The sequence below is a fragment of the Lathyrus oleraceus genome, chromosome 5 (assembly GCF_024323335.1).
Source record: "Lathyrus oleraceus cultivar Zhongwan6 chromosome 5, CAAS_Psat_ZW6_1.0, whole genome shotgun sequence".
Classification (NCBI taxonomy): domain Eukaryota; kingdom Viridiplantae; phylum Streptophyta; class Magnoliopsida; order Fabales; family Fabaceae; genus Lathyrus; species Lathyrus oleraceus.
In genome coordinates this window covers 605,244,135-605,388,313 of record NC_066583.1, presented here as the reverse complement: position 1 = coordinate 605,388,313, position 144,179 = coordinate 605,244,135, and the positions used below count along the sequence as shown (strand labels likewise).

Sequence of the window (144,179 nt, the reverse complement as noted above, 5' to 3'; positions counted from 1 at the left end):
TCTCTATTTGGTTTTGGAAGTTCAAACTTTCTCCATGCCTCTAAGGGTAGTGCTTTCTTATCATCTTCGTCATTGTTATGGACTATAGATCTTAACGAGCGTCCAAGTCAATTGAGTTCATGTCAATGGCTTTTATAGTCAAGGCTTCCATGTATTTATCATATTTCTCCCATAACGTGAGAAAATAAGTGCGAGACACTTACATATTACTTTTAATTACAAGAACTTATTTCAGATTTGCGTGATATTTCAACTTCAAATGAATCGTTGATGTCATTACACATTGCCGCAACCTGAAAAATGGAATGCGAAAAAAACAACCGGCGAAGAAAGACAGGAGAGTCGCCACCGTGAGTTATTTATCCCAAAGGAGGGAAAGGAAACGCTCGAAGTAAACCTGGAAAAAGGAAAGGACAAGACAGGGTCTCGCAACCAAATCTTGGGTTCGGGTGTCGATTATGCGAAGGGAAGGTATTAGCACCCCTACGCATCCGTAGTACTCTACGGGATCCACTTTTGTAGTTCTTGTCTAAAGGGTGTGGGTTTATCTAATGTGTTATTTACTAAAAAAAGGGTCAAAAGAAAATGACTCGCACGGATATTGCATCCACTGCATACGTATCTCATATGAATATGAGAATCAGAGTCTTCGTAGCTCGGCTACCTAGGGGTTAAGGGTAATTGTGCTCGCTAAGACATCGTGTCTTATGCCTACGTATCTCATCTGGAATGAGAATCAGAGCAAGCCGTAGTTCGGCTAACTACGGGGTTATGGATTGGGTTTTGGACGAACGACGTTACTACGCAATCTACCGGATGCTCGACCTTTGGAGACTTACTCGCCTGTAGAAGGAGTTAACGTGTTCTTAGGAGAAGAAAAATCAATGAGTTGGTAGGGTTAGGGATGCTCATGCAAAAAGGGAAATCCTAGGCGAAGGAACCTGCATAAAGTAAACACACAAAACATTGCCTCCTATCGAGGTATTCCAGCTAAGAAAACGGTAAAAATATGGGAAAATGTAAAAGTACCACACGGATAAAGATCTGAAGTAACAGTAATTAACGGAACAAGGAAACCCTGAGATCCTTCCAAGCTAACACCATCAAAGAAAGTGAGTCAGTACAGGTAATCGGAATGAAACCTCCAGGTGGTATCCCACAAATAAAGTGGAACACCAGGCAAACCATCTCTGCAAGAGTCATATGAGCCCTCACAAAACAAAACTCAACAAACAGGTTAGAGAAACAAAATAGGGTAACCAAGAGTTTCCCCCAAATCAAAATGTAACCACATGAATCATGCCATTAAAATTCACAAAAAGCTCACAAAAAGCAACCAAGGGTAGGAGGCCTAAACCTCTTGTCAAACACATGCATCAAAAGGGTATCAAATTCACCCATAATACCTCATACATTTAGAGCATTCAAATTAAAGGCATAAAGATGATGGATATAGGGCAAACCTGATTGGAGAGATCGAATGAAATTGAATTGCATCGTTGGGTTTGCAGAGCAATCTCAGGGTTTATATGAGAGGGAATTGGTTCTTTGCCGATGAGTTCCCTTCAGTCTCTGGAGGTTGCTCTGAACCCTGTTAGAGCTTCTCTCACTATCTTTTTCCTCCAGCCAGGGTAATAGGAATAGAATGAAATTTTGTTTCACTGAAACTCTGAATTTATAACCTGATTTTTGTGGACCTGTGGGCTCAAATGAGAGAGGTCCAAGTCCAAGATTTTTTTTTTTATTTATTAATTTTTTTTTTCGTTTTTCGTTTTGTTTTTCCAAAACACGTGGGCTTCGCCTAGCGAGCATGACAGCTCATGAACAAACCTTTGCTCCTTCAAGATTAACGTTTTGACTGACGAATAGACCCCTGTTGGAAGTAACTCAAGTCTTTCCCTTGTGTTGACTGATCATCTAAATAGAACCCACAAAGTGTCCTGGATGATGTTCAAGTTTCTTGGAGCTAATCCCGATTGACATGATGAAATGCAATGTATCTAATGTTAAATGACCTAAAAATGAAGGCGTGAATAAGGAGGGCAAATTTTTGGGTGTTACAGCTGCCCCTATTCAGTCATCAGCTAACCCGAGCAGGATGAAAGCGAACAACTTATCAGACAAGCAGGGTGAGCTGTGATTGAATACTAAAGACAGACCGAAAATTTGCGCTCCGAGAACACCACAAAAATGCTGAAATACACCGTGCTGCTTTTTCTTCCGATCCTCTAGCTGAATCTGAATCTGACTTCTGACTTGATCTGGAGTTTCGATCCTCTGGCTGAATCTATACTCAATTTAGTCCTCTGGTTGGATGTTAATTTTGATCCTCGGGCTGGATACGGTTTCAATCTTCTGGCTAGATCTTCTTCGATCTTCTGGCTAGATCTCCTTTGTTTCGATTCTCTGGCTGAATCTATTTTCTTTGATTCTCTCGCTGAATCTACTTCGATCTTCTGGCTAGATCTGAATTGTTTCGATTCTCTGGATGAATCTATTTCCGGTCTTCGGGCTAGACCTGACTTCGATCTTCTGGCTAGATCTTCTTCGATCTTCTGGCTAGATCTCCTTTGTTTCGATTCTCTGGCTGAATCTATTTTTTTTTATTTTTTGGCTGAATCTACTTCGATCTTCTGGCTAGATCTGAATTGTTTCGATTCTCTGGCTGAATCTATTTCCGGTCTTCGGGCTAGACCTGACTTCAATCTTCTGGCTAGATCTGGATTGATTTGATGATAAATTCCCATCATCAGGATCTCGCATCTGAGGCATGCGTTGGTTGACTCTCTTTCAAAATCTGCGCCCAATCTTCATGTTAGATATGCAGCTTCGAGAATATCCCACTCTTGGGCTTCGTACATATTCTTCAGGCTAGAACATGTTGTAACGACTCTTCGATTAGACTTTGTTTTTAAAATGCGATCCGCAGGCTGGATCCTCTTGTAAGTTGATTTTCTGTTGAGCTGTCAATCTATTCCTCCAGCTGGCTTGCTGGGGAAATAACGCTCGTAGTCGATTCTCTGGCTGAATCTTCGAAATGACCCTCAGGTTGGATCTCTGGAAAACGATTCTCAGGCTGAATCTTCAAAATGACCCTCATGCTGGATCACACACACACTTGATCCTCTGGCCGAATCTCATGACTTTGGTTGTAAAGTAATTTTTCAGTCTGCTTTGAAGAACCTGTTCATCAGCTTATGTGTATGTTTGATATGCATGCAAATGCAAATGCAAATGTTATGCATGGTGCAAAAGAAAAAAGAAATCTGCTTGGGGAAGCAACTCTGGTAGGGAGCGGATCGTTGTATCAATCCTTGAATGCTCTGTGGGGAACGATCCGTCTACCGGGACCGGGGAGCCACCGAAAATAAATCGGCCTTTTTTGAAAAGTTGACCTTGCTGGGGTAGTATCAACTATGGAAACTTTGCTTGGCGAGGCTCTGTGAGGAAAACACTTCCTGGGGAAATATCGTAGGAATCGACCTTTGCTGGGGATATGAACTTGCTAATCGTCCTCAAGCTGGGGATTAGAACAAATCTGTTAGAAATAATCTGTTGGGGGAATGAGATGAACACTAGGAACACCACCCTCTTGTCTGTTGGGTATGCAACTACTCTGCTGTTGCTGGGAAGATACAGTCTAGCACTGTCAACTCTACTGGGGATATACAGTATGGATATTGTCAACTCTACTGGGGAACCTACTCTGCAGAGGAGAGGCTTTGTCAACCGCTTGGGGTGAGGATTTATGACTTGGCATCCGGTTTCTGTGACCTGTAACCAAAAATACACGTATGCCCCGGGGAATTACTCGGTTTGAATTCACCGTCCGGGATTAAGCACATTCAAAGCAATTTTAAATGTTTTCCTGTGCAAATCATCTGCAAAAGCCACCATTATATTCAGATGCAATATGTTTCATAAAGAATTCAGACATCTTTTTGCAAACAAACTGATAAATGAAAAATAAAGAGGCTTTTTAACTGAATATTCGACTTTTGTTGGTTGAAAAATTTGTGCCAGGAATAGGCGAGTACATCAGGAAGCTGATCCCTGGAAAGAGGCGATCGCTATAAATTGAACAAGAGAAACTATCCTAATGGCAATGTGGAGACGGGGTCCCACCGAGTTTCGACTTTGCTATGGCTCGTATGTCCTCAAGATGCTCTGCTCATCTTGCTTTCTGAAGTGGATGGTTAGACGATCTTTAACCTTCAAAGATTGCCGGATTGAATGAAACGGTGATATAACACAGGTGAACTCAGGTTGCAGTCATTCGCTTATTCCCTAACTTTTGCGTGGACCGCCCTTTTGGGTTTTCAATCCACCGGGATACCCTTTTTTGCCTGAGCCGCCCTTTCGGGTTTTCGACTCACCGGGTGTACATTTTTCTTTTTTTATCCCTAATTTTTGCCCGAACCTCTTTATTCTTTTTTTTGGTTCGTCGGGATGCCTTTTTTTTTCCTGGACTATTCTTTTTACTATCCAGCGGGTCTATTATGCGAAGTATTTTTTAACTGCGTCTAGGTTGACAGGGGACGGGGAGTCTTAGCCATCCATGGTTGTTAGCATCAGAGCTCCGCCAGAGAAAACCCTTTTAACCATGTATGGACCCTCATAGCTCGGTGTCCATTTGCCCCTGTGATCTGTGTTGGGAGAAAGAATTCTTTTGAGTACCAATTCACCGACTTGATACTCCCGAGGGCGCACTTTCTGATCAAATGCTCTCTTCATCCGTCTCCGATATAGTTGGCCATGGCATATAACTGCTAGTCTCTTTTCCTCAACTAGGCTCAACTGATTGTATCGAGAACGGACCCATTCTGCTTCGTCCGGCTTCATTGTTGGTGCAGGGAAAAGTTATTCTGGCACAAAATGGCATATGAACCCCCTCCGGTGTGATCAACACTGCACCAACTCCGCGACCATTGACATTGACCGCCCCATCAAACATCATAATCCATTTGGATTCAGGGTCAGGCCCCTCCTCCGGGAGTGGTTCCTCGCAATCTTTCGATTTGAGAAACATGATGTCCTCATCAGGAAAGTCGAACCTCATAGGTTGGTAATCATCAATCGGTTGCTCGGCAAGATAGTCTGACAAGACACTTCCTTTGATGGCTTTTTGTGAAGTGTATTGGATGTCATACTCTGTCAGCATCATTTGCCACCTAGCAACCCTTCCGGTAAACGCTGGCTTTTCAAAAATATACTTGACTTGATCCATCTTTGATATCAATAGAGTCGTGTGAGTCAACATATACTGTCTTAGTCGACGAGCAGCCCATGCCAAAGCCCGACAAGTTTTCTCAAGCAGTGAGTATCTTTGTTCACAGTCGGTAAACTTTTTGCTAAGGTAGTATATTGCATGCTCTTTTCGACCTGACTCGTCATGCTAATCGAGCACACAACCCATTGACCTTTCTAACACAGTCAAGTACATGATCAACGGTCTTTTCCTCTCGTCCTGTAGACTGGCCCCGATCTTGATCTCTTTCTTGTCGTCCTCGGTACCAATGTTGACGGTCTCAATCACTTCCTGATAAGGTGTAATAGCTCGGTCCTCCTGTTTCAACAACCTGGCTAACTCTTCAGGAAATTCACAATCTTCCTCAGCCCCTTCTTCAGCTTGATAGATAGGATTGTCGAAGTCATACTTGGCCATAGCAGTGTCGTTAGCAGTAAGATCCGGGTGATCAGTTTTACGAGGTGTTTTTTGGCAAGAAAAACGAAAAAGAAACATGAAAAAGAAACATTGCCGTTTTTGTAAAAGTAAAAATAATTGAAAGAGAACACAAAATTGTTTGCAAAAGCTATCCTTTATTGATGATGAAAATAATTGCGAAATGTAACTAAATGGATGGCCCTACAGATGAGTCATTACACCTTGGTCAAAGTGTAAGACTTTATTATGCATGTGATAAAAGGAAAACAATAAAAATTACTCCTTCGGTAGAGTAAACCGGACGACTTTTTTCAGACGACCAATTGTTGAGCTTTTCTCCCGGGGCACACGGGCGAATTCAGCTATCTAAGTCACAGTCGCTGTCAGCCTTGTCTTCATCTGCAGCATTGACAATGTGGGGAGAAACCAAACCCCCGCTGGAGAAAGTACCGGCTTCATTCTTCTGAGACCCCGGAGTATACCCCAATCCAAACTTGTCTTCTTTTATGATTGGCTCCATAAATTTGCCCCAACCTTGGGCATTACCAGCCTTAACCACTTCAACAGCTTGCTTGTATGAAGAGATAGAAGTCCTGACCTTCTCAGACTCAGGTGAAAAGACAGCTTCGGGCGCGACCTCACTGATGTTTATGGCTTCGAAGCCCTGACACAACATCTCATGCATCTCGCCATCCATCTCCACATACTTAAATGTAGACAGGTGGCTAACAAAAATATCCTTTTCACCACAGACGGTGACGATCTGACCTTCTAGTCCATATTTGAGCTTCTGGTGGAGAGTAGAAGTAACAACACCGGCAGCATGAATCCAGGGCCGACCTAGCAGACAGCTATAGGCAGGCTGGATATCCATCACATAAAAGGTATTCTTGAATACCTGTGGTCCAATCTTAACTGGAAACTCAACTTCGCCACAGACAGCTCGCTTAGAGCCATCAAAAGCCCTCATAACTAAATTACTCGGCCTCAGGGTGGCGTCATCGCAATCCAACTTTGTTAAGGCTTTCTTTGGAAGAACATTCAGAGAAGAGCCTGTATCAACCAAGACATGGGAAAGCATCGTCCCTTTGCATTCCATTGTGATATGCAAGGCTTTGTTGTGATTCCTGCCCTCAGATGTTAGGTCATAATCGGTGAAACCTAGCGCATGGCTAGCGTTTACATTTGAAACTACCGACTCCAGCTGGTTAACAGTTATCTTTGGTGGAACATAGGCCATATTCAGTACTTTCAACAAGGTTGTTCTGTGTGCCTCAGAGCACATCAATAGTGAGAGAATGGAGATCTTTGAGGGTGTCTGATTTAGCTGGTCGACTACCTTGTAGTCACTTTTCTTGATAATCCTCATAAACTCATCCACTTCCTTCTCGAATGCGGTCTTAGGAGGAGCTTCCTCGGTAGTAACCTCTTCGGTGGATACCTGTTTTCCTTTAGCCTTGACAGCTGCCTCAGCTTCAGCATTCGTGCGCAACGTTGATGGTGCAAATAGGCGTCCACTGCGAGTGAAGCCACCAATTCCTCCAACATTGTCTACAACGGAGCTACCAATGTCAATGTCTTCTTCGTTAACTTTCTGCCCCTGGCAGTAGATATCAGCCCCGTAGTGCCACGGGATAGCACTGTCTTTCTCATACGGAACAGGTCCTGGTACCGTGATGGTGACCGGACCAATCAAAGTCGGTTGAGGGTTGTCAGAGTAAATTGGTGCTGGACTTTCTGGGAAATATATTATCATCGGAGTGGGTCTCTCGGGAACATATATTTCTTCAAGAGTGAAATAAAACGTTACTGTCGACACATCATTCTTCACTGGACGAGTCTGATCGAACTGAAGGCAACCTTCATCTATCAGTTGCTGAATATCCTTTCTCAAACTGTCACATTCGTTCTCGGCAGCCTGACAATTTCCGCACTCTTCCCCACAGCCCGGGAAAATCTGTCCTTTCAACAGTCGGTTTTTAACTACCGATAGCGAAGTCTTCACCTTAGCCACATCAGAAACCAAATTCAAAGTTTCCCCATTATCAACAACATTAATCCTCTGCCCGCCGTGAGCTGGCATCGGGTTTTGGATAGGCACCGGAGAAAAATTGATGGCCTGGGCATCTCTCAAATCTTGTACCTTTAGCTGGAGAGCCTTGCAATTATCTGTAGTATGGCCAGGTGCGTTGGAGTGAAAAGCAGATCTGGCGTTGACATCATAACCTCTAGGCAGATTGTTGGGATCGACCGGTGGGGCCAGAGTTCTCAACATAACCAGATTCATGTCAATCAGCTTGGGAAGTAATACTGAATAAGGCATTGGGATTGGCTCAATGACCCGGTCCTCCTGCCTTGGACGTTGTTGATAGTGTCTCTGTTGACCCAGATTACCTCCTTGTTGTTGATTGTTCTACCTGGGTTGCTGTTGCGGATGATATTGCGGTTGAGGAACATGTGTTGGAATAGTGACGGCGGCCACTTGATCTTGATAATAATTAGGGCGTCCTCTGCCCCTGCCTCTGACGACATACACAACGCTTGTCTCACCTTCTCTTCTTCGCTGACCGTTACCAGCAAACGGTTTCTTGGGAACTGATGAGTTGGAAGCACTGTTGTCTTGAATTCGGCCCATCTTCAACAGACTCTCGATTCTTTCTCCGACAATTACTATCTCTGCAAAGCTGATTGACGGGCAAGCAGCCAATCTCTCAATATAATTGCCTTGAAGAGTGTTCATGAACATGTTTGCTATCTCCCTTTCAGACATAGGGGGTTGGACGGACGCAACAATTTGTCTCCAACGCTGAGCATATTCTCTAAAGGTCTCCTTGGCAGTCTGAGACATTCCTTGCAACAAGGTCCGATTTGGATCCATGTCCAAGTTGTATTGATATTGTTTGATAAAAGCCTCTGCCAAGTCTTTCCAGCTCTTGGTGGTAGTGCGAGACAAATGAGAATACCATTCACGAGAAGCTCCAGTTAGACTGTCTTCAAAATAGTACATCCACAGCTTTTCATCTTCCATGTGAGCTCCCAACCTTCCCAAATAAGATTGGAGATGATTGTGTGGGCAAGAAGCCCCATTGTATTTCTCAAAAGTAGGGGGTTTGAACTTGTGAGGGATCCTTACTCCCTGAACCAGACCAAGATTTGTGACATCAAAACCTAAGGAATTTTGAGACTCCAAAGATTTGAGCTTCTCAGCAAGCTCATCCATACGGCGAGTGGTCTCGAGGGCTTCGTCGTGCAAAGAAAATTGATCATACTGACAATCTTCAGTAATGGGGCGCCCGTTAATCCGAATCCCTTGATTCACATTGTAACTTCCGCCAATACCATTCCCAACATTTCCCGTGTTGCCAACATTACCCGGGTTTCCAGTGTTCACAGGGTTAGCAGCGTTCCCAGGGTTACCAGGGTTCCCCTCAGCACTTGGTATTTCCACCTCTGGATCGGGCCTCGGTTGCTCAACCAATTCCCTCAGCTTTTCTTGTCCTTCTGCCATACCAGTCATCAATGTCATGAACTGATCCATCTTTTCACGCATATCAGCCAGTTCTTTCTGTATCTGGTCCATTGCTAGTCGTGGATGGTTTTCCTTTGTCGGGTACCTGTGAACTCGCTTGGGACCAATAACTTCCTGAAACAGGGAACAAACATTAGACACTGCGGTGACACCTGCAAAACAAACAAGGGTTAGTATGCATGGTACGCGATGCGCTGCTTATTCAATTTTAAGGCACCCCCTTTTGAAAGGGAATACCCTGCAAATGAATAAGCATGAGATGTTGGATGCAAATATGCAGATGATGTTATGCAAACTAATGTGATGCGATGTAGTGGCATGTCAATCAGGATCGTTGGATCCGCTTGAACATTTGTCAGGTTGCACTGCCTGGAGATAAATTAAGAGGATCAAGCAAAGCACACCAAACAAAGGTCATGGGATGGATCATGTTATCCTTAATATCAACCATCCATTTTGGTGGATTATGGTTTACACCTTATCAACACCCAAGTTTCATCGATATTAAGGATACCTGAACGGATCGACCATGAATCAAGGGTTTGTTGCAAGTCACGAGCATGGAGTTTAGGTTAAGAACCACCCAAAGGGAGTGTACTAAGGTTTAAACCTGCCAAACATGTTCTACAAAAGGTTCCCATAGTCATAATCCCATCTTTCGGATATTATCGGAGGAACGACTACTCGTATTCCAAAAATATTCTCAAGAGAGACTCTTATGAGTGTAGTATCCCGTAACAATCGTATCAAATCTTACACTTGAACGACTTTCGCACTACGTCCTACGAATAGGCCAAGATGGGTTTGGTAAACTAAGGTCCTTGGCTTCTAAGGTCTATATTGGAAAAAGTAATGTCTAACCACAACTTACTTGTGTGACATTATTGATCTCAACATGACCTCCACCAAGTGAATGGGCTTGCAAGTCAACTTGCTAAGGAATAACTCCACACAAGTCAACAAGACTATGCCATTCTCCTATCTTAATTGCACTCGAGTCCGGGTATAGAACTCATCTCACAAACAGAATCAGCAGATACGGCAGTCATATGTACACAATGCAATAAAGCAGGTAAATGCTGAAAGATAAATAACTGTACAAAAGAATAAACACCCAATAAACAAACAACCTACAAAATCTAGGAGGGACTCGCTTAGGGAAACCGGGTCCCCAGCAGAGTCGCCAGCTGTCGCAACCTGAAAAATGGAATGCGAAAAAAACAATCGGCGAAGAAAGACAGGAGAGTCGCCACCGTGCGTTATTTATCCCAAAGGAGGGAAAGGAAACGCTCGAAGTAAACCTGGAAAAAGGAAAGGACAAGACAGGGTCTCGCAACCAAATCTTGGGTTCGGGAGTCGATTATGCGAAGGGAAGGTATTAGCACCCCTACGCATCCGTAGTACTCTACGGGATCCACTTTTGTAGTTCTTGTCTAAAGGGTGTGGGTTTATCTAATGTGTTATTCACTAAAAAAAGGGGTCAAAAGAAAATGACTCGCACGGATGTCGCATCCATTGCATACGTATCTCATCTGAATATGAGAATCAGAGTCTTCGTAGCTCGGCTACCTAGGGGTTAAGGGTAATTGTGCTCGCTAAGACATCGTGTCTTATGCCTACGTATCTCATCTGGAATGAGAATCAGAGCAAGCCGTAGTTCGGCTAACTACAGGGTTATGGATTGGGTTTTGGACGAACGACGTTACTACGCAATCTACCGGATGCTCGACCTTTGGAGACTTACTCGCCTGTAGTAGAAGGAGTTAACGTGTTCTTAGGAGAAGAAAAATCAATGAGTTGGTAGGGTTAGGGATGCTCATGCAAAAAGGGAAATCCTAGGCGAAGGAACCTGCATAAAGTAAACACATAAAACATTGCCTCCTATCGAGGTATTCCAGCTAAGAAAGCGGTAAAAATACAGGAAAATGTAAAAGTACCACACGGATAAAGATCCGAAGTAACAGTAATTAACGGAACAAGGAAACCCTGAGATCCTTCCAAGCTAACACCATCAAAGAAAGTGAGTCAGTACAGGTAATCGGAATGAAACCTCCAGGTGGTATCCCACAAATAAAGTGGAACACCAGGCAAACCATCTCTGCAAGAGTCATATGAGCCCTCACAAAACAGAACTCAACAAACAGGTTAGAGAAATAAAATAGGGTAACCAAGAGTTGCCCCCAAATCAAAATGTAACCACATGAATCATGCCATTAAAATTCACAAAAATCTCACAAAAAGCAACCAAGGGTAGGAGGCGTAAACCTCTTGTCAAACACATGCATCAAAAGGGTATCAAATTCACCCATAATACCTCATACATTTAGAGCATTCAAATTAAAGGCATAAAGATGATGGATATAGGGCAAACCTGATTGGAGAGATCGAATGAAATTGAATTGCACCGTTGGATTTGCAGAGCAATCTTAGGGTTTATATGAGAGGGAATTGGTTCTTTTCCGATGAGTTCCCTTCAGTCTCTGGAGGTTGCTCTGAACTCTGTTAGAGCTTCTCTCACTATCTTTTTCCTCCAGCCAGGGTAATAGGAATAGAATGAAAATTTGTTTCACTGAAACTCTGAATTTATAACCTGATTTTTGTGGACCTGTGGGCTCAAATGAGAGAGGTCCAAGTCCAAGATTTATTTATTTATTTATTTATTTTCGTTTTTCGTTTTTCGTTTTTTTTTCAAAACACGATGGCTTCGCCTAGCGAGCATGACAGCTCATGAACAAACCTTTGCTCCTTCAAGATTAACGTTTTGACTGACGAATAGACCCCTGTTGGAAGTAACTCAAGTCTTTCCCTTGTGTTGACTGATCATCTAAATAGAACCCACAAAGTGTCCTGGATGATGTTCAAGCTTCTTGGAGCTAATCTCGATTGACATGATGAAATGCAATGTATCTAATGTTAAATGACCTAAAAATGAATGCGTGAATAAGGAGGGCAAATTTTTGGGTGTTACACACATAACTCAGTCAATGCGGGCTTCCCGACTATGCAATTTGACATGAACTTGCTATCGATCACCGTAAAATCCCTGGTATGGTTGCAAATTTCGCGTGAGCTGCATGGTGTCAAATAACTCGAGATACATGATGTAATACCCCAACTTAATTAGTCTTTTATTTATTTATTTAAATTGATTTAAGTGATTAAATTATTTAAATAATTATTTTGTATGATTTTTGGTGGTTTGGCCGAGGAGTGGTAATTTCGGGGAATTATGCTTAATTAACTAGTTTTAGTAGGATTTAATTAATTAATTAATAGAAAGTTTGTAGAATATGAGGAGTTTGGCTAATTTTTGCAAATTAAGAGAATTAGGCGGTGAGTGGAGAGAAGTCTATGGTTAGTTGGGCCAAAACTAAATTAAGAAGAGTTGATTAGAATATGATATAATTAGAAAAGTAGAGAAAATAGGGTTTTTAGAACACTTTTGACAGTACATGAAAAAGAGGAGAATAGAGAAGAAGACGAGAGCTAAGACTTGGGATATGAAGCTCCATAAAAGATTATTGGATTACTTTTGCTGGATTTTTAAGATAGGGGGATTATTCATCTAATGGTGCCTAAATCATAAAAGGGTAGAGAGGTTTCCCTTAACCTCCAATATGATTTTCTTCCTTTTCATTTTGATTGTTTATATGATGAATTTTATGAATGTAATAATGTTTTACGCAATGGATTGATTGAAATTCATGTTCTGTAATTGTGGTGATTGTTGTGTATGTCAAACTGTTCATAAACATGATGTTTAATATGAAATTGAGGATTTTAAAGCATGAATGAACTTCTGAAATTTTATGATTAATTGATGGAATAACATGTTAGATTAATAGGAAATCACATGCTAATATGTGTTAATCTTATATGTGACAATTGTGGACTACTTAAGGGTGTTTAGGATTATTTTGGGTGAATTTTGAAGGTTCTGCAATAACAAAATGCATTTTTTCTTATGTTAATAGGGTGACGGGTGTCACATGCATGACGTCCTGGTCGTCATGTGCTTTGAGGCGCTGATGGACGTCATGTGTCTGGCGGGGAGACCATCATGGTCTCTAGAAGAGTGTAGGTCTTTCCATCCGTCATATGGGTAACAATTGGGGGATATGGGTGATGATATGCGTCACCCTGGTGATGGGCTATCCATCATCATGCCAGTAGGTGCGTACTGACCAACTGAGTTGGATTTTTGGGATGGTTGTGTCGTGCAGTCAATGTTTGGCTACTACTTAGGGTATTATGATGATATTAGTTGGTGAATTTATTCATATAATTAATTGATCGATGTTAATTGATATTATACATAAACGAGTGTTATGTGTAATTATGAATATATGCGGTGAAGATGCAAGTATGTTGTTGTGTGAATTATTGTGTATACTTGTTGATGAGTTGTCGATGTGCATAGTTCAGAGTGAGAACTACTAGTGATGCAGTGTATGCATAAGTGTTTACAGTCATAATGAGGCTGTATTCATCATTTTATTGTTGTGTGATTATGTATAATTGGAGTGAGAATGTATTGTATTGTTAAGTGTCATGCATCATATGTTGTCGTTGTTGTGAAAGAGGCATGCTCACTAGTTCAGAGTGGGGGATCGGGGTTCGCAGTTGATTGGAACCTAGAAGAACCAAATATTTGAGTCGGTACCACATGCATGAGTTGAGTCGATGTTGCATTGCATTACATAAAATTTGTACAAATAAGATGTTTGAGTGTTATTGAATGTTCTTGTATGGGATTGTTGAGTATGATTGTGACCTAGGTGAAATGTGAATACATGATATTATGGTGCATAAACTCAATTGTAACTCGACAATAATTTTTACGCAGAAAAATTTCAAAGTTTTTCACCTTTAATTTTTGGACATGAAAAATGCAAACTCTCTTAATTGCAACTTTTTGATAGAAAAATTATAAACTCTCTCATGATACACAATTATCCAAATTTCGTTACACGCACAAGGTTAGAATTGTGATGAATAAACTCAATTGCAAATCTTCATATTTATAATAACTTTTCACATATTTTTTCTTCACAATACTTGATATGAGACTCATTTTTTTATCTAACATATTCTTCCTTCATCGAAGGTCTCATATTTGTTGATTTCACCCTCAATTTAATCTTTAAAGAGTTTAAGATCATTACAATGATTAATCACATTTGTGAAATAAACACTCTTCATCCATTTTGTCTTCTCTTTTTGGACTCCTCAAACCCTCCATTAAATTTGAGCTTGTCATTGAGAAGCTCATTCTCCTATCAAATAAAGGAACATTCAACTTCTATGTAGCCACAATATTGATAGAAATATTTACATCTCTTCTTCTTCACTTGATAAGAATTTTTGCTTCTCTTTCTTCCTTCATTATTCAAAATTTTTGCTTCGATACTAGTTGATGGGAAAACAATAAAAAATAATCTCTACTTACATGAAAGCACACCCACAAGAGAAGAAACATAATAAAAAATTTAACAAAAATAAATTTCATTAATTTAATGTGGTTGGACACTTTCATACCTACATCTATATTATCTTAACAAAAATATATTTTTATTAAATTGGTAATTTCTACGAAAACAAAGTTACAAAGTCTCTCGTACAATTGTAATTTTTATAAGGAGAAAATTACAAACCCTTTCATTTGTAATCTTCGTATTGAAAAATTACAAATCATCTTAGGACACACAACTATCAATCCCCATTACACCCACAAGATTATACTTGTTTTGGTAAATAAACTCCAACAAACTCTCCATATTTATAATAACTTTGCACTTTTTTTTCACACGGCTCAATGTGAAACTTGAATGAATACTCTCTTTTATCTAACACATATTCTCCTAATTCAAGATCTCATATTTGTTCACTTTCTCCTTAACTTCATATTCAAACAAATTTAAATCATTATAATGACTAACCACAATTTGTAAAATGAACAATCTTCAACTTCTTTTGTCTTCTCTTTTTTTACTTTGCAAATGCTTCATTAACTTTGCATTATAGAGTGTCATAAAGGGAAAGTTCTTTTGTCTTCTCTTTTTTGACTTTGCAAATGCTTCATTAACTTTGCATTATAGAGTGTCATAAAGGGAAGCACATTTTCCATCAAACAAAGGAATATCCATCTTAAGTCAAACTATTAATTGATACATTTATATATTTTCATCCAATCTTGATTACTCCATCTGCCCCACAATGAGTGACACAATTGATCATTTCACACATATTAAGAAAAATGAATAAATGGAAGAGAGAAAATGATATTTTTACTAAAGTGACCTTGTTATATATTGAGAATGATAAAAATGATATTAATTAGAGGATAGAATTAAAAAAAATGTATTGGAAATTAAAATGAATAATTCATTTTGTGACACTATTTTATTCCAAATTGATCACTCATTATGGGACGGAAGGAGTAGAACTTATGCTAATAATATCCGTTTTTAGAAGAAAAAAATTCTATTAATAGACAAACAAAAGAAATAAAATGAAAAAAAATACAATTACAATTTTTATAAAATAAAATTATAAAATTTTCGTACAAATACAATTTTTTTTAAAAAATTGCGTATCTTACAAACTACAACTATTTAACGAAAAATTGCAATTTTTTTCATGATAGACTACTAAAACTCTTTGACACCTACGAGGTTAAAATTAATGATAAATAAACTCAAATTAAATCTTTATATTTATAATAACTTTTCATATTTTTTATTATTTAATGTGAGATTCGGATGATTATGTACTTTTACCTAATACGTATTCCTCTTCAAAATATAGTAGTCTTTGGCTTAGTGAAGGGACCTACATAAGGGTCCATCGCAACCATGAGGTTATTCCTCTCTTAATTTTTGTAAAACGTGGCACAATTGTAATTGCTCATATTGATTATTCCACTGACGCCATGAAGCATTATCCTTACCGCATGGATACCATGCATCCAGACAATGCTGGCGTCACACTTTCTCATTTTCTGTCCGGAGTCCACATCCTTTCATCGTCAACCCATCGTGTCATCTCTTTCTATATACCGATAATACTTAAACAATTTATATCCAAATCTAAAAATTACGAATTTTTAATCTAAATATCCCTAATTTAAAAAAAAAAATCTAAAATAATTCTAATTTAAAAAAAATCTCAATTTACCTCAATTTTTACCCCACTTTTTAAAGGAGGCGTCAGTTCAATTGACGTCAACTCCTAAAACTAGAGAGGAGACACCAATTGGATTGGCTACAACATGGTGATGCAAATTCAATTGACGTCCATGTGTTATTTTGTAGAGGAGGTGCCAATTGGTCTGGTGGCACAGTGTAATATTCAATTTTTTGTGTTATAAATAAAGGTGTTGTGTGAATCATTTTTCCACATCTCATTTCATTATATTGCAAACATGTTTGGTGTTTGTCGCTGCTATGGAAAAATGGTTTATTCGAGAGACAAACCTCCAATGTTGATGCTCTTTTGGAACATCGGTAGTTTCGATCAACTGAAGAGGGAGCTGGTTCGTTGGTTAGATGGTATATTTGGTTGAGTGCGAGTCAAAACTGATAAGAATGTTAGGGAAATGATGTTTGGACGAGATGACATAAGTTTGATTGTTATAATCAGTTAGAAATGTTCTATTTTAAGTTTGCTTATGTTGTAGTAATATTTGTTGTGAACCTTGTTGTAACAAAAAGATAATGATATATAAAAATCCAAGGTTACAAAAATTAAAAGGAGATACTATCTTATGATGCAGATGTTGCTCCTTGATTCAGGCAGTTGTTCTTATTGTCTCCTGGTTGATGACATATACTACATAATCTTATCATTTTATCAGTCGTATCCATTTCTGTTCTAATATACGTGCTGTTTGGCTGTCCTTTTTTATTTCTTCGCATATCATCGTTGTGTCAAACTATGTTACCTTCGTATGGAGGCCATTATTCCTCCATTGGTAGTACTGAGAAGCTTTTGTTATACACATTCATGACGATAATGGTCTTGTAAGCATCAGATAGATGGCTGTAAGCATCAGATAGATGGCTGTAAGCATCCTGATGAGTATGTGCGCATGACGCAATGACATGGGAGCAAGGAATACGGAAGGCCTAGAACTTTCCACAGTTGCACCAACTTCTGTTTAGTTTGACAGCATAGGATAAATTTGGCCTCCCCTCATTATGGTCCATTGTTTCTTGTACGCTGAAATTTTGCCTATGACGGTCAAAGACTGTAACCGCGTGTGTGCTAGCTTTGATACTTTCCTCTTTCATCACTTTCATACAACATTCACTAAATATTTGACCCGGCATTAACACTACACTCCATCTTTCACCTCTGGTTGCGAAGGTAGAAGCCAACCTATAATAGGTTGTTCTGACCAAAGTGGTTATTAGTAGATTTCTAATGCCTTTGAATATACCGTTCATGCATTCCACAAGGTTTGTTGTCATGTGGCCCCATTGAAAGCCTCCGTCAAATGCCCTTGTCCACTGCTCTACTGGTATGTTATCCACCCATCTTCCTGCATCTGCATTAGACAATCTAATTTCATCACGGTAATATTGAAATGACGGTTGAGTCAGGGCATACCCAACAATCACCACTTTTTTGCGAAGGTTCTTATCTTTGATTGCACGCATGAAATTTTGTGCGATATGTCTAATGCAATAGACACGGGTAGAAGGAGGATCATGCCAGCAATTATCATGGTTATTGTAAGCACTCTCAATGGCAACATGTCTATCTGAAATCAAACAGAGATTGGCTGTTGAGCGACATGTGTTCTGAGATGTCGAAGAAAGAAACCCCAACCACCAGCGATTTCACCTTCAACCAGAGCAAAGGCAATGGGAAAGACATTGTTGTTGCCGTCTTGTGCAACAACTATAAGCAAAGTACTTGTGTATTTGTCGTATAACTATGTTCCATCAATTTGAATAATAGGTTTACATAATGCAAAACCTTTGATGCACAGTTCAAACGCCCAAAAGAGGTGGTGAAAGATTCTATTTCCAGCAACACAGGTTCCGTCTGGCATAACTGTTGGCAATGTCTCCATAATTACAATAGTTCCTGGTACGTGTGTTTTTAGGTCCCATAAAAACCGTGGCAATTCTTTGTATGTATCCTCCCAGTTACCGAATACCTGTTCAGCAACCTTTGTCTTTGAAATCCAAGCTTTCTTGTAAGATGGAGTATAATTATATCTTGTGACGATATGAGATATTATTATACTCACCTTCACTGATGGGTCTTTGTTAACAAGCGGAAAAATATCTTGACATATCAATGCAACACTTAATTTACGTTGATCTTGTTCAACGTTAGTTGCAATGCAACTGTGAGGTGGGTCTATAGAAGCTATATCCCAATAGTCGCTTCTCTTTTTATGAGACACAGCCAACCGAAACTTACAAAAGATGTTACGACATTCGATGACATACCTTCTCGAATCAGTGCGTTTCACAGTGAAATCAGCAGAGTTATTCATGTGAATTTTTTTGATAGCTCGCACACATTCTTCTTTAGTGCGAAACATGTCTCCCACTTTTAACTCACCCTCTGATCATGGATACGGGTTATAAAAAACATTGTTGGATGTTTCATCGTCATGCAAATCCATGTTTGTCATATGTTGAGGCGGATTGTATACATAACTTGGAGGTAATGGCACTGGTTGATCATCATCTTCAATGTTGTTGTTCAACATATGATCAACCCGTGTCTCAGTCTCTTCTTTTTCTTCATCAACGATGTTGACTTCTGCTTCTGCTTCTGGGTCGACGTCATCTGAGTTTTCTGAATCAAATTCATCAAATTCAACTTGATTAGTTATTTGAGATTGCTGAGACGATATACTTGGTGGAAGAGTAATATACAACTCAATAGAGTTGCAACCAGAATCTTCGTGACTAACAAACATATATTCAACATCTTCATCATCCCGTACCTACAGCGGAAAAAATTTGCATTGACTGTTCTAGAAAAAAAGGATTTTGATACGTGATCTTTGACACAAGACCAGATCCTATGCATGATTCGATTCATTTTTTCAAATGCAAGAAATTTGAATTTCTCTTGATTGTAAGTCGGATAGTATCGCTGTTTCAAAAATAAACCCCGTATAACTCAGACTCATATGTCTCACCATTGCAGTGAACATTGATAATATATTTTGGTGAAGATGACATTCTAATATTCTTTGTGGAGACGAATATTAATTTTTTGGTGTAGATGAATTTGTGTTGATTGTTGGATGTAGATAGTAAGACACTTAAATAGGTAATTGATATGTCAAACATGCAAAGCTAGACGGAAGTGATGTGTCAAACATGCAAGCAAGTCAGAAGTGATGTGTCAAACATGCAAGCAAGACGGAAGTGATGTGTCAAACATACAAGCCAGAGGGAAGCCATGTGTCAATCATGCAAGCCCTAGCGCTAGTCTAATTGACGCTATCTTGTAATACTTGTACATTGGCGCAAGTCCAATTGGCGCCACCATGTCTTACATGCAGACCTCGTAACCAAGCATGCAGAGCCATGCATGCGCCAAACTAGGTAAAGATGTAACATGCATGAGCCTAAGGGAGGAACCACTTTGATTGGCGCTAGCATGTAAGAATTGCACATGGGCGCCAAACCATTTGGCTTGCACATGCAATCACCATTTTCCATGCATCCACACTTTTACATGTCACACCTTATAATAGCCAAGAAACTCTCATATTTTTTCCACACCAACATTCACTTCTTCCTCAACAACATCAAATCTTTCATCTACAACAACCTCTTTCATCTGCAACAAACACTTTTTCAACATTTACTCTGGCAAGATGTCTCTCCTCACAATGGGTGAATCGCACAGAGGCACAGTTGCAAACATAACAACTTATGTAAGCGTTTTATTCTTCTGTTATTTGTCTAGAATACCTTTTAATAACGATACTTAATTTGTTGTTTATCTTTTATAAAGTAATGTATTTTGTTGTTTCTTTTATAGGATGTTTCAAGGTTTCAAACTCGGGTCCACGAATATGTACACATGGACCCGATGATTCAACCGTATATCGAACTCGCTGGTTTTGGACATATAAGCAAAATAATGTCTTGGTAGGTGGATAATAAATTCATTCTTGCGTTATGTGAAAGATGGCGTCCCGAGACACACACATTCGGGTTTCCAACCGGTGAATGTACTGTGATGTTAGAAGATGTCTACATGCTATTGGGACTGATTATCGAAGGTAAGGCGACAAATGATAAACCCAACTATGTGAATTCAATTTTCATGGACCTCTTGGATGTTGATTTGTTAGATGATAACTCGAGAGGTCAAGGTATACTCCTTTCACGCCTTAAGGCATATTATAACAGCTTACAGTTAGTTGAGAATTCGACCGAAGAGGCTCAAATAATAAAAAATAGGTGTTACATTATGCTTTTAATTGGTTCATTTTTATTTCTTGAAGGTAGTGGTTCTAGTATACATGTTATGTATTTACCTTTATTAAGACATGTAGATAGAATAGGAAGTTACAGTTGGGGATCCGCTTGTCTGACTTATCTTTATAGATCTTTGTATAAAAATTCACACAAAGACACATCTACCTTTTCTGGATGTGCCATTTTGCTTCAAGCATGGGGTTGGTCCAGACTACCGTCCCTAGCGCCCGTCAACAATAACCCTTTCACATTCCCGTATGCACAAAAGTAAGTTCTTAAAAATGGACTATATTTACTTACTTTATCGATTATTATCTCTAGATAATATTTTACCTTTATGGTGCAGATGGTCGGCACGTGGTATGAGTTATAACAGATGTCCTAGACACTGTATTACCCAGTATCACAATCTCTTGGATCACCTTCGACCGACAAACGTATGGCCATTAACCTAATTATTTCGTAATAATTTGTTAATTTCTTCTACCAAATTTATAATCTAACATATGTTCATATTTCAGTTCATTTGGCGTCCATACCTAAATTTGGATCATGACCATGAAATCAACGAAGAAGACGCAATCATTTGGACTGCATGCACACCGATCATAAGATTCACCACTGCGGAGATGCACAATAGTGACCGTGTTAAATTGCAGTTCGGTATGCTTCAAGACATCCCAGATCCCCCAGCAAACCTAGGAAAATGGCATCTACGCAAAGTTAACGACCAATGGAACTTTAACCCATGGCAAAGCTTCGCTAGATCTGAGTGTCACAAATGGAAGCACTGCCATGACCATGTATTAACTGACGCTATGATGCCAACTGAAGAAAAACCAAGTCGTAATCATATGGCTTGGTACAGATCGGTTGGATTTGAGTTCATCGTCGGGGACATGTACCTATACGATCCACGCCAGGCAACTTACACACCATAAGGCCCAACATCTAACCTCTAACAACATTGTCAGACCGACTACTCATAACCCCCTATCCGTCAAACTTTCCGTTCCACAAACACACAAACATACAACCCTAACAGGCCACACATCCAACCACAATACCAAGAGCACACCCCGTACCACCACCACCAACTAGATCATCATCAAGAGACCCAACATCGCTATGCTCCCAACACATCACCCTACCATAGCCGCCTTAGCCAAAACACTCAACGATCATTTAACACCAACCGTCCCTCCTCCTACCATAGCCAAGAAGCCCAAACATCTCAAAACCAAAACCTTCAACAACCATATGTCTACCAAACACCACAACAATCATTTCAACCTTTCTTCTACGCATCATTCACATCAATGTCTCCCTTCAATCGTCTCGGTCTCCCTCCAACAACTCAAACACAGCCCAACTACTCTGGCATGGGTCATGAACTCAACTATGGCGGTACCCCTTCGATGCATACACAAGATTATGTTAATTTGTTTGACTATCTCAGGCAATCTCCTGCAGTTGGTGGTGATGTTCCTGAGCCCTCAGATACTCAAACACCTGGGGTGAATCATCAACGTGGGTTAGGGCCATGAGTTCGGGTAGCTAGGGGATGTGGGACCGGAGGTCAGTTAGGTGATACCGGTCATCAACATTAGCCTTTTTCGTGTAAACGGGTATTAATATTAATATGAATTGGTTAGATTTAGAATTTATCTATCATGTAGAATGTTTTTTTAAAAAAAATTACAAAACACACAAGGTGCCAATCCAATTGGCGCCTCCCTTAAAGCTTTACACATAGGCGCCAATTGGATTGGCAACACAAGGAGCCCTAACCAATACAATTGGCGTCTCCTCTCTAAGTTTAAGAGGAAACGCCAATTGGTCTGACACCTCCTCTTAAAAGTGGGGTAGATTGAGATTTTTTTTGAAATCAGGGTTATTTTGGGGTTTTTTTTAAATCAGGGGTATTTGGGTAAAAAAATAAAAAATTACTCTGGACCTACCACATTTTATTAATAAACTCAGTTAGAAAAATTATAATTCCAGATTTAGAAGGTAGCTGGAGAGATATATTAAATTTAGGAAGATGAATTCGAACCTACGACATTTTTTATTTATTTTTAAATAATAAACTTTAATGATTAAATTATTTGAAAAATAAAAGAAAAGGTATATAAATTAAATTTTGCAAAAAAATAAAAGGTTTAATTATATTTTTAAGATCAAACTTAATCATATTTATTTTTAATAATTTATTTTATTATTAGAGTAATACTTGTTCTTGTAAAAAATATTAAAATTTGGTAACTTCACTGATGTTAGTCAGAGAAGGTTGTAAATGTTTAGTTGGAGTGCTTGTAATGGATAAGAGGTTCATGACCATCATTATTTATGGTCCAAGGTTTCTGATAAACTTGCTCATTTCTATGTTATTCATTGTATCCCCAATTCTATTTGGTCTTAGGACCTTTTTATACTGTCAGCCTTCTCCCAATACTGAATAATCACCATAACTAGGATTTAAGGTCACCATAAACATAGTTGTTTTCTTTAATTATTCGTAACAAACATAATAAGTACTTGTAACTATTTATGATCGTTAGTAACACGTAACTGATTCATTAATCATTATGTAACGGCTCCAATCCTTGAGTGTTCCTTTAAAGCCCGGTCGATCAAGTCCGAAATGAGTAAAAAAACTCGCTGTTTGGTCTCATATTCGAGTCCTAACAAAATTTGAGATATGAACTAATATTTTGTAGCCTTTATATGATCCTTAGTATGCCCCTTAACTGTTAAGGAACTCGGCCGCTCGATATCAAGGGCCGGCCTATGTGTGTCGGTATGAGGTTTTTACATGACCATCTCGACCAAACATAAATATCTCGGCTAATTTAGAAATTAGGAATTCATACCTCGACCGACCAAATAATTTCTGGGATGTACATAAGCCCTCTGAGCATGAAGCCTGAAAGGATGAAATATCCGGACAAAAGAAGCCCAAAATATTATTTCCTATTGAAGATAAGGTACAACTCGACCTATTATTACCTGCATGCATTTTCTAAACCGACACAATTACGTGACTGGACGTGGCGATTCTTTTATAACATGAGGCATATCTTTTTGCCATATTTTATCTTTCTCTATATCCTGTAATATGCTTGGATCCTATTGAGGTCTTTGGATTCATAACAATGTTGAATTTTACTTATATTGATCTTTACCTTGTCTTTAAGCCCATAGTGTAATTTGTCTTGCTAAGGAGAAGGGTAAGCCCCAAGGGTATCTTGGGAAGATTTACGACTTTAATGATGTCGGAGATCCCTAATGGATTCTTGACCTAGTGTCGTCGTAGAACTTGGCAGGTTCCGAATAGGGAGAATTCAGAGAGCCCCAGTGGTCCACGACCAATTTAGTCGTCGTAGAACTCAGTGAGTTCCAAACATGGAGAAGTCGGAGAGCCCCGCTAGGGTCTCGACCTATTGAAGCTCTTCTTTAACCACTCTAATTCTTGGTATTATTCTTAGATTTGTGTTACCTCATGTAGATTTTGAGTATTATAGTGATTCAAACTTTATTACCGGCTTTCTTCACACTACTCTGATTAAAATAAGATCTGATCGACCCTAGACCATTGAAGTCTGGTTCACACACCCTGGCCGGGATATATATAGAATAATATTTATCAATTGATCGAATTTAGTCATTCGTTAGGATGCATTATGCAATATTTTCAAAAATGTTATCCATCTTCCCTTCCTATTTTGCTTTTTGGATCCGTTGTGATCCATAATATTTATGATAATCTTATTTCTTTGCTCTGTTATGCTGGTTGTTTATTAATTATCTAACTTTATGAGGCTATCCTTCATGGAAGCCCTAGGCGTAAAAGCTTTAATCACGAACGTCTGGTTCAAACCAATCCTCCAACTGATGGCAAGGCGGGGAAAATTGATCTTGGTTCTCGACCCATGGTTGTTGTAGAGCTCGACAGGTTCTAGATATTTAGTCAAAAAGTCCCATCGGGTTTTCGACTAGTTGAATTTCAGCTTTACCTATGTTAATGCATATCCTTGTCATTAGGATTGTGATAGCCCATGTGTGTTTTCGAATTAGCAACAACTAAATCCTGATAGTTTTATATGATCACAGGTCTTAGCAAATTTAGAGTATATCTTGCTTCATTCTTCACATGACCCATGTGAACTAGGATTTGAGAAACTTTGTTGTGTTCTAAACCAAAGATCATTCTCGTCGGATTATTATTTCATAATCACTTTGTCGTTGGTCATCCCTTACAGATGTATTTTATCGTGTTTGGATGCCTTACGATTTCCTTTTACGATAGTACTTAAGCCCTTATGAGGTTTGTTTTAGTTATGATTTATACCATGTAGGTACACATCCCCGACGAGTTAGGATTTACTGATTTTTTGAGTATCTTACTTCGAACACAAACCGGCTAACTCCGAGTAGATCATATCAGATATTTGGTCAGTGGTAAGTTAACCGAACCGCTTAAAGTCAGAGGTATGTTAACTTGTCATGACTGACCTTTAGAGCCATATGGAGGTTGATGTTAAATGGAGGTTAGAGGCTTTTATTTTGCATGGTCGACATTTAGAGCCTCATGGGGGGGTTAACGTTAAATGGAGGTCAGAGGCTTTTATTTTGCATGGCCGATGTTCAAAGCCCCATAGGGGGTTGACGTTAAAGGGAGGTCATAAGCTTTTACTTTGCATGATCGATGTTTAGAGCCCCAAGGGGAATTGACGTTAAATAGAGATCAGAGGCTTTTATTTTTCATGACCCGACCGAAGCCGATTATACCAAAGGCTTCAAGTGTGCTTGGAGTTTAGTTATGCCAAAGGTTTCATTAAAAGTTACCTGGCCAAGCCAATTATGCCTCTTTGTGGAGGTCTTCGTCGTTCTCGGTGCTTACTTTTATTGGAGGTAAGTCTCCATCCAGGGGAGCCTAGCAAAGAAGTTTCCATGGGTGGTTCCAAGTATTTTGTGACTTTCATAGATTATTTTTATCGCATGGTTTAGGTGTATTTATTGAAAGAGGAATCAAAAGTCTTTAACAAATTCAAGTTATGGAAGTGTTACATGTGCAACAAAAGTATATTTTACAATTATCGTATCCACATAGACTGATGGTTTCAAAGATAGAGTAAAAGTGAGTTGTTATTCTAAGCAAGAAAAGAGTTTTGTGTTTGTTGTGATGCGGAAAAGTAAATGACAAGAAATAAATGACAGAAAGAAAAGGTTGGTGGTTTCAGTGTTAGCAGAGTGAATGCTTCCTGGGGGTAGATATCATCATTATGTATCTATCATACACACTCATTTTTCAGTAATATGCTCATATACTTAGCATATAATACTACCATTTGTTACCCTTATTATTATCTCCATCCAGTTTCCACCCCGTGAGGTTAGTATATTACCCAATTTAACGATAAACATTACTATTAACCAATACAGAGCATTAAGTCCTAAGAGTCATAAAGTAGCGAGACTTCATACTGATTCTGCTATAATACATGTGGGTATTGAGCCTATACATGTGTCTATGATTAGCACTAAAGAAGTGATTATCTTGGATATAGTAATGAAACGCACCTTTCGATGCTAGGTCATACCATGAAAATAATTTTTAGGTTGCAAAGCTAAGACAAACATTAAGATTAGAGAGTCGCCCATATTACAACAAGAGTATATTTAAATATAACACCATGACTTATATAGTACATGAATATAATCACTACATATAACACCTAACAATAGAACTTTTACCTACGCTTACACATGGTTAATGTAATAGTTGGCCTTTCTAAAGAAGTTGACTTCAAAATCGGAATACGTCTGTCACCTAAGCAACACTTCCTCCTTTATACTTGATTTCTTATCCTCCTGTTGTAAACCTGAGTAAACCTACTCCAATTATGTACTCCTCGGTCCATCGAAGCTCTTTTTGCATTAAGCTGAAAACCTTTATTTATAGGAAAAATATGGAGGCTCTCGCTAGGCACACCGTTCTTGCGCTCAACGCGCATACACTACTTTGAAAACTCTGACCATTACGCTTTCTTGTTGAGCAAGTAACACTTGCATCTCTTCCCTGTGTCCTTGCTTTCCATTGCTCGCCTAACACACCACCCATTCAACTAGTGCGCCACCCCTTGCTTTTCCATGAAGTACTTCCACCTCGGGCTGCCACCTAGCCCTACTCTACGCCTAGCGCACTTGTAAATGGGGTCTAGCGAGCCTTGCTTATTCAAGGTTTTGCTTTTTCCAGTTTTCTTTGTACTGATTTGTGGTTTTCTAGTTCTTTCCACTAGTTTTTGATAAATGTATGCAAGAAAAAACTAATAGGCATTTCTTTACTTTTCATAGATAAATTGTTTTTTTTAATGTTTGCTTCTAAAATAAGTCGATAAATGCCGAAGTTTTGAACTTAAATATGGAACTTATCAGGAAACAGAGGAAGAGAATCAAATAAGTAGAAAAATCAAGTATATACGGTTAGATAACGAGACAGAGTGCACTGATTCAAATTTCAAGAGGTTATATGAAGAACATGATATCCAAAGCAATTTCTTAGTTCGTAAGACCCCACAACAAAATGGTGTGGAAGATAAGATGAATATGTATCCAACTGAAGGGAAAAATGTCTTTTGTTAAATGTTGGACTATCAAAAGGTTTATAGGCAAAGGTAGTTAACTTGGCATACTATGGTATCAATAGGTCATCACAAGCTTCATTGGAGGGGACCTTTATAGAGGAGTTATTAACTGAAAATCCTATTGATCTTGACAATTTAAGGACTTTTGGGTCTCAATCTTATGTGCATATATCCAGTGAAGATCGGTCCAAAGTCGAAGAAGCGTGTATTCGGCGGTTACACAAAAGGTATGAAGAGATTCAAGCTATGGGATCCGATTAAAAAGAAGATGTTAATTAGTAAAGATGTTATTTTTTATGAGGAGTTAATTTTGAAGAAAGCATTTGCAAAAAATGTGTTAGCATATGAAGGAGAAACTTCATTAAATAGGTGATTCAAGTGAATGTTGATTCGCCACTAGTGAACAATATGCAAGTAGTGCCTGAACCACAAGAGGAACCCTGTTTTGATATTGAAACTGACCACAAATCGAAAGTTTCGAGTAAATTACATGATTAAATTCATGTACGTTATAGAGGGCATCGTTCAACGAATCCATCAGAAATATATGGGTATGAAGACTTGTCCACATATACACTTATTACTAGTTCTGAAGACTTTTCCACCTTTCGAGAGGATATAGTTAGTCAGAAGAAAGATAAGTGGATAAGTGCAATGGTGGAGGAGATGTGTCCTTAAACAAAAATGAGACATATGAGTTTGTTAAGATTCCTAAGGGGAAAAATGATATAGTTGTAAGTTGGCGTCAAGAGAAAATTATCATAAACATAAAAAGAATAGGGAAATTTCAATGCTCGTTTTGTAACAAATGAATACTAACAGCTTAAGGGGATTGACTATGATGAGATTTTATTTCCGATCGTCAAACGTACTTATATCAGTGTAGTATTAGCCTTGGTAGTCAGTCGAGATATGCATTTAGAGCTTATGGATGTGAAGATATCACTTCTTTACAATAATTTAGATGAGCAAATTTACATGGAGCAGATATAGGGGTTCGGTAACACTGGACATGACTTACTAGTTTGTAAATTGAAGAGGTCTTTGTATTGTTTAAAGCAGTCTCCGAAGAAATGGTACAAATATTTTGATTAATACATACTTCAGATTGACTACAAAAGGTGTGATTATGACTATTATGTTTATGTCAGGAGTCTTGATGACAACTCTTTTATTTTTTGACTATTGTATGTTGATAATATGTTGATTGTTGCTTTAATCATTTACATGACGTAAATGAATTGAAAATTATATTGGAAAAGGAGTTTGACAAGAAAGATTTAGGTGTCGCTAAGAAGATTCTTAGCTTGGAAATTCACATGGATATAAGTGTTAGAAAATATTGTTCTCTCAAAAAAATTATGTTTAAAAGGTGTTATACAAGTTTGAAATGAATAATTTGAAGATGGTGAATACTACATTGACGAATCACTTTAAGATCTCATTGAATCAAGACCCAAAACCTAGGACCGAACCAAGCCGAGCAGAGAGACCGAACGGCAGCGGCATCCGTGATGGTGACTTGGTGATGTGTCCTCACTCCTTTACAAAATTGGATATCTTTTGGAACCAACCCAATTTATCCACTTAGAATAAATAAGGATTACTAATATGTGTTGTCCTTCCTATATGAAACTAAAATAAATCTTTTCAAATTCACTTTTATTCGATTCTTTTCCACTCCAAATTTCTATCATTTCTTGAACTACTTGCATAAAACTTAAAACATTTATTTATATTATTAGGATCAAACCACGATTAAATAAAAATCACAATTGAATTATATGTAAGTTAAAATTCATATAAAACATTATAAAGATTTAAGACGGCGATGCGTATATGTATACAAATTGACATCTTAAAACTCACCCATCCTTCTGACTTGAGAATAAATGATATTCTCCGTTTTGTCAGGGATCTGATCTCATCTAATCAGCAATGAGATCAAGATTCAATTAATTTAATATACAAAACATGGAGCATAACAAGTTGGGCGCCGTCCAAACCAATACGTACACAAATTACAAAACACTGTGAGTGTGTGATGACAACCTTAAACGTCACGTACAACACATTAACCTATGACCAAAATACCATTTCCACCGCGTACAAACTTTGAATATATTAATAATCACGAATCTTTCTTTTCCCTTTGCCGTTTATTTATATATTCCATCATCCACATTCTCTTCTTCATAATCTCCATAACCAACCCATTCTTTCTCTCTCAAAACTCACATCATCATCATGCATCAAGCAATTCCCTACATGTCACCACACAACAACGACAACAACTACTTTGGTATTATTAATGAAAATTGTTATTACATCAAGAAGAAGAAGGAGAAAGAGAAGGAGAATAATCCTTCTATGCTGAAAATGGTTTCTGAGAACGCTGTGATAGTCATTGGAAGACACGGTTGCTGCATGACTCATGTGGTGAAACGTCTTCTACAGAGTCTAGGTGTTAACCCTGGGATTCATGAGGTGGAGGAAGATGAAGTGTGTGTTGCGAAAGAATTGGAACCAATGATTGAAGGGAAGTGTAATGTGCAGTTTCCGATGGTGTTTATAGGTGGTAAGTTGTTTGGTGGATTGGAGCGTGTTATGGCTACTCATATTTCTGGTGAATTGGTTCCGTTGCTTAAACAAGCTGGTGCTTTGTGGCTATGATTCATTGTTTCTTGTTTTTAATTAATTCATATTCAATTTAGTTGAAGAAACAAATGTTGATTTTAAAACAAATTGCAGCAGTTGTTTAATATTCTATTTGGCTGGCTAATTTGACGATGTATAATTGTATATTGTTTTAGTTAAATAATTATGTCACCGCCAAAATTCATGGTCGCTCGTATTCTAGAACGTTTGGATTTTAAATTGGTCACTTTGCAAAACGTGTTGTCGATTCCTTTTCATTCATTGTGTTTTCTAATCTATTTTTAAGGAAAAGAAAACATAAACAATTTAAAATGAACGACATGAGAGGTCGTCAGGTTGAAATGGATGGTGATGGTTGGTCGGTGCTCCACATACGAGGGTGATGTACCTATAAACATTATGACGATCGAGTAGAATAGGGTTTTAGGATCCAAAACCCCAGTTGGACAATTGGAGTTAAGGGAAACTCTAGACAAGTTATAATACAATACAATTTAAACACATATGATTTGATAATCGACCATGCTTAAGGGCGTCTCATGCCCTTTCTTTATATTGGCGAACACGTGGAGCTATTCTCCTCGGACTTAAGTGGTGTAACTAGAGTTCATAATTTGTTCGAGCTTTTCTTTTGGTGTAAGAGAAATGCTGGTTCTACATAGCTTCATAGATTTGTAGACATTCCTTGGGTCATGAAAAGGTATGAATATTATTAGATGAAATTCATTTGTTTAAGTTTCTTTTAATTTCAGTTACATTTAGTGCAATAGGATTTGATTAATATATAAATCAATAGTTAGTTACAGTTTGTAACGGTTCTTCCATTTTGAGAAAAGTTAGTTTAAAAAATTGTCTCTCTCTCTCTCTCCTCATTCTTTCATCTTCATCTTCTCAAATTCTTATGCATTGTTAATGGAAGTTCATTGTTTTACTTCTAGAGTTCTGATTTGATTCACAGGGAAACAAGAGTGTACTTAGGTGTGTGATTAATTTCGGATCTGAAATTCGCATTGAATTGAAGTTTGAAATCAGAGAGAATCATAGATTTTGATTCTCAAGGTTTGGAAAACACGAGTGTTGGTGAGAACTGAGTGATTTGCACAAGAACGAAGATGAACGACGAAAACAATAGCTTGAACACTAAACTTTCAGTATTCGAGGAAAAGAACTTGAATCAGTGGTCGATTCAAATTCGTGTGTTGTTTGGAGCTCGAGATGTTCTTGATCTCGTCAATGACGGTTACACGCCGGTTGCAGAAAAAGCAACAGAAGCGCAAAGAATCGTGCAACGAGAAACGAGGAAGAAGAACCAAAAGGCGTTCTTCTATATCCATCAGTGTGTGGATACAAAGGTGTTTGAGAAAATTGTTGATTCGACGACGACAAAGGCGGCTGGGATACACTAGTACGGTGCTATAGTGGTGACACATCAGTGAAAAAGATCAACCTTTACTCCCTATGTAAGCAATATGAGAATCTCAGCATGAAGAACAATGAAAAGGTACCTGATTACATCTCCAGAGTGATTGTGGTCACTAATGAGATGAAGCCTTGTGGAAAAACGCTATCTGAACAAGTAATTATTAAAAAAGTACTGAGATCACTTACTCCTCAGTTTGATTACATAGTTGTAGCCATATAACACTCTAAAGATACCATCACCATGAGAATTGAATAACTTCAGAGTAGTATAGAGGCACAAGAGTTGAGTCTGACTGAAAGAAACTCTGAGCAAGAGTTAGAACAAGCTCTGAAGTCCCAGACTCTAAAAGTTTCTTCTAGCAAGAAGAACCAGAAGCAAGAAAGGCTAAAGAACAAGAAGAAGTATGGTGGTGGTGTTCAGAAGTCAGATATCTTCAATTCCGATAAGAAACATGAGAATGTTCAGAAGGGAAAAGAGAAGTTTGACAAGAGAAAGGTTCAGTGCTACAGTTGCAACAAGTTTGATTATTTTCCTGCTAATTGTCGGTCAAACAAGGTTAGAAAGGGTGAAGAAGCGAGCATAGTCAAAGCAGATTATGGTGATGAACTTGTGCTATTGATGGCATCTGAGGATGTAAGTGGATCAATGGTAGACTCGTGGTATATGGACATTGGCTGCTTGTTAGGGACCAATTAGCACTACTTTTCATATATTTTTATTGGTCCCTTTTACCATTTTCTTATTTAATTACACACTTTTATCCTCACAATTGAGTAAAAATGCAATTAAGTTTAATTGATTATGTTTTGAGTAGATATTTCATGTACTTATTAGTTTTGTAGAGTTTTTGGACAAGGGAGCATTGTAGTACATAAGCATAATTTGGAAGAAGTTTCAATGGCAATTTGGAAGCATTTGAAGAACCAAACTTAGGAGAAATGATTAAGTGAAGCTTGCAAGGCAAAGAAGCTGAAATTGCTTCAGTTCGCGCCGTGACCAGGGTTGGCGCCGCGAACCTTGCGAAAACAGCAAGCATTTGGTTTAGGCCAATTGTTCTGTTTTCAACCCAACTTTAGTGTGACAATTTTGTATCATTTTTAGAGTGCTTTTCAGTTTTAGACCAAAATGAACATTTAAGGAAATGATGAACTCTTTACAAAACAGAATGGAAAAGAAGGAAAAATCATTCACAAGTTGTAGGAGAAAAACAGAGCTTAGTTTAGTATTTCATTTTGCTGTCAAGAATGATGATGAGGAGCTAAACCCCACTTTGTCAAGATTGGAGGTAGTAGTTATTCCTATTTGTTTATGTATTCCATTTGACTCTTGTATGTGACAAAAGGTTATTGATGTAATGAATGATATTTTTGCCCTATTTTGAATATTCAGATTTGAGTTGTTGTTGAGAAAGATTATTCAAGTCTTGACTTAAAATATGCTTTCAAGTAGTGAATGAGTTGTAGAAATAGATTTATACACCACTCTTCTTTTGTATCAAACATTAAAGATTGCTATATTGATAGTTAGGTAGAGAAATCATTTAACCATGAATATAGTGATTATCACAATATCATTTAGAAATAAATGATATTGAGAGGATACTTGAATATCATCAATAATCTTAAGTCCATATAGTGTTATTAAGGAATCATAAGAAATTTGGATAGTGAACTCCAATCTTGCCAAGCCTTTTATATTTGATTAAAACTATTTTTATTGTCTTAGTGTCATTTTACTCAAAAGATAACTATTCAAACAAAACAACTTGGTTACATTTTAAACTTATAACAAATTGAATTATAGAACGGCGGTAATAACAACCAATCTCTGTGGATACGATATTAAAATATTTGCCGGAAATATACTTTTCAGCAAATTGGCGCCGTTGCCGGGGAATTGTGTTCGATATTACAAGTATTGCAATAATTCATTGTTCTAAGTTTTTTTTTATTACTATCACTCTTGTGTTTCACTTGGTTTGTTAGTTTTGTAGATTCTAGTGCATGCGAGGAAAGGCTACCGAGGAGCAATTTCAATTCGACCCCGAAATTGAAAGAACACTTCGAAAGCTCAATAGCAAAACACGAAGAAGAAGGAAACTAGCCGAAGAGAGGAACCAGAGAGAAGAAGTATATACTTCTTCACTTGTTCAAATCGAAAAAGTGGGTGTAGAAACTTGTGAAGGAAACATGGCGGATGAAACTCCTACCGAAATGTCCGCTAATAGTCCAAGGCGGAATGCCCAATTTGCTCGTGGTAGAAGGAACACGGAGATGAAGACCGGAATCCTCCAACTCCTTTATGCAAATCCATTCATCGGAATGGACCATGAAGATCCGTACACTCATCTCATCAAATTCTATGAGATTGCGGGTTCTACGGGAATAGAGGAAGCGGGTGAAGAAGCATTATTCAAGAGAATGTTCCCACATTCCTTAGTGGGGAAAGCAAAAGAGTGGTATCTTGATCAAGCACCAAGAGTGATGACGGATTGGAATTTGTTAGAAGAAAAGTTTCTAGAAAGATATTTTCCTCAATCCCGATTCATGGAAGCAAAAACGGCTATTGCGATATTCACTCAAGGAAGCAACGAGTCTCTAAATGAGGCTTGGGAAAGATTCAAGTCAATGTTGAGAAAATGCAAAGGCCGTGGTTTTAATGAACTCACTCAAATCCATATTTTTATAAATGGGCCCCAATTAACTCACAAGACACTTTTGGATGCTACCGCGGGTGGCTCTCTTATGTTAAAGAATGCAGAAGAGGCGAAAGTCATTATTAATCGGATGACACTCAATGATCGTCAAAGTCAACATGACCGTAGTCCTTCACAAAGGAAACCGAGAGTTCTTGAATTAAACACCAATGATGCTATTCTTGCCCAAAACAAGCGACTTTTTCAACAAGTGGAGTTGCTCACCCAACAAATGTCCAAACTTCCACAACAAATGAAGGAAATTCAAGGATCTCAAGCTAGACATCAAGTAGCATGTTGTGAACTATGTCAAGGAGATCATCCAACCGGTTATTGTCCTCCATTGGAAGAAGTGAGTTATGTGAACAACCAAAACCAAGGTTATCAAAGGCAACCTCCACCCCACAACAACTCATATCAAAGGAACAATCAAGGTTATCAACTATCAAGGTTCAACAAGCAAAATTTTCAGCAACAAAGTCCTTATCAACACCCAAATTCTCAAGGACAACAATCGCAAGGAGGAAATTCAAAGCTAGAAGACACTCTCTAACAATTCATGCAAGCCTCCATGGCAAACCAAAAGAGTAATGAGGCAGCTATCAAAAATTTGGAGAATCAAGTAGGCCAACTTGCGAAGCAATTGGCGGAACAACACGCAAGCTCTTCCTTCTCCTCTAATACTCAAATCAATCCAAAGGAGCATTATAAAGCAATTGTTACTAGAAGCGGTAAAGAGTTGACAAGTGAAAAAGTGAGGAGATTACAGTAGAGAATGATATGGATGTGTAACACCCCAAAATTTGCCCTCCTCACTCATGCATTCATTTTTTAGGTCATTTAGCATTTCATACCACATTGCATCATGTCAATCGGGATCAGCTCCAAGAAGCTCGGACATCATCCAGGACACTTTGTGGGTTTTTATTCAAACGATCAGTCAACACAAGGAAAAGACTTGAGGTACTACCAACAGGGCCAGATGAGGCCTATTCACCGTACAAATCGCCAAGCTGGAAGAAGCGAGAATCTGCTGCTGAGCTGTCATGCTCGCTAGGCGAGCAGATGCTTCGCCTAGCGAAGAGTACTGTCATGCTCGCTAGGCGAGCAGATCCTTCGCTAGGCGAAGGGCGCGTATTGCAGAACATAACAGAAAAGTTTTGGGCTTGAGCTGTCCTCATTCAAAGCCCACAAGCTGCGAAATTTGGCCTATAAATACCAGAGTAACTGAACACTGGCTGAAAAAAAAAAGACCAGAGACTGGGGAAGGAGACATAGGAACTACTCTGCAGAAACCTTCAGGCAGCTCTGAGAAGTTCACTCCGCCTCACACGAACCCTAGTGCTACTTTGCAGATCCGACCGCACCATTCAATCCTAATCAGTCTCTCTCATCAGGTATGCCTTTGTTCCTACTACTTTACGCCTCGAATTTGAATATTGTGAATATATGAGGTAACATCTGGTTTTGCCCACGGGTTTATATTTGTGTATGAATATGTATAACAATACCTTGAATGTTTTAATCATTTTCGTTTATGAGTTGGATACCACAGGGTTTCGGATCATAGAGATCGAACTGTTATCAAGGAGGAATCCAAAACCCGCAGGCCTTCGCTAGCCGCTTCGCTAGGCGAGCCTGTAGCGAAGCTTCGCTAAGCCTTTGCTAGGCGAAGCAGTCGCGAACGTGACAGTATCTGCTTTTTTGTTCTGTTTTGTTCTAACCTGTTTTTGATGTTGCCATGCCATTGTTTTCCCGGGATCTCATCTTGTTTGTCTAACCTTTTTGTCGAGTTTTTGTGAGGACTCATACACTCTTGCAGGGATACCATTCGGAGGTTTATTCTGATTACTCGTATTGACTGATTTTCTTTGATGGTCTAGCTGGAGAGATCTCAGGGTTGCTAATCTTTTAGTTGCTGAAACTTCGGATCTTTATCCGTGTGGTAATTTTTTTCCTTTTTCGTACTTTATCGCTTTCTTAGCTGGAAGACCTCGATAGGAGGCAATGTTTGAGCCCCTTGGTGGCATTTTACTTTGAGATACATGTTTTGTGTTTTGTATTCGTATCCCCACAGGTAGCGCGGTTCCTTCGTCAAGGACTGCCTGTTTGCCCTCGAGCATCCCAAACCCTAAAAACCATAATACACGTTTACTCCTTCTACTACAGGCGAGTAAGTCTCCAAAGGTCGAGCATCCGGTAGATCGCGTAGTGACGTTGTTCGTCCAAAACCCAATCCATAACCCCGTAGTTAGCCGCACTACGGCTTGCTCTGATTCTCATTCCAGATGAGATACGTAGGCATAAGACGCGATGTCTTAGCGAGCACACTAACCCCCAACCCATAGGTCAGCCGAGCTACGAAGACTCTGATTCTCATATTCATATGAGATACGTATGCAGTGGATGCGACATCCGCGCGAGTCATTTCTCTTAACCTTTTTTAGTAAATAAACACATTAGGTAAACCCACACCCTTTAGACGAAAACCACAAAAGTGGATCCCGTAGAGTACTACGGATGCGTAGGGGTGCTAATACCTTCCCTTCGCATAACCGACTCCCGAACCCAAGATTTGGTTGCGAGACCCCGTCTTGTCCTTTCCTTTTTCAGGTTTACTTCGAGCGTTTCCTTTCCCTTCTTCGGGATGAATAACGCACGGTGGCGACTCTCCTGTCTTTTTCTTTCGCCGGTTGTTTTTTCGCGCACTGTATTTTTCAGGTTGCGACAGCTGGCGACTCTGCTGGGGACGCTAAGAAGTTGACCTCTTGCTGGTCCATCTTCCCTAAGCGAGTCCCTCCTAGCTTGTGTGATTTTCTTGTTTAGTGGGTGTTCATGCTTTTGTATATTTTATTTACTTACTTGCTTGCATTCATCTGCTGTATCTGTTGGAGCTGTTGTTTGTTTGTTGGGATGGGATGTTCTACGAGAGATAAGCCCATTACCCAGGCTTGAGTGTACACACAGGTTTTAGAGTGGATGATCATGAGGCTTGCGTGGCATGTTGCTACGTTAAGTCGTTCGTGAAGAACCACACCCAGACGAGGTTTCTCTTGGATATATTATGTCCTACGGATGTTCCGTAACGACATGATGTTCCTTTAGAAATTGTCGACTCTGGTGACCATTTCCCGAGAACTCAGTCGAGGCCTCTCCTCCGAGACGCGATTATGTTAGCTCTGGTGGGCGCATTCTCGCCGATCAACCCGAGGACCCCGAGACTTGGAACTTGCTTTAGGATGTCCTATTGAGGGGAGTCAGTGGAGGTCTTTTATCCCGTAATAATACCAAACCTTCAGTGGTAAACGTATTATTCGCGACTGAAGGGCTGAAGTTGACGAACTTCTGTTCTTAGAACCTACCAGTGAGGGGCGGGCTAAATTCAGGAAACCTTAACCTCCAACCAACCCGGTTTTCTGGAGCAGAGCTTTTATCTTGTATTATATTCCTCAATGGTTCTCTCTTCAGACAGTGTAACCTGACAGATGTTCAAGCAGATACAGCAATCCTGATTGACATACCACTGCATTGCATTCGCATCATCACATCATTTGCATTCATAGTATTTAACACATGTTTATCCATTTCAAGGGGGTTTAAATCTTCTTCTTGATTCCGGTCGGGGTTTTTCTGAAGATGGATATTGGCAGAAAGAGACTGGTCGCCTACAAGTTTCCGGTGGTCTGTTGGGAGCCCATCCAACAGTTGATGCAGTTAATGGATCCTGATTCCCTAGAAGGATTCCGAAAGGATTACGGTTTGATTCTAAGTTTCGTCACGGTTCTTTCCAAAGATCAACATGACGCTCTATTCACACTGCTACAGTTCTATGACCCTCCACTGAGAGGTTTCACTTTCCCGGATTATATTTTGGTCCCTACTTTGGAGGAGATTGCCAGTTTTCTCAGAGTTCCTATCAGGTCACAGTTATTGTTCTACAGTTCTGAGTTTCTGCCCGATCTCAGCATGGTTGCTTCAGCCACATATTTGGAGGAATCAGTCTGGAAGGCTAATATGTGTCAGAAGGGAGAAGTTAATGGTTTTCATCTGAGTTTCTTATTGGGAGAAGCAAAGAAGAAACTAGAAGACGGTAACCAGAGGGGTTTCAATGCTGTGTTGGCTCTTTGTGTGTATGGGATCGTCTTGTTCCCTAATGTTGCCAAATTTGTGGACATGGACGCAATACGCCTCTTCGTGTTAAGAAATCCAGTACCGACCTTGCTAGGAGATTTCTTTCATTCAGTGCACCACAGAAATAAGAATAGAAAAGGAGGGTTGTTGAATTGTTGTGCGCCTTTGTTTTATAAGTGGTTCAGTTCTCACCTACCCAAATCAGGAGTGTTCGTTAATGTCAAGGACTCGTTGAGTTGGTCGAAGAGATTGATGGGGTTGAGAGCTGAAGATATTTCTTGGTGGTCCGACCGGAGCTTGCTTCGGGCAGACATTATTCATAGTTGTGGGAACTTCCCAAATGTTCCGTTGGTAGGAAGAAGAGGAGGAATCAACTATAATCCTTCTCTAGCAATTAGACAGTTTGGATATGCTTTAAGAACTCCGCCTTTGGAAAAGGATGTGGAAGAATCTCTGTTTTTCCATTCTTCGCCTGATTTGACGGTATCCCGTAGGGCAGCTGAGGCCTGGCTCAAGGTAGTCAAGAAGGGAAGAACTGTGCTTGGAAAAGGAGATTGTAGAACTTACCATCGGTATAAAGAATGGCTTCAAGGAAGAGTCGAAGAGTTTGGTCTGCCGTTCCCTATTGAAGAACCTTTGTATCCACCTACTCCTGAGCAGTCAACAATGGTGAGCCGAGAGGAGTATGACAAGTTGAAGAGTGCCATGGAGGGACTTCAAACCAAGAACTCAGAGTTAAGTGAGAAGTTGCAAGACTGTATGCATCAATTCCAGGAGGCAGAATATCAGAAGGGGGAAGTCGTCAGAGTACAAAAGGAAGCAGAGAGGAAATTTGCTGTGGAGGTGGACTTCTTCAGGAAGACAGACGAAGCCTTGAGATCATCCAGTTCTGAGTTGAGGCGAGTCAAGCAGCAGTTAGTAGATGCTCATGGTAAATTAGCTGGGTGGCAGGAGCAATGGGATGCATTTTCAACTTCTCGGAGGGCAAAGGAGGAGGAGACAGTAGCCAAACTGACTGGTCAAATAGAGAAATTGACGACTTTGCTGAAGGGGAAGAACAATGAGCTTATGTGCGCCCGTTCTACTAATGGCTACATCACAGATCAACTCAATGAGGCTCGAGGACAGATTGAAGAACTCAAGGTGTTGGCAGGTTTGAAGAAATCCAGACTTGAAGAGGTATTCGGAGAAGATGATGGGAATTACTACAGAGAACACATCAACGAACTGGATGGGATCATTCACAAGAGGAATCTGCTTATCCGGCATTTGACAGAATCCCCAGGTCATCCTGACACGGTGGCATTACTGGGTGAAGTGAGGAGCAGTCCTTATGGGTTGTATACAGGAGGCTGATCCTTGGTTTATGTTCCTCCCTTTACCTTTTGTTTTGTTGTTAAGTGATAATCCACAGGCTTGTTGTGGGGATCCCCTTTTGATGTACTTTTGGCTAAGGCCCTTTTCCTGGAACTCATTTGTATGTTGGTTTCCCTTTGTTGCATCTTGATCTCAGAGGTTTATCCATGACTCAGTCTTCTTGCACTATTCGCCTGATGTGAGACTGGAATCAAGGGGGTAGAATACCTTTTGGAATTGATAAACATGTCATTGCATTTACATATTCATTGTCATATTTTGCATAACAGGTACCGCTGCAGTGTTCTCATTTTGTTTGGTGTCCCACTAGCAGGATAGCTGACTCAGGCATTCACCGATACGGCACCCGAAGGAATCAACAGAGAGCAATGGAGAGCCTACAAGCAGAGCTCGCCGAGATGAAGATTCGCATGAATCAGTTCATGGACTTGGTTCAAGGGGTGGCACAAGGACAGCAGGAGCTTAGATTGTTGGTACAAAGGGATCCCCCTATTACTCAACCGGAGACGTTGGCTGATCCTCCAGCTGGAGAGGCTAATGATCCCAATGGACCGGGGCCTATCCCGATCCCGCATATCAACCTAGATCAACAACCTATTCAGGATGGTCAGGATGATCAGTTCCCCTTGCTTCAGGAAGACTTCGGCATGGACCCCATGTTTAAAAGATTGGAAGAGAGGTTGAAAGCAGTGGAAGGACAAAATCTTCTGGGAGTAGATGTTGCTGACTTGGGGCTGGTCCCAGGTGTGAGAGTGCCACCGAAATTCAAGGTCCCGATATTTGACAAATACAATGGCAGCTCTTGCCCCAAAACTCACGTGCAAGCCTATTTCCGTAAAATGGTTGCATACTCTGACAACGAGAAGCTACTTATGTACTTCTTCCAGGACAGCCTGGCCGGGGCATCCTTGGAATGGTATATGAGGCTGGACAGAGCCCACATTCGTTGCTGGAGGGATTTGGCAGAGGCTTTCGTAAAGCAGTATCAGTATAATGCAGACATGGCTCCGGACAGAACTCAACTTCAGAATTTGTCTCTTAAAAGCAATGAGTGCTTCAGGGAATACGCTCAACGCTGAAGGGATACAGCTTCCCGTGTTCAGCCTCCTATGTTGGAAAAGGAAATGGCCAACATGTTCATGAATACTCTGCCCGGACCTTACTTGGAGCGTCTGGTAGGATGCAATGCTTCCAACTTTGCTGATGTGGTCTCTACTGGAGAAAGGGTGGAGAATTACCTAAAGACCTATAAGAGCCAGAGTGGAGGTGGATCCTCATCAGGGGTGAAGAAGCCGTTCATTCAGGGACAGAAGAGGAGAGAAGGGGATGCAAATGCCATATCTTCTTATCAGAACAGGGATAACCGGAGGAATAACTTTCAGAATTATCATCAGCAACCGTATGTTGCGGCTGTGACCATTCCAGCTGCAGCACCACTACAACAACAACAATCACAACGTCAACCAGCTCAGTATCAACAGCAGCAACAACCGGGTAACAGACCCGCTTATCAACAGAGGCAAAGGATGACGGACCGGCGTTTCGACACCCTTCCAATGTCGTACGCTCAGATGCTTTCTAGTCTTCAACAACTACAACTTGTGCAATTGCGCACTCTGGCTCCTCCTATTGGTAGACTTCCGGTGGGTTACGACGCCAACGCTAGGTGTAGCTTCCACTCTGGGGCACCTGGCCATGACATTGAGAACTGCAAAGCTTTTAAGCACGTAGTTCAGGACCTCATAGATTCAAAGGCCATCGACCTTGCACCAGCTCCGAATGTCGTCAACAATCCCATGCCCCAGCATGGTGGTGCGAACGTTAATTTGGTAGAGGGAGAAGCCAAGTCCATTAAGGATGTGTTGAAGTTGAAGACTCCATTGTTGGATATCAAAGGATGCTTGCTGAAGGCCGATGTCTTCCCCGGTTGTGGGAAGGGTTGTTTGGATTGTGCCACTCAGGGCGGAGGTTGTTTGAAACTACAGCAGGGTATTCAGGCCTTGCTCGACAAAGGTATCCTCCAGGTTGAGGGTCTGTCTGTCCAAGAGTCTGCGGAAGGGGTTGAGGAAGAAGTGTTTGAAGATGCTACTGATGAATTCGCAGATGTTGTTCCTGTTAATTTTGTGATTCCCAGTGAGGTCTCTGCGGTCAACAATGAAGATGGGGATAATGATTGCGACATCGATAACTGGGTGCGTCCGAGGATCCCGGATGAAGTCATCAACAATTGGTCTTCTGAGGAGATTATCCAAGTCACTCTTCTTGAAGAGTAATTTTCTTTGTTTATTCATGCATATCCAAGTCTTACGTTCCGCTCAGGGCGTAATGACTCATTGTAGGGCCCATCTATGTGACACTTGCATTTTTTATCATAAATAAAGGACGTATTTTTGCATTCAAATATTTCGTTCCCTGTCTTTCTATTTTTGCAGTTTTTCAAAATAAAAAAAATGGCAATGTTTCGTTTAGTTTTCACTTCTTGTTCACACTCATAAGCACATACCATCACTCATGCAGATGCACATCACCGGATCCTATTGATAACGGTTCTGCTATGGCTCGTTTCGACTTTGAAAATCCAATCTTTCAAGCTGAAGAAGAGGGTGATGAAGACTGTGAACTCCCTGAAGAACTTACCAGGTTATTGAAACAGGAAGAAAGGGTCATTCAACCGCATCAAGAGTCTGTTGAAGTGATTAATCTCGGCACCGAGGACGCCAAGAGAGAAATCAAGATAGGGGCTGCTTTAGAAGACAATGTGAAGAAAGGGCTGATTGAATTGCTGCAAGAATACGTTGACATCTTCGCCTGGTCTTATCAGGACATGCCTGGGCTGGACACAGACATCGTGGTACACCGCTTGCCTCTCAAAGAAGGTTGTCCTCCGGTCAAGCAGAAGCTCAGAAGAACAAGACCAGAGATGGCTGTCAAGATAAAGGAAGAAGTGCAAAAGCAGTTGGATGCAGGGTTTCTAGCGGTCACCAATTATCCGCCATGGGTTGCAAACATCGTCCCAGTACCTAAGAAGGATGGAAAGGTACGGATGTGTGTCGACTACCGGGATCTGAACAGAGCTAGCCCTAAAGATGATTTCCCATTACCTCACATCGACGTTTTGGTGGATAATACAGCTCGGTTCTCGGTATTCTCCTTCATGGATGGCTTTTCTGGCTATAACCAAATCAAGATGGCACCAGAAGACATGGAAAAGACAAATTTCATAACCCCATGGGGTACCTTCTGCTACAAGGTGATGCCGTTTGGTCTAAAAAATGTCGGAGCAACATATCAGCGAGCAATGGTGACTCTGTTCCATGATATGATTCATCATGAAATCGAGGTTTATGTGGACGATATGATTGCCAAATCTCAGACAGAAGAAGAACATTTGGTGAATTTGCAGAAACTGTTTAAGCGTTTGAGGAAATTCAAACTGAGACTTAATCCGAACAAGTGCACTTTCGGGGTGAGATCGGGAAAATTGCTGGGTTTTATTGTTAGCGGAAAAGGGATTGAGGTGGATCCTGACAAAGTGAAAGCAATACAGGAAATGCCTGAGCCAAGAACGGAGAAGCAAGTTCGTAGTTTCTTAGGGAGGTTGAACTACATTGCAAGGTTCATCTCTCACCTAACAACCACGTGTGAGCCAATTTTCAAATTGCCGAGGAAAGATCAGACTATCAGGTGGAATGAAGATTGTCAAAGGGCTTTCGAGAAGATAAAAGAGTATCTACAGAAACCTCCGATCCTTATACCTCCAGTTCCTGGGAGACCTCTGATAATGTACCTATCAGTGACTGAGAACTCGATGGGGTGTGTATTGGGACAACATGACGAGTCTGGTCGAAAAGAGCATGCCATATACTACCTTAGCAAAAAGTTTACCGACTGTGAAATCAAATATTCGCAGCTTGAGAAAACTTGATGTGCTTTGGCCTGGGCTGCTCGCCGACTGAGGCAGTATATGTTGAACCATACTACCTTGTTGATTTCTAAGATGGATCCAGTGAAGTACATATTCGAGAAGCCGGCTCTCACCGGACGTGTTGCCCGTTGGCAGATGATTTTAACAGAGTATGATATTCAGTACACGTCACAGAAGGCCATCAAAGGTAGTATTCTATCAGACTACCTTGCCGAGCAGCCGATTGATGATTATGAACCGATGAAGTTTGAATTCCCTGATGAAGACATCATGTTCCTCAAGATGAAATACTGTGAAGAGCCAGTTGTTGAGGAGGGACCTGATCCAAATGAAAAGTGGACTTTGTTGTTTGATGGGGCTGTCAATGCTAGAGGAAGTGGAATTGGCGCTGTCATTACTACTCCGAAAGGTGCCCACATACCTTTCACCGCTCGTTTGACTTTTGAGTGCACAAATAATGAAGCTGAGTACGAGGCCTGTATTTTGGGTATTGAGCAAGCTATTGATTTGAGAATCAAGACTCTGGACATCTTCGGAGATTCAGCTCTGGTGATCAATCAAGTGAATAGTGATTGGAATACTCTCCAGCCCACTCTGGTCCCCTACAGAGACTACACGAGAAGACTGTTGACTTTCTTCACAACAGTAAAATTGTATCATATACCTCGTGATGAGAACCAGATGGCAGACGCACTTGCTACTCTATCCTCCATGATCAAGGTAATTCGTTGGAACCATGCTCCCAGGATCGATGTGATGCGCCTTGACAGGGCCGCGTATGTGTTTGCTGCTGAACTGGTAGTCGATGACAAGCCCTGGTATCACGATATCAAGTGCTTTCTGAAGAATCAAGAGTACCCTGCAGGGGCATCCAACAATGACAGAAAGACTTTGAGAAGATTGGCAGGCAGTTTCTTCTTGAACAAAGACGATGTGTTGTATAAGAGGAACTTCGACATGGTTTTGCTCAGATGCGTGGACAAACACGAGGCGGACATGTTAATGCAGGAAGTTCATGAAGGTTCCTTCGGTACTCATGCCGGTGGACATGCAATGGCTAAGAAATTGTTGAGAGTGGGTTATTATTGGATGACCATGGAATCAGATTGTTTCAAGTATGCTCGGAAGTGTCATAAATGCCAGATTTATGCTGATAAGGTGCATGTACCGCCGAATCCTCTGAATGTGATGGCTTCGCCGTGGCCGTTTGCTATGTGGGGCATTGACATGATTGGAAAGATTGAGCCGACTTCTTCCAATGGGCATCGCTTCATCCTTGTTGCCATCGACTATTTCACCAAGTGGGTCGAGGCAGCGTCGTTCGCGAATGTCACCAGACATGTGGTTGCCCGTTTCATCAAGAAAGAAATCATTTGTCGCTATGGGATTCCCGAAAGAATCATTACTGATAATGGTTCTAATCTCAACAACAAAATGATGAAGGAGTTGTGTCAGAACTTCAACATTCAGCATCACAATTCTTCCCCTTACCGCCCTAAGATGAACGACGCTGTTGAGGCGGCAAATAAGAACATAAAGAAGATTGTGCAGAAGATGGTCGTCACGTGCAGAGATTGGCATGAGATGCTACCCTTCGCCTTGCATGGGTACCGCACTTCAGTACGTACATCGACCGGGGCAACCCCTTACTCCCTGGTGTATGGTATGGAAGCAGTCCTACCTGTTGAAGTGGAGATTCCTTCTCTAAGAGTCATGTTGGATGTCAAGCTAGACGAAGCTGAGTGGATTCGGACAAGGTTCAATGAGTTGAGTCTTATCGAAGAGAAGCGAATGGCAACCATTTGTCATGGGCAGTTGTATCAGAGTCGGATGAAGAGAGCTTTTGATCAGAAGGTGCGTCCTCGTTGTTTCCAAGTCGGAGATTTAGTGTTGAAAAGGATCCTTCCTCCTCAGACAGATCACAGGGGCAAGTGGACTCCTAACTATGATGGACCGTATATTGTCACCAAGGTTTTTGATGGTGGGGCTTTAATGCTTGCAACTATGGATGGTGAAAACTTCACTTCCCCTGTGAACTCAGACGTAGTTAAAAAATACTTCGCATAAAATAGACCCGCTGGACAGTAAAAAGAATAGTCCAGGCAAAAAATGGGCATCCCGACGAACCAAGAAAATGAAAAGGTTCGGGCAAAAATTAGGGACAAAAATAAAAAAAAAGGAGATTGTACACCCGGTAAGTTGAAAACCTGAAAAGGCAACTTAGGCAAAAATGGGTATCCCGGTGGATTGAAAACCCGAAAAAGGGCGATCCAGGCAAAAGTTAGGGATTAAGCGAACGACTGCGTTCTGAGTAGTTCTGAATCTCATCTCGTGCCAATGACTGGAAATTTTTGAAGGATAGGAAACAGTCCAATCACCTTTTCAGAAGGCTGATCATCTGGAGGATCTTGAAGACGGGCAAGTCATAGCAGAATTGGAACCCAATAGAAATCCATTTCATATTGCCATTAGATTAATTTCTGTTTTGTGCGATTACCTCTTTCCAGGGATTGCTTCTTAATGTAAATGCCTATTCAGAGGCCATTCAATCAATAAAACCATGTTATTCAGTATATCTCTGTTTTCATTTTTATTTTACTATTTTGTTTGCAAAAATGACGTCCGAATTTTTGATAAACATTGCATCATGACACATAAGGGCTTTACAGGTACATGCTTAATAAACATTTAAAATTGCTGTAAATTTTAAGTGCTTTGGATCGTCTATTCAGAACAGATACCCTCGGGGCATTCCATTAAAATCCCCTGCAGATGATCGTGAATATCTTCCCCAGTGAAGTCGCCAACAGACGGATTCGGTGTCTTATCCCTGTAGAGCTGATCAGAGCGTTGGATTCCTCAATCCCCAGCAGGTTCTCACCATTGTACTTCCCCAAGCGGTTGTTTCAGATTATACACTCCCCAGTAGAGTTGACAGTGCCAGACTATGTATCCTCAGCGGAGTTGACAGTGCCAGACTGTATCTTCCCGGCAGAAGTGGCTGCTCCTTAGAGTTCGATGCCAGATCGATAATCCCAATGCCAGATCCATGGTTTCTTTCCTTGAAGCAGAACCTCGGTACCGTATCAGTGTTTGCTCCCCCTGCTGAGTCATCTCTCACAAATCGTGGTTGCCAGAACCATTGTAGCTTTCCTCAGCAGTAGGCTTCCAATTCCATTCTTTCCCCGATCAGAGTCTCGGTATGGCCAGAACACCGCATGGCTAGTCATCTCCCCACAGAGTTCTTTGCGCTGTGCATCTCCAACAGCCTTGCCAGAGTCCAGAAGATGGTGATCATTTCCCCAGCAGATCCCCTTGCCTCAGCTTGGCATTCTACCCAGCATTTCGCATCCCTGCATGTAGAATCATATTGCATTGCATCCTCCCAAATCGCGTAGCATTTCCATCTTCATGGAGCATTACGCCATTGAAAAATTCAAACATACACATTGTAAGCATAAAACATTCTCGGTATCCCAAGTGATAAGCTAGAAGTTGTTTCCAGTACTCAGACTGAAGATTGTTCATGACTTACCTTGGTTATCCCCAGCAAGTGTCATTGGCCCATGCGCCGCCTCTATCATCATTCTCTATCTCTGCCGATTCTGACAGGCATGAAATTTTCCGGTATCCAGACCGAAGTGGCATTCAGGCCAGTTTTCCGGTATCCAGACCGAAGTGGCGTTCAGGCCAATGTTCCGGTATCCAGACCGAAGTGGCGTTCAGGCCAGTGTTCCGGTATCCAGACCGAAGTGGCATTCAGGCCAATTTTCCGATGTTCAGATCGAAGAAGTTTCCGACGTTTAGGTCAATGCAACTTGTGGCATTCAGGCCAGTTTCCGGTATCCAGACCGAAGTGGCGTTCAGGCCAGTTTTCCGATATTCAGATCGAAGTGGCATTCAGGCCAGTTTTCCGATATTCAGATCGAAGTGGCATTCAGGCCAGTTTTCCGGTATCCAGACCGAAGTGGCGTTCAGGTCAATGTTCCGGTATCCAGACCGAAGTGGCGTTCAGGCCAATGTTCCGGTATCCAGACCGAAGTGGCATTCAGGCCAATTTTCCGATGTTCAGATCGAAGAAGTTTCCGACGTTCAGGTCGATGCAACTTGTGGCATTCAGGCCAGTTTCCGGTATCCAGACCGAAGTGGCGTTCAGGCCAGTTTTCCGATATTCAGATCGAAGTGGCATTCAGGCCAGTTTTCCGATATTCAGATCGAAGTGGCATTCAGGCCAGTGTTCCGGTATCCAGACCGAAGTGGCGTTCAGGCCAGTTTTCCGATGTTCAGATCGAAGAAGTTTCCGACGTTCAGGTCGACGCAACTTGTGGCATTCAGGCCAGCCTCTCGGTGTTCAGACCGATAGTAATAATCTCATATCTCCCGATGTTCAGATCGAAGTCATTTCCAGTATTCAGACTGATGAGCGGCATTCAGGCCATGGTTATTTCTGTGTTACCATTTATTTTGGTATCCAAGTTGACATTCTTTTTCGGTATTCAGACGGACTTTCACCGTACCAGACAGATTCTTCTTTCAAGACCACCTCTTTGCCGATTCTGACAGGCATTGTTACTTCACTTCACTTCAGTGCAAATTTTTGGGCTTTTATTGTATTCAATCCCTTAATACCTCGAAAGTACGAAAGCCGCTGCTATCTTCTTTCCAGGTCTCCAGTTGATTGAATAGGGGCAGCTGTAACACCCCAAAATTTGCCCTCCTCACTCATGCATTCATTTTTTAGGTCATTTAGCATTTCATACCACATTGCATCATGTCAATCAGGATCAGCTCCAAGAAGCTCGGACATCATCCAGGACACTTTGTGGGTTTTTATTCAAACGATCAGTCAACACAAGGAAAAGACTTGAGGTACTACCAACAGGGCCAGATGAGGCCTATTCACCGTACAAATCGCCAAGCTGGAAGAAGCGAGAATCTGCTGCTGAGCTGTCATGCTCGCTAGGCGAGCAGATGCTTCGCCTAGCGAAGAGTACTGTCATGCTCGCTAGGCGAGCAAATCCTTCGCTAGGCGAAGGGCGCGTATTGCAGAACATAACAGAAAAGTTTTGGGCTTGAGCTATCCTCATTCAAAGCCCACAAGCTGCGAAATTTGGCCTATAAATACCAGAGTAGCTGAACACTGGCTGAAAAAAAAAAAGACCAGAGACTGGGGAAGGAGACATAGGAACTACTCTGCAGAAACCTTCAGGCAGCTCTAAGAAGTTCACTCCGCCTCACACGAACCCTAGTGCTACTTTGCAGATCCGGCCGCACCATTCAATCCTAATCAGTCTCTCTCATCAGGTATGCCTTTGTTCCTACTACTTTACGCCTCGAATTTGAATATTGTGAATATATGAGGTAACATCTGGTTTTGCCCACGGGTTTATATTTGTGTATGAATATGTATAACAATACCTTGAATGTTTTAATCATTTTCGTTTATGAGTTGGATACCACAGGGTTTCGGATCATAGAGATCGAACTGTTATCAAGGAGGAATCCAAAACCCGCAGGCCTTCGCTAGCCGCTTCGCTAGGCGAGCCTGTAGCGAAGCTTCGCTAAGCCTTCGCTAGGCGAAGCAGTCGCGAACGTGACAGTATCTGCTTTTTTGTTCTATTTTGTTCTAACCTGTTTTTGATGTTGCCATGCCATTGTTTTCCCGGGATCTCATCTTGTTTGTCTAACCTTTTTGTCGAGTTTTTGTGAGGACTCATACACTCTTGCAGGGATACCATTCAGAGGTTTATTCTGATTACTCGTATTGACTGATTTTCTTTGATGGTCTAGCTGGAGAGATCTCAGGGTTGCTAATCTTTTAGTTGCTGAAACTTCAGATCTTTATCCGTGTGGTAATTTTTTTCCTTTTTCGTACTTTATCGCTTTCTTAGCTGGAAGACCTCGATAGGAGGCAATGTTTGAGCCCCTTGGTGGCATTTTACTTTGAGATACATGTTTTGTGTTTTGTATTCGTATCCCCATAGGTAGCGCGGTTCCTTCGTCAAGGACTGCCTGTTTGCCCTCGAGCATCCCAAACCCTAAAAACCATAATACACGTTTACTCCTTCTACTACAGGCGAGTAAGTCTCCAAAGGTCGAGCATCCGGTAGATCGCGTAGTGACGTTGTTCGTCCAAAACCCGATCCATAACCCCGTAGTTAGCCGAACTACGGCTTGCTCTGATTCTCATTCCAAATGAGATACGTAGGCATAAGACGCGATGTCTTAGCGAGCACACTAACCCCCAACCCATAGGTCAGCCGAGCTACGAAGACTCTGATTCTCATATTCAGATGAGATACGTATGCAGTGGATGCGACATCCGCGCGAGTCATTTCTCTTAACCTTTTTAGTAAATAAACACATTAGGTAAACCCACACCCTTTAGACGAAAACCACAAAAGTGGATCCCGTAGAGTACTACGGATGCGTAGGGGTGCTAATACCTTCCCTTCGCATAACCGACTCCCGAACCCAAGATTTGGTTGCGAGACCCCGTCTTGTCCTTTCCTTTTTCAGGTTTACTTCGAGCGTTTCCTTTCCCTCCTTCGGGATGAATAACGCACGGTGGCGACTCTCCTGTCTTTTTCTTTCGCCGATTGTTTTTTCGCGCACTGTATTTTTCAGGTTGCGACAGGATGTTGTACCTGAAAATGAGGACGTGAAGTGTGAAAAGGAGAAAGAGGCAGAAACTGTTCAGTTCGCGCCGCGATCACCTTTCGCGCCGCGAAAAGAGCAGAAACAAAAGGGAGCAGCAGAACAACAGGGTGAAGTGGATGAGAAGAAAGAAGCAGAGCCGAGAAAAAATAAGAAAGGAGACAAAGGAGTGAGTGTCATTCCAGCTCAACATCTACCCTATCCGCACGCACCATCAAAGAAGGATAATGCTAGACACTATGCCCGATTTATGGATATATTTAAGCAACTTCAAATAAATATTCCATTTTCCAACGCATTAGAGCAAATGCCAAGATATGCAAAGTTCATGAAGGATATTCTCACAAAGAAAAGGAGATATGTGGAAGACGAGACAATCTTGCTTGATGCACGTTGTAGCGCCATAATCCAACAAACTCTCCCAAGGAAGGAATCTGATCCGGGCCGAGTTGTTTTACCGGTAACCATTGGAGGCACTTACATTGGTAATGGTTTGATCGACTTGGGATCTAGCATCAATTTAATCCCCTTATCCGTTGTTAAAATATTGGGGAATGTTGAGATTAAATCTACAAGGATGACTTTACAACTAGCCGATAAGTCTATCACTTCACCATATGGAGTTGCTCAAGATATGCTAGTGAAGGTGGACAAGTTCTTGTTTCCGGTAGATTTTGTGATAGTGGACATGGATGAGGATCGTGATGTTCCTCTAATTCTTGGAAGACCATTCATGAAAACATCCTGAATGATGATTGACATTGATGATGGACTCATGAAAGTAAGAGTGCAAGATGAAGAGGTAACTTTCAATCTTTTTGAGGCCATGAAGCATCCTAATGACAAGCATGATTCTTTCCGAATCGATGCCACCGAGGAGGAAATAGTGGAGGTTGCAAACCAAGTTCATGTTTCTAATCCGTTAGAGAGATCTCTTATCGGAGCTTACAATGTTTTAACCGAAAATGAAGAAAAAGAGATTGAAGCAATTTTGCATGAATTGGAGTCTTGTGGAGAGATTGCTTATCATGAGGAAGCAAATGAAGACTTGGATGTGAAAAAGAAAGTGGAAGAGCCAAAATTAGAGTTGAAAATGCTACCTTCACACTTGAAATATGTGTTCCTTGGTGATGATTGTACTAAACCGATGATCATTAGCAATACCTTGTCCACAAAAGAGGAGCATAAATTGATACAAGTGCTGAAAAAGAATGAAGGTGCAATAGGGTGGGTATTATCCGATTTAAAGGGTATTAGTCTGGCCTATTGTATGCATAAGATCATGATGGAAGAAAATTTCAAACCCGTTGCACAACCTCAAAGGCGCTTAAATCCATCAATGAAAGAAGTGGTGAGAAAAGAAGTTGTCAAACTCTTGGAGGCCGGGATTATTTATCCTATCTCCGATAGTGAATGGGTGAGTCCGGTGCAAGTAGTTCCAAAGAAGGGGGGTATGACGGTTATCAAAAATGATAAAAATGAGTTGACTCCAACTAGGACGGTAACCAGATGGAGGATATGCATTGACTATAGAAGGCTAAATCAAGCTACAAGGAAAGATCACTTCCCGCTACCTTTCATGGACCAAATGTTGGAAAGGTTAGCCGACAATAATTTCTATTGTTTCTTGGATGGTTATTCGGGTTACAACCAAATTTCAGTCAATCCGGTAGTTCATGAGAAGACGGCTTTTACTGTCCTTTCGGCATTTTTGCTTACCGAAGAATGCCTTTCGGATTATGTAACGCACCAACAACCTTTCAACGCTGTATGCAAGCAATATTCTCGGATTTGATCGAAGAATGCATTGAAGTGTTTATGGATGACTTCTCCGTTTATGGGCCGTCCTTTGATTTGTGCTTGAAAAATCTTGATGTGGTCTTGGAAAGATGTGTGGAAATAAACTTAGTGCTAAATTGGGACAAATGAAATTTTATGGTCACCGAAGGTGTTGTTCTTGGTCACAAAATCTCTTCCGAAGGGCTAGAAGTTGATAGAGCAAAGGTGGAAGTCATTGAAAAATTACCACCTCCAACAAACATCAAAGGAATAAGAAGCTTTCTTGGACATGCCGGATTTTATCGAAGATTCATCAAGGACTTCTCAAAGATAGCAAAGCCCTTGAGTAATTTGCTCAACAATGGTACACAATTTCTTTTCGATGAGTCGTGTCTAAAAGCATTCCTTGAGTTGAAAGAAAAGTTAGTCACCGCACCCATAATCGTTGCACCAAATTGGACACTTGATTTTGAACTTATGTGTGATGCAAGCGATTATGCGGTTGGTGCGGTTTTGGGTCAAAGAAGAGCTAAAAATTTTCATGCCATCCACTATGCTAGTAAAGTTTTAAATGAGGCGCAAGTCAATTATGTGACAACCGAAAAAGAGTTACTAGCTATAGTGTATGCATTGGAAAAGTTTAGACCTTATTTGATCGGGTCCAAAGTTGTAGTTTACACCGACCATTCGACAATCAAGTATTTGCTTACCAAGCCGGATTCTAAACAAAGATTAATTCGTTGGATTTTGTTATTACAAGAATTTGATTTGGAAATCCAGGATAAAAAAGGTTCCAAAAACTTGGTAGCAGATCATTTTTCCCGTTTGGTTAATGTTGGAAATTACAAATAAAGAAGAAGAAGTAAGGGAAGAATTTCTGGACGAAAAGCTTTATGCGATTCAAGTGAGGCCTTGGTTTGCCGATTTTGCTAATTATAAGGCAACCGGTTTGACACTGGAAGACCTCACTAGTAATCAAAGAAAGAAATTCTTAGCGGGTGCAAAGTATTATGTGTGGGATGATCCGTATTTGTTCAAAGTGGGCGTGGACAATATTTTAAGAAGGTGTGTGACACTTGAAGAGTCGAAATACATCCTTTGGCATTGTCATAACTCTCCGTATGGAGGTCACTATAGCGGTTTGTGAACAGCCACTAAAGTCCTCCAAACGGGATTTTATTGGCCGTCTTTGTTTAAAGACGCACACGAACACGCCAAGAGTTGTGACACATGCCAACGAAGTGGAGAAATAGGCAAACAGGATGAAATGCCTCTAACCAACATGTTAGAAGTAGAAGTTTTTGATTGTTGGGGCATTGATTTCGTTGGTCCATTCCCCTCTTCCTTCTCTAATGAGTATATCCTCGTGGCCGTTGACTATGTTTCGAAGTGGGTGGAAGCAATCGCTTCACCTAAGGCCGACTCCAAAGCGGTGATAATTTTTTTAAAGAAAAACATATTCTCACGTTTTGGTGTGCCTCGGGTATTGATAAGCGATGAAGGGTCACATTTTTGCAATACACCTTTGGAAAAAGTTTTAGAACATTATGGTGTAAAGCATAAGGTGACTACTCCTTATCATCCACAAGCGAATGGTCAAACGGAAGTTTCTAACCGAGAGGTGAAGAGGATCCTTGAAAAAATGGTTTCGAGTTAGAGAAAAGATTGGTCATAAAAATTGGATGAAGCTTTGTGGGCATATCGTACCGCCTACAAAACTCCTATTGGACTAACTCCATTTCAGATGGTTGATGGGAAGACTTGTCATCTCTTGGTGGAAATGGAGCATAAAGCACTTTGGGATCTAAAATTCTTGAACTTTGACTCCATTTTAGCTGGAGAGAAAAGAAAAGGACAGCTCCATGAATTGGAGTAATCACGGAACAATGCCTACCATTCAAACAAACTTTACAAGGAAAAAGTGAAAGCGTACCATGATGGAAAGGTCCGTCACAAAGAGTTCAAAGTTGGACCAATGGTGCTGCTTTTCAACTCAAGATTGAAGTTGTTTCCTGGTAAGCTAAAGTCCAAGTGGTCGGGACCGTTTGTTGTAAAGGAGGTGCGAAACTATGGAGCCATCGTGGTTGAGGACCCAAAGTCACAGGAAAGCTGGACTATGAATGGGCAAAGACTAAAAGTCTACCACAGTGGAGAAGTGAATAGAGACGTCTGTGTCATTTCCCTAACCGGACCATGAAGATCATTGAATAGTCGAGTTCAAAACGACGTTAAACAAAGCGCTTGTTGGGAGGCAACCCAACGTCGTAAGTTTGCAATTCAATTTTTGTCAATTCAGTTGTTAATGTATTCTGTTTTTGTTTTTCTTGTGAAAAAGGAGTTCTGTCCAATGCCAAACAATTTTTAAAAAAACTTCCTTCAGTTCGCCCCGCGAACAGCCTTCGCCTCGCGAACTGAATGGAATAATCACGTTGGTGTTGCGAACATAGTTCGCCCCGCAAACTGAGCGTGGCAGAACCTTTTAAGTTCTGTTTGTGTTATTTCTATTTCATTTACATTTAGCAACTTCACACTTCTCTTCATCACTTTCACTACCCCACTTCCAAACTCAAAATTAATCCTCACCATTTCAAAAAAATCCCAAACTTTTTAACAAGAATCAAGTTAATCCTCAACAAAGGTATGTGTAATCTCTCTTCCTTTTCCTTTTTTGTTCCTCATTAAGGTGCACTAGGGTTTTGCTAGAAAGTGATTTAGTTGCTGAATATCATCGTGCATGTTTGTAGAGGACTCGAATTAGGATTGGGTAAGGGTTTGTGGTTATGGTTGATATAAGTTTTGAGTAGTAGGAACCCTAGAGGCTCCTGATATTTTTCTGGTTCGCAGGGTTCGCGCCGCGAACGGGCCATTGCGCCGCGAACTGGGATATTTCAGTTTCATATTTTTGGATTATGGATGCTAACTTCACTCATGGCTATTGTGTGGTTGTTTCTAATTTTGTTGCAGATGTCAAAACGTACCAAAACAACGAGCTCCGGTCCTTCACAATCCGTGCGACGATTCACTAGTGATGAGCACGAGGAGAGATTTGAAAAATTGATCAAAAGGACCATTCAACCGGAACGATTCATTCCTTTGTCACCGGGTGGAACTTATAGGAAGCTGGTGGCGAACTTTGAAAGAAGAAAATGGAACAAAATTTGTGAACCGGAGCCAGAGATCAACTATGACATTATGCGTGAATTCTACGCCAATGCTCTTCAGTTGGAGGAGGGAGTGGCATTTCATTACCAAACAAGAGTGAGGGGAAATATCATTTCCTTCGGTAGGGACGCGATCAACGCATATTTGGGTCATCCTTTCATTTTGGCGGATAATGGGCGGTGCGAGTACCGTGCCAAAGAAATGGCCAATGATTGGGACCTTCCTACCGTGAGTGCTCACTTGTTCCTTGAAGGAAGGACTTATGATTTGAATGATCAAGGATTCCCAAAGTCATGGAAGAGGGAGAGTTTGAACTTGGAAGCAAGGGCTTATTTGGTGCTTCTATTGAACAATATTCGGCCACGGAGCCATAGCACTACCATTCCATTGGATGTCAGATGCCTCTTGTACTACATCATGATTGGTAAATCAGTAGATGTGGCATCCATCATTACGGGGAAGATGCACAAAGTTGCTACTAGTGGAACCAAGTTCGGTGGGAAAGCTGGTGTTCTAACATATCCGGGGCTAATTATGGGACTTTGCCGAAAGGCAAATGTGCCCATTCCGGATGAGGTACACTTGTCTATCACCAGTATAATTAATGATGCTTATTTGAATAGGTTTTTCCAGAGCCAAATGGACAGAGCTGAAGGAGCAGACACTTCTTCCTCTAGACCCCGAGCCCGCAGTACGCCAACATTTGATCAGGTGGCGTTCTCCACTTACTGCTGTGAGAGTTTTGAGGCTTCTAGGAGGTCTCAATCATTCATTTTTGATGCTATACAGCAGCAGTTTCAACACCTTTCTTGCGCCCGAAGCCCGCACTTTTCCGTCCCAGGCGGAGTATTCTGCTTATGCTAATTGGCCTGAGGGCAGGCCAGCATTTATGGGGGGTGCAGGAGGTGGTGGTGCGACCCATGATGATGGGATAGAAGATGTCCTTAGATCAGTAGGTGGTGGACATGATGAGGAAGATTGAGGATTTTGTTTGAGTTGTAGTAGATTTTTATTTTGAGCTTTTTATTATTATTGTTTTTGTTTAATTATGATTGTACTTTTGGTGGCTCTAGTTTCACCATAAACTTTGGTTTGTTAATTGCATGGATCTTTTGTGAGATTTAATTGTGTGTTATAATGAATTTGGTATGCCCCATTTGTTTGTTTAATTTTTCTTATTCTTAAGTTAAGCTTGAAGCAACCAAGTAATGCTTGCAAGGAAGGAAGCGTAGGACATTTCGAGTGGTGATGATAAGAATTGGTGTTGGCATTTCAAGGTACACTTTATCGCTTTCTAGACTTAATATGAGTAGTTTGATGGTGTGTTGCAAATTCCATATCATAAATTCTTTGAGATACATGTCATTTTTGAATCAAAATAGAACATAACCAATTGTGAGGTAGCTTTCCATTATACACTAAATGCGGGAAACCGAATATTATTCGATTCATTCTTATCATGTTAAATCATGCATTAATCGATTTTTGTGAAAATTGTGAAAATGATAGAGCCATTGTTTATTATTGAGAAAAACCACTTGGCTAAATAGTTTTGAATCAACTAACCTTGTGAGGAGTGATCCTTAGTTAACCCCCTTTGAGCTTGTTTTAGGATTCATTTGATTGATAAGTGTAAAGTCAATTGAAAATTTTGTGAATAAATGAATCCTAATTTCTTTTGTTCAATTGAACCTTCAATCGAGTTTGTTTGCAAATTTTGTCTTTCGCCTATGTCTAAGTAGGGAGCATTATTGAATAAATTTGGTATTGAAATCTAAAGTTGGGGAGAGTAAATTATAAGAGTTGATTATAAACTTGGAAAAGTGATGTTTTGAAAAAAAGGTGAAAGTGTGAAAAGAAACAAGAAAAAAATAAGTCACCTTTGAAATTGTGGAGCAAAGAAAAAGAAAAGAAAGAAAAAAAACAAAGAGAAAGCTCATGGTTGTGTGGATGTGAAAAATAAGAAAAGAAGAAAGATTGGGATCAAAAAACGGAAATTGTTGTTGAGTTTGAATTTATGGGAATGCTCCCTTAGGATATGCATTTTTGTTGAATTCTCTTAATCATATCCTTTCTTGTAACCCAAGCCACATTACAACCTTTGAAAGACCTCTTGATTCTAATTTTTCACATGAATTAGTATTTGCTTTGATGACCGCATGATTCGAGTTGTTATTGATTTAATTGTTTGGATGAGTGAAATAAAACCTTCATGTTTATTCATCATTATTATGATGTGTGTGTAAGTTTGATTCAATGTTGACATGTATTGCTTTGAATTCCTTGGTATGTTATTTGCACCCAACCATTGTTCTTATTCATGTTTTGTCTAGCATTGAGATAGGTGGATTGAGAAAGTGCCGTACACTTTTGAACCATTTAAATGTCCTTGGTTAATCCTTGTTTCAATCTATTGTTTCATTACTTTGGTTGTTTTGGTGAAAACTCTTGTTTAGGGACAAACAAAATGATAAGTTGGGGAGAGTTGTTAGGGACCAATTAGCACTACTTTTCATATATTTTTATTGGTCCCTTTTACCATTTTCTTATTGAATTACACACTTTTATCCTCACAATTGAGTAAAAATGCAATTAAGTTTAATTGATTATGTTTTGAGTAGATATTTCACGTACTTATTAGTTTTGTAGAGTTTTTGGACAATGGAGCATTGAAGTACATAAGCATAATTTGGAAGAAGTTTCAATGGCAATTTGGAAGCATTTGAAGAACCAAACTTGGGAGAAATGATTAAGTGAAGCTTGCAAGGCAAAGAAGCTGAAATTGCTTCAGTTCGCGCCGCGACCAGGGTTGACGCCGCGAACCTTGCGAAAACAGCAAGCATTTGGTTTAGGCCAATTGTTCTGTTTTCAACCCAACTTTAGTGTGACAGTTTTGTATAATTTTTAGAGTGCTTTTCAGTTTTAGACCAAAATGAACATTTAAGGAAAGGATGAACTCTTTACAAAACAGAATGGAAAAGAAGGAAAAATCATTCACAAGTTGTAGGAGAAAAATAGAGCTTAGTTTAGTATTTCATTTTGCTGTCAAGAATGATGATGAGGAGCTAAACCCCACTTTGTCAAGATTGGAGGTAGTAGCTATTCCTATTTGTTTATGTATTCCATTTGACTCTTGTATGTGACAAAAGGTTATTGATGTAATGAATTATATTTTTGCCCTATTTTGAATATTCAGATTTGAGTTGTTGTTGAGAAAGATTATTCAAGTATTGACTTAAAATATGCTTTCAAGTAGTGAATGAGTTGTAGAAATAGATTTATACACTACTATTCTTTTGTATCAAACATTAAAGATTGCTATATTGATAGTTAGGTAGAGAAATCATTTAATCATTAATATAGTGATTATCACAATATCATTTAGAAATAAATGATATTGAGAGGATACTTGAATATCATCAATAATCTTAAGTCCATATAGTGTTATTAAGGAACCATAAGAAATTTGGATAGTGAACTCCAATCTTGCCAAGCCTTTTATATTTGATTAAAACTATTTTTATTGTCTTAGTGTCATTTTACTCAAAAGATAACTATTCAAACAAAACAACTTGGTTACATTTTAAACTTATAACAATTTGAATTATAGAACGGCGGTAATAACAACCAATCTCTATGGATACGATATTAAAATATTTACCAGAAATATACTTTTCAACACTGCTTAAATCACCTAACTGTAAACATGCAATGAATGGTTGATTTTGACTATGGTAAAAGGACCAATATCATATGTGCTGATGATGAGTATCTGAATGCTAAAGGAATAGGAAATGTCAGAGTTAAGTTGAATAATGGAAAAAATGTACTAATCAAGGATGTACGGTATGTTCCTGGCATGAACAGAAATATGACGAGTGTATGTCAACTAATTGAAAAATGATTTTCAGTAACCATGAAGGAAAATATCTTGAAGTTGTATGACTGTCATAAGCTAATTATGTAGTCTGAACTGGGAAGAAAAAATAAATTCAAGGTGAATGTTGCAACAACAAACACTCAATGCCTTAGTACAAGAAGTGCTAAAGGGGAAAGTGAGTTGTGACGCAAGAGATTTGGGGAATCTGAACTACAAAAGCTTAGAGCATCTGAGTTCAAATAATTTGGTACATGGAATTCCTAAGATTGTGGTACCAGATAAATCATGTGATATATGCATGAGAGGCAAGCAACAAAGATTTCCATTCTCATCATAAATGCCTCAAAGAGCAACTCATGCTTTAGGTGTGGTGCATTATTATGTTTGTGGTCCATTTGAGGTACCTTCACTTGGAGAGAAAAAGTACTTTATGTCATTTGTTGATGAGTTCACAAGAACGACATGGGTAAAACTCATTAAATTCAAACACGGAGAAGAATCTGTTGGTGTAAGCCCTAGAGGCCAATACTTTTGGTACTTGTATCGAATTATTTAAAGGCATTTTCTTTATTATGGTTGATTAATAAAGTCCCTGGAATAGATAGTCCGTTTAATGTATTAAGTGTGACTTAATCATGAGAACACATTAAACATAAGGACATTATTCTTAAAGTATCTGTAGTCGAGCTTTAATGTGAAGTGGGATAACATTAAAGCATTAAGACTATTATGCTTGTAGACTGATGATCACATCTCATGGATCATGGATAAAGAGTTATCAAGTCTTAAACATAGGTATGAATATTAGGAGTAATATTTATACCGGATTGACCCGCTATGAGAATACTATATAGAAAGTTATGCAAAGTGTCATAAGTTATTCTCATGGTGATAATAGTGTATACCACTCTTCGACCTGAAACCATTATGGATCCTAGATGTAGAGTCGAGTGCTTTATTGTTGATCCAACATTGTCCGTAACTGGATAACCATAAAGACAGTTGATGGGTACTCCACAAAGCATGCTGAGGGACATGAGTGTCCTAGGTGGAATTTGTCAATCCTGCGTAACAGGATAAATGTCTATGGGCCCAATATTGAACTGGACAAGGGTGACACGGTCTATACCTTGTGTTCAATATAGACATAAGGGCAAAGGGGTAATTATACACATAATTATTATCACAGGAGGTTTTGTCAGATCACATGACATTTTCGTGACTTGGGTAGCAGTGATGTGTTGCTAGATACCGCTCACTGTTTATTATGTTAAATGCGTGATTTAATATAATTGCCAACGGCGCGAAAACCTATAGGGTCACACACAAAGGACGGATTGATGAGAGATAGAGTAACTAAGGAACACCATAAGGTACGGTGCACTTAAGTGGGAGACGAAATATGGTAAGGTACCAAATACTTAAGTGATTTTGGGCATATTATAAGATATGGGCCAAAATACACTTAAGTGGGCTTTTTAGCTTGAAGCCCACACAAGTGGTTCTATAAATAGAACCCCTTGGGTAGAAGCATTGTCACTCCAACCCACTCAGACAGAAATTCAAGTAGAGACTTGGAATTTTGTTTCCCTCTTTCTCTCACTCAAAGCCTTCATTCATAACAGCTAGCACTGCGATTGAAGGAATCCGTTCGTGTGGACTGAGTAGAGACGTTGTCATCGTTCAACGTTCATGATCGCCCTGCGGATCTGTATCAAAGGTTTTGATCATTATCAGAGATCTGCACCAAAGGTTTGAATCGCCACAAGAGGTAACGATTCTATCACTGATCATGCCCATTCGTAAGGATCACTAAATGGAGAAATTTTTAAATTCTGCTGCGCCTTGGATGGCAATTCTCCAATAGAATCTTCCTAAGCAATTGTGGGGTGAAGCAATTGCTACTTAAGTATATATACTCAACAAATATCCAACAAAGAAGTTAAAGGAAGTAGTTCCTATTGAGAATTTAACTGGAAGAAAGAAAATTGTCAGCTATTTCAAGGTGTTTGGTTCAGTATGTTACTAACATATGTCAAATGCTACTAGAAGGAAATTGGATGACCAAAGCAAGGTCATGCTGCTTATAGGTTACCACAGTATAAATGCTTATAAGTTATATTTCCCACTTACTAACAAAGTTGAAGTCAATAGAGATGTCATAGTGAAGGAATCAGAAACATGGGATTGGAGCACATCTCAATTCAACTCTAGTGCAGTGCCAACATTAGAGTCTGATTCTGCCTCTGAATGCGATTTTACCTCTGAAGGTGATTCTGACTTTGAAGGAGATTCTGAATTTAAAGATGACTCTGACTCTGAAAGTGATTATGGCTCTGAAGATGACTTTGACTCTGGAGGTGAGTCTGACTCTGATTGTGGATCATATTTTGAAGGTGATCCAGCCTCTAAAGGTGGAACTTCTGAAAATGGAGCTTCTGAAGGTGGTCCAACCTCTAAAGGTGGAACTTCTGAAAGTTTCCAGAGGCCACCAGAGTTAGATAGATACTAAGGAGACTTGAAGACTTTGAGTTGCTGCAAGATATTGAGATTGATTCTGAAGGAAAAGTCGTACAGAGGGCCATAATGGTGGACTATGAACCTGTCAACATCAATGAGGCTCTCAAGAAGAATGTATGGGTGAATGCCATGCAGGAAGAGCTTGAGGCCATTGAAGGAAACAAGACATGGAAGTTGATTATTCTACCTCAAAACAAGAAATCCATCAATGTGAGATGGGTTTTCAAGATAAAGTTGAAGCCAAATGGTTTAGTTTCTAAGCATAAAGCAATGTTATTAGCTATAAGATTCCTACAAAATCCTGGTTTAAACTACTTTGAAGTGTTTGCTCCTGTAGCTAGACATGAAACCATAAGGTTGGTTATTGTTATAAATGTAAAGTCAGCTTTTCTGAATGGTCCATTGGAAGAAGAATTTTATGTGTTACAACCTCCTGACTTTGTGAAAGAGAATAAAGAAAAGACGGTGTACAAGATACATAAGGCCTTGTACAGGCTGAAACAAACTCTGAGAGATTGGAATCTGAAGATTGATTCGATTTTCAAGCATCTGGGGTTCAAGAATGTGAAATGGAATATGGTGTGTATGTGCAACATACTTCTGATGGAAATGTGATTCTGGCGTGTCTTTATGTGAATGACATATTTTTGACAGGGAGTTGTACTTCTGAGATAAAAAAGTTCAAGAAGGTGCTGATGAATACATTTGATATGACTGAATTTGGAAATATGGTATATTTTCTAGGGATATAGATTTTTTATTCTGAGAAGGGAATGATTGTGCAAAAATTGAAGTATGAACTTGAGCTGCTGAAGAGATTTGAGCTGATGAAGCAGTCACACATGCTGAAACAAATCATAAGCTGGACTATGATGATGTCGAGGATGTAGACGCTACAACCTTCAAATAGTTGGTTGGTTGTCTGAGATATCCGTGTAACACAAGGCCTGACATATGTTATGCAATTGGAATGGTGAGTAGGTTTATGAGTAAGACAAAGTGGTCACATTACCAAGCTGCAGTCAGGATTATGAGGTATGTAAAAGGTACTCTGAGGTATGGAATTTTGTTTCCATCTAGATTATTAGATGATATCAAGCTAGTATGCTACTCAGACTCTGAGTTGTGTCGTGAAAGACTAGATAAAAGAAGCACTACATGATACATGTTTATGTATCTTGGAGGCCCCATTTCTTAGTGTTCCAAGAAGAAGCCAGTGGTTACATTGTCAACCTGTGAAGCTGAATACATATTTGGTGCCTTATTATCCTGTCAGGCTATTTGGCTGATGAATTTGCTGCATGAACTGAAGTTCAAGGTGAGAAAACCACTCAAGTTGATGATTGATAATAAATCTACCACAAGTATTGCTAAGAATCTAGTGCTACATAGAAGAAGCAAGTACACTGATACCAAGTACCATTTTATGCGCAATCAAGTTTAGAGTAGAGTACTTGAGGTTGTTCATGTTAGCACTCAGAAGCAACTTGCAGAAGTGGTGACCAAGACAATCAAAACTGAACACTTCATCAATTCGAGGGATGGAATTAGTGTTGTGGATTTTTCAAACTTGAATATGAATGAAAGGATGATATTAGATGTAATTCATTTTACACGTTGATTGGGTTTCATTTAAAGTGCATATGTGTTTAGTTGAGTTTAATTTCAGTTGCATTTAGTGCAGTAGGACTTGGTTAGTATATAAACCAATAGTTAGTTACAAATTGCAACAGTTATTCCATTTTGAGAAAAGTTAGTTAGAAAAATTGTTTCTCTCTCTCTCTCTCTCTCTCATTCTTTCATCTTTGTCTTCTCAAATTCTTGTGCATTGTTAATGGAGGTTCATTCTTGAACTGCAACAAATATAACATTATAAAATTATTTAGGGCATGTTGATGAAGTATGTATATAGTCTACATTAACTTTTTTCAGCAAATGTCACACATTATTTTATTTATTCAAATGGTGTTTCTAAAACATCTTCAAGTCTGAATATTGTGTCAAGATTTTGACGATACAACTGCCTTAGAGTCTTTAAAACCTAAAAAGGAAGTGATGTACTAATAAAAGTTCAATATGACCTTTAGATTTCCTTTGTCTATCACATGTCTCCTCTACAGCTATTTGTCTGTCAAGATTTTGTCTGTCACATCTTCTGAATCTGAGTCAGAATGAGCTTTTGATTCTGAGTCATAGACTGTTGAAGCCATCAAAGCAAGATTAACTTCTTCTTTATTCTCATCAGCTTCCTTTTACTATAAAGTTCATCCCATGTTTCCATGAGACTTCTCTTGAACTTTCTTCTGAAATTTTTCTTTTGGAAGCTTCCCTTAGCTTTGTCCTTTTGAGGCTCTAGACAATCAACTATGAAATGATTAGGCTTCTGGCAGTTGAAGCATTCTTTCGGATAAGTCTTGTTAACTATAGAGCTTGATCCTCTGAGACCAGATCCACTCCTAGAGAATCTTATGTTCTTATTAGCTAGAGGTTTAAACCTTTTGATGATAAAGGCCATTTTCTGATCATCAGTCTCACCATCAGAAACTTCTTCATCAGAAACCTCTTATAGTTTCCAGACTTTTGAAGATCTTACAACTTTATCACTAGATTTCTCTACAACTAATTTCAAGGCCAGTGATTTAAATTGCTTTACAAGCTTATCTCCATTCAGCTCCATCTCATCACTTTGGAGATTGCAAATAAGACTCTCAAGAAGTATTTAAGTCTTTAGCCTCTTGAATTGATGTTACCTTGGGTCTGTATATGACAAGAAGACTCCTAAGAATCTTCTTGACATGATCAAAGGTAGTGTAGCTCTTGTTTAAGACCTGGAGTCCAGACACAAGTACTTGAAACCTTGAGAACATAGTTTCAATGTTCTCATCCTCTTTAATTGTGAACAACTCGTACTGCTGAACCAAAAGATTAGCTTTAGCTTCCTGGACTTGTTCGTTTCCTTCATATATTTCACATAAAGATTTGAAAATGATGTACATCCCGAAAATTATTTGGTCGACTGAGGTATAAAACCGAAATTTCTAAACTTGGTCGGGATATTCATGTTGGTCGAGATAGACGTGTAGGAGCCTCAGACCAACATACATAGGTCGACCCATGATGTTGGATGAACATGTTACTTAACGGATAAAAGGAGGACTAAGGATCGGAAACTGTTACAGAATGATTAATAATCGGTTACATTTCACTAATGATCATAAAATGATTACAGGTAATTATTAAAGTATGTTACGAATGATTAATAAGCGGTTAAGTTTATTATCATCATAAAGAATATTAATCAAGGAAGGAAAGGGAGAGCATATAAAAAGGGTCCTAAGACCAAATAGAGAATGGGGGATCATGATGGATAACAAAAAAGGAGGATTGGGTGAGAGCAGTAAAATGGATGTAAGACTCAGGGATCCCAAATGATGGAGGATCATTTCATCATCCTCTGTATTCATCCTAGACACTTTAACTAGTCGTTTATGACCTTCCCTAGCTAGCATCAGGGAGGTTAACCAGTTTTAATTTTTTTAGCAAGAAAATTTGGCACCCACCGTGGGGCACCAGTAAAACTATCCCGGGCCACACAACAAACCTAAACTATTAGTTTTTGGCTTAATTCATCATTTAGTCCCTTAACTTTATGCGATGTTTCACTTTGGTACCTTAAGAAAAAAGTGTTACATAGTGGTCCTTTAACTTCACATTCGTTAAAGTATTTTGTCCTTTTCGTTAGTTTGTATTGAAAAAACTTTTAAAAAATGCTAGGATGGACTATTTACATATGACGTGGAATTTTAATATTCCTAAAAAAAATTGTTAAAAAATGCCGTGATGTAAATCGTTGAAGTTAAATAAGAAAGGCATGAAGCTCAAAGGTTAGGGCAAACAAATACATCTCTCTGAATCAGGAAAACTGCATTGAAGAAGATAGCATCATCCTGTTCCACAGACCAACGTCATTGACGACGGTAACAATGTTTCTCTGATTGCGACTAAGGTATAGTTTCTCACTTGTAACCTACTAAAAACGTGAACTTTTTTTTTGCAATCTTCCTTAGTACTTATGATATCTTATGTAGGTTGAATAAGTAATGGAGAAGATGTTTAAGTGTGTTGTTCATCATTATGATGAGTTTGCTAGGGAGTTTGTTAACTTCACAAAGTCAGGGTATCAAGGGATAGAGACTATTTGGGATGTTGATATGAATTATTGTAGTTGCTTTGAAATTTTAGGTATGTTAAAACATTTAGGTTATCCCACTGTAGATAAATTTTTGTATTACGATGAAATGAATGCTTGTGATATTACGATGTTAGAGGATGATAAAGGAACTAAGAAGATGAAAATAATTGTAGTAATGACTAGAGAATGTCATTTATATGTTTCTCATCCTATTTCATAGCCTGCCATTATTGATGAAGCAATTCTTTCATTAGGATTATATGATGAAATTATATTGGATGTGGGTGCTGAGTTTGGAGTTAATGAAACTGGTGTGGGGACCATTGTGGTGCAAGATAGTAGAAATGTGGGATATGAGTTTGGAGTTAATGAAACTGATGTGGGGATCACTGTGGTGCAAGAGAGTACAAATATGGGGACATATAGGGGTGATGATGGGATAAACTGTGACATTAAGGATAATATGGGTGATGATGGGACAAACTCTAACATTGAGGAGAATGTGGGTGATGAAGGGACAAAATGTAACATTGAGGAGAGTGTGGGTGAAGAAGGGACAATATGTGACATTGAGGAGAATGTGGGTGAATAAGGGACAAAATATGGCATTGAGGAGAACGTGGGTGAAGAAGGTGTTGGTGTAAGCCCTAGAGGCCAATACTTTTGGTACTTGTATCGAATTATTTATTAATTAATAAAAGGCTTTTTCTTTATTATGTTTGATTAATAAAGTCCCTAGAATAGCTAGTCCGTTTAATGTATCAAGTATGACTTAATCATGAGATCACATTAAACATAAGGACACTATTCTTACAGTATCCGTAGTCGAGATTTATTGTGAAGTGGGATAACATTAAAGCATTAAGACTATTATGTTTGTAGACTGATGATCACATCTCATGGATCATGGATAAAGAGTTATCAAGTCTTAAACATATGTATGAATATTAAGAGTAATATTTATACCGGATTGACCCGCTATGAGAATACTATATAGAAAGTTATGCAAAGTGTCATAAGTTATTCTCATGGTGATAATGGTGTATACCACTCTTCGACCTGAAACCACTATGGACCCTAGATGTAGAGTCGAGTGCTTTATTATTGATCCAACATTGTCCGTAATTTGATAACCATAAAGATAGTTGATGGGTACTCCACGAAGCATGCTAAGGGACATGAGTGACCTAGATGGAATTTGCCCATCCTACGTAACAGGATAAATGTCTATGGGCCCAATATTGAATTGGACAAGGATGACACGGTCTATACCTTGTGTTCAATATAGACATAAGGGCAAAGGGGTAATTATACACATAATTATTATCACAGAAGGACTTGTCAGATCACATGACATTTTCGTGGCTTGGGTAATAGTGATGTGTTGCTAGATACCGCTCACTGTTTATTATGTGAAATACGTGATTTAATATAATTGCCAACGCTGCGAAAACCTCTAGGGTCACACACAAAGGACGGATTGATGAGAGATAGAGTAACTAAGGAACGTCGTAAGGTACGGTGTACTTAAGTAGAATACGAAATATGGTAAGGTACCAAATACTTAAGTGATTTTGGCATATTATGAGATATGAGCCAAAATACACTTAAATGGGCTTTTTAGCTTGAAGCCCACACAAGTGGTTCTATAAATAGAACCCTTGGGTAGAATCATTGTCACTAAAACTCAAGTGAAGACTTGGAATTTCGTTTCCCTCTCTCTCTCACTCAAAGCCTTCATTCGTACCAGCTAGCACTGAGATTGAAGGAACCCGTTCGTGTGGACTGAGTAGAGACGTTGTCATCGTTCAACGTTCGTGATCGCTCCGTGGATTTGTATCCAAGGTTTTGATCGTTACAAGAGATTTGCACAAAAGGTTTGAATCACTATAAGAGGTAACGATTCTATCACTGATCATGCCCATTCGTAAGGATCACTAAATGGAGAATTATTTTAAATTCCGCTGCACCTTGGATGGCAATTCTCCTTCAGTGGTATCAGAGCCACTTACGAAACCATGAATCTGAAAACTGTTTTTGTTCTGTATTTATATGATTAAAGACAGAATGAATCAAAGATTAAATTGAGATCGATCAAGTTATATATATATGATATATGTAATCCTGATGCAAAATACATTATATATGATATAGGGTTCTCGTCTCGTTCATTCAAAAACTCAATGATTGTTTTCCTTTGAGCGATCAATGGTCGTTTGCTTCTTGATCCGACATTAGTATGGTGAAGCAATGACGTGTTGATCAATCATACTGAATTAACAATCGAGATGTGTTTGACGGTCTGAAATTGTTGCATCAGGGTTAGTGACGGCACAAGGGTTGTGTTGTCAGAGAGTTATGCGATTGGGGTTATGACTGCACAAGAGTTGTGCTTTCTAAACACTTTTTGGAACAGTGTTAACCAGTTAACGCATATGGTTAACCGGTTAACGCAATACGAAATAAAAATTTTAAGTTTTTCAAACCGTGTTAACCGGTTAACGCATTTGGTTAACCGGTTAACGCAAGACGGAAAACAATTTTTCAAGAGATTTTCAAACAGTGTTAACCGGTTAACGTATTTGGTTAACCGGTTAACGCAAGACAGAAAGCAAATTTTGAACAGATTTCAAACAGTGTTAACCGGTTAACGCATATGGTTAACCGGTTAACGTAAGGCAAAATTCACCCGTTCGGCTAACTCAGTGCTTTAAAGTATCAAGTGTTGATGCGAAAAACGACGTCGATTTTAAATGAATTGTTCATTAAAAAATTCGGCTGACCGGACAGCGGAACACCCGTTCCCACTGACCGGGCAGCGGACCCCCGGCTAACTCTGCGTAGTGTGATCGGTAGTCGAAATTTGATTTGGTTTTAATTAATTAAAAGAATTAAAATTGATAATAATAATAATAATGTGTTTATTATTGTCTTGTGGTGATCGGTTATGGCCTTAGTTTTCCTTTATTTTGTTTTGGTTTTTAAAATACGACTTGCGTGTCGTGCCTCTCTTTTAATATCTCAATGTAACTTCTTTTCTCATCTCACTCCCTCGTATGTAAAACGAGTTTCTTTTATGTAATGTAATGATATGAAGAAAGCAAAGAAGTCAGTGCCATAGGAGGACAACCTTGAAGATCTTGCTTGGAGAAGCTTAGATCGTTGTTAGGTTAGCTTAGGTTCTCTCATTGGCTTGGGAGAACAATTGCGCTAGGGGCCATAACTGTTTCATTATGTATGTATGTATGTTGATGCATGTGAGAGGCAATTTATATGATAAATAAGTCGGTGAGATCAGAAAAATTGCAATTCCCTCAAATTAAATATTAAGTTTATGCTTTCCAAGTTTTAACACTCATCAAGACTAGTATCGGATAATGTAGGTTTCGCCTACGCGAGGTGCATGTTCTATATTAGTAAGGTGCGATGGGATGATTGTAATATCCAACTGTTAAAATAATGGGTCAAACTTAACTAAACAAATTATAATAATATTATATATGTTTGCTTTCCAAGTTTTAGCACTCATCAAGACTAGTATCGGACAATGTAGGTTTCGCCTACACGAGGTGCATTTTCTATATTAGTAAGGTGTGTTGGGATAATTGTAATATCCAACTGCTAAAACGATGGGTCAAACTTAATTATAATAATATTATATATGTTTAGAAGTAAGAGTTGGGAATGATCCATATGATGGATTGGAATAAGGAGTTATTCACCTAACTGAAATTTTCGAGAGTTGTATGAGATACAATTGGAAGGAGTTCCTACCTAAATAACCTAGTTTTGTGTAATCCGCCTACACGGACTTAGAACGAAGTGAAATATGGATCTGGACCCACTAGAAAATCTTCCAACGGGATTTTCCGAATCAAATGATGAGGGTCATTTGTTTTGAGTAAAATAGTGGGAGCATATTTGATTAAAGGCCTAATTAAATATGTCAATGATACTTATATTTTCATTAATCCTTAGGTAGATAACTGTCACACCTCAAAAATGCGATCCCTCGCGATAGGACGCGGAAAAAATGTTAGTTCGAAACAGAGTCGCCACCGAACTTTATTTATTCCAATGAAGGAATAGGAAAATATCGAGAAAACCTTTATAGATAAGAATAATGGTCATCGCAACCATATTCGGGTTCGGGAGTCGATTACGCAAGGGGAAGGTATTAGCACCCCTCACGTCCGTTGTACTCAACGGGAACCTCTTAGTCTGATTTTGCTATTTGACTGTTAGTTGACTGTTACTTGTTTGCTTCGAGTGATTAAAATTGATGATAGATATGGATGAAGACCTCAGGAGGGGGAAATGGGAGGTTTTTTTATTAGTGTGCTCGCGAAGATACAGCAATCTCCTGCCTACGTATCCTTATAGTGCAATAAGGAAATCAGAGCATTCGTAGTTCGGGCAACTACGGTTTTGGTGTGTTTTGTTTGATGAACGACTGTGTAGGTCGGCGTTCTAAAGGCTAAACGTTGGCTTGTCTACTCTCGGCGGAGGCTTAAGCACTGGTTTGTTGTGCGCATTAGAAAGGATTGACAGTGTTCTTTTGAAAGGGTTTTGGTCACGCGGGGTGACGAGTTGAATTGATGCGTTTGGGTGTTTTGGTTTCGATCGCTCGGGGGCGAGAAGTTAGTTTTGGTTTGTTTGAGATGTTTTTGGAGAACGACGAAAGATTGAGCAATGTGGTGTTCACCAATTATCCAATTCTTTCGAGGAATAATAAGGCGTCCGCCTTCTAGTCCCTTTTCGTTCGAATTATTTTGAAAGTTTGTTTGTGGATGTTGAATATGCACGGTAGTGAGGCGTACGCCCCCTACCTGCTTATTCAAGGAATAATGAGGCGTACACCACCTATTCCCTTATCCAAGTTTATTTAGCGTGTTTTAAGTCGGAAGTCGATAATTTGTGCAATATGGCGTTCGCCAATTATTCAAATAATCGAAAGATGGCGAGGCGTACGCCTCTCATCTTTTATCATCCGAAGTTTAAATTGTAAAAGTAATGTTTGGATATCGTATTTGATTTGTGAAAATAATTTGTATTTTGGGTTGATAGGTTTGGATTTATTCGATTGTGGTTTTGAATTGATGACGAAGATTCGAGCAATGTGGCGTACGCCAATTATTCGAATAATCGAGAGATAATGAAGCGGATGCTCACTATTCTCCTTTTCATCTGAAATATGGAATTAAAAGGATTTGGAATTTGTAGAAATGACTTGAAATTGTATGATTATGGTTTAATCGGGTGACAAGAACTTGCGCAATATGGCGTACGCCAATTATTCAAGTGCTTGAGAAATAGTGAAGTGTACGCTTACTATCTCCTTTTCATCCCAAGTTTTATGTTTAAAAGAGAAAGTTCTTTTTGAAGTTGAATGGTTTGAAGAAATGATTTGAATTTGTGTTAATTGAATAAATGAATTTTATTTAGTGTATTATTTCATCTACTCGGTTAATCAATAACCAAGTAGGTTTCATTGTAAGGAAGCCCAAGAGTAAGCTATGTGAGGTCGATGGCGATGCTTTAAAAGCAATCGACTTACAAGGGTGTTTTGAAAGAGGGCTCGATTTTTAAATCGAGAATTGTATGATTTTTGAAATTGGCTTTGAATAGATAATGAATTGAAATTGAATAAAATTGAAATGACATTGAAAATGATTTATTGAAGTAATGAAATAGTTTTATTGATTCATAAAGATTTATTTAAATTGATATGTCTAATGATTTATTGAAGATGATTTCTTTTTTAACAAAATTAATTTATTAAAATTTGTTTAAATTGATTAATTAAATTAATTAAAATTAATTATCAAAATTATTTAATTAAATCAAATAATTAAGTTAATTACAATTAATTAATAAAAATTAAACTAATTAAATATTTTAATTAATTAATTAAACTAAAAGAGAAAAAATGGATATTTAACATTGATTTGCAAAATTTAATCGGGGTCACCAAATGTGCTTGAGAATCGGTTCAAACATAGCAACAATGAATTGGAATGTTGTATGTGAGATAGGAACGTGGTAAAGTCGTATAATTGATATTACAATTTTGAGCGGTATATCGGTATGAATTACCAAATCCACATTTTAATTCGACTAACCATACAATGAATTTGCACCATGATCAACTGAATTATTCACCAATAATCATCATGAATTATCTAATCAAACCCAAAATAACACAGTAAATTACGATTTATCCCAACACAACATTGTAACTCGATTTGCAGCAGTAGAAAGAACGAATAATACTTACGCCTCTACTATTTCAAGTAACAGTAATATAATCTCTAAATTCACGCCCCAGTACTCAAACACAAACGCGAGTTTCCAATCCTTAAAACAGTAAGGCAAAGGGTTTACTATCATATCTTGAATACAAAACAAATGATTTGAATCGAACTATATATTACCCAATGAATGCAATGTTGCCTATTCAATATCGTCTAAACAAACAGACAAGGAGCCCAACAGTACGACGATTAAAAACAGAAACAACACAAATCAATGATGTTGCAAATACAAGTCCAGGTTTCGAGCAGTACAGCAAAATCACATTGAAAAAATTTGAAACATTATCCCGGTGTCGTTGTGTTACTCCTCCTGGAAGAACAAGGGCGGTGTACGGATTTGAGTGGAGGTTCGCCGACCGTTCCTTCTTGGCTCTTGAAATCACTACAGCTTCAATGCTCACAAGCCTTTCCCTGTAAACTTCGAATATTTCCAAAATAATAAATCCTTCAGCAAATCAGATTAAGCAAAAAAAGAAAGCTACAGGAATAGTTGAGAGGTGGGTCGCGAGGTTGGAGAGTTGTGAGCTCGTGGTGGTTGAAGTGAAAGGGCTTCCGATTTGTGAGCGGCGAGGGTAATTTAGGGGATTCGCGGACGGATTTTGGGTTGTTTGCGAATGGGTTGAAGGGTTTTGAGAGCGAAGAGTTTTGTGTAAGCGATGAAGGTCGCGAGGGTTTACGGTGAGAGCGGTGAGGTTGTTGATGATGAGGGTGAGGCGTCGGCGGTGAGAGGGTTTTGAGGGTTGTGCGAGGGGGGTTTCGGTGGTGGATAGCGGCGAGCTCGCGGATTTGAGGTGACGATGAGGAAGCGGTTTGGGTTTTGTGGATTTGAGAGTGAGACCGAAGAGGAGAGGATTTGAGTGTGTTGGTGGCGATTTGGAGGTTTATGTGGTTAATGCGAAGGAGAGGAGAGACGGTAGAGGTGGATTTAGGGTTTTAAAGAGGAAGGTGACGGCGGAGTGAAGGCGAGAGAGACAGAATGAATTTGTGTGAGCTGAGGGTTTTCGTGAGGGAAAACGTGAGAGGATTGAGAGAGATTTTTGTTTTTTCAGAGTGTGTGATGAGTGAACAGTGCCTTCTTCGTGAATGAAAGAGAGGTATTTGAGAGATGCTGAGAGAGAAGGTGAGGAGTGTGTACGCGTCTTGTGAGAGACGTTGGAGAGTTGAGTGAATGGATGAGAGCGCGTGAGGATTATCGTGAGAGGGATAGAGTTTGTTAGTGAGAGAGCGTGAGAGGTGAGTTTGTTATGAGTGGGGCGAGAGTGGAGTCAAGAGAGAATACGTTACAGCTGTCCCAACTATCCAACAAATTTTCAATTATTATCATTTTTATTTTTCTTAAAGAGAATCCAATGTCTAAAAATATATATTCATAATTATTTATTTTAGCAATCTCATAAAAACATTAATAATAAAAAAAACTAATTGACATTTAATTAAAATAAATTCTACCTATTTTAAAAAAATTAACTAATATTTTAGAAAATCTAACTAATATTTAATTAAACCACTAATATAAAAAAAAAAACTAACCAAAACTTAATTAAATAGCTAATACTTACAACTAACTAAAATTTGAATATTTGACCAATTAAAAAAATAAAAATCGAGTATAAATTTTATTCGAAAAAAATTAAAACAGTCACACTAAACTTGTCAGGACAAAATATACCTATTAAAAATACAGTCTTTCCTCAAATTTTGACAATTCAACCGATTTTTCTGTATTCTCAAATAAATTCGTTTCGACTGACATTTCAGGTGTTTTTTCATGATGCAATGTATGTAATGGTATGTACATGATGCTAAATTAAAAAATGAAATTAATTCTACGAAAATTTAAATATGCCCGGACAAAATTGGGGTACAACAATAACCATGACAACAAACACCTCTAACAACATCCTGCGATCAATCCTTGATAAGGAAAAATTGCCTGGGACAAATTTTCTGGATTAGCACCGAAACCTGAGGATTGTCCTCAAACATGATAAAAAGTTGTATGTCTTGGAGACACCTGTTCCTGAAGAGGAACCTCCTAGTTCTGCACCTAAGGCAGAAAGAGATGCTTATAAGAAGCATGTCGATGATGCCAATGAAACTGCTTGTCTTATGCTAGCTACCATGAACTCAGAATTGCAAAAGCAACATGAGAACATGGCAGCGTTCGATATGATCGAACACCTGAAAATGATCTATCAAGAGCAAGCAAGGCATGAGAGGTTTGAAGTTTCAAAAGCCCTTTTTCAAGGAAAGTTAGCTGAGGTAGCCCCTGTAGGTCCCCATGTGCTCAAGATGATTGGGTATGTGGAAAACCTTGAGAGATTGGGTTTTCCCCTCGGAAAGGAACTTGCGACTGATTTGATCTTACGATCGTTGCCAGATGGGTTCAGTCAATTTGTCCTAAATTTCAATATGAATGATATGGACAAATCGCTTCCTGAACTGCTCGCCATGTTAAGAACTGCCGAGCAGAATCTGAAGTCAAAAGGGAAGTCCATTCTGATGATCGGAAATGGAAAGAGACAGAACAAAAGGCCCACTAAGCAGGGTGATAAAGGGAAAGGCAAGGAAGTTGCCAAACCCAAACCCACCGTTGCTGCTTTAAAGCCTAGTGGAGGCATAGCAAAAGAAGGCACTTGCTTCCATTGCGGTAAGACCGGACACTGGAAGAGAAACTGCCCAAAGTACCTGGAAGATAAGAAGAATGGAGTAGAGACTTCAACTTCAGGTATTTTTGTTATTATTAATTTATCTACTTCTGCATCATGGGTATTAGATACTGGATGCGGTTCTCACATTTGTACAAATATGCAGGGACTAAAAAGGAGTAGAGATTTGGCAAAAGGTGAAGTCGACCTACGAGTTGGCTATGGAGCAAAGGTTGTTGCTTTAGCCGTAGGAACTTATGTATTGACTTTACCTAGTGGTTTAATAATTCAGTTAGAGAACTGTTATTATGTACCTGCAATTAGCAGGAATATTATTTCCATTTCTTGTTTGGACAAGTTTGGTTTTTCATTTATAATAAAGAACAATTGTTGCTCAATTTATTTGAATGATATATTCTATGCTTCTGCACAAATGAACAATAGACTATATGTCCTTGAATGCCTATTTATAACATTAATACTAAAAGGATGAAACCTAATGAGTTAAATCCAACTTACCTTTGGCATTGTCGATTAGGCCACATAAATGAGAAACGCATTTCCAAACTCCATAAAGATGGACTGTTGGACTCTTCTGATTATGAATCATATGAGACATGCAGATCTTGTTTAATTGGAAAGATGACAAAGTCTCCATTCACAGGAAAAGGTGAAAGAGATAATGATCTTTTTGGCCCTCATACATACTGATGTATGTCGACCACTGAACATGCCAGCCAGAGGAGGTTTTCAGTACTTCATCACATTCACTGATGATTTCAGTAGATATGATTATGTGTATTTAATGAAACACAAATCAGAGTCCTTTGAAAAGTTCAAGGAATTCAAGAATGAAGTACAAAACCAACTAGGTAAGAATATTAAAACTCTTCGATCAGATCGAGGTGTTGAGTATTTAAGCCTAAAGTTTGATGACCATCTGAAAGAGTGTGTGATCCTATCCCAACTCACTCCTCCTGGAACACCCCAATGGAATGGTGTATCTGAGAGAAGAGATCGAACCCTGTTAGACATGGTCCGATCCATGATGAGTCACACCGATCTTCCAAACCCTTTTTTTTAGGATATGCACTATTAACATCAGCTTATACACTTAACCGTGTTCCATCCAAAAGGTTGAGAAGACACCATATGAGATATGGAGTGGTAAGAAACCACATATGTCTTACATGAAGATTTGGGGTTGCGAAGTTTATGTGAAACGACAAATTTCAACTAAGCATGAGACCAAATCTGAAAAATGCTTATTTGTGGGGTATCCTAAAGAAACAAGAGGTATTACTTCTACAATCCTTCTGAGGACAAAGTGTTTGTCGCTCGAATTGGAGTTTTCCTAGAAAAGGATTTTATTTCCAAAGGAATTAGTGGGAGGAAAGTAGAGCTTGAAGAAATTCAAGAATCACAAAGCATCAATACACCCATGGAGGAATTAGAGCAGGAAACACAAGTAGTTGTGTAAGAGAAACCTGCTCAAGTAGAACAAGACCAGTATAGGTCAGGCAGGATACGTCACCTAGTGAGAGCATATTGCTGCCTTAAGTGCAACAAAGGAAGTTGTTTGGATCAGAAGTTCCTTAGTGAACTTGGCATAGTTCCTGGCATTGTGGATCCCATTGGTCTCTATTGTGATAACAATGGTGCTATCGCACAAGCTAGGGAACCTAGATCTCACCAACGATCCAAACACATACTTAGGCGTTATTATCTCATTCGAGAGATAATAGATAGAGGAGATGTGAAAATATGTAGAGTACCTACACTTGACAATATTGCTGACCCACTGACAAAGCCTCTTGCACAGCAGAAGCATGATGGCCATACTAGATCAATGGGCATTAGGGGTATGCCTGATTGGCTCTAGTGCTAGTGGAAGATTGTTGGTGTAAGCCCTAGAGGCCAATACTTTTGGTACTTGTTGAAGGTGAGAAAAACAAGAAAGGGGGGTTTGAATTGTTTTGGAAAATAAGCACTTTTTAAAATAAAAACCACACAAGGAATTTATACTGGTTCGCTTATAACACAAAGCTACTTCAGTCCACCCGGCCAAGGTGACTTCGCCTTCAACAAGGACTTAATCCACTAATCTTGAAAGATTGATTACAAACAACGTCTAAGAGAAAGATCTCTTAGTCCTCTCAAGTATACAGACTGCGTAGAGTCACTTGAGGAAATACAACAAAGATAAGGACTTATGTAATCTAGGGTGCTTCTAAGATAAGCAAATATTACAACAGTAAGAACAAAAAGTGTTTCACGTTCTAAGCAAAAGCTTCGTGAAGATTGAGAGAATAAAACGTTTTTGTATGTGTTGATGTTTCAGTATGTTCTCTATGATATTTCTCAATGTTGATTGCAGTCCTTTTTATATAGGAGTGAAGTAGTCATTGAAACTGATGGATAATAATTTGAATTAATGCCATGACTTATATAGCTTCATGCCAACACTACTTTTTCTCCTCGAATGACTTCTTTCCAAATATAGTTCCTTTTCATTTGAATTTGGAGTTAACGTCTCTTTCTGTATTAGGAAATCCATTTCCAAACCTTTATTTGAAGTTAATGTTACTCCTTCTTTATTAGGAAATCCATGATCAGAGTCTTCATGTTTCTGGGAATCTTGGAAACTTGCTATCTAATCTTCTGATGTTGATCTCTTTTGAGTTCTGATGGTTTCTTCAGATAGCGCTGAGAGCTTTTGGAGTTTGACATACCGTTGTTCAGAGTCAGAACTTCTAGAGCTTACTTCTTGTTCAGATGCTTCTGATATTTTGCTATTTTGCTCAGAGTTAGACTTTCTTGAACGTGTTTCTGCTTCTGGTCTTCTGATAATTTGTATCTGATATGATTCTGTATCTGATGACGTCATCAGATCTCTTCCTTCTTTCCTTAGAACCCTGCACACTTAGAAACTTTTCGTTAGAGTGCCATTTTTGGTTTCATCCTTTGTTATCATCAAAATCATGGAATCTGTTGTAGAACAATTTTTGTTCTTACAATCTCCCCCTTTTTGATGATGACAAAACAAACTCAATTAGTAGATGAAACATAAACAATATCAGATCAGATAGACAAGAGCTCCCCCTGAGATAGGCTAGGGAGTTCAGAAGTCCTTACCAGAGCTTCCAAGCAATGAGGTTTCTTGATACCTTCTGCAATTTCTTAAGTCTAGTGTTAGATAAATTTATTTTTAAGAAAAATATGTTGCAGAGTGCTTAAGGTATTTAGACAGTATTTTCATCAGAGCTATTAATGACTTCTCCCCCTTTTTGTCAGAATCAAAAAGACATAGCAAAAAAAAAAAAGAAATTCAAATGAAAAGCATTATATTCAGATAAAAAGGCAACGGAGACAAGGGCAGAAAAAGAACAAGTAAATATCAGAAACAAAGAAAGCAAAACAACAGGCAAACAAAAATCCTAAGTGCCTAGGGGTTGGGAGGCGGAGGCATTCTCTGAAGCAATTGAGCTAGCATGTTCTGAATGTTGTCGTTGACAGTGTCTTGTTTATCCATTCTGGCACGGAGATCCTTCTGATCTTTCTTCAGTTCTTCCAGCGTCTGGAGAACCATAGGAACAACAGATGAGGACTCCCCCTGAGTCAGAGCCTGCTGTGCTTCAGCAGAGGCCTTTGCTTCAGCTTCAGCAGCAGCCTGTGCTTCAGCTTCGGCAGCAGCAACAACATCGGCCAGAGCTTTAGCTTCAGCTTCCTTTGCCCTTAGGATTTCAGCTTCCCTTGCTTTTTCTTCCTCCAGCCTTCTGGCTTCTTCTTCAGCTTCTCTTGCAAGTCTCTCCTGTAGTCTTGCCTCAGCATCTCTGATGAAGTCGTTTCTGACTTGTTCAGAGATGTGCTTCAGTTTAAAAGCCTTAGAGGTCATCCAGCCAATGACTCTGTTCCAGTGTGTCCTTACAGAATCGGGATCATCACTGATGCCAGAGTTACTGGTCAGAGACTTGACCTTCTGAACTGAAGCCCCTGCGAACAACATGATGGCTTCCTCAAGGGTAGGTATAGAAAGGTCAGGTTCAGAGGTATGAGGTGGAGAGGTTGGAGGGCTGAGGTTTAGTGTTAGAGGTTCAGCTTCAGGTTCAGCTTCAGGTTCAGGTTCAGCGGAGGTGTTTGGCGGGGTGATATCAGGGGTGTGGAGGTCAGAGGGTTGAGCTTCAGAAGGTTGGTCTTCAGAAGGGATGTTGGTTGTTTGTTCTGGGGGAGGTGAAGTTACTTCAGATTGTGTTGGTTGTTGTGAAGCGAGGTTTTGAGCCTGAATTTGGGCTAGGGTTGGAGAGTTAGGGTCAGAGTATTCTGGGTCAGAGGAGAGGATAAGGTATGGAGGTGATTCTGGGTCTGAAGATGATGAAGAGGAAGTGGTTTGGTTCATTTCTTCAGTTTCAGATCGAGGTAGGGATGTCTGAGCAAGATTAAAATTGGGTAGAGGTTGTGAGGTTCTGGTTGTAGAAGGTGGGGTTTCAGAGGATGTGTATATAGGTGGTGTTGGGAGAGGATTAGAAAAAGCCATAAGATGTTCAGAGGGAATAGAGGGAGTAGACTTACCAGTCGTTACTTGCAGAGGCGCTGGAGATCTTGTTTCAGAAGTTTCTCCTAGCCTTGCTCTCTTTGCCTTTGAAGACTTCTTTGAAGAGGGACCTCTTTTGAACCTAACAAAATCTTCTTCTGAATCTAGACAATCATCCAGTCTGAAGTCAGAGATGTCGACTCCTTCATCCTTCAGACGCTGCATATAGAAGAGGATAGCGTCTCTGGGTTCATTCTTATAGAACCTTGCAAGACCATGAGGCAGCTTCCTCTGATCTTTCAAGGCGTCCCAGGAGGTGTCCAGCGTGGGTCTGACTTGAATCTTCTTCAAGATTCCCATGCTCTTGAGATTTCTGGCGTTCAGAGGCTTTCCAGTATCTATTGCCAGATCTTCCATAAGCTTGTTCTTCTCCAGATGATCTACAAGCCCATTTTCGATGAAGACATCTGACAGAAGTCTTCCCAGAGGGATGTAGGATCTGGGTTTCATGTTGTTTCTTGTCTCCCTTACAGAGTCTCTGAGATATCTGAAGAGTAGTGCAGGAAGGCAGAGCTTCAAACCCTTGTGAATGCAATACAGAATGCACTTCTGATCTGTATTGATGTAGTCAGAGGAGTTTGATGCTGGGCGATGATGAATGGTTCCCAGAATGATCTTGAGCCATACTCTGAGGTTCTGATGAAGTTCTTTGTTATTTGAAGGATTGCCTTCAGTGTTGAGTTTGAAAATGGTTGGATTTATTTCCTGAGCAACGCGCCTTGACCTAGGGTTGATGTTGTAGATCCTTATTCCTCAATCTTTCTCCATGTTCAATAAAGAAGCAATTGACTTTTCAGTAATCACTATCTTTACCCCCAATACGTAGGAGACGATGAAATGGTCATCAGCGTCAGCAAATCTCCAGAATTCTTTGATGAGATTTGGGTAAATAGGGCCATAAAGCCTTTGGAAGTAGTTTTCCCACCCTTGTTGACGGAGTTCTTCAGTAAGATCTACTTCATTTCTCCTCATGTTATCGAAGTCCACCAGTGTTTCACATAACACTTCCAGTCCCTCAAAGGGAGTTGCTAGGTTGATATGAGGTTGACGATCAAGAACATGGGGTTCCTTGTACACTGGAGTAATGGAAACGCCTGTAACTGTTGGAGTGGAAATGCTTGAACTTTGGGCAGTGGTGTTGGATTCCATTTGTTGAGAAAAGTTGAAAACTTGTTGTTGTTGAGCATCCATAGTTGATGAAGAAGAAAATGAAGATGGAGTGTTTGTAGAAATGCTTCAGAGAGGGTTTGAGAGTGAGTGAGAGTGATAAGTGTGTGAAATGTGAGAGGAGTGTTTAAATACCATAAACGAAAACACATGCAAAACGACACACTATTCAGCGTTGGCACAAAACACAAGTTAGCACGCTTGGGGAAAAATGATTAAGGCTCATTAATGAATGTCTAATCCCAACAGTATGCACACTGCTCGAGGAGATCTCAATCGTCTGGCCTTTGAATTTCTTCTGGACAGCTGTCTAGAAGTTCCAAGGTTAGACGCTAAGTGCTCCACGTGTTTTGATGTATCTGATCTTCAGGAATACCAAGGGATTGGTTCCTGGAGATTTCTAACTCAGATATCTTCTTAACTTGGTAGAAGTATCAGAGTCAGAGACAGAAACTTGTTTGTTTATGTCAGAGTCTCATTTTACATCTTCAGAGGCACAATTTATTCAGGGCAATTTTGAATGTTCAGATTTTCTAAGATAAAAAGAAATCTATCTTCAGCTAAAGGCTTAGTAAATATATCTGCCCATTGATGATCAGTATCAATGAACTTCAATGTTACTATCCCTTTCTGAACATAGTCTCTGATAAAATGATGTTTTATTTCAATGTGCTTAGCTCTGGAGTGTAGAATAGGATTCTTACTTAGACAAATAGCAGCAGTATTATCACAGAAGATAGGAATGTTACTCTCGAAGATTTGCAGATCTTCTAACTGATTCTTCATCCAGAGCATCTGAGTTGTGCACAGTGATGCTGAGATATATTCTGCTTCTGCAGTAGATAGAGCAATAGTTGACTGTCTCTTGCTGGCCCAGGATATCAGATTGTTTCCCAGAAGCTGGCAATTTCCAGATGTGCTTTTTCGTTCTAGTCTATCTCCTGCATAATCTGCATCACAGTAACCCGAAAGTCTATACTCTGATGTTTTCTCATACATCAGGCCCAGGTTAGGAGTTCCTTTCAGATACTTGAGAATTCTCTTAACTGTTGTTAAATGAGATTCTCTAGGATCTAATTGGAATCTGGCACAGAGACAGACACTAAAGAGAATATCAGGACGAGTAGCAGTCAGATAGAGAAGAGAGCCTATCATACCTCGATAGAGCTTCTGACAAACCTTTTTGCTTACTTCTTCTTTTTCAAGAATGCATGTCGGATGCATGGGAGTTTTTGCAGAGTTGCAGTCAGCCATATCAAATTTATTTAGAACATCTTTAATGTATTTGCTTTGATGAACGTATGTAACTTCTGAAGTTTGGTTAATTTGAATTCCCAGAAAGAACTTTAGTTCTTGCATTAAGCTCATTTCAAATTCTGCCTGCATTAACTTAGAGAATTCTTGACAAACAGAGGCGTTAACTGAACCAAAAATAATATCATCAACGTATATCTGGCATATCATGAGATCATTGTTAAGGTTCTTACAGAAGAGTGTGGAGTCAACTTTCCCTCTGATAAAATTGTGTTCCAGAAGAAAATTGCTTAAACGTTCATACCAAGCTCTGGGAGCTTGTTTAAGTCCATATAAAGATTTTTTAAGTTTAAAAACATGTTCTGGAAAATTTGGATTTTCAAAACCTGGAGGTTGGTTGACATACACTTCTTCTGAAATATAACCATTAAGGAATGCACTCTTGACATCCATTTGATATAATTTGATAGAGTGGTTTATAGCAAAAGATACAAGAAGACGAATAGATTCTAACCTTGCGACTGGAGCAAAGGTTTCATTATAGTCAATACCTTCTTGTTGACTATAACCTTGAGCTACCAGTCGAGCTTTATTTCTGACGACTTCTCCTTTTTCATTCAGCTTGTTTCTGAATACCCATCTGGTTCCAATAACGTGAGTGCCTCTGGGCTTTGGAACAAGATCCCAGACATCATTCTTTGTGAATTGATCCAATTCTTCTTTCATGGTTGAAACCCAGTCGTTATCTTGAAGTGCTTCATCACAGGACGTAGGCTCAATCAGAGACACTAGTCCCAGAGGAGTATCTTCAGAAGTCCTGAAGGTAGATCTGGTTCTGACAGGTTCGTCCTTGTTTCCCAGAATCAAATCTTCAGATACGTTGATACGACTTTTAACTTTCTTTGGGATTTCTGGGGATTTAATTTCTTCAGAGTTCTGAGTGACATTTGCTTCTGGAGCTTTATCAGATTCTGCAAGAGTGATTTCTAAATCTGCAAAATTTTCAACTAGCTTTGACTTTTCAGGGTCAAGCTTATCATCAAATCTGACATGAATTGATTCTTCCACAATTTTGGTTTCTGTGTTATATACTCTGTAGCCTTTAGAGCGTTCTGAGTATCCTAACATAATACCTTTCTGTGCTTTGGAATCGAACTTGTTCAGATGTTCTTTAGTGTTTAAGATTAAGCAAGAACATCCAAAAGGATGAAAATATGAAATGTTTGGTTTTCTTCCTTTACACAGTTCATAGGGAGTCTTTTCCAGAATAGGTCTTATAGAGATTCTATTCTGAATGTAACACGCTGTATTTACAGCTTCTGCCCAAAAGTGTTTTGCCACATTAGTTTCATTGATCATGGTTCTGGCCATCTCTTGGAGTGTCCTATTCTTCCTCTCTACAACTCCATTTTGTTGTGGAGTTCTAGGGCAGGAGAAATCATGGGATATTCCATTAGAGTCAAATAATTCCTCAAAATCTTTGTTTTCAAATTCCCCACCATGATCACTTCTGACTCTAATAATTTTAGAGTCAAATTCTTTTTGCACTTTGGAGCAGAAACTAGTGAATACAGAGTGAGACTCACTCTTGTGCTTTAGGAATTTCACCCATGTCCAGCGACTGTAATCATCAACAATGACTAGTCCATACTTCTTTCCATTGACTGATGCTGTTTTCACAGGACCAAATAAGTCAATATGGAGAAGTTTCAGAGGCTTAGAGGTAGAAACAACATTTTTCTTTTTGAAAGACGTTTTTGAAAATTTTCCTTTCTGACATGCCTCACATAGAGCATCTGAAGAAAACTTTAGTTTAGGTAGGCCTCTGACTAACTCGAGTTTATTTAGCTGAGAAAGTTTCCTCATGCTAATGTGGCCCAAGCGTCTATGCCACACCCATTGCTCTTCGTGAACAGTCATCAGGCATTTAACATTTTGTTCTTTTAAATAAGAAAGATTGATTTTATAAATGTTGTTTTTCCTCTTGCCTGTGAATAGGACTGAACCATTGTTTTGATTTATGGCTTTACATGTTTTTTGATTAAAGATCACGTCATAACCGTTATCACTTAATTGACTTATGGATAACAAGTTATGCATTAATCCTTCTCCGTAAAGAACATCAGATATAGAGGGAAGAGTGCCATTACCAATAGTTCCGGAGCCTCTGATCCTTCCTTTCTGATCTCCTCTGAAGCCTACGAATCCAGCATCTTTAAGTTCTAGGCTTTGGAACATAGACTTTCTTCCTGTCATGTGTCGCGAGCATCCAGAGTCCAGGTACCATGACTGGTGTCTGAACTTTGCTGCATAGGATATCTGCAACAAAAACAATCTTATCTTTTGGTACCCAGAATCTCTTGGGTCCTCTTTGATTAGTTTTCCCAGAGTTTCTTATAACTTTGGGTTTTCTAGCATTTTCAAATTTTTGTTCTTGTGTGTGTGTATAGTGATATGAAAACGGAGATTTAAGTTGGTCACCAGTAGAAATTTTATCTTCCTTAGAATCATACCCAATTCCCTTTTTATTGTTCTGACTGACTCCATAAATCATGGATGCCATGATACTCCTTCCTATCCCATTTTTCAGAAATTCTTGAAAGGCTTCTTCGTATTTATAAATTATTGCATTTGAAGTCTGTGGAGTTTGAGATAACACTTCTTCCAGTTCTAAACGTTTTTTATTTGCTGCATCTCTTTGTAATGTTAAGGATCTGATTTCATCCTCTCGTTTTAGAATTGTCATCTCAAGTTTGCCACATTCTTCAAATTTTGCTTCAAGACAGCCTTTTATATTTTTAAGCTTTTGTTTTAATTTCTGATATGAGGTAAGAGTTTCTGACAAGCATGATTCTAGATCAGATCGAGAGAGTTCAGAAAATACCTCTTCAGATTCTTCATCTGAGCTGCTTCTGGATGTGGTAGCCATAAATGCCACATTTGCCTGTTCATCAGAGTCCGATTCTGATGAGCCAGATTCACTATCATCCCAGGTAGCCATTAATCCTTTCTTTGTTCTGAAGGTATTTTTCTTGAAGCTTTCTTTTCTAGAATTGTCTTTCTTTAGCTTGGGGCATTCATTCCTGTAGTGACCTGTTTCTTTACATTCATAACAAGTAATATCTTTGTTAGTTTTACCTTTTGAGGTTGATTCTGATCGATCCCCTCTGGGTCTTGGTCTTCTGAAGTTGTTGTTCCTCTTTTTCCAGAGTTGTTTAACTCTTCTGGTCAGGAGGGACAATTCTTCTTCATCATCAGAATCTTCTGGTTCAGAGTCATCAGCATCTTCAGTTTCTGCCTGGAAGGCTTTGGTTCTGTCAGATTTGCGTCTTTCAGATCTGGACTTTAATGCTACAGACTTGTTCTTCTTCTGAGGTTCATCTTCCTCTAGTTCTATCTCATGGCTTCTGAGAGAACTGACCAGCTCTTCAAGACTGATATTGTTCAGATCCTTAGACAGCTTCAGAGCAGTGACCATGGGTCTCCACTTCTTTGGCAAGCTTCTGACTATCTTTTTGACGTGGTCTGCAGTTGTGTACCCTTTGTCTAGAACTTTGAGACCTGCAACAAGAGTTTGGAATCTAGAGAACATTACCTCTATGGCTTCGTCATCCTCCATTTTGAAGGCTTCATATTTCTGGATAAGCGCCAGAGCCTTTGTCTCTTTGACCTGAGAGTTTCCTTCATGAGTCATCCTCAGAGAGTCAAGTATGTCTTTGGCTGTTTCTCTGTTGGTGATCTTTTCATACTCGTTGTAAGATATAACATTGAGGAGTATGGTTCTGGCCTTGTGATGATTTTTGAAAACTCGCTTCTGATCATCTGACATCTTACTTCTGGGAACTTCAGCTCCATCCTCTGTGACAGGAGGTTTGTATCCATCTGTGACAATGTCCCAGAGATCAGCATCATAGCCTAGAAAGAAACTTTCAATTCTATCTTTCCAGTAATCGAATTTCTCTCCATCAAAGACAGGAGGCTTAGCATTGTAACTATCCTTTTCATTTGTGTGGGCCATAGTTTTTCTCGTTCTGGATCTCTCTACACTGTTAAGTGTTTGATTAGAAAATCAATAACAGAGCCGGAGCTCTGATACCAATTGAAGGTGAGAAAAACAAGAAAGGGGGGTTTGAATTGTTTTGGAAAATAAGCACTTTTTAAAATAAAAACCACACAAGGAATTTATACTGGTTCGCTTATAACACAAAGCTACTCCAGTTCACCCGGCCAAGGTGATTTCGCCTTCAACAAGGACTTAATCCACTAATCTTGAAAGATTGATTACAAACAACGTCTAAGAGAAAGATCTCTTAGTCCTCTCAAGTATACAGACTGCGTAGAGTCACTTGAGGAAATACAACAAAGATAAGGACTTATGTAATCTAGGGTGCTTCTAAGATAAGCAAATATTACAACAGTAAGAACAAAAAGTGTTTCACGTTCTAAGCAAAAGCTTCGTGAAGATTGAGAGAATAAAACGTTTTTGTATGTGTTGATGTTTCAGTATGTTCTCTATGATATTTCTCAATGTTGATTGCAGTCCTTTTTATATAGGAGTGAAGTAGTCATTGAAACTGATGGATAATAATTTGAATTAATGCCATGACTTATATAGCTTCATGCCAACACTACTTTTTCTCCTCGAATGACTTCTTTCCAAATATAGTTCCTTTTCATTTGAATTTGGAGTTAACGTCTCTTTCTGTATTAGGAAATCCATTTCCAAACCTTTATTTGAAGTTAACGTTACTCTTTCTTTATTAGGAAATCCATGATCGGAGTCTTCATGTTTTTGGGAATCTTGGAAACTTGCTATCTAATCTTCTGATGTTGATCTCTTTTGAGTTCTGATGGTTTCTTCAGATAGCGCTGAGAGCTTCTGGAGTTTGACATACCGTTGTTCAGAGTCAGAACTTCTAGAGCCTACTTCTTGTTCAGATGCTTCTGATATTTTGCTGTTTTGCTCAGAGTTAGACTTTCTTGAACGTGTTTCTGCTTTTGGTCTTCTGATAATTTGTATCTGATATGATTCTGTATCTGATGACGTCATCAGATATCTTCCTTCTTTCCTTAGAACCCTGCACACTTAGAAAATTTTCGTTAGGGTGCCATTTTTGGTTTCATCCTTTGTTATCATCAAAATCATGGAATCTGTTGTAGAACAATTTTTGTTCTTACACTTGTATTGAATTATTTATTAATTAATAAAAGGCTTTTTCTTTATTATGTTTGATTAATAAAGTCCCTAGAATAGCTAGTCCGTTTAATGTATCAAGTATGACTTAATCATGAGATCACATTAAACATAAGGACATTATTCTTAAAATATCCGTAGTTGAGCTTTATTGTGAAGTGGGATAACATTAAAGCATTAAGACTATTATGTTTGTAGACTGATGATCACATCTCATGGATCATGGATAAAGAGTTATCAAGTCTTAAACATAGGTATGAATATTAAGAGTAATATTTATACCGGATTGACCCGCTATGAGAATACTATATAGAAAGTTATGCAAAGTGTCATAAGTTATTCTAATGGTGATAATGGTGTATACCACTCTTCGACCTGAAACCACTGTGGACCCTAGATGTAGAGTCAAGTGCTTTATTGCTGATCCAACGTTGTCCGTAACTGGATAACCATAAAGATAGTTGATGGGTACTCCATGAAGCATGCTGAGGGACATGAGTGACCTAGATGGAATTTTCCCATCCTGCGTAACAGGATAAATGTCTATGGGCCCAATATTGAACTGGACAAGGATGACACGGTCTATACCTTGTGTTCAATATAGACATAAAGGCAAAGGGGTAATTATACACATAATTATTATCACAGAAGGACTTGTCAGATCACATGACATTTTCGTGGCTTGGGTAGCAGTGATGTGTTGCTAGATACCGCTCACTGTTTATTATGTTAAATACGTGATTTAATATAATTGCCAACGCTGCGAAAACCTCTAGGGTCACACGCAAAGGACGGATTGATGAGAGATAGAGTAACTAAGGAACGTCGTAAGGTACGGTGTACTTAAGTAGAATACGAAATATGGTAAGGTACCAAATACTTAAGTGATTCTGGCATATTATGAGATATGAGCCAAAATACACTTAAGTGGGCTTTTTAGCTTGAAGCCCACACAAGTGGTTCTATAAATAGAACCCTTGGGTAGAAGCATTGTCACTAAGACTCAAGTGACGACTTGGAATTTTGTTTCCCTCTCTCTCTCACTCAAAGCCTTCATTCGTACCAGCTAGCACTGAGATTGAAGGAACCCGTTCGTGTGGACTGAGTAGAGACGTTGTCATTGTTCAACGTTCGTGATTGCTCCGTGGATTTGTATCCAAGGTTTTGATCATTACAAGAGATCTGCACCAAAGGTTTGAATCGCCATAAGAGGTAACGATTCTATCACTGATCATGCCCATTCGTAAGGATCACTAAATGGAGAATCATTTTAAATTCCGCTGCGTCTTGGATGGAAATTCTCCTTCAGAAGGGTTAAACTATGACATTGAGGGACTTAACTATAACCAGTTAGAAGTTGATAGAGTTAATGTTAGCCATGCAGAAGTGAAGGTGAAGGTATATGGTACTGACGACAGTGCTTTGCATGTGAATTTTAAAGACTCGGAAAATGATCTAGGAATTGATGGAGAGATAATAGTTGATGATGAGGAAGTGAGTACAAAAGGCAAGGCAAATGGAAAGGCAAATGGAAAGGAAAATGTTAAGGCAAAGGGTAAGACAAAGGGAAAGGCAAAGGGAAATATGGCAGGATCAAATGAAGGGATTGGTTTACTTGATGTTGTGAATGAAGATGAGGTCTTAAAGCCAAATTTAAGAGGATTAAGCGACATTGAAGAGTATGATAATGATGAACTACCTCATGAGTATGATAGTGATAATGTTGAGATTATAAAGGATGCTATTGTAAGCTTCAAGCTTCCAAAAAAAAATGGAAGACTACAAATGGGAAATAGGGACTTATTTTGCTATAGATGATGACTTTAAGGAGGCTATAAGAACCTATGTTATACATTGAGGAAGAAACTTGAAATTTAAGAAAAAGGACAAAAGGAGGATGAGAGTGAAGTGCAAGGATGGTTGTCCATGTGAGGCATACTGTGCTAATATAAAAGGGCAAAAAACTTGGTAATTGAGGATAATAGTGGTTAGACATACATGTACCAGGGATTATAAGATTAGGTTCCTAATTTCCAAGTGGTTATGTAAAAAGATTCAAAGCAATGTTAGAGAGAACCCAAATTTGAAGTTGAGTGATATTATGGAGAAGACACATGAAAAGTGGAATGTAGGCATCAATAAGACACTAGCATATAGAGAAAAAACACTTGTTGTTGACATTGTGGATGGTTCATTTAGGGAGAAATATAGAAGAATCCATGATTATGGCCATGAACTGTTAAAGGCAAATCCAGGATCAGCTGTTAAAATTACAAGTCAGTTATTTCAAGGAGAAGAGGAAAATAATGAACACCCTGAGAGGCAAATGAATCCTCACTTCCAAAGGATGTATATATGCGTCAAAGCTTTCAAGGAAAGTTTTTTCAAATGTAGACCTATTATAGGATTGTATGGTTGTTTCTTAAAGGGATACTATGGTGGACAAATACTAGCTGCCATTGGGAGAGATCCAAATGACCGAATGCTTCCAATTGCATATGCAGTTGTTAAGGGTGAGACTAAAGATTCATGGAGTTGGTTTTTAGAATTATTGACAGCTGATTTGGAAGGAGTCAGATTATGCAAAACCTATACCTTCATAAGTGATCAACAAAAAGGTTAACTCTAACTTTGAATTTTACTTATTTCATATATATCACCAAATGTTTTAACACCTTGAAAATTTATGATTCTAGGGTTTGTTACCAGCTATTGAGAAGTTACTTGGTAATGTTGACCAGAGGTTTTGTGCCAGACATTTATATAGCAACTTTAAGAAGAATTCCCCTGGTCTAAAACTGAAGGAATTGATGTGGAGGACTGGAAATGCAAGTCATGTGAATGCTTGGGAGAAAATAATGCTTGAAATCAAGGGGGTCAATGAAGAAGCATTCAAGCATCACATCAAAATTCCATCAAGATTCTAGAGCAAATCAAGGTTCAGGACAAGTACAACCTGTGATACTTTGGTGAATAATATGTATGAGGCATTCAACTCTGTCTTTGTAGCTTCTAGAGCCAAGCCAAATGTGACAATGCTTGAAGAAATTAGAGTGCATATAATGCAAAGATGAGAATCAAATAGGCAAAAGATTGGAAAATATGAAGACACAATACTACCAAACATAAAAAAGAGGATGGAAATAGAATCACAAAAAATAAACCATTGAATTGTGAGGTAATGATTAATTTGTTGTCGTTTTACTCTATTAAAGGCCTATGCTGAATGTTGAATATTACAGGCGTGCAAGTGAATATGACTACGAGGTTAGACATATATCACTAAATGAAGAAAAATATATTGTCAATCTTTCCAAGAAAGAATGCTCATGTGGAATGTGGATGCTGACAAGACTGCCATGCTGTTATGTATGAAGGATCAACGTTTACAAATTGATGATTTTGTACTTGACTATTAAAAGAAGGATCTCTATGAAGCTTGCTATTCACCAGTTATTTATCTAGTTAATGAGGAAGCTTTGTGGACTAAATCTGATGTTGTTGATCTCCAGTCACCACCAATAAAGAGACAATCTGGAAGGCCTAAGAAAAAGAGGAATAAAGAAGCTTGAGAAATGGTGAGGGATGAGACACACTTGAAAAGGGAAAACCAGGGAATCAAGTGCAATTGTTGCCACAAGGAAGGTCACAACAAGGCCACCTGTAAACTGCCACAACAAATGGTACCTCCAACTCAGGTAGCAGAAGGAGCCTCAACTCAGGAACCACACACAATAATTTCAAGTCAGCCACTACAACCAATAGTTTCAAGTCAGCCACCACAACCAACAGTTTCAAGTCATCCACCATAACCAACAATTTCAAGTCAGCCACCATCCAAAAAGAAAAAAAAACTTCAAAAGGGTGGGAAGCCTGTTTCAAGTCAACCTTGATGTTTGTTGTGATGTTTGTTATGTCTTATAATGACTTTTTGTAATGTTATTTTAATGCCTTATAATGGCTTATAATGTCTTTTTGTAATGTTATTTTAGTGCCTTATAATGACTTATTGACAATGACTTATAATGACTTTTTGTAATGTTATTTTAGTGTCTTATAATGGCTTATTGACAATGGCTTGTAGTGCCTTTTTGTAATGTTATTGATAATCCTTATAATGGTTTAATGACAATGACTTATAATGTCTTTTTGTATCACTTTTTGGAATGCTATAGATATACATTATAACAGGTTATATTTTGTTCCAACTTTTATACTAGTTATGTATCGGTGTTAAAATAGATGAATAATGTACAAACACAACACTTTGTTAAAACAGACACTAACATTCTTCATTAAATAAACCGAAGATTACGTTCATATTGTGAAAACAAAACACTAAATTACCCCAATCTTAATTGAAATATTTTGTTACAAACACAAGGTTCAACCCTAAACATCCCAACCACAATGGACATTTTCAACCATCCTTTAATGTGGATAACCTCATTCTTAAATTTGTTAATTTATTTCTTTTGTCTTTCAAGCTTCAAATTTCTTTCATCAACAAATTAATTCCCTAACCACTTAGAAGAAATTACACCCCTTGTCCATGTGATTTCTGTAATTTCTACAACCCCAAAATTTTCTCCCATAGTTGACAGTGTCCACATTAGTAACAATACGAAGAACACTATCATCTTGGCAAAAACACTTAATTATCTTGTTTCTACGAAGCACAGATCCAAATGTATCAAAACTTGTGATCGAGGCACTGCTTGCATTCTTAGTCATTGAAGCACTGATGGAAGATGGAGGAATACAAATGAACGATGGAGGATGGATGTATGAACATACGAATGCATGATGGAAGATGGAAGATGGATGTATGAACAATGAAAAATCGAAGGAGGAAGATGAAGATTAGGAAAACCTGAACCCTAAATGGTTTATAACATAACAGTTGAGTCTTAACTGGAAAGGATGCATACCTGACATGCCACCTCAGTCATACTTAACGTTTTCTCATCCTAACTTACGGAAGAGACCAAATATTTTAACGGAAAAGAAATAAAGATACCAATACGTAATATTTTTTAATTAGATGACCAACATGAAACCTCGCTTAAAATTAAAATTAAAGCACCTAAGAACTAATTATGCGTTAATTTTCATGGCTGAGGAACTCCTAATCTCATAAGGTTGGCCACTTGAAGATATTGCTGCACTGTATACGTTGAATCTTTAAGCAACTTTATGTGTTTGGTGAATTCATACGTCAAACACCGATAATGAATGTCCAACCGAACCCGACATCACACGATACAAGAAAAAACGTATCTACAAAATTCGAGACACACGAAAGGTCACGCTCATCCCACGTGATTCCATGGTTCTCCCATGAACACTCTCGTTCGCAGCGGGACAAATACGTACTAGTACCAACCAGTCGACGACGCTCACAGACCAAATCGTAATATGGATACTCATTGCTTGGGGACAAATATACAGAGTGCTCAATTTCTTCCGCCATGACCCGGGGAAGATCGTCGATCATGATCAATCTCTACATATCGCACAAGGATTTGATGTCTCAACCCGGTTATCCAACAAATTGTGAAAATGGTTTTGTCAAGCTGACTCAACCCGATGTTTCAGATTCAGCAATCTCGCCAAGTCGGCTTGTCGACATGCGTACACTGTCGTTGATGGTGTGCGAGGTATCAAACTTGCTGGTATCAGAGTTTCTAGGCCGCACATCGATCTCAATGGCTTATGCTCAGATTCCATGTTGAATCGAATAGTCGTATGATTCCTAATGTATTGGAGAAATGGATAATCAGCTACAGGTTGTTGACATTCCTGGTAGCTGTTACATAAGTGTCATAATGTGTGGTCTAGCAACATTATTGATAGGTAATAAAGAAGAGTTGGATGGATACAACGTCTTTGATCCTGAGACAATATAGTTGGCATCGTTACAATTATATTGACTCAATACAGTTGGGATCCATTTAAAGTGGCAAATCAAATGCATGTTCTGATTTTGGTACAGCTGCTGTTAGTGAATGTCTCTGTTATTATGAGTTTCTGCAGGTCATTATGGTAACCACACCACACATGAAAAGAGAAACCCGCCATTGCTGACGTCGACATCGAACAGGGCCAAGCCTAAATAGTCAATACCGTCACAAACACTAAAAGGTTGTCGCGATGATAATAATGCAGGGGCTGAACCGAGTAGCGCGGCTGCTATATGGAATCACGCAGGGGCTGGGCCGAGTTGTTACGCGAAAGGTTAAAAGGCACATCTTTTGAAAAGAGTTCTGCCAGAGACACAATCGGCATAAGGCGATCTCTTCAAATCCGGATTGTCATGACATGCTCATTACGACTCGGAAAGATAAGTATTCGATTTGTCATGATTATACCAGTTGGCTACAATGTAAAACATGATAGGAAGTTTCTAATCATTTTGAGCATGATAGGCCTTGGTAAATGGAAAGCACCTGACAGTATCAAGTGAGTAGAGAATTGTCTAACTAAGCAATGAGCCTATAACTCCAGAAATGGCTTCGACCATGGATTCCAGATCCACGTTCATCCTCTTCTTCGTCCCCAAAGTGTTACCAATGATGGCAGGTTTACATATGGATAATAGTCCTGCCGTCGAAGGTGATCATTATTCGACAACAACACAGCTAACAAATCTGTTGGAGCAAACCGCCTGCATACGATGTTCCCTACCATGGCAGATACAGGAGCTGTTCTCATTGAATTGGCATATTTGGAGGTTCTTGCACCTTTGGCCAATCACTTACATTAGAGCAAGCACTCAAAGATGAAGGTACGCCGAGGATGAGAAGATCACGTCGGCCACACCGATATTGAAAGATAAGTGACCTTCAACATCCCTTTAATTTATCAAGTCTATTTTAAAATTGAGTTTTTAACATTAATTGTAATATTCTGATATTCTCCTCTCAAATTCTTGTAATCATGTTGTTGGATGCTGATATGGAAGATGGAGATATACATATAGATGAGGTTCAAGAAAAGGATAAAAATCTTCTAAGAAGGTTATAACCACTGCTATGTTTGACTGGTGGTGCAAATCACTTAATGAAAATGGGAGCTTAAATATGGTTCGTTACTTGATGAAGGCTTTTAGGACAGCATGCCACTATGGTGATGATGAGAAGAATGAGTCAACAGCAAAGCTCTGATTATGTGTTGTACAAGTTATGTATTTGTTTAGTAGCTTTGTGTTTTGTAGTCGTTCCTTCATGACAAGAGCCGCAATATACAAACAGGACAATCCTTGAAGCTTTCATGCGGAAATCCTTGAATTTAACAAAGGACTGTCCGAAACCGTGTCCAGTACCGAAGATAATATCAATCTGCAAACTACTCTTGGGCCTTGGCGAAGGAAATAAGTATGCAAACGTAGAGATTGAGGAGCTATTCCATCATGGCATTATTCCAAACATGTTCAAACGGTGTTTTGATTCCCACATCATCCATGTTAGAGTAGCATGCCTTGAAGCAGATACAAAAACTTTGAGGGCTGGATGGCTGAAAATCAAAGGGATGAATTGCCCGTTGATATAAAGGAGTTTGCTTCGAAGGAAGAATATGGAAAAATATACTAGAAGTTGAGGAGTGCTGAAATATAAGCTAAACACAAATATTGAAAATTTCAAAATTGCCAATAAAAGCAAGAGGCTGAAAAATACAAGTGTATTAATTATTTGTATTTTTGGATAAGGCGAGGTAGTCTCTCGGCAGTTTGTAACTAATTTAGAGTTTATTTTAGATAATGGATGTCGTTCCTTTCCCTTGGGAGGGCAGGAAACACCTCTTCTTTTCTAATCTTTTAAAAATTATGTTGGGATAGTTGTCGGAACAAAGAACGGATGTGTCAAACAGAGATTGACCTCCAATAAAGTAAGGATTGAGAATGATGAAGACCTCCACAAGGAGGCATAATCGACTTCGGTCTGGTAATGTTTAATAAAACCTCCGACCTAACTGAAGCCCAAACGAAATTGAAGCCTTTAGCATAATCGGTTTTGTTCGGGTAACGTTTAATAATCTTTGGCCTAACTGAAGCCCAAGCGAAATTGAAGCCTCTTGCATAATCAGCTTCGGTCGGGTAACGTTTCATAAAACCTCTAGCCTAACTAAATCCCAAGCGAAATTGAAGCCTCTGGCATAATCGGCTTCGATCGAGTAAAGTTTAATAAAACCTCTAGCCTAACTGAAGCCCAAGCGAAAATGAAGCCTCGGGCATAATCGGCTTTGGCCGGGTAAAGTTTAATAAAACCTTTGGCATAATTGAAACCCAAGCGAAATTGAAGCCTCTGGCATAATCGACTTCGACGGGGTAACGTTTAATAAAACATCTGGCCTAACTGAAGCCCAAGCGAAATTGAAGTCTCTGACATAATCGGCTTTGGTCGGGTAATGTTTAATAAAACCTCTGACCTAATTGAAGCCCAAGCGAAATTGAAGCCTCAGACATAATCGACTTCGGCCAGGTAACGTTTAATAAAACCTCTGGCCTAACTGAAGACCAGGCGAAATTGAAGTCTCTAGTATAATCAGCTTCGGTCGGGTAACGTTTAATAAAATATTTGGCCTAACTGAAGCCCAAGCGAAATTGAAGCCTCTGGCATAATCGATTTCATAGGCTATGCAAAGTCGAAATCTATGACTTAAAGCGGTTTTGTTAACTTACCATTGACCAAAAATACGACATGATCTACTTAGAGTTAGCTGGTCTATGTTCGAGATCAATGAGACCCCTCAAATCATTAAGGCCCGACGATGGAGCTTTAAACCTATACGGTACAAACTCCATCTCAAAAGACAAATTGGCTCGCTCGGAGCCACCAATTTTATCTGATTTCCATGCGAACAAATAAGTTGTTATCAAGGAGATAAAAATGTATTAAGACTACATATCCAAAAGAATTAACACTGTCACAACTAAAACAATCTCATAAGAGCTTGATTCGCGTTCAAGAGCGAATCGTTGATTCGTTAAGAATCATTATCCTACATATATCCCGTCCAGGGTGTGTGAACCCGACTTTAATGGTCTAGAGTTGACCAGATCTTATTTAATCACAACATTGTGAGGGAATCCGGTAATCGGGCCCGAATTACCACAATACTTAAAACCTACATGGGGTAGCACAGATCTAAGAACAAGACAAAGCATATCATATGAGAGAGAGAGAGAGAGAGTGAGAGAGAGAATCAAGCACAAAGATATGACCCATGTTATAAAAGAATCTCCATGTCTGGTCACGTCATTGTGTCAGTTTGGAAAGTGCATGCAAGTAATAGTAGGTCGAGTGGTACCTTATCTTTAATAGAGAATAATGTTTCAGGCTTCTATTTTCCGGACATTTCATCCTTTCAGGATTCATGCCCGGTGAGCTTATGTACATCCTGAAAACTATTTGGCCAGCCGATGTATGAAACTGGATTTTCTAAAATTGGTTGAGATATCTGATGACTTCTCGGCAAGTGTATTGATAGTGTCGCAGTAATAAAAGATCTAATCCACAGGGATTGTGTTCGAACAAGCCAACAATTGTGCAATATAAAAGAAAAACAGTAAATGAGGGTTTTTCAGGTTTTAGAATAAAAAACAAATTATGAGTTTAAAACAAAAGTATTAAGATGGTTAGGTTGTTTATTAGAATCCCCTCATCATCTCTTATTGATGTATGATGCCTTGTATTAATGGTCCAATCCTTATAATTTCACGGTGAACTAACAAAATCGTTATAGTCGACCCCTCACGAAATAACTCACTAACCACTACTCAGAGCTTTATATCCCCTGTCTGCTAGCATAAGCAGGGTTAGGCAATGTACATAATGTTAATTCTCTAGGGCACTACTTGGGGTCTCCTATCCCTATTCAACTAGTGTAAGTAGAACAATTGCCCTAGGTCCAACACATAGGCTAAGGGTCAGTAATCCTCATGTGTCTAACATCAGATTAACAGAGTATCTCAAATAAAAAATATTAAGATTAAGAAACAACTGAATAAGATTATAATTCAAAGGATTCATACAAATCCAAACCAACATATAATGCCAACAAGATTGAATAAGGTTCATCATCACACAACATAACCTAGAGAAGTTTATCTACTCATTCTCAAAATTAAAATACCAATTGACTAAAGAAGAATAACATATGAGTTCCCTTGAAGGATTGGCCTCCAATGGTTTCCAATGCTCTCAAAATCACCCTTTAATGTTGTAAAATCGTGTTCCCAATGTCAAATTTCATAACCCTTGTAAAAGTGCTGAATTTCCCCTCTTAAAGGTGCCAGAATGGATCAGAACGCGTTAAAAAAAGGTCCAGAAAAGTGACCATCGTGCGCATGATACACTACATCACGTGCGTGATGCAACTTTTAATGCCCTATGACGTGTACAATATTGTGCGATGGTGGATGTGATTATTTCCGAAGCTTCACTCTTTTTTGCTCCTTTTTCACTCAAATTTTCATTAAGTCCACAATTTACACAATTAGCTATTTTCCCTCATTGTTTGGTCATTTCTTCTCATATTTGCTCGACTTTCACTTGTTTTTCTCCGATTCTTCGACTAAATATATGCCATGAAGGACTATCATCACAACCCTAAACTTGAATCGTTGATTATCCTCAAGTAACTCATCTGTAACTGCACATTTCAATAGACAACAAGTTGCACAATAACAATCGAACATCACCAAATTAAAATTTTCTTTTACCTGACCACGTTCTAGCTTCCAACTTCTATCCGGTGAATTCGAAAAACGTCATCAATATTGTTGAGTACTCAACCTATCGCTCAGCTTACTATAACTTATTCAATGGATAGGGTGATCACTCAATCAACATGCAAAATCAATTAAACTTAGCTTGATTACGTTCTAAAAAAGTTAATCAAAGAGATAACAAAACACACATTAGAGGGCTTTCCAGATTGTACTTGGCTTATGATAGGGTATGATATATTTAGGAAAGTCGGGTTAAACCTTTGGAGTTGGGTTCCTAGTTCCCCTTCATTTATCATACCTTTTTGTTAGAACTAAAGAATTTTTATCCTTCTTACAATGTCATTCTTTTTCTTTTCTCATTCATTCATTTTTCTTTGAAGAAGTGACTTTTTCCACTTCTTTTTCACAGTAGTTTTTAAAAAAATTGGATCATATTCTCTAGTACCCCAATCTCAAACTTAAAATGTTGCTCACTTCCAAGAGCAACTCCAAACTTAATCTTTTTCATAAACTCTAAGAACAATATTTCTACCTAACTCCAAAGAGAGGGTGGAAAGAAAAGATCTTTCAAGTAATATGGCTAAGAATTTAAGGCTACGTCATTGAAAGAAAGACTTAGGCTTAAAGTGTTTAGTTAAGGATAATCCTACTACTAAATGGTGGTTTATGTAACACCCCGATAATAATAAAATAATTATTTAAATTGAGTTAATAATATATTTATTAATTTAATTAAATAATTGGAAATTTTTTTATTATTATTATTGGAAAATATATATGTTGGAAATAAGGAAAAGAGCCCATTTGGAGTAAAAAGGTTTTTACGTGAAAAAGCAAAGAAGCGATCGTGAAAGAGGAAAAGGGCAAGAGGCAGAGCAAGAGGAAGAAGGTTGGAGAAGAGCTTGGAGCTTAGAGATTTTGCCGGATTAACTCAGGTAAGGGGGGTTTATCATCGATTAATGGGTATTATGGGATAATATGTGATGGGTATTGAGAAACCATTGATATGCCTCTGATTGAATGATGTATGATGAATTTGTGAACTTTTGGGATGAACGAAATTTGGATTAAAATTGAAGAAATTCGTAGGAATTAGAGGTAGAAACGTTAGAAATTTGTGAAATCGAAAGTGGATAATTCGTGTTAGATGAGATGAATGAATTGTGTGTAAAATTTGGACTGTGGAAGGTTGAATTGGATAGATCTCGTAGCAGAGAAAGCCATTGCAGATCTGGAAATTCTGGTTTCTGGTCATACGCGTATGGCACTAGGCAATACGCGTATGATATGGCTGGTACGCGTATGGAGGAGGCCTTACGCGTATGGGTGAGGAAAATGATATTTTGAACGTAGATTTGTCTCTGTTGGTACGCGTATGGGAGAGTGGTACGCGTAGCATACGCGTATGAGACAGATGATACGCGTATGGGTTGGGCGAGGAAATGCGCCATACGCGTATGGGCATAGGCAATACGCGTATGGGCAGACTTGTGGTTTTCCTGAACTGTTGTTGTGCAGTTTTCGGTTGTTTAGGCTGAGTGATGTAACTTAGCTGATGTATGACGTAGTAGGGATCATTTCCCGCTGTTTTGAGCAGTATAGGTATTAGTAGAGTGTGCTAATACTGTGGTTAATTGATTGACATGATAATGATGTGTTGATACATGTATTGATGATGTATGATGATATGCATAATGCTATGAATGTATATATTATGCATGTATGTGTGAATGGACTGTTGTATGGCTTAGAGTGTGAGCATATGTCCGTTGTGAATTGTTGTTGATGCTGCATTGCTAGATGATTAGCATGCATAGCATAGCCTTTGGGGCTGTAGCTAATTCCCATGGTGAGGAATTAGTGAGTGAATCATTGTGGATTTGTTGTTGATGTTTGCATGCTAGATGATTAGTGTGCATAGTCTAGCCTTCGGGGCTGTAGCTAATTCCCATGGTGAGGAATTAGTGAGTGAGTCACTAGGTCTCAAATGAGTGGGACTAGTGAGCTTAGTAGCCGTATCTGGAGGGATCGGTGAGCTTGAACTATATGTTCAAGAATAGTCGGTACCGCATGTGTGGAGTCTCATTGCATAATGTATGTATGGCGTATAATATGAATGGATGTATTCCAATATTATACGTGTGTTTGTGTTGTTATGGAGTATGATTTGAGATTATACTTGTGTTTTATGTTGGTGTTGAGCATGAGATTGAGCTGATGTGCTGTTACTGATTGTATGTTGCGATTAGGGTGATTAATGTGTTAAATTGCTTAACATGACATTATATTCTATAATGCTTATTATATTGATTGAGGAACTCACCCTTACAACTATTTTTCAGGTAACGAGAAATGAGTTGAGTAGAAGCGAATGCTTGGAGTCTAGTGTAGTCTCCTTAGTGGGTCGTGCTCTGATAGATGTAACATCGGGATGGGATGTTTTATGTTGTTGAATAATTTACATGTGAATGTTACATGTTTTACATGATTGAGGAGATCTCTATCCGCTGCGTGTTATGCAAATGTTTATGTTCTGAATTAATAAAAGAGCATGACCGTTATATTGTTGAATGGTGTGAATAATTGTGTGACACCCTTGAATGGCATAATTACTCTGAATTGTTATATGTTTATTATTTTTAATTAAATATTTGGGGTATTTTAGAAGGGTGTTACATTAGTGGTATCAGAGCATAGTCGGTCGAGTCGAGTCGTAATTATTCTGTTTCCCCTGTACGGGATAGGTGTTGTGTAACCCTATCAGTACTCATTGTTTTAGTTTGTTGGGTTTTCAGAATAGAGATGGCTGGAAGAGGTAGAGATGATGCTGCGATTGCTGAGGCTCTGGGTATGCTAGCTGGAGTACTTGGAGGGAACCCGAATGTTGTGGGAATGGGAGCTGCTCGTCAACTGAGTGAGTTCCAGAAGAACAATCCTCCAATGTTCAAGGGAGCATACGATCCAGATGGCGCTCAGAAGTGGTTGAAGGAGATCGAGAGAATCTTCCGAGTGACTGAGTGTGCCGATAACCAGAAGGTCAGGTTCGGTACGCATATGCTGTCAGAGGAAGCTGATGATTGGTGGGTTGCTACCCGCACTGAGTTGGAAACTGCTGGGAATGCTGAAATCACTTGGGCTGTGTTCAGAGAGAGATTCCTGAGGAAGTACTTTCCAGAAGATGTCAGAGGAAAGAAAGAGATAGAGTTTTTGGAATTGAAGCAGGGTAACAGGTCTGTTACTGAGTATGCTGCTAAGTTCACAGAACTGTCGAAGTATTACACTCCCTATAATGAGGCTGCTGGAGAATTTTCGAAATGTGTGAAGTTTGAGAACGGGTTGCGTCCTGAGATCAAACAGGCTATTGGATATCAGCGGATCAGAGTGTTTTCTGACTTGGTTGACTGTTGCAGGATTTTTGAACAGGATTCCAAAGCCAGAGCAGAGAACTATCAGCAACGGGTTGATAGGAAAGGCAAGAATCAGAATGATCGTGGGAAACCGTATGCAGCTGGCAAAGGTTTCCAGAGACAGAGTGGGATGAAGAGGCCTAGTGGGGGAGACTCTAGTGTCCCTGCTAAGTGTTATAGATGTGGTCGGGCTGGACATCGGGTCCATGAGTGTACCAGTGCTGAGATGAAGTGTTTCAAGTGTGGCAAAGGTGGTCATTGGGCTGCAGAGTGTCGGTTGAAGACTGTAACTTGTTTCAACTGTGGAGAGTTGGGTCATATCAGTCCAAAGTGTCCTAAGCCGAAGAAAGAGAATCAGTCAGGAGGCAAGGTCTTTGCTTTATCGGGTTCTGAGACTTCTGCAGATGATCGTTTGATCTGAGGTACGTGTTATATTAATGGCTTTCCTCTTGTAGCTATTATTGACACCGGTGCTACTCATTCCTTTATATCTTTGGATTGTGCTGTGAAACTTAAGTTAGAGATATCTGAGATGCATGGTAGTATGGTGATTGATACTCCTGCAAAGGGTTCAGTGACTACTACTTCAGTTTGTTTGAATTGTCCTTTGAGTATTTTTGGTAGAGACTTTGGGATGGACCTAGTGTGTCTTCCACTAGTGCAGATTGATGTTATCTTGGGTATGAACTGGTTGGTGTTTAACCGAGTTTCTATCAACTGTTTTGATAAGACTGTGATATTTCCTGAGAGTGAGGAAGGAAAGAGTTTGTTTCTATCAGCAAGGCGGGTGAATGAGGAAGTAGCAGATGGGGCAGAGTTGTTTATGCTGTTAGCGACTTTGGAAGCTAAAGATAAACTGGTGATTTGTGATCTAGCAGTGGTGTGTGATTTTCCTGATGTGTTTCCGGAAGAAGTGAATGAATTACCGCCAGAGCGTGAAGTTGAGTTCTCGATTGATTTGGTACCTGGTACTAGACCGATATCGATGGCTCCGTACCGTATGTCTGCTGTTGAGTTAACTGAATTGAAGAGTCAGTTGGAAGATCTGTTGGATAAGAAGTTTATTCATCCGAGTATGTCACCGTGGGGTGCACCAGTGTTATTGGTTAAGAAGAAAGAAGGTATTATGAGGTTGTGTGTGGACTACAGGCAACTGAACAAAGTGACGATCAAGAATCGGTATCCTTTACCGAGGATTGATGATCTGATGGACCAGTTGGTTGGTGCGAGTGTGTTCAGCAAGATAGATTTGAGATCTGGGTATCATCAGATACGTGTGAAAACTGAGGATATTCAGAAGACTGCTTTCAGAACAAGGTATGGACATTATGAGTATTCTGTAATGCCTTTTGGTGTGACTAATGCGCCTGGAGTATTCATGGAGTATATGAATAGGATTTTCCATCCGTACCTAGACAAGTTTGTTGTGGTGTTTATTGATGACATTTTGGTGTATTCGAAATCTGAAGAAGAGCATGTTGAGCATTTGAGAATGGTTTTAAGAGTTCTACGAGAAAAGAAGTTATTTGCTAAACTGTCTAAGTGTGAATTTTGGTTAGAAGAGGTTAGTTTTCTTGGTCATGTAATTTCAAGAGGTGGTGTTGCTGTTGATCCTTCTAAGATAGAAGCGGTGTCTAAGTGGGAAGCTCCGAAGTCTGTTGCTGAGATTCGAAGTTTCCTTGGATTGGCTGGTTATTATAGGAAGTTTATTGAGGGATTTTCTAAGTTGGCGTTACCGTTGACGATGTTGACTAGAAAGGGGCAAGCGTTTGTTTGGGACTCAAAGTGTGAAGAAGGTTTCCAAGAGTTAAAGAGAAGGTTGACTACTGCTCCTATTCTGATATTACCGAGTTCGTCGGAATCATTTGAGGTTTACTGTGATGCTTCATTGTTGGGTTTGGGTGGTGTGTTGATGCAGAATAAGCAGGTTATAGCTTATGCTTCGAGACAACTGAGGGTTCATGAGAGGAACTATCCGACACATGATTTAGATTTGGCAGCTGTGGTATTTGTTCTGAAATTATGGAGGCATTACTTGTATGGGTCAAGATTTGAGGTTTTCAATGACCATAAAAGTTTAAAGTATTTGTTTGATCAGAAAGAGCTGAATATGAGACAGAGGAGATGGTTAGAATTTCTGAAGGATTATGACTTTGGTTTGAATTACCATCCGGGTAAAGCAAACGTAGTGGCTGATGCATTGAGTCGGAAATCATTGCATATGTCTATGTTAATGGTTAAGGAATTGGATTTAATTGAGCAGTTTAGAGACTTGAGTTTGGTGTGTGAGAGTACTCACAATAGTGTTAAATTGGGAATGTTGAAGTTAACGAGTGGTATTCTGGATGAGATCAGAGAGGGTCAGAAATCCAATGTGCTTTTGGTTGATAAGTTGACTCTAGTGAATCAAGGTCAAGGTGGTGAATTCAGAGTTGATGAGAATGGCATTTTGAAATTTGGTAATCGGGTGTGTATTCCGGATGTTACCGAACTTAAGAAGAGTATTCTTGAGGAAGGACATCGTAGTGGCCTGAGTATTCATCCTGGAGCTACGAAGATGTATCATGATTTGAAAAAGTTATTTTGGTGGCCGGGAATGAAGAAAGAAATTGCGAGTTTTGTTTATTCCTGTTTGACTTGTCAGAAGTCAAAGATTGAGCATCAGAAGCCGTCTGGGCTAATGCAACCGTTGGCTATTCCAGAGTGGAAGTGGGATAGTATCAGTATGGATTTTGTTTCTGGTTTACCGAGGACAAGTAAGAATTGTGAAGCTATTTGGGTGATTGTTGACAGATTGACAAAGTCGGCTCATTTCATTCCGATCAGAATGGATTATCCGTTAGAGAGATTAGCCGAGTTGTATATTGAGAAGATTGTAAGTTTGCATGGTATTCCGTCGAGTATTGTTTCGGACAGAGATCCTAGATTTACATCGAAGTTCTGGGAAGGTTTGCAGAGGGCTTTGGGAACTAAGCTGAGATTGAGTTCTGCATATCATCCGCAGACTGATGGTCAGACTGAGAGGACGATTCAGTCACTAGAGGATCTTTTGAGGGCTTGTGTTTTGGAAAAAGGAGGTGCTTGGGATTGTTACTTACCTTTGATTGAGTTTACCTACAACAATAGTTTTCATTCGAGCATTGGTATGGCACCGTTTGAAGCTTTGTATGGTAGGAGATGTCGGACACCTTTATGTTGGTATGAGTCCGGTGAGAGTGCTGTGGTTGGACCGGAGATTGTTCAACAAACCACGGAAAAGATTAAGATGATTCAGGAGAATATGAGAATTGCTCAGAGTCGTCAGAAGAGTTATCACGACAAGAGGAGGAAGTCACTTGAGTTTCAAGAGGGAGATCATGTGTTTCTTCGTGTCACTCCGATAACTGGTGTTGGTCGAGCTTTGAAGTCGAAGAAGTTGACACCTCGATTTATTGGTCCTTATCAGATTTTGGAGAGGATAGGGGAAGTAGCCTATCGTGTCGCTTTACCGCCGTCGCTTGCGAATTTGCATGAGGTTTTTCATGTGTCTCAGTTGAGGAGGTACATTCATGATCCGTCGCATATAGTCCAAGTAGATGATGTACAGGTGAGAGATAACCTGACCGTTGAAACATCACCTATGAGGATCGAGGATCGAGAGTTGAAGCAGTTGCGGGGTAAAGAGATTGCCTTGGTGAAGGTAGCTTGGGGAGGACCAGCAGGTGGCAATGTGACTTGGGAACTGGAGAGTAAGATGAAGGAGTCTTACCCAGAGTTGTTCGCTTGAGGTATGTTTTCGAGGACGAAAACTCTTTTAGTGGGGGAGAGTTGTAACACCCCGATAATAATAAAATAATTATTTAAATTGAGTTAATAATATATTTATTAATTTAATTAAATAATTGGAAATTTTATTATTATTATTATTGGAAAATATATATGTTGGAAATAAGGAAAAGAGCCCATTTGGAGTAAAAAGGTTTTTACGTGAAAAAGCAGAGAAGCGATCGTGAAAGAGGAAAAGGGCAAGAGGCAGAGCAAGAGGAAGAAGGTTGGAGAAGAGCTTGGAGCTTAGAGATTTTGCCGGATTAACTCAGGTAAGGGGGGTTTATCATCGATTAATGGGTATTATGGGATAATATGTGATGGGTAGTGAGAAACCATTGATATGCCTCTGATTGAATGATGTATGATGAATTTGTGAACTTTTGGGATGAACGAAATTTGGATTAAAATTGAAGAAATTCGTAGGAATTAGAGGTAGAAACGTTAGAAATTTGTGAAATCGAAAGTGGATAATTCGTGTTAGATGAGATGAATGAATTGTGTGTAAAATTTGGACTGTGGAAGGTTGAATTGGATAGATCTCGTAGCAGAGAAAGCCATTGCAGATCTGGAAATTCTGGTTTCTGGTCATACGCGTATGGCACTAGGCAATACGCGTATGATATGGCTGGTACGCGTATGGAGGAGGCCTTACGCGTATGGGTGAGGAAAATGATATTTTGAACGTAGATTTGTCTCTGTTGGTACGCGTATGGGAGAGTGGTACGCGTAGCATACGCGTATGAGACAGATGATACGCGTATGGGTTGGGCGAGGAAATGCGCCATACGCGTATGGGCATAGGCAATACGCGTATGGGCAGACTTGTGGTTTTCCTGAACTGTTGTTGTGCAGTTTTCGGTTGTTTAGGCTGAGTGATGTAACTTAGCTGATGTATGACGTAGTAGGGATCATTTCCCGCTGTTTTGAGCAGTATAGGTATTAGTAGAGTGTGCTAATACTGTGGTTAATTGATTGACATGATAATGATGTGTTGATACATGTATTGATGATGTATGATGATATGCATAATGCTATGAATGTATATATTATGCATGTATGTGTGAATGGACTGTTGTATGGCTTAGAGTGTGAGCATATGTCCGTTGTGAATTGTTGTTGATGCTGCATTGCTAGATGATTAGCATGCATAGCATAGCCTTTGGGGCTGTAGCTAATTCCCATGGTGAGGAATTAGTGAGTGAATCATTGTGGATTTGTTGTTGATGTTTGCATGCTAGATGATTAGTGTGCATAGTCTAGCCTTCGGGGCTGTAGCTAATTCCCATGGTGAGGAATTAGTGAGTGAGTCACTAGGTCTCAAATGAGTAGGACTAGTGAGCTTAGTAGCCGTATCTGGAGGGATCGGTGAGCTTGAACTATATGTTCAAGAATAGTCGGTACCGCATGTGTGGAGTCTCATTGCATAATGTATGTATGGCGTATAATATGAATGGATGTATTCCAATATTATACGTGTGTTTGTGTTGTTATGGAGTATGATTTGAGATTATACTTGTGTTTTATGTTGGTGTTGAGCATGAGATTGAGCTGATGTGCTGTTACTGATTGTATGTTGCGATTAGGGTGATTAATGTGTTAAATTGCTTAACATGACATTATATTCTATAATGCTTATTATATTGATTGAGGAACTCACCCTTACAACTATTTTTCAGGTAACGAGAAATGAGTTGAGTAGAAGCGAATGCTTGGAGTCTAGTGTAGTCTCCTTAGTGGGTCGTGCTCTGATAGATGTAACATCGGGATGGGATGTTTTATGTTGTTGAATAATTTACATGTGAATGTTACATGTTTTACATGATTGAGGAGATCTCTATCCGCTGCGTGTTATGCAAATGTTTATGTTCTGAATTAATAAAAGAGCATGACCGTTATATTGTTGAATGGTGTGAATAATTGTGTGACACCCTTGAATGGCATAATTACTCTGAATTGTTATATGTTTATTATTTTTAATTAAATATTTGGGGTATTTTAGAAGGGTGTTACAGTTTACAAAGGCTAAAAGTTATAAACAAAAAACTTGCCTTAATGTGTGTTGATCAAACTTGATAACTTAATCGGAAATAAATCAAACCAGATAAAAGAATAATGCATGGATACACTCATAAAGAAAAAAAGTGAACCATGGAAATATCTGAATCAAACCTTACCAGATGAGATATTTGTAGGTTTAGTACAAGTTCATTGATTCTTTTATCATCCATCTCCTTCAAGTTGCTAGTTTCTATTTTGATGAGCAAGTCTCTTTTGAATCATTTGCTCCATGCTAAAGTTAGAACTTGCAATCTGAAAAAAAACATAAACAACTACAAAATTTTTTATTAAGAACAATATAGATCTTCATGAGAGGGTTATTCTTGAATAGCTAGTTTCTCTTTAGGATGGTCTTGAGTAGAAATAAAATAAATTCTGCAAAATAAAAACTTATTAAAAATTGATGGATTGCATCTCATCCAACGCTTCTTTTACGTCAATAGCTTAACGCTCAATGCTCAAAACACATAAGGTGCAAGGGATACCCTCATGCCGGTAAAAACTCATTTTTTATCTTCTTGGGCGCTTTACTTCCTTTCTCTTTCAATTGATAGCATGTCTCAAGATCCTCGACATATGGTATCCATTGATTTGCATGAAACACCACCTTCTCCTTATTAAATTTCAAAATTAACTCACTAGTCTCCACATCTATTTTTGCCTCCCCGATTGCCAAGAATGGGCACCTGAGAATCACCCACCCTTCTGAATCATTTTTCATGTCGATTACCACAAAGTCTGTAGGGAATATTAAACCATAGACATGAACTAGAGCATCTTGTACAACACCAAGCGGACGTGTCACAAATGATCCGGACAAAGTTAGTGTCATGTTGCTCAGTAGAATCTCGCCTATCTCCAATTCCTTATATTTGTAAGAACAAAAATAGTTCTACAATAGATTCCATGATTTTGATGATAACAAAGGATGAAACCAAAAGTGGCACCCTAACGAAAAGTTTCTAAGTGTGCAGGGTTCTAAAGAAAGAAGAAATAAATCTGATGATGTCATCAGATGCAAAACAAGATCAGATGCAAAATCTCAAGTATCAGAAGCATCTAAAGTGAAATCTCGTTTCAAGAAGCTCTGACTCTGGACAAAACTACAAAATATCAGAAGCATCTGAACATGAAGTAAAGTCTAGAAGCTCTGACTCTGAACAAATGCCTTCTGCAAAGTCTGAAGTTATCAAGCGTCATCTGAACTTTCAAGAGATAACATCAGAAGCCAATTTCTCCAGATACACAAAGACTCTAATCAGAATTGTTAATCATGATGAAGTAACGTTTAAGCCAAGTTAAAGTTCTGCAAATGGATTTCCTCAATTAGAAAGAGACGTTAATCTCCACTTCCAAGAGAAAAGATACTAATTGTGGTAAGTAGTCACTTCTAAGTGAAAAAGTCTACTGCAGAAGCTATTAATGGAATGGCGTAATTACATCTCAATATCCAACAGATTCAACGCTACTTCAACTCTACTTCAACTCCTATAAATAGAGAAGAAATCTCATTCAGCAAATACCAAGAAATCACTAGCCAAAACTATACTGAAATTATATCACGCTCAAGAAAAACTTCTTTGTTCTTCAAAGATTTTCACTAAGCTGTTGCTTATCAAGTGAAAAAAATGTGTTCTTAAGTTTGTAATATTTGCTTTCTTAGAAGCACTTTAGATTACACATCTTGTATCTATTTTTATTTGATTTCCTCAAGTGACTTGTTGTAGTCTGTAGACTTGAGAGGACTAAGAGATTTTCTTTTCTCTTAGGGGTTGTTTGTAATCTTTCAAGATTAGTGGATTAAGTCCTTGTTGAAGGCGAAATCACCTTGGCCGGGTGGACTGGAGTAGCTTTGTGTTATAAGCGAACCAGTATAAAATCTTTGTGTGATTTTCATTTTGTAAAAGCGCTTAATTTTTCAAACAATTCAAACCCCCCCTTTCTTGTTTTTCTCACCTTCAATTGGTATCAGAGCTCCGGCTCTGTTATTGATTTTCAAATCAAACACTTAACCGTGTAGAGAGATCCAGTGCGAGAAAAACAAATGGCCCACTCAAATGAGAAAGATTCTTACAATGCCAAGCCTCCTGTTTTTGATGGAGAAAAGTTTGATTACTGGAAAGATAGAATCGAAAGTTTCTTTCTTGGTTATGATGCTGACCTCTGGGACATTGTCACAGATGGATACAAACCTCCAACCTTAAATGGAGCTGAAGTTCCCAGAAGCAAAATGTCAGAAGATCAGAAACGTGAGTTCAAAAATCATCACAAGGCCAGAACAATACTTCTAAATGCCATATCATACAACGAATATGAGAAGATCACCAACAGAGAGACAGCCAAAGATATACTTGACTCTCTAAGGATGACCCATGAAGGAAACTCCCAAGTCAAGGAGACGAAGGCTCTGGCGTTGATCCAGAAATATGAAGCCTTCAAGATGGAAGATGACGAAGCTATAGAAGCTATGTTTTCCAGATTCCAAACTCTTATTGCAGGTCTTAAAGTGCTAGACAAGGGATACACAACTGCAGATCATGTTAAGAAGATTGTCAGAAGTCTGCCAAAGAAATGGAGACCTATGGTTACTGCTCTGAAGTTATCAAAGGATCTGAACAGTATCAGCCTTGAAGAACTTGTTAGTTCTCTCAGAAGCCATGAGATAGAACTAGAGGAGGATGAGCCTCAGAAAAGGAACAAGTCAGTGGCGCTGAAGTCCAGACCTGAAAGACGGAAGTCAGACAGAACCAAAGCTCTCCAGGCAGAAACTGCAGATACTGACGACTCTGAACCTGAAGACTCTGATGATGAAGAAGAACTGTCCTTACTAACCAGAAGAGTTAAGCAACTCTGGAAAAGAAGGAACAACAACAACTTCAGAAGATCAAGACCCAGAGGGGATAGATCAGAGTCAACTTCAAAAGGTAAACCTAATAAAGATATTACCTGTTTTGAATGTAAAGAAACAGGTCATTATAGAAATGAATGCCCCAAGCTGAAGAAAGATAACTCTAAGAAGTAAAGCTTCAAGAAAAATGCCTTCAGAACAAAGAAAGGATTAATGGCCACCTGGGACGATAGTGATTCAGGATCATCAGAATCTGACTCTGATGAACAAGCCAACGTAGCATTTATGGCTACCACATCCAGCAGCTCAGATGAAGAATCTGAAGAGGTATTCTCTGAACTTTCTAGATCTGACTTAGAATCATGTTTATCAGAAACTCTTACCTCTCTTCAGAAATTAAAACAAAAAGTTAAAAGCATTAAAGGTCTTCTTAAAGCAAAATCTGAAGAATGTAGTGAACTTGAGACAACAATTCTAGCACATGAAGATACAATCAAATCTTTAACGTTAGAAAGAGATGGAGCTAAAACAAAAAGCTTAAAATTAGAAGAAGTGTTGTCTCAAGCACCACAAACTTCAAATGAAATTATTTATAAGTATGAAGAAGCCTTTCAACAATTTCTGAAGAATGGGATAAATAGGAGTATTATGGCATCCATGATTTATGGAGTAGGTCAGAATAATAAAAGGGGAATTGGGTATGATTCTGATTCTGATAAAACTTCTACCAGTAACCAAATTAAATCACCTTTTTCATACCACTATACACACACACAAGAACACAAATTTAAAAATGCTAGAAGACCCAAAGTTGTAAGAAACTCTGGGAAAACTAATCTGAAAGGACCCAAGAGATTCTGGGTACCGAAAGATAAGATTATCTATGTTGCAGATATCCTATGCAGCAAAGTTCAGACACCAGTCATGGTACCTGGACTCTGGATGCTCGCGACATATGACGGGAAGAAAGTCTATGTTCCAAAGCCTGGAACTTAAAGACGCTGGCTTTGTAGGCTTCGGAGGAGATCAGAAAGGAAGGATCAGAGGCTCCGGAACTATTGGTAATGGTACTCTTCCCTCTATATCTGATGTTCTTTATGTAGAAGGTTTAATGCATAACCTGTTATCCATAAGTCAATTAAGTGATAACGGTTATGATGTAATCTTTAATCAAAAAACGTGTAAAGCCATTAATCAGAACGATGGCTCTGTCCTTTTCACAGGCAAGAGGAAAAACAACATTTATAAAATAAATCTTTCTGATTTAAAAGATCAAAATGTTAAATGTTTAATGTCAGTTCACGAAGAGCAATGGGTATGGCATAGACGCTTAGGCCACATTAGCATGAGGAAACTTTCTCAGCTAACTAAACTTGAGTTAGTCAGAGGCTTACCTAAACTGAAGTTTTCTTCAGATGCTCTGTGTGAAGCTTGTCAGAAAGGAAAGTTTTCAAAAACATCTTTTAAAAAGAAAAATGTTGTTTCTACCTCCAAGCCTCTGGAGCTTCTTCACATTGACTTATTTGGTCCTGTGAAAACAGCATCAGTCAATGGAAAGAAGTATGGACTAGTAATCGTTGATGATTACAGCCGCTGGACATGGGTAAAATTCCTAAAGCACAAGAGTGAGTCTCACTCTGTATTCACCAGTTTCTGTTCTAAAGTGCAAAAAGAATTTGACTCTAAAATTATTAGAGTCAGAAGTGATCATGGTGGAGAATTTGAAAATAAAGATTTTGAAGAATTATTTGATTCTAATGGAATATCCCATGATTTCTCCTGCCCTAGAACTCCACAACAAAATGGAGTTGTAGAGAGGAAGAATAGGACACTCCAAGAAATGGCCAGAACCATGATCAATGAAACAAATGTAGCAAAGCACTTTTGGGCAGAAGCTGTAAATACAGCGTGTTACATTCAGAATAGAATCTCTATTAGACCTATTCTGGATAAGACTCCCTATGAACTGTGTAAGGGAAGAAAACCCAACATTTCTTATTTTCATCCTTTTGGATGCATTTGTTTTATATTAAATACTAAAGAACATCTGAACAAGTTTGATTCCAAAGCACAGAAAGGTATTATGTTAGGATACTCAGAACGCTCTAAAGGCTACAGAGTATACAACACAGAAACCAAAATTGTGGAGGAATCAATTCATGTTAGATTTGATGATAAGCTTGACCCTGAAAAGTCAAAGCTAGTTGAAAAGTTTGCAGATTTAGAGATCACTCTGGTAGAATCTGAGAAAATTCCAGAAGCACCTGTCACTCCAGACTCTGAAGAAATTAAATCTCCAGAAATTCCAAGGAAAGTCAAGAGTCGTAGCAACGTATCTGAAGACTTGATTTTGGGAAACAAAGATGAACCTGTTAGAACCAGATCTACCTTCAGAACTTCTGAAGATATTCCTCTGGGACTAGTGTCTCTGATTGAGCCTACGTCCTGTGATGAAGCTCTTCAAGATAATGATTGGGTGGCAGCTATGCAAGAAGAGTTAGATCAATTCTCCAAGAATGATGTCTGGGATCTTGTTCCTAAACCCAGAGGCACTCATGTCATTGGAACCAGATGGGTGTTCAGAAACAAACTGAACGAGAAAGGAGAAGTTGTCAGAAACAAAGCACGACTGGTAGCTCAAGGTTATAGTCAACAAGAAGGTATTGATTATAATGAAACTTTTGCTCCAGTCGCAAGGTTAGAGTCTATTCGTCTTCTTGTATCATTTGCTATTAATCACTCTATAAAATTATACCAAATGGATGTCAAGAGTGCATTTCTAAATGGTTATATTTCAGAAGAAGTGTATGTTAATCAACCTCCTGGTTTTGAAAACTCAAATTTTCCAGAACATGTTTTCAAACTTAAGAAATCCTTATATGGACTTAAACAAGCTCCCAGAGCTTGGTATGAACGCTTAAGTAATTTTCTTCTGGAACAAAATTTTATCAGAGGGAAAGTTGATTCTACACTCTTCTGTAAAAATCATAAAAATGATCTCATGATATGCCAAATTTATGTTGATGACATTATTTTTGGTTCTGCTAATATTTCTGTTTGCCAAGAATTTTCTAAGTTAATGCAGGCAGAATTTGAAATGAGTCTAATGCAAGAACTAAAGTTCTTTCTGGGAATTCAAATCAATCAAACTCCAGAAGTCACGTACATTCATCAAAGCAAGTACATTAAAGACGTTCTAAAGAAGTTTGATATGTCTGAATGCAATTCTGCAAAGACTCCCATGCATCCAACTTGCATTCTGGAGAAGGAAGAGGTAAGCAACAAGGTTTGTCAGAAGCTCTATCGAGGTATGATAGGCTCTCTTCTCTATCTGACTGCTACTCGTCCTGATATTCTCTTTAGCGTCTGTCTTTGTGCCAGATTCCAATCAGATCCTAGAGAATCTCATTTAACAGCTGTTAAGAGAATTCTTAAGTATCTGAAAGGAACCCCTAACCTGGGCCTGATGTATGAGAAAACATCAGAGTATAGGCTTTCTGGTTATTGTGATGCAGATTATGCAGGAGATAGAATAGAACGTAAAAGCACATCTGGAAATTGCCAGCTTCTGGGAAACAACTTAATCTCCTGGGCTAGCAAAAGACAGTCAACAATTGCTCTATCAACTGCAGAAGCAGAATATATCTCAGCGTCACTATGCACAACTCAGATGCTCTGGATGAAACATCAGCTAGAAGATCTACAAATCTTTGAGAGTAACATTCCTATCCTTTGTGATAATACTGCTGCTATTTGTTTAAGTAAGAATCCCATTCTACATTCCAGAGCCAAACACATAGAAATTAAACATCATTTTATTAGAGACTATGTTCAGAAAGGAATAGTAACGCTGAAGTTCATTGATACAGAACATCAATGGGCAGATATCTTTACTAAGCCTCTAGCTGAAGATAGATTTCGTTTCATCTTAGAAAATCTGAACATTAAAAATTGTCCTGAGTAAAATTTGGCTCTGAACATGTAAAATGAGACTCTGATAAAAACAAATATACTTCTGCCTCTGACTCTGATACTTCTACCAAGTTAAGAAGATATCTGAGTTAGAAATCTTCAGAAATCCTTTTGTATTCCTGAAGATCAGAAACATCAACACGTGGGGAACATGCGTCTAACCCTAGAACTTCTAGACAGCTGTCAAGAGAAATCAAAGGTCAGAACGCTTGAAATCTCCTCGAGCAGTGTGCTTACTGTTGGGATTAGACATTCATTAATGAGCTGTAATCATTTTTCCCCCAAACGTGCCATTTTGGTTTTTGTGCTAACGCTGGTATGTGTGTCGTTTTGCATGTGTTTAATCTCCTTAGGTATATAAACACTTTTCTCACATTTCACACACTTATCACTCTCACTCACTCTTAAACCCTAAACCCTCTCTCGAAGTTTTCTCTGCAACCTTCTCAGTTCTTCATCTTCTTCATCAATCTTCATCATGAATCCTCAAGAACAATCTGTTTTTGACTTCTCCCAACAAATGGAAGCTGCTTCTAACCCCCAAACCTCAAACACTCAAACACCCATGGTTGTAGATGTTACCACAACCCCAGTTTACAAAGAACCTCACATTTTGGAACGCGAACAACACATAAACCTTTCAACTCCCTTTGAAGGTTTGGATGTTCTATGTGAATCGCTGGTAGATTTTGAGAATTTGAGAAGAAATGGCGTTGATTTAACTGAAGATCTTCGCAAGCAAGGTTGGGAAAACTACTTCAACAGATTGTATGGTCCAATCTATCCTCTTCTGGTGAAAGAGTTCTGGAGATGTGCAGATGCTGATGATGAGTTCATTGTTTCTTTTGTTCTGGGAGTGAAGATCATCATCACAGAAGCATCTATTGCCTCTTTGCTGAACATGGAGAGAACTGGAGGTAAAAGGATTTACAACATTCCTCCAAGGTCCAAGCGCATCACAGAAGTCATTAACCCTACAATCTTCAAAGCAAATGTTGAAGGAAACCCCTCTAAGAACAAGGAGCTTCATCAGAACCTCCGAGTTTGGCTGAAGATTATTCTGGGAACAATCCATCATCGTCCAGCCTCCAACTCTTCAGATTATATAAATGCTGATCAGAAGTGCATCCTCTACTGTATTCAGAAGGGTATTCCAATCAACCTCCCTGTTCTTCTCTTCAGATATCTGAGGGATTCAGTCAGAGAAACAAGGAACAATATGAAGCCCAGATCCTACATTCCTCTGGGAAGATTGCTCTCTGACATCTTCATTGAGCATGGGCTGGTAGATGCTCTGGAAAAGACCAGATGCATGGATGATCTGGCAATTGACGTTGGAAAGCCTCTGAATGCCAGAAATCTGAGGAGTATGGGAATCATCAAAGACATCAGAGTCAAGCCCACTATGAATGTGACCTGGGAAGCTCTGAAGGATCAGAGGAAGATGCCTCATGGCCTTGAAAGGTTCTTCAAAAATGAACCCAGAGATGCCATTGCCATCTACCTTCAGGATCGTCTGGATGAAGGCATTGACGTTTCTGATTTCCGCCTTGAAGACTGTCTGGATTCTGTAGAAGATCTGGTCAGATACAAAAGAGGCCTTTCTGAGAAGAAGATAGCTGAGGAAGCAAGGAAGGCAAAGAAAGCCAGAATTGGAGAAACCTCTGGCACCAAAGCTTCAGCACCTCTGAATGTCTCCTCTGGTAAGTCCATTCCTCTTGTCTCTTCTGAATCTGTAATGGCTTCCTCTAACCCTCTCTCCTCTCAACCAATTTTTACAACCTCAGAAATACCACCTTCTACCATTAGAACCTCTCAACCTCCACCTGTTCTAAAAATTGCCCGTACTTTTACAACAACCTCTGACCCTAATCAACTATATCACCACAGTTCTTCCTCATCCTCTGAGTATGAGTCACCACCTTACCTTTCCCCTTCTTCTAACCAAGAGTCCTCTGATCATGAGTCTTCTGATCAAGAACACTCTGACCCAAACTCCCCAACAATAGCTGAAATTTATGCTAAAAATTTCGCTCCACAAACTCAAACACAAACTGAAGTAACCTCTCCCCTCCGAACTTCTCTTCCACCACAAACAACCACCACACCCTCTGAAACTCAACCATCTGTAATTCGCCCATCTGAACCTTATATCACTCCACCATTAATTCCCGCTGTACCTAGCCCAGACTCTGACCCATTAGATGTAAACCCACTCTATGCCTCATCCCCCAGTCTTCAACCAGACCCAGATTCTGAACTTCAACCAGAAGCAGAATCTGAACCCCAGCCAGAACCAGAAACTGAACCTCAACCTCTACATCTCAGCCCTCAAAACTCTCCACCTCATTCACCTGAACCTGAACCTGGACCTAAAATTATCACACCTACCCTTGAGGAGGCCATTATGCAGGTTGCAGAATCCTCAGTCCAGAAGATCAAGTCTCTGGCTAAAAATTCTGAAGTCAGTGATGATCCTAAATCTGTTAGGACACACTGGAACAGAGTTATTAGTTGGATGACCTCTGAGTCTTATAGGCTGAAGAGTATCTCTGAACAAGTCAGAAATGGCTACATCAGAGACTCTGAGGAAAGACTCCAGGAGAGACTGGCTAGAGAAGCTGAGGCCAAGAGATTGGAAGAAGAAAGGTTGGCTAAGGAAGCTGCAGAAGAAGCTAAGAGGTTGGAAGAAGAACGCCTGGCAAAAGAAGCAGAACTTCTGAGAATTCAGGAAGCTGAAGCCAAGGCTAAAGCAGATGCAGAAGCCCAAGCTGCTGCTGAAGCTGAAACTCAGCAGGCTCTGATTCAGGGGGAGTCTTCCTCTGCGATCCCTCTGATTCTTAACACTCTGAAGGAGATCAAGCAAGATCAGAAAGAGATCAAGCAAGATCAAAGTGAGCTCCGGGCAAGGATGGACAAACAAGACGCTCTGAATGAAAACCTCCAGAATATGTTTGCCATGCTACTACAGAGACTTCCTCCTCCTCCAAACCCTTAGGCACTTAGGATTTATTTTGGTTGCCTAGTGTTTTTGCTTCTGTCTTTTCTTTTTTAGCTCTGATATTCTCTTGAATCTGTTGTTTTTGACTGCTGTTTGCCTTTGTGCTGTTTAATGAAGTGTTTTTCTCTCTATTTTTTATGTTTTATGCCTTTTTGATTATGCCAAAAAGGGGGAGAAATTATTAAATAGCTCTGATGAAAATTATGTCTAAAACCTTAAGCATTCTGCAACAATTATAGAAATAGTTCTGATATAAATAAGCTCTGATTAAATAATAGCTCTGATTAAATAACTCTAACTTTAAAGTTAAGCATTTGCAGAAAGTTTTCAGAAACCTAATTACTTGGAAAAGCTCTGGTAAGAACTTCTGAACTCCCTAGCGCTAACTCAGGGGGAGCTTTTGTCTATCTGATCTAATATTTTTCATGTTTCATCTGATAATTTTATTTGTTTTGTCATCATCAAAAAGGGGAGATTGTAAGAACAAAAATAGTTCTACAATAGATTCCATGATTTTGATGATAACAAAGGATGAAACCAAAAGTGGCACCCTAACGAAAAGTTTCTAAGTGTGCAGGGTTCTAAAGAAAGAAGAAATAAATCTGATGATGTCATCAGATGCAAAACAAGATCAGATGCAAAATCTCAAGTATCAGAAGCATCTAAAGTGAAATCTCGTTTCAAGAAGCTCTGACTCTGGACAAAACTACAAAATATCAGAAGCATCTGAACATGAAGTAAAGTCTAGAAGCTCTGACTCTGAACAAATGCCTTCTGCAAAGTCTGAAGTTATCAAGCGTCATCTGAACTTTCAAGAGATAACATCAGAAGCCAATTTCTCCAGATACACAAAGACTCTAATCAGAATTGTTAATCATGATGAAGTAACGTTTAAGCCAAGTTAAAGTTCTGCAAATGGATTTCCTCAATTAGAAAGAGACGTTAATCTCCACTTCCAAGAGAAAAGATACTAATTGTGGTAAGTAGTCACTTCTAAGTGAAAAAGTCTACTGCAGAAGCTATTAATGGAATGGCGTAATTACATCTCAATATCCAACAGATTCAACGCTACTTCAACTCTACTTCAACTCCTATAAATAGAGAAGAAATCTCATTCAGCAAATACCAAGAAATCACTAGCCAAAACTATACTGAAATTATATCACGCTCAAGAAAAACTTCTTTGTTCTTCAAAGATTTTCACTAAGCTGTTGCTTATCAAGTGAAAAAAATGTGTTCTTAAGTTTGTAATATTTGCTTTCTTAGAAGCACTTTAGATTACACATCTTGTATCTATTTTTATTTGATTTCCTCAAGTGACTTGTTGTAGTCTGTAGACTTGAGAGGACTAAGAGATTTTCTTTTCTCTTAGGGGTTGTTTGTAATCTTTCAAGATTAGTGGATTAAGTCCTTGTTGAAGGCGAAATCACCTTGGCCGGGTGGACTGGAGTAGCTTTGTGTTATAAGCGAACCAGTATAAAATCTTTGTGTGATTTTCATTTTGTAAAAGCGCTTAATTTTTCAAACAATTCAAACCCCCCCTTTCTTGTTTTTCTCACCTTCAATATTTTCTTAGCGGCATGACATTGATGCTCGATCCTAAGTCATATAAAGCATGTGGTATCCCCCCCAATGGTGCAAGTAATGTTGAACTCTCATGGATCATTCATCTTTGGTGGAACTTTTTACGACTCTCCCACCTCCTCTTTTTCAACCATGTTGACCTGTTCTTGAGTCAACTTCAACTTTTCACCTTTAAGCAATACCTTCATAAACTTAAAAAACTTGGGAATTAATTATAAAGTTTCATGAAAATAAAGACTTACCTGAACTTGTTTCAACACATCTTTAAACCTCTCAAACATTCTTTCCTCATCCTCTTGTACCATTTTCTTCTTAATGCTGAAATATGTGTGTTTTATATAATCTGGTAACGGTGGATTTGGTTCAATAAAAATATAATCTTTTATTCTCTTCCAAGGATAATTTTTATCAATGAAGTAATCAAGGTTAAATCTGCTTTCCTCTTCTTCACCTTGGTTTCCATTCTCCTCCTTTTCAATTTCAACTTTCTTTTCCTTAATATTATCCTTTTTATTTTTTCTACTTCCTCCACTCTAGTAACTAACCCAAAACCCGTCTCCATAACCTTACATGTTTCATTCTTGGGATTATTAACGGTGTTACCGGTGAATCCTCCATTTGAGCTAGGCAAAGCTGTTATTAGTTTAGATAATTGACCAATCAGAGTTTCCAAATTCTTCATTAACGCTTCATGGTTTCTAGCCAAAATTTCGTGATTCTTATTATTCTGCTCCAAACCACTCTGAGTGGCCTTGATGAAATTTTGTAAAGTCTCTTCCAACTGTGAAGGATTCCTTTGGAAGTTGGAAGCTTGTTGGTTTGGTTGCATAGCTTGGTTAGCACTTTGGTTTTGGTTATTGCTCCAATGAAAATTCAGATGATCCTTCCATCTCGGATTGTAGGTATTGGAATAGGGGTTGTTCTTCTGAAAATTTGCAAATTGGGCCTCTTTACTTACCCCTTCCAAAGAAAACCTTTCGTTTTCATGTCCTCCTCCACAAAAGTCACACTTAAGTGATTGTACCTGGCTCACGTTAGCTTTATTTAAACAACCTTTAGCTAGCTGCTTATTTAACAATTCAATTTGAGCTAATAATGCAGTATGAGTTTCAAGAGGTAACATACCTTTAGGCGTGCCACTAGTTTCAAGCTTAACCAATATTTCACTTTTAGAACGGTACTCATTCACACACATATTATCAATGAGGTCCTTTACTTATGGTTCGATCATTTATCTAATCGTGCCTCCCTCAGAAGCATCTAGCAACATACGTGTCTGACTATTGAGGTCTTATATACAATTTTGCATTTGCTTGATATTGTTCATATTATGATTAAGGCATCTCCATAATAGTAACTTGAATCTCTCCTAAGAATCATATAGTGACTCCACATCTTGTTTCTTGAAATTGACAATCTCAGCTCTCCTCTCAGTAAATTGGTTGGTGGTGGAAAATCTTTCCAAGAACTTATCCTCTAGCTCCTTCCATGTTCGAATGGCTCCATTTGGAAGACATAGTAATCAATATTTTTTCCTTCCAATGAGTGAGAAACAAAACAATCGTAACTTTACCTGGTCGTCCATGACATCATCAGGTTTGCACATCAAAGCGGTTTCGTAGAAGCGTGCAAGATGAGCCCATGGATCTCTGATAGCGCTCTCGTCGAACAAATTGTCTCTTAGACCTGAAAGAACAAAATTCTTAATATCAAAGTTAGAAGGGTCTTCCGATACAAACCCTCTAGAAACATGTCATTTATCTGTCCGTTTATAGTAATCCCCCATAGTGGGGGTGTTGGTGTTGCCATGCTATCTTCCTCTTCAGAATCCGAAGAAAGTATTGATGGGTCTACTTCTGGTTGGTCCACTTTAGCCAGACTCGCTTCTCTAGCTGATTTTCTTAGAGCGCGTGTAGTTCTTTCAATTTCTGGATCAAATGGTAGTAATGATGATTCTGAACTATGCATACACAAATATAAAATACCTCAATAGCACTATGATAAACAAGAAAATAAACAAAAAGCAATGAAGACTAAGAAAAATAAAATATGTTGCACAAAGTGTTGCCTTATTGCAATCAACAGTCCTCAGCAATGGATCCAAACACTTGATGACTTCTCGACAAGTGTACCGATAGTGTCTCAATAATAAAAGATCGAATCCACATGGATTGTTTTCGAACAAGTCAACAATTATGCAATGTAAAGGAAAAATAGTAAATTATGTGTGTGTGTGTGTGTGTGGGTGGGGGGGGGGGGGGGGAGGCAGGTTTTAGAAAGGAAAACAAATTACGAGTTTAAAATAAAAGTATTAAGACAATTAGGTTGTGTATTAGAATCCTTTTATTCTCTCTTATCTATGTATGATGCCTTGTATGAATAGTCTAATCCTTATAATCTCATAGAGAACTAACAAAACTGTCATAGTTGATCCCTAACGAAATAACTCACTAACCACTACTAGGAGCTTTATATCCCTTGTCCTTCAGCGTAAGCAGGGTTAGGCGATGTACGAAACATTAATTCCCTAGGATATTACTCGGGGTCTCCTATCCCTATTCAACCAGCGTAAGTAAAACAGTTTCCCTAGGTCCAACACATAGGCTAAGGGTCAGTAATCCTTATGCGTCTAATATTAGATTAACAGAGTATCTCAAATAAAAAGCATTGAGATTAAGAAACAATTGAATAATATTATAATTCAAAGGATTCATACAAAGTCAAACCAACATATAACACCAACAAGATTAAATAAGGTTCATCATGACACAACCTAACCTAGAGAAGCTTAGCTACTCAGAGTCAAAATTAAAATACCAATTGAATAAAGAAGAATAACATATGCGTTCCCTTAAAGGATTGGCCTGCAATGACTTCCAATGCTCTCAAAATCACCCTTTTATGCTTCAAAATCATGCTCCCATTGCCAAATTTCGTAACCCTTGTGAAAGTGCAAATTTTCCCCTTTTAAAGGTGTCAGAATTGACCAGAATGCGTCAAAAAAGGGCCCAGAAAAGTGACCACCGCGTGCGTGATACCTTACATCGGATGCACGAAGAAGCTTTTAACGCCCAATCGCGTGCACGATGATGTGCGATGGTGTATGTGATTATTTATGAAGCTTCACTCTTTTTTGCTCCTTTTCACTCAAATTTTTAGTAAGTCCACAATTTGCACACTTAGCTATTTTTTCCTCATTCTTTGATGATTCCTTCTCATATTTACTCGATTTTTACTTGTTTTGCTTCGATTCTTTGACTAAATATATGCAATGAAGGACTGTCATCAATATCCATGTTAGTCGAGATAGAAGTGTAAGAGCCTCAGACCGACATACATAGGTCGACCCCTGATGTCGAACGGTCATGTTGATTAAGGGATAAAAGACGAACTAAGGGCCAGAAACCGTTACAGAGTGATTGATAATCGGTTACATTTCACTAATGATCATAAAACGGTTACAAGTAAGTATTAAAGTCTGTTACGAATGTTTAATATGAGGTTACATTTACTATCGCCATAAAGCCTATTAATCATGGAAGGAAAGGGCGAGCATATGAAAATGGTCCTAAGACCAAATAGAGAATGGGGGAGCATGATGAATAACAAAAAAAAGGAAGATTGGGTGACAACAATAAAAATGATGTAAGACTCAGGGATCCCAAGTTATGGAGGATTATTTCATCATCCTCTATATTCATCACAAACACTTTAATCAGTCGTTTATGACCTTCACTGGCTAGTATCAAAGAGGTTAACCAATTTTAATGTTTTTAGCAAGAACAGATGGTCTGAGCAATAGATTTATCAATGATTTTGATATACTCAGAATATGGTAGAGCATCAATCAAGATGTCTCTAACTCTATGGTGTTTTATGTAAATATTTTTCTGCTCAGGTGTGAGAGATTTTCTGCCAGACACCATTCCAACACTGTTGATTTGGATATTAATTCCATCTTCCAAAATGTTCCATAACTCATCATCAAGAATTACGATGTGAGTATACATTTTACTTGTCCATCATTCAAGCTCAGTGGAATATCCACTAAAAGTAGGAGGTGTAGATGTTTAACTATTTTTTTCAAAGGCACTATAATCATGATTAACAACACCAAAAAGATTAGTGGGACCTTCAGCAACCATAATAAAGAATGTGTTTTTCTCAGGATCTTTTATGTACCACTGTTAAGTGTTTTGCACAGACCCTACTCTGATGCCAACTGAAGGTGAGAAAAACACAAGAATGAGGGGTTGAATTGTGTTGCCTTTTTCTTCTTTTAAGCTTTGATAACTTCTACTTCTGATGGTTTCTTATCATAGTCTGAACACAAAGTTTAGAGTTAGACTCAAAGGTTACGTTTGACTTCTAAAAGACCTTACCAGATTCTAAACCAAAATCCAATTTGGATTATTAGAGTTGACATCAGTGGGATAAGCAAGTACATAAGTAAGAAAGTAAAAGCAAGAAGACAAGCAGTTTATCCTGGTTCCTTTCACAACTTGAGAGTAGTCCACTCCCCTTGCACTTCAAGGGATTTTCACTATAACCAAATCTGATCACAATTGCTCAAGCCCACAAGCAAGAGACTTCCTTTGCTTGCACACACAAGTATAAGACTTCCTTGCTCAAACACACAAGTTTGAGACTTCCTTGATCAAGCCCACTAGCTCAAGACTTCCTTGCTCAAATACATAGATTTGAGACTTTCTTGCTCTACCACACAACCTAAAGACTTTAAATGCTCAAGTATACAAGCAAGAGACTTCTGTCTCTATAACAACTGTTAAGAGATCTAGGTAATAACTTATACTTGATATACAATTAGAGGTGTAAACAAAATATAACTTAGAAAGACTCTAAGACTTAAGAACTTCAAAATATTCATAATGTTAAGATATTCTAAGTTTAATAGATTTGACATAGTAGCTTCTCTTTGAATGTCAATGAATAGAGTCTTTAGGTGTATTGGAATGTTTTAGTCTTCTCCTTAGGTTTGCATTTCCTTATACAGAGAAGAGAGAAAAGAGACGTTGAAGACTTTCACCAAAAGGTTGAATAACCTTTGTACTTGATTAAACACATTAAGCAAACACTTTTTGAAAGAGGAATGATCCATTGAGGCTCAGGCATCAGGGAATAGATTTTCCTTAAGTCTTCACATGATAAAAAAGGTTTTGAATTTGTCTGAGTTGCCTTGGTAGAAGAACTTCTGCTTCAGAGGCTAACTTTCCTTCAGACTTCACTCTTTAGAGGCTGGTCACATCATAGACCTCTTCTTTGGCTTTTGAAGCTTCAAAGTCTGGGTCACTAGAGGCTGACTTTCTTCACAGTTGACTTCTTTAGAGTCTGGATCTCCATCAGAGGAAGAATCTTAAGAAGCAGTCTTTAGAGCCAGAGTCTGATCTTCATATTCATATTCCTCAAGCATTTATTCGTCTTTTCTAAATGATATATCCCTGCATATTTGAACAAATGTTAGTATACCCAATTATTCTCTAAATACTTTGTTTTAATCAAAACCCAAGGGATATGGTATCAACTAATTTTGTTCCAACATGATGCATCAACTTCATCTGCTTCCCCTCCTTCTCCAAACACTCCAGCGTATCCTACCTACCTGTTTCCATCTCACGCTAGTGCATAAAAATTTCTGCAAATCAAAGAGTACACGATGATAAAGGAGTGAACATTTGATATGGGGAATCTTAGTGGGTACGAGGAGATGAGCCTCATGCTAGAGATGAGAGGGTCGGCATGCCTTAATAGTCTGATCATGGAGACCAATAATCCAATTGGGATTGAGTTCTATGCAAATGTTGTCAACCAAGACTTTAAGGACTACATGTCCAATGTTCGAGGTAAAATTATCAATTACTCGCCTAGAGCTATTAACCATCTTATTCATCTACCAACTCCTTCTAAATGTAGTATCCAAAATAAGAGGAGTATTCGGTTGTCTGATAGGATGAGTAGTTAATGCTAAAGAGTTTGGTAACTCGAGGGATGAGTGGGTTATAGTGCACTAAAGACACATCAAGCTTAAGACTAGAGAGATGCGCCATATACCTAAGGTGCGAGCATCATTTTTAGTCCAAACCTTAGAGGTTGTTTCAATCCAATAAAAACTTACTGTAAAAAAGTGTCATGCTCTCATGTCAATCATGAATGAGGACCCTATATATGAGGGTTTATTGATGGCGGATAACATCAAATATATGGATGAAGCCCCTAAAGAACCTAGGGGCACTTTTGTGTTATTAATGAGTTATGTAGGTTAGTGGGAGTTCTTATTCACACTAAGGATGTTATGACTAATATGATTCTACCAATGTACAAAAACTTCATTTGCAAGACCCTCTCTACAACCCATATGGTAAGAGGCCAAGAGGAGAAGATGGATGACGATGCATATTATCATGAAATATAATAACAACCCCCTAAGGATGTCCATTATCATCAGCAAGTACCAGATCAGATGAAGTGATGGGAATAGTTTGTCTTGGACATGACTTTTTGGGAAAATGAAGCATCGCCTAAATTGTACATTGACCCCCTAGATTTTGAGTCGGGTACCGAAGATTTTATGATGATCACCAAGATCATGTACTGATCCAAAATCTAAGGGAAATGTTTCATTCTTCAGCAGCCATGGGATCCTAGTTTTCAGCGCAGGACCAAGCCTTGGCCAATTAGAAAGCAGAGATGAGGACCACCTGGACTAGGCAAGATCAGTAATACCATAACCAAATTACTCGACTTCGTGACTTCTTCTGCCCTGACAATAGTTTATGATTCACCAATTTAGTTATGTTTCTTTTTGTTTTATTATGTGCCCCGTAGGTACGAACCTGATTAATATGGGAGCTACTAAAATTTGCTTTGCCCCTAATTTTATACTATTTCGTTCATTCTGATTAATGATTTTTTTTCATTTTTATTTTTCAATGAAGTTCCTTACCTTTTAATAGAAAATCAGTCACACAAGAAAAAAGTGCATAAAGTAATCGAGATTGAAGTACCTGAGTTGAGTGATGATTGATGAAGAAAGGGGACACCATTGCTTGTACTCAACCTCCAGATATATAAACAAGTGAGGTTTGAGCCCAAATATTTCCATTACTTACTTATTTCTTTTTCTAAGTGTATCCATCCATTTGTAATATCTAGAATTTGCATTTATCTGTTTTAATTAGTTGAATTGATAAGCACACATAGAGGAAGTTGTATGTGAAATCTCAGCAGCCTTGTAAACTACCCTTACATGATAATTAATATCCCTTGTTAACCAATTCTAACCTTAACCTTTCCTTTGGTGACTTTGCCAATTATGAACCTTTGATTTGAAAGATAAAATCTTTACACCCTCTTTGGAGTTAGGAAGATATGTTTCATTTCTAGTATATGCTAATCACTAAGTTTGGGGTTGTTCTTGGAAGTTAGCAACATTTAAGTTGGGGGTTGTTCTTGGAAGTTAGCAACATTTAAGTTGGGGGTTGGGGGTACTAGAGAAATTGGTCAAATAAAAAGAAAGAGAAAAATAAAATGTCAAAAACGTGACATTTTCAACAAAAAATATGAGACAGAAAAGAATAGGACCAAAAATAAGAAAAATCTATAGTACCCAATATTAAAGAAAGAGTGATATGAAAGGAAGAAGATAATAGAAGGACAAAGAGGTACCTAACTCCAAGGTTTAAGTCGATTATTCCAAAATTATTCTACCTTGACATAAGCTAAGTCACAACCTTACAAGTCCTCAAATGTGTGTGTTTAATTATGATCTGATTAATTTTGCATGACTTACAAATTCACTGATTTTTGCTCTTGTATGTTGATTGAGTAAACACCCTTTAAATCATAACGGTGATTAGAGAGATAGGTTGAGTACTGGTGTTGGAAGAACTTATCTGAGTTAATTGGATCAAAGTAGGGAACAAATGTCTCGATCATCAAACGTAAGTGACATTTAATTGGTAAGTTTTGTGATTTATTTCTGACAAAGTTTTAGTGTGCAAACATGCTACATGAGGATAAGAAACTATTCAAGTTTGGGTTGTGATGACATGTTGTCATTGCACGTTATTTAGTAAGAAAAATCGGTCAAATCAGACAAAAATGAACAAGTTAGATGCAAAAGTGTTAAAAAAGCATGGAAAAGTTACAAAGAGTGAAGAAAAGGACTTAGTGTGAAAATTGGTGAAAAAAGGAGCAAACACACGCTGAAGCTTCTAGAATCTGTGTGTCCGTGTCATCTTTTAACGTGACCGTGTTTCTGACATCATTGCTCAACGCGCCAGCTTTGCTTCTCAGTGCGACCATGTAGGCTACTTTCTTGACACGCTTTTGAGGGTTTTAAAAGGAGAAGTGGAGGAGAAAAAGGGGTTCAATTCCATATAGAGGAAAGTGACGTATTTGGGTAATTTTAGAGCTTTCAAAGGCCATTTGAGCCATTAGATAACTTTTTCTTTGGTGATTCTTCATGATCTTTGAGTTTACACTTATGGTATTGATTAATTTCAACATGAGTAGCTAGATTTCTATTAGGTTATGTATTATTTGATTATGAAACTATTTGTATTTGATTGGTACATATGATCAAATGACGTTAATGTAATTGTTTTGACTCTTGTTATTATTTAGTTATAGATTATGCTCATTGCCTATTGTTTGTTACAACATTCGATTTGATTTTGATAAGTAGTGACTATTGACCCTAGGGCTATTTATATGAACTATTATAACTGTTGAATTCGCTAATTGACTAGGGATAGGATAATTAGGGATTGTGACTTAGGGATTAAGATGCTTTATTGCCTAGTTTGACGGTACAATTGGCTTGAGGGATTGGGGAATTGATGTTTAGACTAGTGAGCTACACGCCAAGGGATTGAGTGTATTGGTAGAGTTAGTCTATCATGTAACTATATAGTCATTACATGTGTGTTAACACGCATTTCATCAATCAAGTATAAATAAAGGATTCTGATAATAAGACATGACTGCCTTTATCATTATTGTTATTAAAACTTATCTCTTGTGTTTTTGACCAAACAACCTGAAAACCCCCTGTTTAATGTTTTTATTTACATTGCACAATGTTCCTTGTTCTAAATTTTCAATCCACGTGGAGACAAATTAATTTATTACTTCAATTACAATGCTAGTAGACTTGCTAGTAAATTGTCATCACTAACCAAAACAAAAGAGAAATTAGCTATGCTTACTCATCGTAGCTTTCAAATTAAGACCTAGAAGAAAGAAGTTGAATAACATCTACGAAAATTCCTTGGACAATAATTCTTCCCCCAATCTTTCTCTCATTTCCTCTTCGATTGTGATATTGGTATCAATTGCTTTTCGTGTAAAACTACCATGAGTCCACCACAAGTTTTTTCACTAAATTGACTAGAACCCCTGTTTATAGAGTTTTAATATAGATTTCTCATTAAGAGAGACTTGTAGCTTGCTTAACGCATCTACTTTCTTATCCTCCAAGTCAAGCCAACTCATCTGTAAGTTTTATTTGCCTACATACCTCACTTAGCGTGGCGCCCGTCTTCACTTAGCGAACAAAACCCTTCCTTTCATCTGAAGTAACTTAGTCAAGAATTAATTAACTTCTATAACTTGTTTAGTGAGTTTGACACCTCGCCTGGCAATTTTTGTTGCTTAGACTTGAAGTTGCTTGGCTTTGAAGTATTCTTTTTCCACCATTACTGGTTTAATGATGCCATATTCTTGGCTTAGCAAACATATCTTCTTATAAGTTGCTTTGGCTATTTATTTTTGTGTTTCCTTGGTCCTTTTTACCTGTAATTATTGAATCATTTAAAAAGTTCTATAGGCATTTTATTTTGTTTTCATGATAAATTGGATATTTTTCTGTTGATTACTTGCGAAGTAAGTTAATAAGTGGTTATATATTTTACATATTTTTGGCACTTATCAACTCTCTCCAACTTACCTTTTTGTTTGTGCTCAAACAAAATCATCATAAATGACTCGGAAAAATTCAACATGCAAAGATTATGCGAGGTTTCAAATGAATTTTTTGAAAGAACTTTGAAGTATGACATGATTTTTTTTAAATGCCAACTCATAACCAACATTATAAGCATCCATAAACCATAGCATGAAGATAAAAAACTTGGTTTATTCAAAGCATGATTTTAAAACATGTCTCTATCAACTATCAATTATTCTTCATAATCATTATCACACTAAGTATTATTAAAATGGTTAGTGTTTCCATCAAAATCAAACAATACAAATACTATAGAAATATTTTTCATTTCATATAAGAAATATAACAATACAAATAATCAGTCATTGATCACTAAGATCTTTATTTTTGTTGTAACGTGGTTGGGCTACAAAAAATCTTGTTTTTTCTGAAATTCAAAAGTGCAGCAAATACAAGAGCAAAATTGTGTAGATCACTTTATTTTTTGAAAAGACTCTATTTTCATTTCCATTTTACAACTTCTTCTTTTGGTGGTTTTTCTTTTGTTTTGTAAAATATTTGACAATTTTGATTTTTTTTTTATATTTTGATTTTAATCGTCGAATCATATTATTTTTATTTTATTTTCACCATTTTGATCATTATTTAACCACTTGATTTCCTTTTTCAAAATAATTCCTTCTCCCCAACTTTATCACTTGTAAACTCTTGAATTTTAATATTCCCCTATCTTTAAGATAATGTATGAACATTATTTCTCTTTTTAAATTGGCTAAGGATTGTAAATTTTCCAAATAAACAAAAAATATCATGTTTAGAATCAAAGGGATTCTTAAAGGATCACACCTTTATAATGTAAGCTTTATGGTCAAGTAGTTTTTTACTCGATAAGCAAACAATGCATTAATCATATCCATGAAATCATATACACAAAGTAATAACAAGAATGATTCAAACCTAACATATTTATAATGAATGCCCACTCTCATTTATATATGTAAAAAATGAGGTTGCATGCATCTCACTTGGTTTAGGTTTATGATTTTTTACTAACAATGACATGTTTTCACCAAAAAGTAGTAAAATCAAACTTTAAAGCAAGCAATTAATTCATGAACATGTTATAATTTTAATATTATCACAATGTTAATCATAAATGAAGAATTCAAAATAATGAACCTTTTGTCATACCATTGTTCTTGACTTAGTTATCAATCTATGTTTTGTGATTCATATGTGGTTGTCTTTTCAAAGCAATTGAACTATTTTCACTTTAACTGTAATAGCAAACAATTTAAGCAAAACTAATAAAATTTTCAATTTTTCATATTTTGATCCCAAAACACTTATGCATGTAGGAATTTGATCATGTAAGGTTAAATGAATACCAGAAAATAAATAACAAAGTAAATGTCACATATTTTATCCAACTTTTATCGTAAAATTCAATATGCTCGTCGCCTCTAGAAAAATTTGGTGTGTGATTAGGCTACCATCATATGAAACTGGAGATTTGAATAATTTTTTTGCGTCTATGACCTGAAATTTTTGCTTAGCAACTATAACATTTCGCTGGGCGAGCTTAGTGAGTGAAATCTTTGCTTAGCAAGGAAATATTCTCACCTAGTGAAATATCTGCAAAATTCCCAAAACCAGTTTCTTCATGTTTAAGGTTAGAAAATAAAATTTTCATAAAAGAAATTTAAAGTAGGAAAATTAGGTTGCCTCCTAATAAGCACTTGTATAACTTCATTAGCTTGAGTCGCTATTAAGGTTGCTTAATGTATCTTATTTCCTTTTTCCTATTTTCTCTTAGGAAATTGAGATAGATGGGAAGTTGCTCCAAAGATTCATAGAATGGTGTGCTTATCTGCAATTTTTTAAGAATGTCTATAAACCTTGAGCACTGCCATTTCTTATTGTCTTTTTTGGTTGGAGCTTGTGGATAAGGCATCTTTTGAGTAGGTTATTTATTCAATCTTTCCTCCCTTGTTAGTTTATCTTTATTGTATGCCTCTGCACTTGCATCTTTCTCCAACTTTTTCCGTTTGCTTATTTCTCACTTTATTCTGCTTTAACAACAACTTTTTCCTTTTCTCCAGTACTACCATTTTCACCCACTTTGTAGTATTTATTTGAGTTAGTTTGAGTGTTGACTTTGATTTATTGATCAATTAGGTGCTTGACAAATTGATCAATATCTGTCTCAAGGATTTTGCTTGCAGCGCTTGTGTTTTTGGTTATCTAACCAATTTATGCCTCAAGGTTTTTGACTGAAGGAATTATGATTTTCTGACTTTCCATAATAAATTGTTTAAACTGACTCAATATATCCTTCATTCTTGATGTATTGTCCTATTGAGGAGGATTCTGGTGTTTTTCTCTAGACATTTGTATGAACTGATTTAGTGCATCCTCTAGACTTAATGCATTGTCTTGTTGAGGAGGATTCTTGTATGATTCTGCATATTATCCATAATTCGAGTTTTTGTTGCTTTGATATTGCCATGGTCTTCGTTAGTTGTTCAAGAAGTTTATTACTTAATCTAGTGGAGGGTAATATTGTATGGGATGGTTTCTAGTGTAAAGTTCATAATAATAAAGTTTCAAGTGTGTAGGAACCTCCTGCATTTCTTTGTGAAATTGTGACAAGTGTTTTCTTAGTTTAGATAATTATAGCTATGCACAAATATGATCATTTTTACAAAAAAAAAATGATAAAAAATATTACAAAGTCTTTAAAAACTTAACGCCAATCCCCGTAAACGACGTCATTTTGTTGTACAACAAAAGTAAGTGTATTTTTATTGTCTCAACGGGGATTGTTTGTGTTTCAAAGACCGTTTAATAGTTTTTATAATTTTAAGGATGGTTTGTCAAAGTTAGTTTGTTTGAGAAAATTCAAATAATAGAAAATAAATTGAACTTTGATATTAACAGTTGAGAAAATTTGTTGGTGTTAAATTTCATCCACTTATCCTTATGCAGTATCATTGATCAATAATACATAATTCTAACAAACTATTAATATTACCACCCCTCTCTCTATTTTATATCTCATCCATAAGTCAACAACGTGAGATCAATTGTATTACCTAATAGACGATTTTTCAATCTATTAACCAATACAAGCATTAAACTTTGATAGCTCATGAGATACTTAACCTAAATCTATCACTAGAGTTTAGAATATAATAGATTAAAAGCTTGGATCTATTAATGAAAAGTAACTTTCATATATTGAGTCAAACCATGAAAATATGTTTTAGGTAGCTAATCTAAAACAAGCATTAAGTACGAAGAATTGATCAATATTAAAGCATAAGAAGAATTACATAGAACACCATTATCATGATTAAGCCCTACCAAAACGAAGTTGAATAACATATGTGATGATTCCTAGGACAGTGCTTCCTCCCTTAATCTTCCTCTCCCTTCCTCTCATGTTGTTATTTTGGTATCAAATGTTTTTCTTGTAGAACTACCAAGAACCCACCATAAGGTTTTTGCTGAACATATTGGAACCCCTATTTATAGAGTTTTGATATGGATTTGTTTCTAAGTGAGGCTTGTAGCATGCTTAACGCAGCTACTTTGATATGGCTTTGTTTCTAAGTGAGGCTTGTAGTATTTTTAACGCAGCTACTTTGATATGGCTTTGTTTCTAAGTGAGGCTTGTAGCACGCTTAACGCACCTACTTGTATTTTCCGCCATACCCCGCTTAACGCACCACCAATCTTCACTTAGCGAGACAACCCTTCCTTGCCTCTGAAGTAACTTAGTTAACAAGTATTCAACCACCAAAAGACGCTTAGCCAATTTGAAACCTTGCTTAACGAGTTATGTTGCATAACCTTGAAGTTTCTTAGTTCTGAAGTCTTCATTTAATGTAATTGCTTGCTTAGCGAGGCTTTGTTCTTGGCTTAGAAAGCATATCTTCTTGGAGTTTATACATAGGTTTTATCTTGTTTTCATGAGAAATTGGGGGGGGAGGGGGGGTATTGATTACTTGCGAAGTAAGTTAATAAGTGCTTATATATTTTACGTATTTACAGTTATCAAGCTTAAGAGAAATTTGGTGTCCATAGGCATTGTTTATGGTTTAGTCTATTGCACTAGAGTTGAACATGAGATGTTTAAAATTTTGCATGGTGTATGGGTTGTGGCTAAAAGGCCTAAAATGTGTGGGTTATATATTTTAGATGGTTTAAGTGTCATTAGTCATGCACAATTATCTAAAGAATACTTTCATAACAAGAACAAGCTATGGGATCTGAGATCAAGGCATGTTACTGACACAAGAAATGACAAATACCTAGAGGTTGTTTTAGAGCAGTTTAATGATTTTTTAAATAAAATAATATATAATCAAACATGTAAACATTGTTGGCATGTTTCTATGAATTGGGTTGCCAAAGAGTTTCTGGCGTAAGGCTAGTGATAAAGCATCTTACCTAATCGACATAATATACTTCACGACACCTATAGAGGTTTGGAGTAGAAAACCATAGATTACTATAATTTTTAGTTCTAAAGAGATTTGTTGTTTGTGCATATCAAGTTAGACTGACTTGATAGTTGGATTATGAAATGTGTATTTGTTGGTTATTCGAAAGATGGAAAGGGTTAAGTTACATGAAGTGGAACTTTGAGGATCACAATTCATCATAAGTGGGTATACTACTTTCGGTGAGACTCGTAAGGGGACAAAGAGTAAATATCTTAAGATGAAAGAATATGAAATTATGGTGAGGAATACTTGATTTGAGGTGGATGTTCCTGTTAGGGAGACTAGGGATGACGAAGAAGTTTAGACTCATGATTCTAGTTCTAATGAGAAAAATTTACAATGACTTTTGATTATCATTTGACTCGTGATAGGGTAAGGATGAAAATTGTACTACCTTGTGATAACCTTATTTGTTATAATTTGAATGTGATTGAAGAATTGGAATACTCAAAACAAAAGATCTTTAGGGAGACATTGAAAAGCAAAAAATAAATAAAAAATGATTGAAGGCAGTGAACGAAGACATTCACTAGTGAAGAACTATACTTATGGACCTATGACTCTGCCTAAGGAAGAAAGGGTGGTTGAATGCAAGTGCCTAGATTAGGGAGAACAACAAGGAGATTGATTGTTAAATTGACATCATCATTGGCTTTAAAGGTAATGTGGAGAATTATGGTAATCAACTTAGAATCCAATTTGGAATTTCACAAAAACACACTTCTTTTGTATAAACGCAATGCAATCGAAGAACGCAATGCGTCTTAGAGGAATGTAATGACACCTATAAAATGTTTGACACCTATAAAATGTTCTTTTCAGTCATTTTATGAGTACGAGAGAAGAAGTTGTGAAATCTTAGTAAGAGAAATTTAGAGAGACTAAGAATTGTAAGATCTTTGAAAGTAGTTAAAAGGATTAAGAAATACTTCTAAACATCTTGATAGTGTGATTCATATATTAAGAGTTTGAGAGATTGGAAAATACTTGAGAAGAAAATAAGAGACATTCTTGAAAACTTGAATGACTATTTTTTGTAACTCTTTTATAATATCTTGTTGTAACTTTTAAAGTATAATAAATGAAATATATTCTTGAGAATTTAAAAGACTATTTTTTTTAACTTTTTTATTTTATTTTTTGTTACGACTTTTAAAATAGTGAATCAGAGAACTACTCTTATTATAGAATAGTTCGATTTGATCATATTAGATGAACAAATTTAATAGATACTCGTCACTTTATCTTATTTTTCTTCCTAATGTTTATTTGCTTACACTGCAGATTAATTAATTTTACTTAAAGTTAATATTCTATATCTCAAGAAATGATAAAATATTATTGTATTTCACAACAAAAATTTCTAAATAAATCATATATATCTATCTCCTTTGCAAAAGTAAAGTACAAATTGCAAATCCAAAAGGGAATATCCATGTCAAGTGCTGTCTACCTTTTTGTCCCTAAAGTTGGGTTGGCAAAATTCTGCAAGATCTTGCAGCGTATATTATGCATTTTGTAAACCAAAAAATAAATAAAAATGGAACTAGCATAATATGTTTTTTGAATATAACATTATTAGTTGCTTAATGTTAAAAGACACATTCTCCAGCTTTTGGTAAGTAGAAAGTATGTGGTTTCTGTACAATGGAATCATAGATCTAAAATCTGTTCTACTCTTGGGCAATAATTCGAATTTTATCTTTGATATGTTGAAATAATACCAATGTAATCATTAAGCAAAATTAAAGTTACTTGTTTAAATTTTGATTATTAATTGGACTTTAGATCTTTTATTTGTACCTCAAAGACGATGTGTATATGGTTGTAGAATAAATTTGCCAAAAGAAACTAAAAAGCAGCTTTGTTTGGAATTTTTACGAAAATAACCCATTTTTTCAAGGAAATTTCCAAAATATTCTTAGTTTCAAAAAATTCCCAAATTACCCCACTTTTAGGAGGAGTCGTCAATTGAATTGGAGACTCCTCTTAAAAATTGAATGGAGGCGCCAATCTAATTGGCGCCCCTGTGTAGGGTTTAAGAGGAGGCGCCAATTCAATTGGAGACTCCTCCTAAAATGCAATTTTTGTGTTATAAATAGATGCGTTGTGTGAGTAATTGTTTCACATCTCATATAATCATTTGGCAATCATGTTTGGTGTTCGTCGCTGATACAGAAAGGTGATTTATGCGAGAGACAAACCTCAGATGATGATGCTGTTCTGGAACATAACTACGTTCGATCAACTGAAGAGGGAGCTGATTCGTTGGTTAGATGGAAAAATACCAGAAGGGGAAAAATTAGAAGTATTGAGAGACTTGACAATATCTTTGGTTGGGTGCGAATGAAGACCGATAAAGATGCTTGGGAAATGATGTTCGGTTGAGACGACATCAATTTGATTGTTGTAATCAGTTAGAAATATTTTTGTTTTCAGATAGCTTATTTTGTACTGATGTTTGTTGTGACAAAAACTTAATGATATATAATGATTGAAGGTTACAGAAATACAATGTTACAAAAAGCTTAAGACTTAGATGATGCTCCTCAATTGGGACAGTTGTTCTTGTTGTGTCCTGGTTGACGACAGATACTACATAATCTTATCATTTTATCTGTGGAATCCATCTCAATTCTGATATGTGTGTTGTTTGGCCTTCCTTTTTTCTTTCTACGCATCTCGTCATTGTGCCAAACTATATCACCTTCATATGGAGGTCAGTAATCCTCCATTGGTAGTACCGAGAAGCTTTGATTATATACATTCATGATGGTGTCGGCCTTGTACACATCAGATAAATGGTTGTAAGCATCTTGACGAGTATAAGCGCATGCTGCAATGACATGGGAGCAAGGTATGCGGAAGGCCTGGAATTTTCCACAATTGCACCAACTTCTGTTTAGTCTAACAACATAGGCTAAATTTAGTCTCCCCTCGTTGTGGTCCATTGTTTCCTGCAAGCTGAAATTTTGCCTATGACGGTCAAAGACTGTTACAGCGTATGTACTAGCTTTGATGCTCTCCTCTTTCATGACCTTCATGCAACACTCACTGAATACTTGCCCGTACATTAACACTGCACTCCATCTTTCACCTCTGGTTGCAAACGTAGAAGCCAACCTATAATAGGTCGATCTTACCAAGGCAGTTATCGGCAGATTTCGAATTCCTTTGAATACCCCGTTCATGCATTCCACAAGGTTTGTTGTCATGTGGCCCCATCGACAACCTCTGTCAAATGCCCTTGTCTGTTGCTCTACCAGAATGTTATTTAGCCATCTCCCTGCATCTTCATTAGACAGTCTAATTTCATCACGATAATATTGAAATGACGACTGAGTTAGAGCATACCCAGCATTCACCACCTTCTTGCGAAGATTCTTATCTTTTATAGCACGCATGAAGTTTTGTGCAATGTGTCTGATGCAATAGACATGGGTAGAAGGAGGATAATGCCATCCGTTGTCATGTTTGTTGTAGGCACTCTCAATGGCATCATGTCTATCAGAAATCAAACAGAGATTGGCTTTTGGAGCCACATGCGTTCTGAGATGTCGAAGAAAGAAACCCCATCCACCAGCCGTTTCACCTTCAACAAGAGCAAAGACAATGACAAAGACATTGTTGTTGCCGTCTTGTGCAACCGCCACGAGCAAAGTACCCTTGTATTTTCCGTATAACCAAGTGCCATCAATTTGAATAATAGGTTTGCAGAATGCGAAACCTTTGATGCACGGGTCAAATGCCCAAAAGAGACGGTGAAAGATTTTATTACCTGTAGCACAGGTTCCGTCTGGCATCATCGCTGGCAATGTCTCCATAATTGCCACAGTTCTTGGGACATATGTTTTTAGTGCGCATAAAGACCGTGGCAATTCCTTGTATGAATCCTCCCAGTTGCCGAAAACTTGTTCAACAACCTTTGTCCTTGCAATCCAGGCTTTCTTGTAAGATGGAGTATAATTATATGCTGTTCTGATATGGGATATAATTATACTCACCTTCACTGATGGGTCTTTATTAACCAACGGCAGAATGTCTTGACATATCAACGTTGCGCTTAGTTTACGATGATCTTGTTCAACGTTAGTTATAATGCAACTGTGAGGTGGGTCTATTGAAGCGGTCTCCCAAGAGTCGTTTTTCTTCTGGTAAGACGCAACCAAATGAAACTTACAAAGCATGTTACGACATTTGATAACATACCTTCTAGAATCAGTGCGTTTCACTGTAAAATCAGCAGAGTTGTTCATGTGGAATTTTTTGATAGCCAGAACACATTCTTCTTTGGTACGAAACATGTCTCCCACCTTTAATTCGCCTTCTGATCTCGGATATGGATTATAGAAAACACTGTTGGATGTTTCATCGTCGTGCAGATCCATATTTGTCATATGTTGAGGCGGGTTGTAGACATGACTAGGAGGTATTGGTGGTGGTTGATCATCATCTTCATCGTCGTTGTTCAGAATGTGATCAACCTGTATCTCAGTCTCCTCTTCTTCTTCATCAATGACTTCTACTTCTGCTTCTGCTTCTGGGTTAACGTCATCTGACCATTGTGGATCAAATCCACCAGATTCATCCTGACTGGTTAGTTGATACTGTTGAGATGGTATACATGGTTGAAGAGTAATGTACAACTCAATATAGTTGCAGCCTGAATGTTCATGACTAACAAACATGTATTCAACATCTTCATCGTCTCGTACCTTAAGGGGGAAATACTTGCATTGACTATTCTAAAAAAATATTGGATTTTGATATGTGATCTTTGACACAATACCCGATCCTATACAGGATTGTATTCTTTTTTTCAAATGCAAGAAGGTTGCATTTCTCTTGATCGTGAGTCTAATGGTATCGGTGTTTCGAAAACAAAAACCATATAGCTCAGAGTCGTATGTTTCACCGTTGCAGTGAACGTTGACACTGTATAATGATGAAGATGACACTGTGCAGATGAAAACTATTTTCTTACTGCAGATGAATGTGAGTGAAGTGTCTTGGATGTTGATAGTAAGACACTTAAATAGAGGAGTGAAGTGTCTCACATGCTAGCTAGATCGAAGTGACGTGTCACACATGCAAGCTACTCCAAAATGACGTGTCACACATGCAAGCTACTCCGAAATGATGTGTCAACCATGCAAGCTACTAAGAAGTAACATGTTCAGCATGCAAGAGAGAGGACAACCACGTGTCAGACATGCAGACACACACTCCAAATGAATTGGCGCCCCCACTCATTCCTTGCACATGGGCACCAATTCAAGTGGAGACACCTTGTCAAAGCATGCATTCAGACCTCGAAACCAAGAAATCAGACCTAGGTCTTGCATGCATGTCCCTATGGAGGCGCCAATTTGAATGGAGACCCCTCTTAAAGGTTGTACATGGTCGCCAATTCAAATGGAGACACCATGCAAGCACAACTTTTCATGCTCCCATCCATTTGCCTATAAATACATCCACTCCATCAACACTTCTTCCACACCATCACTCTCACTACTTCTTCTACAATACTTCTTCTACAATTTCATATGCAACAACTTCTTGTAGTTTCATCTACACCAACCCCCCGATAAAATGTCTATCCTCACAATGGGCGAATCACATAGAGGAACGGTTGCAAACATCGCAACATATGTAAGTTTTTTCTTTTGTTAACTTTTTATCTTTCATCTTCACCAACCCCCTTTTATTTTAACATACCAAATTAGTCAAGTTTTTTGTTCTTTCTTTTATAGGATGTATCAAGGTTCCGAACTCGGGTCCACGAATATGTCCATATGGACCCGATGATTCAACCTTATGTTGAACTCGCCGGTTTTGGTCTATAAGCAAGATTTTGTCTTGGTCCATAGATAACAAATTCATTCTAGCTTTATGAGAAAGATGGAGACCAGAGACACACACATTTTGGTTCCCAACCGGTGAGTGTACCGTGACGTTAGAAGATGTCTACATGCTTTTGGGACTACCCATTGAAGGTAAGGTTGTTAATGGTAAAACCAACTATGCAAATTCAATTTGCATGGATCTCTTGGAGACTGATTTGTTAGATGATAATGCAAGAGGTCAAGGTATACTACTCTCACGCCTTAAGTCGTACTATAATAGTTTATACTTAGATGAGCATTCTATCGAAGATGCTCGAATAATAAAAACTAGGTGTTACATTATGTTGTTAATTGGCTCATTTTTATTTCCCGAAGGTAGTGGTTCTAGCATGCATATTATGTATTTACCTCTACTTAGACATGTAGATATAATAGGAAGTTACAGTTGGGGATCTGCTTGTCTAGCCTATCTCTATAGCTCCTTATGCAAAAAACTCACACAAAGACACATCTACATTTTCTGGATGTGTTGTTTTGCTACAAGCATGGGGTTGGTCAAGACTACCGTCTCTAGCACCCGTCAATAACAACCCTTTCACATTTCCATATGCATAAAAGTAAGTTGTTTAAATTGCTATATCTTTACTTACTTATTTAAAGATTATTACCTCAAACTAATATTTTTTGACTTTTTGGTGTAGATGGTCTACACGTGGTATGAGTTACAACAAATGTCCAAGACACTGTATTACTCAGTATCGCAACCTGTTGGATCACCTTCGACCGACAGACGTAAGGAAAATAACTTAATTATTTCGTTATATTTTGTTAACTTCTTCTACCTTGACTATAATCCTATCTTATTTCACATTTCAGTTCATTTGGCGTCCATACCTTAATTTGGATCATGACCATGAGGTCAACGCTGAAGACGCGGCCGTATGGACTGCATGCACACCGATAATACGGTTCATAACTGTGGAGATGCACAACAGTGATTGTGTGAAGCTGCAGTTCGGTATGCCCCAAAATATCCCAGATCCCCCAGCTAGCCTAGGAGAATGGCATCTGCGCAAAGTTAACGATCAATGGAACTTCAATCCATGGCAAGGCTTCGCAAGATCGAAGTGTCGCAAATGAAAGCACCGTCATGACCATGTGTTAACTGACACAGTCATGCCAACTGAAGAAAAACCAAGTCGTACTTATATGGCTTGGTACAAATCGGTTGGTTTTCAGTTCATCACCGAGGATATGTACTTCTACGACCCACGTCAGATGACTTACACACCTGACACCTCAACATCAAACCCCCAACAACAGTGTCAAACCGGATACACACAACCCCCTGTCCTTCAAACGTTTCGTTCAACCAACACACAAACATACAACCAAAACATTCCATACACCCAACCCCAATACCAAGAGCATACCCCATACCACCACCAACAAATTGACCATCAACCTGAGACTTAACGTCGCTTCGCACCCACCCCATCACCCTACCAAAGTCGCCTAAGCCAGAACACCCAACAATCATTCAACACCAACCGCCCCTCCTCCTACCGTAGCCAAGAAGCCCAAACCTCACAAAACCAAAACATCCAACAACCCTATCTCTACCAAACACCCCAACAACCTTTCCAACCTTTCCTCGACACATCGTTCACACCCATGTCTCCCTTCAACCGTCCCGGTCGCCCATCAATGAGTCAACCACATCCCAACTTCTCTGGCATGGGTCATGAGCTCAGCTACGGCGGTACACCATCGATGCATACTGAAGACTATGCCGACTTGTCTGACTACCTCAACAGACCTTCTCCTGTAGTTGGTAGTGACGCTCCTGGCCCCACAGATGCTCAAACACCGGTACAGAATCGTCAACGTGGGTTAGGGCCACGAATTAGGGTAGCTAGAGGATGTGGGACCGAAGGTCGGTTAGGTGATCCCGGTCATCACCATTATGTTTCTTTGTGTAAACGGTAAATTTTATTAATATCAATTGGTCCTATATCAAATTTATCTATCACGTATACCATTTACCAAAAAACATTGCATTTTAGGAGGAGTCTCCAATTGAATTGGCGCCTCCTCTTAAACCCTACACAGGGGCGCCAATCCAATTGGCGTCTCCATTCAATTTTTAAGAGGAGTCTTCAATTCAATTGGCGATTCCTCCTAAAAGTGGGGTAGTTTGGGAATTTTTTTTGAAACCAGGGGTATTTTGAAAATTTTCTTTAAAAAGTGGGTTATTTTCGTAAAAATTCCGCTTTGCTCCTCGTAGATTATCTTAATGGATGTTAGTCCTATCCTATTTAACTATTAAAATAATTATAGTTTTTAAAATTAAAAAAAAAAACTTGTTTAGTTATTTAGTTATACAATTTTTTTTTAAATTACCTTTTATTTATGAGTTTTAAAAATTAAAAAAAAAACTAAAATAAATTTTAAAAGTTTTAATTTTTAGAAATTAGAAAAAATATACAATTTTTATTAATGAAAAATTTGCAATATCTCAACTTTAGACTGTAATTTTTTTTAGATATGAATCATATTGTTTTATAAAAAAAAATGTGTCAAAATCATAATTAAATCCGTAAATAATATTTTCAATACATTTTTTTAATATTTTATTATTCTTATATTTTTATTCATTTTGATAAAGAAAAAATAATCCTTTTATTATTTTTTTTACTAATTGTAATTACTTCATGTGTTATTTAACTTGAAGATTTTCTAGAGAAAAAAGTATTTACAATTTCAAACTAAAAAAATAACATGAACTTAATTGAATTTTAAAAAATAATACAATATCTAACATGATAAAAATAACACAAATGATTAATTTATTTGTCAATCAAATTAAGAAAAACTAATAGCTAAAATTTAACAAGTAAATTTATACATGTCATATGTTAAAATTTGTGTCATGTTAAAAAATGTGTTTGAGAAGACAAAGAGAATCAGTTGGATCAGTATTTTGTATTTGAGAAATTTAAGATATAGCTTAGATGAAAAAAATATATCTTAGTGATCATTTTAATCAATTTGATTATAGAAAAAAATCTCCCAGTGAGAGGGTGGACGTAGTTACGAGTTAAAAGGGGTGAACCAAAATAAATATTGTGTGAATCTTTTTTCCCTTATCTCTTTACCTTTCGACATTTGTTATTGACTTGATAATATATGATTCATGCTCAATAATTTTCATCTTGGCGAATATCAAACCCTTTGAAGACTTTCTACATCTTGGCTACTGAGGAGATAGACCTCTTGCTTAACACTGAGAATTGAAAAACATGTAACAAGTCCGAACAATGTTTGAACTTGTCACTAATGACTGACTTGGTCAACACATTCTCATAATATGAACCTTTTCAAGTAATATATATCTAGATGCTAGTAACTCTTTGAGCTTGTAAAAACTCACATTAATATGTTTGGTCCTGGCATGATACACCTTGCTCAACACCTAATTCTCTCACGAATCATGTAAGTCATAAGGCTTCTTTGAAAACTTCAGCTGCCACGATGTACTCAAGTTTAGATTTCGACATGGCCATTATGGATTGAACTGATGATTTTTAATAAATATGTCCTCTAGCTAAAGTAAAGACATACCTTGTTGTAGATCTTCTATCATCCATATCACTAGCATAATTTGATTTAACATATCCTACAATTGAAGGATCACCATGTTCACTTCTAAACACGGAACCATGATCCTTTCTACCCTTTAAGTGCCTGAAAATCCACTTGACTGCTTTCCAATGGTGATTTCCTGATTTGGACATAAACTTATAAATGTGACTTATAATTGGTGCTAAATCAGGTCTAGTACAAACCATATCATACATTAAACAACCAATAACACTAACATAAGAAACCTTTGACATACACTCAACCTATGCGTTATCTTTGGATACTAATCCAATGAGAGATTAAAGTGATTTGCCAATGAAGTACTCACAATCTTCAAATTACTCATGCTAAACTTGTATAACACCTTTTCAACATAGATTTTCAGAGAGAGCCATAATTTTCTAGCACTTTTATCCATTTAAATTCACATACCAAGAATATTCTTAGCATCGCCCAAGTCTTTCATGTAAACTCCTTTCCCGACATGATTTTTAATTCATTTACATCAATATACAGTAACAAAAAAATAAAAAAATAAAAGAACCATCATCAAGACTCCTAACATAAACAGAGCAGTCATACTCACACCTTATGAACAAATACCTCTTCAATTTATAAACTATTCTTTCATGTCTAGTGTCACTTAACCCCCCCTGACTTCTCCATCTAAATTTTCTCATCTAGATTACTATAAAGAAATGTTATCTTCACAACCATATGCTCTAAATATATGTCCCGGATGGCTATCAAGGCTAACAATGCCTTGATAGATGTATGTTTGATGACTTGATAGAAGTATGGTGGATGTGTCTCTATAACTCTAAAAAGTCTTCATACCCATATCTTTCTGGTTGCTTGGTTGAATGGTTCACTTTATCATGAACAAGAATATAATCATGTATTCCACATGAAACTTCGTGTTCATGGTCAATTTCAATATTAAATCATGGTTCCTCTTATGGTTGAGGCACTACCCACATATTTTTCACTAGCAGCAGATCAACATCCACTTGAATCACCTATTTACAAAAAGTTTCTCCTTCAAACGCCGACACATCTATTGCAACTGACTTCTTCAACATTAAATGTTCATTAAAATAATATCTTTTTTGATTCTCATCTTATTTTTAATCGGACCCCATAGCTTGAATCCTTTCAAAACTTTTGTGTAACCGTCGAAGACACACTTCTTTGAATTTGAATGAAGTTTGGATTGATCTTCACTGTATATATGCACATAAGTTGGAGACCCAAAAATCCTTAAATAGTAAAGATTAATAGGAGTATCTATCCATAACTCCTCTACGATATTCCCTATAATGAAGCCTACGGTGACATGTTGATAAGATAACACACCAAGTTAATTTCCTCTATCCAGAAACCTTTTGATAGTCTAACATTTAATAAGTGACATATTGACCTTTCAGTTAGAAACATATTCATTTTCTTTGTCACACTAATTTGGTATGGTGTATTACAAACTGATAAATTCCTTTGAATATCGTGTTCTTCGTAAAATATCTTGATATTTGAATTAGTGTATTATGTCTCCTTATTTGACTGTATACTTGATTTTTTTCACCTGTTTGATTCTCTACATTTGCTTTCCACAACTTGAATTTGGTAAGACTTCATATTTTTCCTTCAATAAATTCACCCAAATCTTGCTAGAAAAACCATCTATTAAAGTCACAAAATACCAAGAACCACCAATGGAAACCACTTTGGTATTCCCCACACATAAAAATGCATATAGTCTAAAATTTTATCTATTTTGTGCTCCTGGTGAACCGAACACGACACGGTTTCCCAAGTAAACAATGCTCGCAAAACTCTATATTTCAAATACAAACATCCTTTAATATATTTCTCTTATGAAATTCCATCAGCCCACACTCATTGAGATGCCCCAAACGTATATGCCAACA

The 144,179-nt window shown here is 38.4% G+C and overlaps 1 protein-coding gene across 1 annotated transcript; it reads left to right on the top strand.

Moving 5' to 3' along the window:
- The first annotated feature begins 29,431 nt into the window (after window positions 1-29,431).
- On the top strand, window positions 29,432-30,088 carry LOC127086945 (glutaredoxin-C9). Its single transcript, XM_051027760.1, has one exon. It carries the CDS (start codon window positions 29,554-29,556, stop codon window positions 29,977-29,979), a length of 426 nt encoding a protein of 141 aa, XP_050883717.1. The 5' UTR covers window positions 29,432-29,553; the 3' UTR covers window positions 29,980-30,088.
- The last annotated feature ends 114,091 nt before the right edge of the window (window positions 30,089-144,179 follow it).

Excerpts from the sequence above, each read along its gene's own strand:
- LOC127086945 (XM_051027760.1), top strand. The coding sequence starts at position 29,554 with ATGCATCAAGCAATTCCCTACATGTCACCACACAACAACGACAACAAC.